This window comes from Equus caballus, chromosome 8, assembly GCF_041296265.1.
Source record: "Equus caballus isolate H_3958 breed thoroughbred chromosome 8, TB-T2T, whole genome shotgun sequence".
NCBI classification, from domain to species: Eukaryota; Metazoa; Chordata; class Mammalia; order Perissodactyla; family Equidae; genus Equus; species Equus caballus.
Genome location: NC_091691.1, coordinates 12,017,244 through 12,118,996, shown reverse-complemented (window position 1 = coordinate 12,118,996; position 101,753 = coordinate 12,017,244). Strand labels below are relative to the sequence as shown.

Below are 101,753 nucleotides of genomic sequence, written 5' to 3'. Positions count from 1 at the left end.
GGGGAGAAAAATCTTCAGTAGTAAAGTAGTTTTACTTCCTGTCAAAGATACAAGCAGTACATCTCTTCCTGTTTGGTGTAATTGATGATGAATGATAGGGTGTGAGAGCGCCCCCTACAGGCCTTCCCAACTCCAATTTAGTTAAGGTTTCTATTATTTTCCACATGGAGTATGGTGGGGGCCCTAAGCTGATATGCCTGGTGTCCTTATAGGAAGAGGGAAATCCGGACACAGAAGCACGGGGAGAATCTCACATGACAATGGCAGCAGAGACTGAGGTGCTGCGCCTGTGGGCCGAGGAACGCCAAGGATCACCAACAAAACTCCAGAAGCTAGAAAGAGGCAAGGAAGGATTTCAGATTTTTAGAGATTTCAGAGGAGCCTGGCCCTGTTGACACCTTGATTGCAGACTTCTCGTTTCCAGAATGTGAGAGAATAAGTTTCTGTTGTCTCGAGCCACTCAACTTGTGGTACTTTGTCAGGGCAGCCCTAGCAGCTAATACATATTTTGTTGTTGCAAAGTGGGGTGTATCTGTAACAAATACCTAAAAATGCGGAAGTGGCTTTGGGCTAGGGTAATAGCTAGAGGCTGGGAGAGATTCGCAGCACTTGATAAAAGGCTGGATTTCCTTGAAGAGACTGTTAGTAGAAAAATGGACATTAAAGGAGGTTCTGGCGAGGGCTCAGAAAGGAGAAAGAGAGCTACACAAAAAGATTCTATCACCGTAGAGAATACATCCATTGTCATGAACAGAATGTTGCTAGAAATATGAATGTTAAAGGTGCTTCTGGCAAAGTCTCCGACAGGAATGAGGAACATGTTATTGGGCCCTGGAGGAAAGGTGATCCTTATCATAAAACGGCAGAGAACTTGGATGAATTGTGCTCTGTTGGGTGGAAAATGGAACTTGAAAGCAGTGAACTTGGCTCTTTTGCTGAGGTGATTTCCAAGGGTTGAAGACATGGTCAGTTTCTTGTTGCTGCTCATGGCAAAATATGAGAGTAAGGAGCCAAATTGAAGGAGGAATTGCTAGGCAACCAGAAACCAGCACTTGTTGATTTGGAAAATTCTCCTGCTACCGAGATAGCATCCTCTGAAAACAAGGCCAAGGATGTGGCTGGATGCCCATTTCCTAAAGAGATTAGGCATGTGATTCATAGATCTAATCAATCATGTCTGCAGGAATAGAGATGTGGTTATCCAGGAAGAATCCTGGGCAATCTGTAGAGAATCCTTGAACCTAATGGATGGATCTGCTTGACAATTACATGGAAGACTGACAAAGTTTTTGAGAATGTTATACCAGCAAAACCACTAACAGCCTGTACTGAAGGGCACAGAAATGGGACAAAATGAAGGAAGAGCCACAGATGCAGAGGTCTGACCTCCTCAGTTCCAGAGGGCAGGACCACCACCCAAGGGAGTGAGGCCACCCTAGAGAGTCCTGAGGACAGAGCACTGAGCCACAGATAATTATTATTGAGCCTTAAAACCTAATGGAGAGTGACATCAGGGAAAATAGTGGAGTAGGGAGCCCTTCAGCACACCCAGCAGTGCTCCCAGAAGATGCGCTTGCCCCAGCCTGGGGCTACCACACACCTCTCCCTGGAGTCTCCCAGATGTCCCAAGGAGGAGGCAGTGGCCATGCCACTCTGGAGTGGAGCCCGAGGACTGTGCCTCCAGGGTCTGGCCCCCAGAGGTTTTAGCTGTTATAGATAAGATTTCAGTGCATTTCTTCTAAAGCTCCCATCATGCACCATGGTGGCACCAATGCTCCTGCAGGAGGTAAGAGCAGTGTCTGGGCGTGACAGCAGAGTGTCATGACTGCATGAGATGTTCCTCCTTTTTATCCCCTTTTTGAACAATGGATTAGACATCCATCCGTGAGCAGAAGTGCCTTTGTGGGTGTGGTGGGATATGGCACCATATGCTAAGGGGCCCGGGAGCATCTCACCCACCTGTATCCAGTAATAGACAGACAGACCTTGGTCCTGGCTTCAGAACCGGTAGAGACGGCAAACCTCTCCAGACCCCCCTCGCCGTGGTCAAGAAAAAACCTGGAGAATGCTGACCTGAGCAGATTTCCACACAAGAGACAGAATTTGCAAAAGTCCAGCCTTCCCCAGGGGAGATTCCAGCAAGCCACTGGAGTGAAAGAAAAAAGAAAAGAAAGATGAGATTGGTCAAGTGGAGGAGGCAGTAAGAGAAACTTTCCCAGCATGCCCCACCCCCAAAGAAAACTGCAAGCAGCTGATCCATGAAGCGACCAACTCTCCTTGAAAAAAAGGAGAGTGGCGAGTACCTGACTCCCCCAGTTGTGTGGGATGAGGCTGGAGAAACCCGTTTCTCTCTACTTTCATCTCAATTTTGCCTAAAATGGCTGAAAAAAATAGTGTTTAAAAAAAGACTACAAATAGCCTCTAAATTGGTTACAAATAGCCAATAAGCACGTGAAAAGATGCTCGACATCACTAATCATTAAGGAAATGTATATCAAAACCATAATGAGATACGACCTCATACCCGTTAGGATGGCTGCTATCAAAAAACAACAGAAAATAACAAGTGTTGGTGAGAACGTGGAGAAAGTGAACCCTCGTGCACTGTTGGTGGGATCGTGAAATGGCGCAGCCACTGTGGAAAACAGTATGGCATTTCCTCAAAAAATTAAAGTTAGAATTACCAAATAATCTAGCAATTCCACTTCTGGAAAAGAAGAGGTGTCTCCAAGAGATGTTTGCACACCCATGTTCATAGCAACATTACTCACGATAGCCAAAAGGTGGAAGCAACCCAAGTGTCCATCGATGGATGGATGGATAAACAAAATGTTGTATATATGTACAATGGAATATTATTCAGCCTTAAAAAGGAAGAAAATTCTGACAAATGCTACAACATGAATGAAGCTTAAGGACATTATGTTAAGTGATATGTCAGTCACAAAAAGACAAATACTGTATAATTCCACTTATGTGAGGTTCCTAGAGTAGTCAAAACTATAGAGACAGAAAGTAGAATGGTGGTTGCCATAGGCAATTATGATCATTTAAATTTATACCCGGATGTATAATTGCTTTTGTTTGATTATTTATTTATCATATTACCATAATTGTGATTCATATATACAAGTATTATTAGACTTCAAATTTATTGGTAAAAATAATAAAACTTATTTGTTGAGTACCTATCATGCATTAAGTGTTGTTCTAAGTACTCAAATCCATTTGCACGTTAACTCCCCATTTTACAGACAAGAACGTGAAGATTGAGAGAGATTGTCATTTACCAAAATTCACACTTCTAGTAAATGTCGGAGCTGGGAACAGATCCCCAGATTGTCTGATGCAACACCTGTGGTCCGAGCAGCCTCGCTGCCCTTCCCAGGGACTGTGTCTTTCTCACCTCTGTATTCCCAAGGTGCCATGCGCAGTGCTTAATTCACGTAAGTGCTTCGTATATGCTGAGTGACCTGGCTGTGCTGGGTCTGCAGGGGAATCCCTGGTGACATCGTCCCTGCAGGCGATGGCCGTGCCGGAGGATCTGGGGAAGCGGTTAGGTGGGAAGTGACTCCAGATCTACCTGTCTGTCCTCCCCCTCTTCGTCTGTGTGGCTGGGAGAGTCTCAGTGAGATTGGGTCTGTCCTATGCATCTCTGTAGCCTCCAAGCCCCGCAGGGCCCAGCACACAGTAGGAGCTCAATAATTAGCACCTGCCTTGGGCAGCGGGACAGTGTGGTGGTCGTGTCTCTGGCATTTGGAATCTGGGAACCGGAGTTCGAATCATGGCTCGTCCACTTCTGTGCTGTGTGACTCTGGGCAGGTCACATCCTCTCTCTGAGACTCAGTTTCCTCATTTGTAGGATGAGAACTGACATTACAGGGGCCTGTGGGGTTTCAGGAGCTAATCCATGAAAAGAGCGTGGCACACGCAGAGCGCTGGACAAGCTACAGGTATTGGAGTTAATATCGTCACCGTGATGTCAACGAGTCTAGTAAACACTCCGGTCTCCACTCGCCTTCTGGAAAGTGAGAAGGGCTGACCAGATGGCCTCTCTGTCTCGTCCACACCAGGACTCTCAGAATCAGAGATGGGGGCTGTGTTGGTGGGTGCAGAGCAGCCCCCAGCAGAGGAGAAGGAAACTGACAAAGTGTCACAATGACACTTGGAAGAGAGAGTTTTAAAGGTGGGACAAAGGTTGACAGAGAAGCCAGGAAGGTGAGCTGCACGTGTGGTGTCCCCAGCAGGGGAGGTCAGTGAGGTCGCCTCACCAGCACCCCGGATCCCTGAGTGCCCGAGCCCTGGGTGCTTATGGTGGAGGAGGCCCCTCCGTCCCCCTAGGCCTCCTGGGTGCCTAGGACCCTGGGTGCCCTCTGTGCCCCTAGGCCTAGGACCCTGGGTCCTGGGTCTCCGGGTCCTGTGGGCTCAGAGGCACATCTCCTGTATTCTGCCCCATCTCCTCTGTGTCAGCTAAGGGCACGGCCTCCACTGTCCCCAAGTCCCCATGCTCGGGATGCCAGGGCAGCAGAGGGCTCTGGGCCAGGGTACAGCCAAGGCGTTCTCACAGCCCTGGGCCACATGTCAGGTCAGCAGTGGGGCCCACGTCCCCCTGACACCAGAGGGCCACTTCTTTAAGGTTCCAAAACTCACAATAATTGAGATCTTTTAAGGCCCACGTTCCTTCTCCAAACTGTCATTTGTGCTTCAAAATTAAGTTGTTGAGAGAACCCCTCCATCCCAAGAATTCTTAAGGATTCCCTCTTTCCTATGGGGTAATGGGGGTGGAGGGATCGCCAAAAAATAGGCCATGAAGGTGGTACGCTCAAATGTCAATGATGTGGGTCCCTTGGCGAGGACATTATTGTTTGTGGGCTAGTTTCTTTTGTTTGTTTTGCAGATCTGCCCCAGATCTGAGCTGTTCCTTTGGAGCACTCAGCATTCCAGCACAAACGAATGGGGCCCCGAGGACCACACACTGCTATGGGGGCAGCTTGGGCCTGACCACCTGGGGCCGCCCTCCCCAGAGCATCTCCATGGTGACCGCAGGACCTAGCACCAGGAAGAACCCTGGGTTTGGAGGCACTACTGCCCCTTCCTCAACTCACATCCCCGGGGGCCCAACCAGAAAGAGCCTCCTTACTTCCAGCTGAGGGCCCAGCACCCCTGCTAGCAAGACACCTTGAGGGCCGTGTCCATTCCCACCTCAACTCCAGGCAGCTCCTGCCTCTGCGGGGGGCACAGCGAGGAGCAGCCTTGCCATCAGGGCCCCATCCCCTGTCCAGGGCTTGGGTGGACACAGAACTGTCAGGCCATCAACCAGCTTAGTTTCCTCTGGTTCAAGATCCACAGTCTGGGGTCTAGGAAGCAAGAGCTGACCTGAAGTAAGAGCTCGCTAGAAAAGTAGCCAGCGCTCAGGTTGCTGCATCCTGGACCTTGTTTCTGCTTTGTCTATGTTTCTAACCCAAACTTATCTCTGAGGTCTGCCTTCCCCCAGGAAACTGGTGGCCCAACACCTTGAAGAGAGTGTAAGGAGGAGGAGACAGAATGAGGCCAGACAGGGGCCTGCCCTTCACAGCGTGAGTTCCACTGTGGAGCCAGGAAAGCAGCGTGTCCCTATCGTCACCCTGGCCTGTCCTGCTCTGACCCTCATTCCTGTGGGAACCCAATCAGAGCATCACTGACTGGTTTTCACTGGAAGCCAACCTGCCGGGGGGGCTGGAGGGGCAGCATTCTTATCCTGGCATCATTGCAAAGGGGCATGGGTCTCCCCAAACCTCTTCCTTGCTCTGCCTAAATATAGAAGAGGTTCTCTTCCCCCGGCCCTCAGGGTACGTGCCTTCAGGTTGTGGTGCATGTCCCTCACTGGGTCCTTAGATGAGCACTGGGGGAGATGCTCAGAAGTCCAGGGAACATCCTTTGAGGAGTGGAGGGTGCTGGTCCCCATGTACCCACTCCCCCCACCAAGTATGTCTCCATAGACACAGCACTGCATGCCCACTGCCTTCCACACAGTGGTGCCCCACCTTTAGCTGGTGTGAGGCGGGCAGATCCCAGTGGTCTCCTCGGCCCATTTCCCTCCAGATTTGGAGCAGGCAGGTGCCCACTGCTGCCTCTGGTTCCTTCCTCCTCGTCCCACTTCTCTCCTGCCATCCTTGTCTGTCTTCTACATGCTTTTTATAAGTCTAGAAGGATCCATGTGGTGATGGATCAGAGTTAGAGACATCAGTACAGACGTGTGTTTGCCTTAATGAAGACACAGATGGTCACATATACAAACATTCATAGATATCTATATACACATAGATTAACTTACACATTGATTTCCTGGCTCTGTCACCTGACAGGGCCTAGAAGCAACAATACCCCAGTAGCAACAACCACACCTAGTACCCAGGTGTCCCCAAACTAAGAAACCAGGGCTCCCTGGAGAAATAACTGATTCACAGGAGGCCAGATTCACAAACAGACCAGGACTTCCAACTCCTGCTGACTCCACCCCATCACCTTTATTATTATCATTATTATTTTATTTTTTTGAAAAAATAACGTGTTCATAATAATAATAATAATAAAAAAATCACACTGCTGGAGCGCACAATTAAAAGTAAGTCTCCCTTCCGGACAGGAGAAAGAGAGAGACCTGTCAGCAAAGAGAAGGGAGCCGCTCACAGCAAGAGACAAAATCAGTAGCCCTCACACAGCCCAGAGAGGGAAGCTGCAGGGTGCTGTTAGACTTGCCCTTTTTTCAGTCAGATTCCCCCCATATCTTCCCATCAACTTAAGTGACTCCGAGTGTCTTTTCTGTCCCCAGAGCCTTGACTAAGATCTGCTTTAGCAGCTTGATAAAATAGTGTTATCGCTTCCCTGGTAAATTAACGATCCTATGTGCTTACATGGCATTGACACCAAGAGTCCATAAACATGATGTCATTTGATTCTTTTTTTTTAAAGATTTTATTTATTTATTTTTGTTTTTCCTTCTTCTCCCCAAAGCCCCCCAGTACATAGTTGTATATTTTAGTTGTGGGTCCTTCTAGTTGTGTCATGTGGGACGCCGCCTCAGCGTGGCCTGATGAGCGGTGCTAGGTGTGTGCCCAGGATCTGAACCAGTGAAACCCTGGGCTGCTGAAGCGGAGTATGCAAACTCAACCACTCGGCCACAGGCCGGCCCCATCATTTGATTCTTATCCTTACAGCTGCACCGGAAGGTAGATAAGTAGAATCAACACCTCTCCCATTTTACAGATAAGAAAACTGAGGCTTGGAGAATAAGGAATGATGTTCAGAGAGCAATGGCTGTGGAGCAGGAACCAGGACAAGGTTAGCAGGGACATCCTGGAGCTCTCATAGATCATCTGGGAGGAGCACTTTTCTCTCCCACCTTCTCTATGCCTCACCCGAAGGCACACGCCCTGCACTCTACACTCTTCATTCTGCTTGCCTTCTCCAATCCCTTCAATAACCACGTTCATACCAAATAACTTCCACCCTCTGGCTACAGCTGATTGGTGCAGACATGGTCACCTGACCCAGGAGAGACTCAATTTCATTGGCTGGGCTAAGCCAATCGATTTTGAAGCTTAGAAACTAGAGACAATTATTTCTTGAGCATTTTCTATGTGCCAGGAATATCAGAGAGCGCTCGGCATCCATTTAATTCTTGCTACAAGCTTAGGTTGATAGTTATTGCCCCCATTTTATAGATGAGGAAACTGCAGTTCAGGAAGGTGAAAGGTCATGTTCAAGGTTACACAGCTATTAAGTAACAGAATTGAAATTCAATTGTATATATGTCGGACCAGACTGTGGCCTTAAGCACGAGGTGGTGCTGCCTCCATTAGTGGGCGCCCCTCTCCCTCAGCCACCCCAGTATTCAAGTCTTTACTGGACAACAGTCAGTTCCCCAAATGGACCATACTGCTTGTCACCTCTGAGCCCTTCCTGTGTCATTCCTTCTGCCTTCCATGCCCTCCCTGGACCTGCCACTTCCTAGCAGCCAGTCCTCCATCTCATTGACCTCAGTTTCCTTGTGTGTAGAAAGGGAAGCACGCTGGTTATAACACTTACCTCACAAGGTCAACGTGAGTATCAAGTGATGACTGTGAAAGCAATTTATAAACTTTAAAGCCCTGTGCCAACATCAGCTAACGTAGTACAAAACAATGGATGCCTGGGGGTGAAGACAAGAAAGGAACTTAAAAGGGGCCGGCTGGTGGCGCAGTGGTTAAGTGCGCACGTTCTGCTTTGGCAGTCTGGGGTTTGCCAGTTTGGGTCCCAGGTGCGGACATGACACCGCTTGGCAAGCCATGCTGTGGTAGGCGGCCCACATAGAAAGTAGAGGAAGATGGGCAAGGATGTTAGCTCAGGGCCAGTCTTCCTCAGCAAAAAGAGGAGGATTGGAGGCAGATGTTAGCTCAGGGCTAATCTTCCTCAAAAAAAAAAAAAAAAAAAAGAAAGGAACTTAAAAGATAGAAACAGGTGCTGTGTTGAACTAGTTGATGCAGAGTTGATCTATATTTTAGTGATAGAAATAAGGTTTATAAAATGACAAATAAAAAATTAGGCAAAATTGGGATAAGGACTATGAAAGAAGCCAATTGGAAAGGGAAGACTTGGGTGGAGTTGGGTCCTCTGAGCCCTGGAGAGAGCAAAGAGATTGACATGTGCAAGAGCCAACAGAATGGGTTTCAGGGGAGGGGAAGAGTGGTGACTCACTTTAGAAGGTGATTGGGCTAGAGAGAGGAAGGAGTGGGAATGAGGGTAGAGAGTAGTGGATGGGTCCAAGGCCCAAAAGGCTTGCTGAATCATACTCAGTGGTGGAAGATCAGAAGCTCCCCCTTAAGATCAGGAACAAGACAAGGACGTCCACTTGCACGACTTCTATTAACATTGCACTGGAAATTCTAACCACAGCAGCTAGGCAATATTTTATATATATAAAAGAAATATAAGGCATCCAAACTGGAAAGAAAGAGGTAAAACCATCTCTATTTGTGGAGACTTGATCTTATACAGAGAAAAGCCTAAAGAATATGCGCACACAAACTATTAAAGCCAATAAACATATTTGGCAAAGTTATAGCATACAAGATCAACATCCTCAAATGAGCAGTATTTCTATACACTAACAATGAATGATTTGAAAAGGAAATTAAGAAAACAATTCCATTTACAATAGCATCAACAAGAGTGGAGTAATTAGGAATAAAGTTAACCAAGAAGGTACAAGACTGGTACACTGAAAACTACAAAATGTTGCTGACAGAAATAAAGAAGATACAAATAAATGGAAAGGCAGCCTGTGTTCACGGATTGGAAGATGTAATATTGTTAAGATGACAATACTCCCCCAAACTATCTACAGGTTCAGTGCAATCCCTATAAAAATCGCAACAGCTATTTTTGCAGAAAGGGGAAAGCTGATCCTAAAATTCATATGGAACATCGAAAGTCCCCAAACAGCCAAGACAATCTGGAAAAAGAAGAACAAAAATTGTAAGATTCACACTTCCCTGCAGTAATGAAAATTGTGGTACTGGAATAGGATAGCTGTATAGCACAACTGAGTAAAATTGAGAGTTCAGAAATCAATCCAGACATTTATGATCAATTGGTTTTCAAGAGGCTGCCAAGACTTTTCAATAGGGAAACGGTATTCTCTTCAACAAATGGTGCTTGAACAATTGGATACCCACATGCAAATAGAGCCAGACCCTTACCTCACACCATATACAAAAATCAACTCAAAATGGATTAGAGACAAATATAAAAGCTATAGCTATAAAACTCTTAGAAGAAAACAGAGGGGCAAACAGTCATGACCTTGGGTTTGCACATGGTTTCTTAGATATGACATCAAAAGCATGAGCAACAGAAGAAAAAATAGATAAATTGGATGTCATAAAATTCTAAAAGTTTTGTGCACTATCTCAATAAGGCACTATCAAGAAAGAGAAAAGAGAGCCAGCCCCAGTGGCCTAGTGGTTAATCTTGGCATGCTCCACTTTGGTGGCCTGGGTTTGGTTCCTGGGCATGGACCTACACCACTTGTCGGTGGCCATGCTATGTCAGTGACCCACAAACAAAATAGAGGAAGATTGGCAACAGATGTTAGCTCAGGGAAAATCTTCCTTAGCACAAAAAAAGAAAGGAAGAAAGAAAAGAAAAAACAACCCACAGAATAGGAGAAAATATTTGCAAATCATATATGTCATAAGAGTCTAGTATCCAGAATACAGAAAGAATTCATACAACTCACCAACAAAAAGACAATCCAATTTAAAAACGAGCAAAGGACTTGAACAGAACTTCTCCAAAGGATTTATACAAATGGCTCACAAACATAGCAAAAGATGTTCAACATTATTAGTCATTAGGGAAATGCAAATCAAATCCACAATGAGATGCCACTTCACACCCACTAGGATGACTATAATTTTTTAAAAAAGAAGAAGAACAGGAAAACAAGTTTTGGCAAGGATGTGGAGAAATCAAAATCCTTGTACATTGCTGGTAGGAATGCAAAACAGTGCAGTCACCATGGACAATAACTTGGAGGTTCCTCAAAATGTTAAATGTAGAAGTACCATATGACCCGTGTCTTGGTCCGTTTGGGCTGCTATGACAAAGTACCACAGACTTGGTAGCTTATAAACAACAGAAATTGATTTCTTACAGTTCTGGAGCCTGGAAGTCCAAGATCAAGGCACTGGCAAATTCGGTGTCTGGTGAGGGCCTGCTTCCTGAGTCACAGATGGCTGTCTTCTCGCTGTGTCTTTACACAGTAGAAAGGGCACAGAGCTCTCTGAGGTCTCTGTTAGAAGAGCACTAATCTTATTCATGAGGGCGCCATCCTCCCAAAGGCCCCACCTCCAAATAGCCTCACACTGGGGATTAGATGTCAACATATGAATTTGGGGGGAACGTTAACAATCTATAGAACCCAGTAATTACACTCCTAGGTGTATACTCAAGTTAAATAAAAATACATGCCCACACAAAAACTTGTACACAAATGTTCATAGCAGCACTATTCAGAACAGCCAAAAGGTGGAGAAACAACCCATGTCCATCAACTGATGAAGGCATAAACCAAATGTGGTCCATCCATGCAATGGAATATTATTCAGCTATAAAAAGGAATGAAGTACTGACGCTACAACATGGATGAACCTCAAAATATTATCGTATGTGAAAGAGGCCAGACACAAAGGCTATATATTATATCATTCTATTTACATGAAATGCCCAGAATAGGCAAACTGACAGAGACAGAAAGCAGATTAGTGGTTGCCAGGGGCTGGGGGAGTGGGAAATCAGGAGTGACTGCTTAATGGGTAGTTTCCTTTTGACGTGAAGGAATGTTCTGGAACTAGACAGTGGTGATGGTTTCACAACATTGTGCATGTCCTAAATGCCACTGAATTGTCCACTTTAAAATGGTGAATGTTATCACAATAAATAAAAAGGCTTGCTGGTGAGTAGAATGTGGGATGACGGTGTAAGAGGGAAATCAAGATTCTTCTGGTTTCTTTTAGGGAGTTATGGACTGGAGGAGCCCTAAGCATTCACTGTGTTTCAGTCTCTACTGCATCCTTTCTCTTCTTTGTCTAAGTATGTTCCTACCCGCCGCAGGCCCTTTGCACCTGCTCTTCCATGTGCCTGGATGATCTTCCTCCAATTCTTGGCCTGGTTACCACCCTTTCCATTCATATCTCAACCATGCCGTCACTTCCTCAAACACTTTTCCACAAGCCTGACTGGCTCCCCCTCGTCTCTTTAGAGTCCCCACCCCCGTGGACCCTCAGTGTCACACCTTCCAGTTCTCCTGCTTCACAGTATTGATTACAATCTGTTCTTTCATTGATTTGATCACTTGCTTATTGTCTGTGTCCCCTTAGCTCAAATATGAGTTCCATGAGAAAAATAATGTCACATGACTTCTCCACACCATATCCCCAGTGCTGGGCACACAGCGCGCTCTCAACAAAGACATGTCAAACAAAGGAATGAATGAATGAAACTTGCCTAGGAAAAATCAGAAAAAGATCTAGCCTTGTTTAAGTGAAATAAACTAAAGCAAAGTTGAGATTAGCATTTATTATTTATCTATAGGAGGAAGTGAGATTTTTTTTTTTTTTGCCTCAATTTTAGACTTGGAAATTTATTACGGTGAAGTCATCTCCCCCATCAGTCTGCTACCCACCAGGGCCATCCATCAAAGGGACCTGCCAGGCTTCCTCTTAAAATTCCCTGGAACCTCCCACTCTCATCCCTCGACACCACAGCTTCACAGCCTCAGGGTCCACAGATCCTACCCACCGTGACTCAGACGCCATCAGGCTTCGGCAGCCTGTGAAGCGACATTGACATTAACCCACCATCGCTATTCTTTCCTTCGTCTGCTCACACAGCACCTCCATCCATCCTGTAAAAAGCTCCTTGCTCCAACACCTGGGAGAATCCAAAGAGGAGACTCATAAACCTACCGTGGCCCCAGTCATCACTCACCACGTGCTGGGTTGACTTTGCTCTGCTCTGGCCCCTGCTGGGGACCTGGGAAATGTCTGATACCCATACATCACTAGCAGGAGCCCTGTAAGAGCCAAGGTTGGTGAATGAGGTGCCTGGCCTGGCATGAGGTCTCTGGATGCTCCCCAAATTTCCACTTCTGCATTCTGTGCAGAGGCGGCCCTCCCCCACCTGCTGACCAGAGAGTGATTGAACCTAATCAGGATGATCTTGTTCCCCGTTGGAAGATATTCAGTGGTCCAGCATCCTTTGCAGTAAAAATGACCATGTAACCCAGTTCAGGCCAATGAAACACTGGAGGAGGTCATCGAGAGAGCAAGGATGTGACCACCAGTTGACCTTTGAGCTGGACCCAAGCAATCAGAGGCTCCTCACCCCTCCCCTGTCCTTGGAATGTGCATTCCGCCCACTGTTCCCACAACGCGAGCCATTTTCAAGGACACAGCCTTGAGAGAGTAAGGTGTCGGTGAGACCATCTGGAAGGTATACGTGACCGAACCCAGTGGTGGCCTCTATCTAAACTTTTAAGATTCTGGCAGGTGGGTGTGGAGATCTATTCATCTTGCAGCCATCCAAGACAAGCCTCCTATGTAAGTTCCCTTGCTTCTTAAACCTGCCACCTCCCCATCTGGAGTGGTCTGCCCTTCCTTCAGTCTCTCCTTGCTCTCTGCGTCCAGGGGCCAGTTTGTGAACCAACAGATTTAAAGGGAAATATGTTGGGGGGTCCCTAGGAGTGCTTTTTCTTTCCTGATAAAAGGAACAGATGCAGCTAACACTGCCCCTTTCTTCCTTCACTGAAACTAAATATAACGCCTGGATTTGCAGCAGCCATTTTGAGCTCATGAGGCATCAAGCCACAAACCAAAAATGATGGCACAAAGATCCGAAGAGCCTGCGTCATCATTGCCCTCAGTCAGCCAATGAATCAATAGATGGGGTGACATCCATTAGACACAGTCAGCCCAGTGCCTAGGGCCCACAATACTTTTAGGGGCCCACTAAAACGTTTTAATTTCTTTAAAAATCAGGGAAAAAAATCAACTTTTAGGTCAAGGAAAATATTTTAATATGTAATATTATCACATATTTGTCTAGTAATACTATGTATTTATTTATGAAAATATAGCCATAAATATAATTTTTAATATTTTTTTATGAAAGAAGAACCCCCTGAAGGCAAAAATGCCTAGGCCCACAAAAGGCATAAAGCCCTTCCAATGCCAGCAATGTTAATCTCCATATTTCTTATTAATCTGTGACAACAATCCTACTTTTTTTTTTTTTTTTTGCTGAGGAAGACTGTCCCTGAGCTAATATTGTGCCAATCTTCCTTTATTTTGTATGTGGGTCACTGCCACAGCATGGCTGAGGAATGGTATAGGTCCGCACCTGGGATCCAAACCTGTGAACTTGGGCTGCTGAAGCAGAGCACACCAAACTTAACCGCTATGCCATGGGGCTGGCCCCAACAATCACCTACTTTTAACCTTGGTCTCTGCTATTTGAGCCAAAGCATTCCGACCTGATGCAGGTAAGAAGGGCTTTCCTCCCATCTCTGTGCTACATCCTGCTGCCAGCGTCCAGCAGCAGCTCTGTTTAGAACAGGGTGAGGTTAAGGGTTTTGTCAGCTTCTGGCCGTCACCTCTTTTGAGCCCCCGGGACACAAATCCAGTCTGGAGTCTGCCAAGAAGCAGCTGCCAAACCATCTCCTCTTCTTTATCCCTCATCATGCGCTCACCCCCCTCCCCCTCCCCCAGGCATGTCCAAGGATGCAAGTGGACGGTGGTGTGCAGTGTAGACATGAAGCGTCTGTCCTTCCTTCACGTGTCTGGGCCCCCAACCAACCAATCAAACACTTTGCTGCATCACCGTTTACTCTAAACCTTCCCTCTTACAAATTTAAACCTGGTACCCACCTTTGAGATTATATCTTAAGGAAATAATTAAGGATGCTCTCCAATTACAAAATTGTTCATGCTGGCAAAACCGGAATCGATCCAAATATTTAACAATAGAAGGCAGTATAAGTTATGAGGCACCCATCCTTGTGATGTCCTCTTGCAGATATGAAAATTAATGATCTAGATCCATATTTATTGACATAGAGAGAGGTTCATTTTTTAAGTGAAAAAGCAGGTCAATTTTTTTTCTATTCATGGTCATAGAAACAAATGAAATCATTACATAGAGTAATTGTATCAGTACGATGTTTTCAACTACAAGTAAGAGAAAACTCTAAGTCAGTGACTTCACAATGAGGAAATGTATTTTCCAAAATAACAAGAAATCCAGAGGTGGGGAGCTCGGGCTCCAACACCTTGTGACTCTCCTGCCCCTGCTCACCTGCCTGTGTTGGCCGGGCCCTGCTGAGCACGATGCTGAGCTTTCCCAGCAGGGGGCGCTGAAGGGACATTGCAGGAGAAAGAGGCCTTTCTCATTCGTTCCGGCTGCTGCACCATTTCACGGGTCAGAAGATGCAATTCTCAGACCCTGGGGAAGGCTTTGGGACCCGGGAAAGTTCTCGTGCTCTGGCCTCAGGGAGAGTCCAGCTCTTCCCAAGCTGACCTTCGAGGATGGCGCCCCTAGTGGTGAGTGGTCCAATTGCAGCGGAGAGAGCTGAGCTCCAAATTCAGAAACCTGAACGAGCTGGGGTCCCATCCGTGCCCACCTTCCTTTGGCTGTTAAACCAAACACCATCAGGTCTTTTATCTCGGAAGAAAAATTCCAGGTTTTCAGGGAAGGACCCGCACAGGTCAATTTCCCAGGCTTAGTGCTTAGCAGGGAAAGGAAAAATGTGGGTTTCGAAAACTGGCTCTGAGCCAGCGTGAGGCTTAGGCATCCTACTTTTCTAAAAGTAGCTAACTTAGGGGTGAAATCAGCAGGAGAACCACTGGATCAATCTCTTGGGACTTGAGGTTAGAATTCTGGCTGCTGCTCATTTGCTGTGTGAGCTTAGATAAAGCTCTCTCTAGGCCTGGCTTTGTTCTCCACAAAATGAAAATCCTAGGGTGGTGAGGGCGGGGCTATAAGATCATGCAAGCAAAGCCTAAAGCCCTTAGCATTGCGGCTGGCACACAGTAGGTCCTCAGTATACGGTTATAGCATATGAGGGGGGTTTTGCTACCAAGCAACCGTTTCGTATTCTCTGGGCCCCTGGGGGACTCCCCACACCCTCACTGGAGATAGTGGGGTGGTGGCATTGTGATTGAGGCTCCCCTCCCCCAGTTGGGGCAGGGGGACCCTTAAACAGATGGAGCTCCTTTCACCTGAGTGGTGGCGCCCTAACTGCACTTTGTCGGTGAGTATTCCCCAGTCTCTCTTTCTGGCCTTCAGGAGCTGCCTTGGTTCCACCCCATTTCTGAGTTCTCCAGGCCCTCTTGGACTCGGCGAATGCCCATTATCCTTCTAGTTTGTTCCCATTTACCTAAGTTAGCCAAAGTTGGCTTCTGTGGCTTATGGCCAAAGACCTTTCATACTGACAAATGGAAAAGAGAGGACTCTGGATCCACCTCCTCAGGGAGAGGGCACACTCTGAGCTGTCCCCAGTCCCTCTCACAGGAGGACTGAATACTAGGGGGTCCTTGGGGACAGATGCAAATCCTTAAAGTGGACTTCAAGACCTTACAGGAACTTGGCCTACCACTGTTCTCCTTGTTCATGCCACTCCAGCCCCACTGGCCTCCTAGCTGTTTGTCACACTCACTGGGCACACCTCCACCTCAGGGCCTTTGCACTTGCTGTTCCCTTTGTCTGGAATGCTCTTCCTCTGGAAACCCCCACAGCCCACTCCTTTTCCTCTTTGCTCCAATGTCACCGCTTCAGTGGGGCCTCTCTCAACCGCTCTACTTGAAAATACAAACCCCACCCCTCTGGGCCCTCCCTGTCTTCTTTGTCTACTTCAATTTTCTCCCGAAACTTCCAACACAGTATAGCATCTGCTTATTTATTTTGTTGTCTATCTCCCAAGCCCCACAAAGGCAGGGTTTTTGTCTGTCTTGCTCACTTCAGTATACCCAGCACAGTAACCTGGCACATGGTAGGTGGTCAATAAATTTTTGTAGACCTAAGTTGCATTCTGGGGGCGCGCAGTCAGGAATTTGGTGGAAGAAGGCTTGGTCCCAAAGTGCCCAATCTCTGGAGATCCCAGCTGACAGGTGCCAGTATTAGGGTCCTGGGAGGACCTTATTCTCCCAATGACCTGCCTATGGTGGAGGGAGCCACTTAAGGCTGGGCCTCTCTTGGATGGAGAGCCAGTGTATCTTGGAAAATTCTCAGTAATAATAATAATAATAATAATTAATGGTACTCGTTTATGTTTGCTGGCCTTTTTTTCCTAGGTCTGTGTTAAGCACTTTACATTCAATATTTCATTTAGGTCTCGTATCATTCCTATGAGATTAACCATATTATACCCATTTTAAAGATGAGAAAACCAAGGCTCGGAGAGTGTCAGTAGTCGCCTGCCATCTCCCGCCACTTTCTCCAGCCTGGCACATCGAAGACATAGACATTGAAGAAATGTTGTCCTTGCTGCCCCAGATAAGGGGGGGCGGGACATGGGGCGTTGGGAATTGGGGATGGGGGTTCCTTGGGAGGTCCGGGCGCGGGGTGTGCGTCTGGCGGGAGGGTGCTCCGCCTGGGGACCGGGCGGCCGGCGGTGGCTTTCCGGGGGCGGGGCGGCGCGGCGGGCCCTGACGTCACTCGGCGCTGGCCCCGCCCCGCGCGGCTGCAGCTGCGGAGCCCGCGACCCGGAGCCGGAGCCGCCGCCGCCCGGGACTCGGATCGCAGCGCCCGGCCATGGCTTCGGGCCCGGCGGGTGAGGGGGCGCGGGGCGCGGGGCGCGGGGGCGGCGGGAGGGCAGCCCGGGCCCCGGCCCCCAGTCCCCGGTGACCGCCCTCCCGTCTTGTCCCACAGAGGCGGAGACCCGGCAGAGGCTGCTGCGCACCGTCAAGAAGGAGGTGGGTGCCGGGGCGGGGGCGGGGGCCGCGACCCCTGGGGGAGGGGAAAGGGTTCCCCAGGAGGGCTGGCCCGTGGCGGCGGCCACCTCGGGGGTGGGGCTCACCTGGGTGGGCAATTACCTCCTGTAGGGCTGGAGGCGGCTGAGTTTTGGGGTGGGGGCCTCAGGTATGGGGGGAGCTCTGGATGTTTTTATGCTGTGTGCCGGGGCAGGTGCAGGTGAGGGCCCTCCAGGTGTGCGGCACACCTGGCTGGGTGGGGCTAGGACTCCCTCTAGTGGTGGGGCAGAGGGGTGGGTCTCACTGAGGTGAGACAGGCACCCGGGGGGCTGACAGGTGTGTTGCGGGGAGGGCTGCAGAAGGAGGACCAGACTTCAGAAAAGGAGGAAGATTCACTTTGGGGAAATAAAGTCATCCCTCTAATCCCCTGCCCCCAAATTCTCAGTCCTTGGAGGCACCCTCCCTGAGAGTCCCATGTCAGCGGGTTACTCCATTTGTGGGCATGTGGCCACGATCTCCTGGCAGGCAGGGTCCCTCATCCCCCACCCCACCCCACTCACTCAGAGGGGTGAGCATCAGACAGGGTCCAGCTGCCCCCCTGGCCCTTCACTTGCCCCTGGGGGCAGCTGGGAGCCCAGTCTAGCCTTTAGAGGCAATAGCCCATGACTTCCCGTGGAGGGGAGCATCTATAGTGAGGGATGCTGGGGGAGGCATTTAGATGCGTGGACTGTGGGTGCGAGTGTGTGTCCAAGCGTGCACACGCCTGTGTGGGTGAGAACTGAGCTGTGAGTGTGTGTACCTGAGAATATCTGTGCTTCTGTCTGGAGATATCTAAGTGTATTTCTGTGTATTGTGTGTACACGTATCTGTGTGTCTATCTGCTTTTGTGAGTATGATGTGTATCTGTGTGATGCAGGAATCTGCATAAACGAGTGAGGCTGTAACTGTGTGTGTATGTGTATCTGTGTGTGTGACGTGTGATACATGAGTCTGTGTGTGAATGAGTGAAGCTGTGGCTGTGTGTGTGTGTGTGTGTGTGTATTGCTCTTCTCGTGTCACCCCACATCCCTCACCCCGGGACCCCATCGCTGCCGAGCCTGCATCCCCTCTGTATCTTGAGTCCTCAGCCCGAAACCTCGAATGGCCCCAGACCTTGGGGGCTGGCTTGCTTCCTGTGCCTCTGTGTGTGTTAGGGTGTCAGCTCTGAGCACCAAGAAGCCCCTTGCTGCATGGTGGCAGACATCCACAAGGGTAGCCTGTTGCTGCCCCTGCCTCCTCGGGGAGCACAGGTGTGTGTCTGTGTGTATGTCTCTGTGTGTCCCATGTTGTTTAAGGAAACAGAGCTTGTTGCGCGTTCTAGCATTTCTGAATAAGGAGGCATGCAGGATACAGAAAGGCCCAGAACTTTTTAAGTCAGCCTGGGAAGAGACCCCTGTGGGGACCTGAAGAAAACTCTGTCTAGACCCTCTTTCCAACAAAACCTACAGACCCACGACATTCTGCTGACTCTTCTGGGGTAGGACCCCCCACCCCCAAAAGCCTTCATGTTAAAAACCTGCCGTCTTTCAGTTCACTGTTTAACCGAACCTAGATGTAGTATGTGCTCCCAGATGTTTTCACCTGGACTGGCTGTGTTTTTAAGGACATGGTGGCTCATTCAATTGGGAGGGGCTGTAAGCAGAAGAGCCTGTGACCACGGCGTCTGGGGAGGACAGTGCTTCCCACGTCTGGACAGGGCTCCGGCTGGGCACTGGCCCCAGCTCAGCTGCCAGCTCCCTCGGTGCCCTGGACAAGTCCTTCCCCTCTCAAGGACTCAGTTTCCACATCTGGGGAAGGAAGCATTGGGTCGATGTCCCTGGAGGTCCCGTCCGTGTCAGTCTGGTTTGGGTTATTGGCAAGGCCGTGGGGGACACTTCACCTCTGGTGGCCGGTGGCCTGGGCCTGCATCCTCTCTCCCAGGAGCAGCCGAGTTTGGGACTTAGGATGAACCGAGGCCATCTCCTGATCAGAGGGACCTCTCGGTATCCTGCTTGGTGCCTGAGGGGGTAGGGGCGAACCTTACAAGCGTGGGCAGAGGGCCTCAAGCGCCCGCTGACCCTGGATCTGTAGTCAAGAGGGAGGACGTGCGGTCCCAAGTTGGTGTCTGTCTCTAAATTCTGCGTTTCTTGGGGTACATCATTTTAGTAATCAGAGCTTCCGTTTGCTGGGGGCCACTCGTGCCACACGCTGTGTGTGCAGTAACTTCATGAGGTGGGTGAGGTTGTCCCCATTTTACAGACAGGGAAACTGAGGCTCAGAGAGGAGGAGTGAGTTGCTCAAGGGCACATGGGGACTTACCCCCTAGGTCTGTCTGACCTCAGAACCAGGCTCTTACCCTCTCTATCACGAACATGCTCATCTACGTCTACACAACACGCAATCTTGGCGTGCATAGGTGGTATAATTTCCATGGTACAGATGAGAAAACTGGCCCAGGGGGTGTAAGTGAGGTTTCAAGGACACAGAGCCAGTGAAGGGGAACAGATCCCGTCTTCTGTCTGTGAGCCTCCTGTTTAGCACGGGGGCCCCTAAGGGGATGGCAACAAGTCCATGCCACCCAGAGCAGACCTCCTCTCTCCTTTCCTTCTTCTGCCCACCTCTTTGGGGAGCATCTCCCCTAGTCTCGAAGAGCCCGTCTCCAGTGGAGTGGTGAAAGGAAGCTCTTTGTCTAGAAATGTGGGCGCCCTCAGGTCTTCCTTCTCCCCACCTTGTCACAGCCTCTCCCAGAGGTGCCTCCCATCCTTCTTTCCAGAAGGGCTGGCTTAACAGTCAGTTTCTGTAGATACGCCAGGCAGGTCTGCAGGCTTTTCCTGAGCCACTGAAGCCACAAAGGCCAGCAGAGACTGTGGCTGGAAGCTATGTCCAGAGCTGACTCCAGGAGCCAGTGTGGCCTGGCACCAGGAGGCAGGTCAAGAAGGAGCTTTGGGCTCAGCCACAGTTGGGTTTAAATCCCCATGCATTTATTTACTGAGGGGCATCTGTGTGCCAGACACTGGCCTGGGCTTTCTGGATACAGGAGCGAACAAGATAGGCCCTTTCCTCTTGGGGCTTACTTTCCAGTATGGTGGACAAACCCTGACAGCCATGTGAGCTTAATTAGAAGGGTAATTACGAGCTGTGCACCAAGGTCTGAAGGTGAGGTACTTGGCACCATAAGAACATGTGACAGGGAGAAGTAACCGCATGCAGGTGGCCCAGGAAGGCTTCCAGGAGGAAGTGATGTTCAGGAAGATATGTGAAGGATGAGTAGACCTTGTAGGTGAAGGTATGAGGTGGAAAGAGACAGAGGAAAACCATTCCTGGCAGAGGGAACCGCATATGCAAAGACTTTGTGGCCGGAGGGAGCATCGTAAACCTGAGGAATGGAAGGATTTGGAAGTGGCTGGAGTGCAGAGAGCAAAAAGGGTGTTGGGGTGCAGAAGGGACAGATCACAGGGTCCTATCCTAGAAGCAAGGGGAAAGGAGTGGAGAGGACGTCAAGAATATGCAAAGAAGAGTGTGGAGCTGAAACTGATTGCTTGTCAATTGCACAGTCTTCACCAAGCATCTGTCTTCACCTTTCCAAGTGTCTGGGTTTCAGTTTATTCATAATGGGGAAGAAAATGACTCACCTGTCAGGATAAACCATGTGAAAACAGCCACCATGTTAGTCTGAGCTTCTCCAGGGCGGGCATCTCGTTTATTTTGTCTTCCCTGGTGCCCCCGTGGGGAAGCTGGTGACACGGTGCCCTCAGCATGATGTCTTCCAGTTAGACCCAGCCAGCTCTATCCTGACTCCTTCCTGGCTCGCTTCGCCCCCGCCCTCTTCCTTTCCCTCCCCGCCGCCGCCATCCCTTAATTTTGTTTTGGTTCCCAGGGCGAGCGGGGACTGGCTTCCCGTTGCCATGACGACTGCCATTAAAGGAGCCAGCCACGTGACACGAGTTGATAAGGGAAGCGAAGTGACTAACTGCCTTATTTTCCTGCCTCCGGGCTGGTCTGGGGGGGCCTCTTAATTGGAGGGAAGAAGGCAGGGCCTTGTGGGCCAGAGGAGAGACCCCGGGACGGAGGCAGGGGATGAAGCCGGTGTGGAGAGGAAGCTACGTTTCGCTCTGCACTCTGGAGCTGATGTCAGGGCTGTCACAGGGAGCCATCATCACTGAGGCTGAGCCGGGCGGGTTGGGGGAGCCGAGCCTCCCAGCCCCTGGGTGTGGGGCAGTGGGATGGGGCAGGGCGGGACATACTGCTGGGACCCCAGAGTGGTTTCACTCTAACCCAAGAGTTCTCAGTGAAGGAAGTGGGGGTGATTTTGCCCCCCAGGTAAGGGGACCAGATAATATACAGGTTGCACAGTCAAATCCAAATTTCAGATAAACAATGAATCATTTTTTGGTATATGTATGGCTACATCTGGCAGCCCTACCCCAGGGGACATTTGGCAACGTCTGCCGACATTTTTGGTTGTCACAACAGGGGTTTCCGCTGACGTCTAGTGGGAAGAGGGCCAGGGATGCTGCTCAGCTGCCTGCAGTGCACAGGATAGCCCCCGCCGCAAAGAATATCCAGCGCAGAAGGGCAGGCCTGTGGAGGGTGGGAATCCTCTGTGCGGGGCACTGTGCCACTCTTCACGACAGCCCTAAGAGAGAGGAGAATTCTCTCCTCCTCTTCATAGACAGGAACCAGAGGCACAGAGTGGTTAAGCAGCTCACTTGAGGGTCACACAGCCCGTCAGTGGAGAAGCCAGGCTTCCAACCGTACTTTGTCAGGCTCTGAGGGGTGGCCACGTGAGCCTGGCTCGAAGAGGGCAGGTAGGGAGCTGTGAGCTTCCGCAGAGGCCCTGGACACACGGCGGGGGGCCAGGTGGGTGCAGGGGGGAAGGGGATGAAGCAGGAAGGTCCAGGAGTCCAGCTTGTGCAGTGCCGGGAATGGGCAGGCTGCGCATTGGGACTTGCTCCATCAGGGAGTGGGGAGCTATAGAAGATTTGTGACCAAGGGAGGCTGTGGCCTGGAGTGGAACTTCAACAAGTTTCAGCCGAAGCAGGGGCCAGGATGGACCCTTTCTGCCAATTCTTAGAAGAAAACTTCCCCTCTTTCCTTCCCTCCTCCTCCTCTTCCCCTCCCTCCCTCCAATCCTTCCTTCTTTCTTTCCACAAATATTTATGAAGCATCTGCTATGTGCCAAGCTAAGGGTTCTGTGTACCCAGCTCCACTGTAGGGGCAGGGCAGGCATCCCCCACGCCAACAAGCAATGCTCTGACACCAGCTGGGGGTCCTACGATTCTACTCAGTTCCGACACTACCTGGAGACAGCATCAGATGCCACAGGTTGCAGGCTCAGTGCCACCAGACTCCCTCCCTCTCTCCAGACTTCAGACGGCAATGTCAAGTCCAGGTTGTCACCTGGGCTTCTGACCCATGAGCTATAGATTAGAGGTTCCAGCAGCGCCCCCGGGGTTCGATTCATTTGCTAGAGCGACTCACAGAACTCAGAGGAACGTTTTACTCCCTAGATCACTGTTTATTATGAAAGAGTCTTAGTCAGGAACAGGCTGATGGAAGAGATGCACAGGGCAAGGGGTGTGGAAAGGGCATGGAGCTTCCATGCCTTCTCGCAGCAGGCCACTCTCCCCACATCTCCAAGCGCTCACCAGCCCGTAAGCTCTCCGCACCCCGTCCTTTTGGGGGTGTTTATGGAGGTTTCATTCCATAGGCACAATCGATTCAATCATTGGTCATTGGCGATGGATGCATTCAACTTGAGCCCTTCTCCCGTCCACGGAGGTGGGGGGCAGAGGGGCTGAAAATTCCAGCCTCTAATCGCATGGCTGGTTCTCCAGGCCGCCAACCCTCCTCCTCAGGGGGGTCCAAAAACCACCTCGTTAACGTAACAAAAGACACCTTTTTCTTTCTCTCACCACTTAGGAAATTCCAAGGGTTTTAGAAGCTCTGTGCTAGAAACTGTGATGAAGACCACATACATATTTATTATAATTCACAGTATCCAGGACCTGCAGGTTGAGAGGTGAGCAGAGCAGCACCCCTGCTCACATGTCTCAGGAAGCCTACAGTCTGGGGGAGGGGGCAGATAGAGAAACAATAATATATGTTACATGTGGCAAGGGCTGTGACGAAAATAAAGCTAGAGGAGGGGTTGAGAGTGGTTGGAAGGGCTCTGCAGAAGAGGTGGTCAAGGATAGCCTCTCTGATGGGGTGACATTTGAGCAGAGACCTGAAGGAAAGGATGGGGCCATGCAGACATCTGACGGAAGGGTGTTCCAGACAGAGGGCACAGCATATGCAAAGGCCCTGGGTCAGGAACAGTGAATAGTGAGGAGCCAAGGAGGCTGGAGTGGAGTGAATAAGAAGGGAGGAGGAGATGAGGTCAGAGAAGGGACAGGAGGCCCACCATGTGGGGCCTTGTGGTGGGCGCTCAGGCTGCAGGGTGAGCACTAAAGTGTATGGGACAGATTGAGGGTAGGGAGCACAAAGTCACGAAGCAAGAGAGGAAACGTCTATCTTGTTCTTTGCTGAGCTTTCGATTCTCGGGCTGGAAATCACAGCCCCCACTCCCGCACCGTCCCCCGCTGGGCCAAGTGGAGGTGCCAAGTGTGCTCGCCGAGCCAATCGGATGAGTGTAGGAATCCTGGGTGCGATAAAATGGGGGCTCTCTGACGCTTGCAGGGTTGACTCAGATCAGTTCGTGCGTGTCATGTTTTCGGACTTCATTTGGCAGAAATTGTCATGAATCGGGCCGCCACTTGCTTTTTGATGCTTTTTTTCAAGTCTCTGGCAATGCGGCTTCTGGAAGCTTCTGATAGTGACGGGCTTGGGCATCGGTGCGCTGGCTCGACGTGAGAGGGTGGCAGGAGGGACCGTGACTTTCCTGCTTGCTTGTGTCTCCCGTGCGGTCTGGCTGGGCCTCCCCTGCAGTAACCTCACGAGGGGCTCCCGGAGATGGTGGTAGCTTTGTTCCTGGTTGGCGGGTGGGAAAGGGCATTTTTGTCCCCCCGATGGGCCTGCCTGGGGCTGCAGACCCCAGGATGGGAAGTGAGGACACCCGAGTCTCGTCCTTGCTCTGCCCCTAACAATGTGTGGCCTCCTAGCAGGTCCCTTCTCCGTCTCAGCTTCCTGCTTTCTAAGTGGACGAGGTTGACAGTTCCAGGATTCCAGGAACCGAGTCATCTAATTTGGCCTGCATCACTTTCCAGGAGCCGGGTCTCCCTGTGTTTTCTCTTCTCTGAATTTGCCAAGCCTGTATTTCAGACTTACTAAACCACAGGCGCTGATAAAACTTTTTGGGAGTCTTTACTCCATTTGAGGAAGACAAGGTCTCAATCAGTTCTAATGGGATAAATTTTTTTGCAAAACAGCATCTACGGAGCATATTATATAGATGAGCTCATTTGGTTATCCCCGGGAAGTGGATGAAACACTCTCCCTTATAGAGAAGGAAATTGAGGGACAGAGATGGCAAGTAACTTGCATAAGGTCACGGAGATTATGAGTGTTACAGCACAGGGGTCTGGCCCCAGAACCCTGCTCTGCGTTACTCTGGAGCCAAAATCAACAGCCTGCATGTGGTTCTGAGCTATTTCTTGGTGTCCAAAGGCAAGAGCCCTTGAGTGGGAGTCAAGAAGGCTGATCTTGACTGGCTGCATCCCCATCCTGCGGTGGGCACCTGGCTCTTCCCTCCTCATCTCCTCATCTGGTTGGCCATTGGCCCCATGGAGGTACAAGGAGATAGGAGATGAATAAATTTTTGTGCTTTTTCTTTTCTTTTTTTTTTTTTTTTAAGATTGGCGCCTGAGCTAACTACTGTTGCCAATCTTCTTTTTTTTTCTTTTCCTGCTTTTTTTCTCCCCCTCCACCCCACCTAGTACATAGTTGTACATCTTTTAGTTGTGGCATATGGGACACCACCTCAACATGGCCTACTGAGCGGTGCCATGTCCGCGCCCAGGATCCGAACCCTGGGCTACCGAAGCGGAGCATGCGAACTTAACCACTTGGCCATGGGGCCGGCCCCCTGTGCTTTTTCTATGTAAAATTTTGAAGGAACTCAAATTGTGGGTGTTTATAAAGGACAGTAAGACGTACTTTTGCAGTGAGCTCCCATTTAGAAATCTGATAACTTCAGCCCTGAGAGTTCAAGAGACTCAGTGATACTTGGGGCATTGAATGAATTCTTCTTTAATTATTGCTATCTAGTAAATTATGTTTAATTTGTAAGTTAGAATTATAGCAACTACCATTTATCAAAGACTGCTCTACGGGCTTCACTTTGTCTCATTTGCTCTGCAAAGCAATCTTCCTGTAGAGTAGGTAGCAATAGCAATTCCTCTTTACTGATGAAGAAATTGAAGCTCAGACAGGTCAAGAAACTGGACCAAGGTCACACAGCAGAGAAGCAGCAGAGTGGGGTATTTTAGCCAGCTCCATCCACTTCAAGTTGGATCATTGCTAATTATACATAAATATATAAACATAAGCAAAAAAAGGAAAGAGAGGCTAAAAAATGGATTTATTGGTTCAAGGGTTTGAGAAGTTTAGAGTGAGTCCAGCTTTAGGTACAGCTGTATCCAGGGGTTCCAATGATGTCATCAGGACCCTGTCTCTCTCTCTCTCTCTGTGCTCCCTTTCTCTGTGTTGGCTTTATGCTCTGCCTCTCTCTGTGGGGAGGCAGAGTGTTGCCAAGCAGCTCTCAGAGCACAGTCTGCCAGCTTGGCATCCCCACAGAAAGAGAGGCTCCCCTTCCCAATGGTTCTAGCAAAAGCCTTCAGTTAGGTCTCATTAGAGCAGCCTGGGTCATGTGCTCCTGTTGCACAAATCGGCGTGGGGTGCTCTGGTTGGTCAAGCCTGGAGGGGCAGAGTGTGGAGTCCACCCTGGGAGAGTAAGGGACAGTACCCAGAGCAGAGCTGAGGTGACATGACCAGGCAGGGGAATGGAAACCAGGGCGACAAGCCACAGACAAGGGGGTGAGGGCATCTGCATTTGGAGCTCCGCCCCTGGTAACAGTGGAAGTGTCCACTCTGTGCTCTGTGCCTGGCTGTGACCCCAAGTGCTGCCTGGGGACCTACCGTGTGCCATGTGTCTGCTGGATCAGGGGTTTCTGCTTGGGGGGTATGCCAAGCCCTGAAATTGTACTAGCTTTGTTCTTGCTGCACAGAGAGAGTATCGTCAGTTATCATCAGTACCCCTGAGGAGGCCACACCCAAATTCCCAAATCCGGTTCCAAACCACCCCGAAGGATGCTGGCATACAAAGATGAATACATACACTTTCCTGCCTCTGCGTGCTCAGAGATGAAATGGCGCCTCTTAATTTCTAACCCAGTGAGCCCTCCAATAATAATAATAACAACCCTTAATAACAATCACAGTTAGCATTTATTGGGCACCCACGGTATTCCAGACCTGTTCTGTCAAATATGTGAGCCGCTAGCCCCATGTGCCTGTTTACATTTAAATTAAGTCAGATTAAACCAAATTAAAAATACAGTTCCTCCATAGCCGCACGTGGCTGATACGTATTGGACAACACAGGGACAGAGCATTTCCAGAAAGTTCTATCACGTTCTAGACGTGGTGCTAAGTGCTTTGCATGCGTTAACATATTTAATCTTAAAAAAGAGAAACCCTCAGAGGGTTAGGTCCTATTTGTTACCCCATTTTACATATGAGTACCCTGAAGCACAACGCAGTGAAGTGACTTGGCAAGGTCGCACGGCTTCCAACAAGTGGAGCCAGGCTCCTAACCCAGCCCTGGGACATGATATTTGATGCTTGTCCTCCTCAAGTTGGCTACAGCTGGTTAGTCCGTTTTCTGGTTCACCGTGTGCGTATTTTAAGCAACCGTCTAGGAATTCGTTTCTTACTTTCCTGCAGCTGCCCAGAATCCCAAAGTCTGGGCAGCCTCCTCGAGTATCCAGGCACGCTCTGGAGTCTGTGTGCGCCTGCCTTGTCCCTGAGGCCCGTGGGGCTGTGGAAGTGGGGCATGTTGCCAGGGGATCCGCCACACGCAGGGGGCCGGGCACCCGGGAGAAAGCTGGCTGATCTCCAGGCTGTGGGCTGGGAATGGGAAGCACGCGGGCTGTTTTCTCTGGGAAGGGGGGCGGCCGGAGGACTGTCACCACGGCTCCATCGTCTCTATCGGTGGCGGTGGGAGGGAGTGCTGGCTGCAAGGGCCTTTTTGCCCGAGAGGCCCCAGGTGAATGCTCCAGAATCAGGTCCTGGGGGAGCCTCCTTGTCAAGGGGCGTCTGAGGCACCTGTGCAGGGCGGATGGGAGGCCTGTGCAGGGAAACCCCATTCTCAGCCCCGGAACCCTCCTCCTTCCAGGCTGGGGCAGGTTGTCTGGTCCTCACACTCAGGGAACAATGCCTGGCGTCTGTTTACAGCCCGCAGTAAACGATTAACTGGGGCTCTACAGGCCGGGCCAGCAGAGCCAGTGGGAGGGCTCTGTTTCTCCTGCAAGCGGAACAGCCACTTGTGGGGCAGGCTAAAAGGGAGGGGTCGAGGGAGGGGTCCACTCTGAAGATCTACCTGCCACTCCACGGCTTTATCGTTGATGTCCCCTCCCCTGCCTGCCTGCTCACAGCACACCGATGGGCCTGCAGGGTACTCCTGTGGCTTTGCTTTTGTCATCGCTCTGCGCTCTGCGTGGGTGTGGAGGGCAGGCTGGACGTGTGTGGGCGGGAGGGTGGGGTGGGTTGTCCTGGAACTGCATGTGCCCAGAGGGAAGCTTTGATCCATTCACCAGTGTTTGCTGAGCTCCTCCCGTGTGCTGAGCACCTTCGGCCTCCTTCTCGTTGAAGGCCCCAAACAAAGCCCTTTGCAAGCGGACGTGCTGAGGGTGTGGAGGAGCTCCTCCAGAAGGAGGCCCTGAGCCTGTTTGTCAAAAGGTCCAGATCCCTGCTGACCAGCAGCGGGTGAGGAAAGGACATTTGTGTCTTTTTTTTTTTAGGAGGCTTTATTCTTTAGGGCAGTTTTAGGTTCACAGTCAAAATTGAGCAGAAAGGACAGAGATTTTCCGTACAGCCCCTGCCCCCACTTATGCATAGTCTCCCCCACTATCAGAACTCTGGACCAGAGCGGGGCATCTGTTACAGCCGGTGAACCTACACTGGCACGTCATTCTCGCCCACAGGCCACAGCTTACATTAGGGTTCGCTCTTGCGAACATTCTAAAGGTTTTGACAAACGCATAATGAATGGCGTATGTCCATCACTATAGGATCCTACAGAATACTTTCACTGCCCTAAAGATCCTCTGTGCTCCATCTCTTCTTGCCTCCTCCCCCCAAACACTGATCTTTTCCCTATCTCCATAGTCTTACCTGTTCCAGAATGTCATATAATTGGAATTGTACCGTCTGTAGCCCTTTCAGACTGACTTCTCTCACTCAGTAATAGGCATTTCAGCTTGCAAGTTTCTTTTCCTTACCATGACTCTCCTTTCGGAACCGATGTGTGGTAGAGAGAGGCAGCTAGGAGGCCCCGGGTGTGCTGGGAGAGGTGAACGCTAAAAGATGGTGGTAGGGCACAGGGGGAGCTGGCAGTGCTGCTGGAGCCTGGCTCTGCGAGCGAGGAGTTGGCTGTGACTGTGACAGTCAGCCGCACTGGGCCGAGGGAGCAGGTGCGTTGGCCACCTGGCTGCTGGGGTCCCCACCGCCACCCGGAACTTCCAAGCGGGAGACATTGATTTGAATCCCAACCTTTTCACAGGCCACAGGATGTTTGCTCCTCCCAGGTCAGCTGCCTCATGAGAAAATGGGAATAATAGCAATGACACCCATTTTTGCACAGTCGTTGTGAATCTTTGGGTTCATGTATATAAAGCGCCCACTTGGCTTGTGGGGAGCACCCAGAGGTGTCTGTTGAATGAATGAATGAACCTCCTGTGTGCCAGGCTCTGTGCAGGGCAGACATCATGGGTTTGAGTCCCTGCCCTGCCATTCACAAGCCGTGTGCTCTTGGGCAAGTCACTTAACCTCACTGCGCCTCAGTTTTCTCATCTGTAAAATGGACAGGGTCATGGTACCCATGTCACCTAACTCCCCCGAGGATTAGATGAAATAATGCCCCTAGTACAGGGCCAGGGCTGCGATTGTGTTCCGTGCTTTCGATGTATTCTCTTACGCCTGTGAGGCAAAGACTGTTACCACCCATTTTACTGATGGGAATGCAGAGGCTCCGACAAGGGACCTGACTCGCCCAAGATTGTGTGCGCAAGAGCCAAGATTTGAAGGGTGGAAGGTTGACCTCCGAGCCCGAGGCTCACAGCTGTGTGGTGGGCGTTATTCTAGGAGCTTGGAAGGGGGGGTCACATTAACTCGGGGGGGGCTCAGGAGTGGGTGAGAAGGCGCCTTCCCTGGTCCTGGAGGGTTGGGTGGTTTTTCCAGGCCTGGACAGGGAGGTCGGAATGGGGGGGATATGAAGTGGAGGAGATTCTGCGAGGGCCAGGTGGTGGGAATCGTGTGGTCACGCAGAAAGAGTGGCGGGTGTGACCGGGGTTCCGGATGCGGGAAGGGGAGGGGACAGGATTCCGAAGGAAAGGAAGGTGGGGCTACACCACGGAACAGTGACAGCTTGCAGGGCGGCACCCCCCATCTCCCCGCCCCACCCGGTCTGCTTGTGGCTGTGTTTTGGAGCGTCCCAAAATATCCCAGCCCGGCCCCCCCATCAGCCCTGTTCCAGCCCCTCCCAACCCTTGCCCCCTGCGCGCCTCGCCCATAAAAAATTAAAAAATCAAAAGCTGCCAGCTATTTCCCTGTAGAGCTTTTCCCTGCCACACTGTCCTTACATCTGTTCCTTCCTTTGAGCTCCAAGGCGACTGTGAGGAGTTTTTCCCTCTGCTTTAGAGTTGGAGAAACTGAGGCCCAGAGAGTTCCTTTCTATTTGTGCTTCAGATCATCGCAAGCATCGCCTCCTCCGGGAAGCCCTCTCTGACCTCCTGACCTACCCCATCAGGTCCGGTTTCTTTCTTATCAGTTCTCATACAACCAAGTTCTTGCGCTGCAGACAACGGGTCATGCTTTGTCATGATTCACCTGTTTGTGTGATTTTGTTAGAGTCTTTCCATCTCGCTGGTCTGTGACCTCCTCAGGACTCTATCTGCCTGCCACCTGGTGCCACACACATAGCGGGCGCATGATGGATGTTGAGTGAGTGAGCAACAGTTTGGGTTCATGTAATAAGCGCTGGGAAGGCAGGTGTTAGTGGAACAGAGAGGAAGCACAGTTCCCTCCCTTGGGGGATAGCGAGTCCAGGAAGGCTCCCAGGAGGAGGCGACACCTGGGCTGAAGCCTGACTCTCAGTTAGCCAGCTGGAGCCTGCATGGAGGGGCACCTGGCAGAAGGCACCACATCAGCAAAAGCAGAGATGAGCCCGTGACGTCGCCTTTGGGGACCTGCATGAGAGGGTCAGTGGTCCAAGGCACGGCTGGCAATGCTGAGGTGTCTGCGTCTTGTTCTCTGCCTTCCGGGTACCTGCAGGGCAGCACACCCCATCCTCCGCTCACCCGCCTTGCCCCAGTGGTTGTCAAGGGGCCTTTGAGTCACCCCCTTCTGCCCACTTTCCCCACACGCTGAGAGTTATTTTTAAAGCCGCCCGAAGGCCCTCCAGGCATCCCAATTTAACCGTCCTCGCCACTGCTGGTTTCTTATGGACGTAAGTTCAGGGTGCCTGGGGGCCTGCGTCTCCCACGCTGATGCTGGCTCAGCGTCACTCCCCCACCTGCCTGCCAGGCACCTCCCACCTGAGACCCCAGGTGGGTGGGCGCTCTGAGTCAGGACTGAGGCAGCAGGCCTCCCAGAGCAGGTGGCAGCCCGGCTGGTGTTTATTTGGGCCTACTGTGTGCCGCAGGCACTAGGCTGGGTGCTTTAAGCCAGAGGTTCCTGTGGGCCAAATTCAGCCTGTTTGTGTACGCCCTTGAGCTAAGAATGGTTTTTTTCATCCTTAAAGGGTTGTAAAAACAAAGAGAGTCTGCGACATAGACTGTATGTGGCCTGAAGATAGGTTTGCCAGATTTAGCAAATAAAACTTCAGAATGCTCCATTAAATTTGAATTTCAGAGAAACAGCAAATAATCTTTTAGTATAAGCACGCACGATACAATATTTCGAATATACTGATACAAACAAAAGTATTCCTTATTCACCTGAAATTTCGATTTCACTGGGCGTCCTGTATTTTATCTGGCGGCCCTAGCCCAAAGCCTGAAATTTGTGCTGTCTGACTCTTTGCCGAGAAAGTTTGCCGACCCCAGCCTTCCGCACATAGCAAACGAGGTTAGGTGTCAGGGGCTCAGGACCTCCCTGGAACGGAGCTGGATAAGCATTAGTGGCTGCTATTCATGTTATTAATAGAATCAGAGGGATCACCGGCATATATTGAGTACCTACTGCTTGCCCAGGTGCTGGGCTGGGGGCTCAAGGTCTGCGTGGGAGAGACGGACACTAGATGGATAAACGCACAGACGCAAAGTGACGGTCAGGCATCCTGAGTCCTAGGAAGAGCGTCCCGCAGGGGACGGGTGGAGAGGGATGTGCGAGAGGCTGTGCTTTAGGCAGGGTGGCTCCAAGCCCGGCCCGTGTTCTGAGCGCTGTGCACGCTTCGTTCGCGGGATCCGCACAGAGCAGCCCCGGGAGGTGGTGCGGGGCCATCCCCATCCCACAGGGGAGGAAACGGAGGCCTGAGGTGGAGTCTGACCTGGGTCTGGTGGCTCCCAGGCTCGTGTTCTGATTCCTCTAAAGTGCCTCCGTTTATGTGGTGCCAGCTGTGTGCTGCGTCCTGTTGGAGGTCGTCTGCTGCTATTTTTCAGGATCCTCCGGCAGCACTGCACGCTGGGCCATGTTGTTCCCACCCTGGGGCTTAGAGGGGTAAACACAGCAGAGGGCGGGGAGACAGGGGAGAGGAGCGAGTTCAAGGGGGGTGCAGCATGATGGTCCCTGGGGGCCAGCAGGTGGCCGATGTGAGCAGGCCCGGGAGCCCCGGGAGCCCCGCTTCCGGCTTTGCAGATGGGCCTGGACTTCCTTGCCTGACTCCCTCCTGAGATTAACCCTCCCTGGACACTGTTTAAATATTTGCAGGTGGCGGGAGGGCGGGGCTGGCTTCTGAATGGTGGCAGGGTGGGGCAGAGTGGGGACGCGGCGGGTGCTCAGAGGCCTGACGTGGAGGGGCGGCCTGGCCACAGCCCAGAGCCCAGCTGGGCCCCACTAGCCGGTGGGTGGGAAGCTGGGCTGGGTGACTAAAGCCGAAGGGGCCCGCAGCGATTGCCCATTCACCTAACTAACGCTCACAAACATGCACTGGGGCCAGACAGTGAACTGGACGGTCACTGTCGTCTGGCGAGTCGCTACCATTTGTAGAATTCCTACTATGTGCCCAGGGCTGTCTCCATGATCCCGTTCAAGCCTCACGTTGCCCCAGTGAGTAGGGGTGCTGTCCTCGTCCGCGAGGTAGGGGTGCTGTCCTCGTCCGCCCCATTTCACTGATGGGGAAGCTCATCCAGCTCCGTGCAGATAGGGAGTGGCCAAGGATTGGGCCCCAGGTCAGTGACTCCACATTCCAAGCTCTTAGCTTCTCTCAGCTGCCTCCTGACATCCTGTCTTAGAGCTAATAAGCTGGTTCTGAAAGGAGTGAGCTCCCCATCATTGGAGGAATGCAAGCAGATGTTGGAGGACTCCTGAGCATGGATGCTGGAGAGGCATGAAAGCTTCCTAACCATTTGGACCTTTGAGGTGCCGCCCCACAAAAGGCCCCCACAGGGTGTGGTTGGCAGAGTCGCATCCAGGTGACCCAGGTCCCCTGACTCCAGGTTCGGTGCTTCTTTGGGTCCCCAAGTTGGGTGAGATGAAGGAACCCCTTCTTGGACGTTTCTCAGCGCCTTGGGATCTCAGAGGGCCTGGCCCAGTACTGGGCGGGGCTGAGGGCAGAGCTCTGGGTCAGGGGCCAGTCAGACCTAGGTTCAAGTTCTGGCTGTGTGACCTTCAGGCAATCGCATAAACTCTCTGAGCCTTACTTTATCCCTCTTTACAATGGGATAATCGTGCTCTCATGAGGATTAAATCAGGTCTTCTGTACAGAGGACCTGGCGCAGCGTAGGTGCTCTGTAAACATTCTCTCTAACTCTAAGCTGGGCAATAACGAAAGCATTGGATTCAAAACGGCCTCCAGCTTCTGCTGTGAGACAAGCTATTTGTCAGAACAAAGGCCCTGGATCTGAATCCTGCAGCATCTGCATGACGGTAGATGGATTATTTAATCTCTCTGTGCCTCAGTTTCCCCATCTGTAAAATGGGAATATTTTGGGGACCTACCTCATTAGGGTTGTCATGGTTACAAACAGTCCCTGGAACATAGTGAGCACTCAAAAAAATGAGCAGTGAGCTTTAGCATCATAAAGTTCCTACTGTGTGCTGGCACAGCCTGCCCTTTCTCAAATAACAGCACATTTAATCCTTACCCCGGCCCCTCGGGGTGATAGGTTCTACTTTACAGAAGAGGAAACTGAGGCACCAGCAAGAGCGTGACTTGGCCTCGTTCACAAAGGACGTGAGGGGCCCAGCCGGGATGTGAATGCACGTCTGTGTGGCTCCGAGGTCCCACCAGTCACAGCCACTGCCTCTGTGTTACCTACGTTGGGCGTGATTCCGGGCTGCAGCTTAGAAAGTCATAGAGGCTGCAGTGAGCCAGGATGCCACACTGCCACCGCCACCATCCCCAGACCACCTCGAGGTCCCTCAAATCTGTCAGCCTTCAAAGTAGACCAAGTCCTAGCCCATGTCTGGGGGCCTGAGAGGGGGAAGGAAGGAATGGGCAGCAGCCTCTTCGTACCTGCAATGAGACAGTGCCCCTTTCTCAAGGCCCTCAGCCACCTTCCGGGTGCCTCCCACCACCACAGCCTCTTTAATTCCCTCTGCTGGCCTTGGGCTGTCAGCCTGTTATTAACTTCTCGGGAGATGTTCCAGCCCACAGCTGGGGCCAGCGGAGGTGGGGAGGGGTCCTCACTAGCCGGACCCCTCATTCAGGCTGAGAAGACCCTTGGTGCTGCATTCCCACCTACAGCGCCCCAGATCCATCCCCAGGACAAGAGGCCTGGAGCCAGACCGCCACGGGGTCCTCCCTGCAGCCAACTTCCCCGCTGTGTGACCTTGGGAGAGGAGTCACCCTCTCTGAGTGTCTGCATCCACAGCTGTAAACAGACAACCTTCTCCACTCTGCAGAGCTTGGACTTGAGACAGTGTGTATACAGTCAGGGCGCCAATAGGAAACAGATGGATCCCCGAAACTGAGCACATTAAGGTGAATTTAATAAAGGAGCTATTGACTAAGCGGGGGGAAGGATGCTGGGAGACCACAAGGAAGGGGGCAGCACCCCGTGGCTAGTAACTGGGGAACCAAGAGGTGTTGCTGTCCCCAGCCTGAGGGGGGGTACCAGGAAGAGGTTACCGGGAGGGGCAAGCTGTGCAGGGAGGGTCCCTGGACAGGAGCTGTGACTACTACATCTTTTCCTTCCTTAAGGATTTCCGGACAGCTCCTTGTTTTATATCCTCTCTCTCTGTCCTCCCGCCTTTCCTCCCCCTCAAATGCTCCACTGCAATCTGAGCATGCATGAGATCACCCAGGGGGGCTTGATAAACGCCCCGGAGTTACTGATTCAATCCGTCTGGGCTGACACCCGAGCCTTTGTATTTGACCCAGTTGCCAGCTGGTGCTGGTGCCGCTGGACCTGCGTGGAACAGCTCTGCTGCGTGTCACACTTTCCCTGTGCCTCTCTGTTCCTCCCACCCTGTGGCTCCTTGGGCTAAAAGCCCATCCAGGGCAGCACCCTCTGCCTCCATTCCTGCAGCTTTCTGCACCCTGCACTCGGATCCAAGGGCTGATTATGGGGGTCTCCTGCCTCCTGCCAGGTGGACTCACCAACGTTTGCATCTTGTCCTTTTGACTGCACCCAGACACGTCCACGCTGCAGCTCAGCTGCCCTTGACCGAGGCCGACACTGGGGTGGAGGTCGGCAGGAGGTTGTTAGCACGTGATCTTGGGATGGACACCAGGGGAAGTGAAGTGAAGCAAGCAGGAGTGGGCAGAGGAGAAGTTGGGTCGCAATGGGGCCTCCGTGCAAGCCTAAGCCAGCCCTCTGGGGAGTTCCGAGGGGAGCTGGGGTGGCCCTTCAGAGCCGTCGCAAGTTGGGGCAAGGATGCTGGGTCTGTATACCCCACGTGCTTCAGCCACTGGGTGTGGGCCACCCTGGAAAGGACTGAGACTAGTGGGGGCTCTCTCTGCAGCTGAGGGGATCCCCTGTCCTCTAAGGGGCTGGCACCTGAGGGTCTTCCAGCAGCTGGTGGCCTCCAGTCCTGGTGGGATGTGCATGGCACTTTGCAGCACCCACCACGTCGTTAAAACCTGTCCAAGGAGCCAGGGAGGGGTCAGAAGCCTTCTCATGGTCCCCTCTGCATCCCTGAGTCCCGTGGCCCCCTGTGTGCTTGAGGAATAGCAAGAGGGCTTTTTTGTTTGGGGCTGGGGAGGAAGCGGTGGGGCGTGGGTTGCTTCTTCTCTATGGCTGAGGCAGGGAGCCCCAGTGAGCACATTGACCCCTATTTCTGGGGCAGAGTGTGGTGAAAAAGGCTCCCCTTGGGGTCAGACGGACCTGAGTGTAAGCCTCAGCAGGGTGACCTTGGGTTTGCTGATGACCTTGGGCAGGTAGTAACTAACACCTCTGAACTTCAGTTTCCTTGTCTGTAAAGTGAGTGATGATGACTACCGGGTGCCATGTTGGAAGGATTACGTGGGGCATATGTCTTAGCTCAGGCTGACATAACTACACCGCAGATGGGACAGCTTAAACAGACATTTATGTCCTACAATTTGGAGGCTGAGAAGTCTAAGATCAAGATGCTAGCCCATTGGTTCCCAGCGAGGGCTCTCTTCCCGCCTTGCAGACGGCTGCCTTCTCACCCTGCCCTGATCTCTTTTCCTCTTTTAAGGACACTAATCCCATGATGAGGGTCCCACGCCCATGACCTCATCTAAACCTAATTGCCTCCCAAGGGCCCCACCTCCGTATATCATCAAATTGGGGAACAGGGCCTCAGCATGTGAATTTCATGGGGGCACAAACTTCAGTCCATAACACCATGAATGCTTAGCATAGTGCTGGGCACATAGTAAATTGTTATTATTATTATTGTCGTCATCATCATCATCAGAGACAACCGTTGGCTGATGCTCCCAGAGTAGCAGTCAAGAACATGGGTTTAGGTTCCACTTCTGCTTCCTGTTCACTGTGTGACCTTGGGCATGTTACTGAATCTCTCTCTTCCTCAGTCTCCTCATCTGAGAAATAGGTATAGAAATGGAAACAGATCCTCACAGGGCTGTGGAGAGCGTATAATGAGTTAACATGCAGGTAAACCTAGAACTCATTCATTCGTTCAGCTGGCATATAAGAAGCCAGAGGGATGCGGCTGGGGAGGGTGACGATGGTGGTGATGCTCATGGTGGATGTGTAGTCTGCTCTGGCTGCTGTAACAGGTACCACGCGCTCGGTGGCGTAAACATCAGAAATGTCTTTTCTCATGGATGTGCAGGCTGGAAGTCCAAGGTCAAGGTGGTGGCAGGGTTGGTTTCTTCTGAAGGCGGAAGGCAGGACCTGCTCTGGGTTTCTCTCCTTGGCTTGAAGATGGCCGCCTTCTCCCTGCATCTTCCCTCTGTAACCGTCTGTGTTCAAATTTCCTCTTCTTATAAGGACGCCAGTCATATCAGATTAGGGCCCCTCTAAGACCTGATTTTAAATTAAGTACCTCTGTAAAGATCTCATCGCCAAATATGATCACATTCCGAGATCCGACGGGTTAGGATTTCAACATATGTATTGGGAGTCGGTGGGGGGGTGGGGCACAATTCAGCTCCTAACAGTGGGGGAGGCAACAGTTTGCAGGATCAGAAAGAAGGGCCAAAGAAGAATGATGAAGGAAAGGAATGGAAGATGTTAAGGCGTTCTAGACAGTGGGAGTTGGACAAGCCTTTGAGGCCAGAGGGGTAAACTGAGACCCTGAAGGGTGTGCCAGCCTGTGGGCAGCTGCTGGTTGGCAGCACTCGCCCCGAGAGCTGTCCTCCAACTGTGACACTAGGGCAGGCAGCCTGGGCCGTGACTCGGGATGAGGCAGGAGCAGTTCCCTCGGCTGGAACTGTGAAGACCAGCCCGGGAGACATTCTTGTTTGGGGTCGATGCATTGGAAGAGCACACTCCTTCTGTATGTTTCTCCTTTACTCTCACACTGTTACCCCACGACATTTCTGACACCAAAGGTGTGGGTTTTCAACACAATGAGCCATTCTGCAACACCAGCTGGGTGTGCTACTATTTAACTCAATTCTGACCCCGTCTACCTGGAGGTGGTGTCCGATCCCACAGGTTAAAGGCTCAGTCCCATGACACTGCCCCCACTCCAGAGGCCAGTTTCAGGTCTCAGGCTGTGTCTGTGTTCCTGACTGAGCAGCTATAAATCAGGGTTCCCATGACCTGCTTCTTGGGTTCAGTAATTTACCAGAATGGCTCACAGAACTCAGAGAGACACTTACTTATATGTAATGGTTTATTGCAAAAGGACATTGGTGAACATCTAGATGGAAGTGACCTGTAGGGCAAGGTGTGGTGGCAGTGTTTCCCCTGCACGGTTAATTTTGCGGTTTCTTTTTAACCTGGTTTTGCCTGCATACATGTGTTTGACGAGCAAGGAATCGGGATGCGCAGATCAGATGTGACTTGTCCCAGGGCGGCAGGGGTGTCACCGTCCTCATTATTAAAATGCTGCTATTTATTGAGCACATACTGTGTATCAGTCTCTATGCTGAGTTTGCTTGACCTGTGTGGCCTCATTTAAACCTCTCCGTAGGAGGTATGCATTCATCCCACTGATACTTATTGAGTGCCTACTATGTGCCAGGTGCTCTTCTAGGGCTTGAGAACAGGGCGATCAATGGCATACGTGGAATTCCTGACCTCATGAAATCAGAGATGCCAGGAACAAAATAAGAAAAATACATAGCATGATAGAGGCGGTAAGCTATGGAGAGAAATAGGCAGAAAAGGGATATGTTGAGGGTCTGGTCCGGTGAGAGTGGCAAGTTTAAAAAGGATGATTGGGGAAGGTGACATGTGAGCAGAGGTGAACCGTGTGGATTTCTGGGGAGGGAGGGTTCTGGTGTAGGGAATGGCAAGTGCAAGGCCAGAGATGGGATTGTGCTCGCTGTTTGAGCAAAGAGCGAGGAGAAGGGGTGTGTGGAGGGAGTGACGGGAGCAGTGGCGGAGGAGGGAGGGAGGGCAGTGGTGGGTCCAGGGCCTTGGGGCCCCCTTGAAGACGGGCTGTCACTCTAGGTGAGGCGGGAGCCATGAGAGGTTCTGAGCAGGGGAGAGATGTGGTCTGATTCACCCTGTTTGTGTTTATACTACGTTGACACGTAACATACACACTTTAAAAAATTATGGTAAAATAACACAGAACATAAAATGTCCCTTCTTAACCATTTTTAAGTTCAGGAGTGTTAAGGACCTTCGCATTGTCATGTAGCCAATCTCCAGAAAGCTTTTCATCTTGCACAACTGAAACTCTGTCCCCATAAACATTAACTCCCCAGTCCCCCTGCCCCCCGGCCCCTGACAACTACAATTCTACTTTCCATCTATGGATTTGACTCCTCTAGGAGCTCATATAAGTGGAATCATACAATGTTTGTCTCTTTGTGACTGGCTTATTTCACTTACCGTCATATGCTCAAGGTTCATCCATGTTGGAGCATGTATCAGAATTTCCTTCCTCTTTAGGGCTGAATAATATTCCATTGTATGTGTATACCTCATTTTGTTTATCCATCCATCCATCAATGGGCGCTTGGGTTGTTTTTATCTTTGGTGATTGTGAATAATGCCGCCATGAACACAGGTGTACACATATCTCTTCGATGCTCTGTTTTCAGTTCTTTTGGGTGTATACCAGAAGTGGAATTGCTGGATCATATGGTAATTTTATGTTTAATATTTTGAGGAGCTGCCGTCCTGTTTTCCATAGCTGCTCTGCCATTTTACATTCCCACCAACGGTGCACAAGGGTTCCAGTTTCTCCACATCCCCCCCCACGCTTGTTCTTTTCTGTTTTTTGAGAGTAGCCATCCTAATGGATGTGAGCTGCTGTCTCATTGTGGTTTTGATTTGCATTTCCCTAATGATTAGTGATGTTGAGCATCTTTTCGTGTGCTTGTTGACGATTTGCATATCTTCTTCAGAGAAATATCTATTTAGGTCCTTTGCCCTTTTTTTAATCAGGCTTTTTGTTGTTGAGTTGTAGGAATCCTTCACATATTCTGGACATTGACCCCTTATCAGATATATGATTTGCAAAGATTTTCTTCCATTCCATGGGTTGCCTTTTTCACTCTGTTTCTTGTGTCCTTTGATGCACAAGACTCTCTTATTTTCATGAAGTCCAGTTTATGTGCTTTTATTGTTGTTGCCTGTGCTTTTGGTCTCATATCCAGGAAATCACTGCCAAATGCAATGTCATGAACTTTTCCTGCTGTGTTTTCTTCTAGGATTTTTATAGTTTTAACTCTTATATTTAGGTCTTTGATCCACTTTGACTTGATTTTTGTGTGTGGTATAAAGTAATTGTCTAACTCCATTCTTTGGCTGGTGACGATCCAGTTTTCCTAAGACCATTTGTGGAAAAGACTGTCTTTTCCCCATTGAATGTCTGGCTCTTTTGCCAAAATCGTTTGACCATGTATGTGGGAGTTTATTTCTGAGTTCTCTGTTCTCTTCCATTTGTTATATGTCTTTATGCCAGTACTATGCTGTTTTGATTACTGGAGTTTGGTAATAAATTTTCAAGTCAGGAGGTGTGAGAGCAACTTTGTTCTTCGTTTTCAAGATTGTTTTGCCTATTTGGGGTCCCTTGAGATTCCATATAAATTTTAGAATAGATTTTTCTGTTTCTGAAAAAACAAAAACCAAGCAAACAAGAATGCCATTGGGGTTCTGCTAGGAATTACATTAAATCTGTAGATTGCTTTGAGTAGAATTGACCTCTTAACCCATAAAGTTAGATGCCTTTCCATTTTTGTGTGTATGTCTTTTAAACTTCTTTCAGCAATATATTATTTTCAGTATACAAGTCTTTTACTTCCTTGCTTAAGTTTATTCCTAAGTATTTTATACTTTTTGATGGTATTGTAAATGGAATTTTTTAAGATTTCCTTTTTGGATTGTTCATTAGTGTTTAGAAATACAACTGATTTTCATGTGTTAATTTTGTGTCCTGCAACTTTGCTGAATTTGTTTATTAACTCTAACAGATTCTTGTGGCATCTTTAGGGTTTTCTGTATATAAGATCATGTTATCTGGGAACATAGATAATTTTACTTCTCTCTTTCCTATTTGAATGCCTTTTATTTCTTTTTCTTGCCTAATTTATCTGTCTAGGACTTCCAGTATTATATTGCATGAAAGAGGTGAGGTGAGAGCAGGCATCTTTGCCTTGTTCCTGAGCTTAGAGGAAAACTTGTCAGTCCTTCACACTGAGTCTGATGGCAGCAGCCAGCCCTGCTGATCTAGTGGTTAAGATTCAGCCGCCTCAGCCCAGGTTTGTTCCCCGGTCAGGGAACCACACCACCCATCTGTCGGTTGTCAGGCTGTGGCAGCTGTGTGTTGCTGTGATGCTGAAAGCTGTGCCACCAGGATTTCAAATATCAGCAGGTCACCCACGGTGGACAGGTTTCAATGGAGCTTCCAGACTAAGACAGACTAGGAAGAAGGACCTGCCCACCCACTTCTGAAAAATTGGCCGTGAAAACCCTACGAATAGCAGCAGAGAATTGTCTGACAGAGCGCCAGAAGAGGGGGGGATGGCGCAAAAAGTCTGTGCAGGGTTCTGCTCTGCTGTACACAGGGTCGCTAGGAGTCAGAATTGACTCGATGGCACGAATGACGACAAATGATGGTGGCTCTGAGTTTTTCATATAGAGCTTCTACTGAGGTAGTTTCCTTCTGTTCCTAGATTCGTGAGTGTTTTTATGATGAAAAGGTGTTGAATTTTGTCAAATGCTTTTCTGCATCAACTGAGATGATCATGTGGTGTTTTTTCTTGATTATGTTAATATGATGTATGACATTGATTGATTTTTGTATGTTGAGCCATCCTTGCATTTTAGCAATAAGTCCCACTTGGTCATGTTGTACAATCCTTTTTTTTTTTTGCTGAGCAAGATTTGCCCTGAGCTAACATCTATTGCCAATCCTCCTCTTTTTTTGCTTGAGGAAGATTGGCCCTGAGCTAACATCTGTGCCCATCTTCCTGTATTTTGTATGTGGGATGCCGCCACAGAATGGCTGACAATTGGTGTAGGTCCACGCCTGGGATCCAAACCTGTGAACTCTGGACCACTGAAGTGGAGCATGTGGATTTTAACCACTACGCCACAAGGCCAGCCCCTGTATGATTCTTTTAATATGCTGCTGAATTCTGCTTGCTAGTATTTTATTGAATATTTTTGTGTTGTTATTCATTGAAGATACTGGTCTGTAGTTTTTGTAGTGTGCCTTTGTCTGGCTTTGGTTTCAAGGTAATGTTGGCCTCTTGGAATGAGTTTGAAAGTATTCCCTCCTTTTCAGTTTTTTTGGGAAGAGTTTGAGGAGGATTGGTGTTAATTCTTTAGGTGTTTGGTAAAATTCACCGTTGAAGTCATCTGGTTCTGAGCTTTGCTTTGTGGGGAGATTTTATATTACTGACTCGGTCTCCTGGCTGCTTATAAGTCTGTTCAGATTTTGGTAGATTGTGTGTTTTAGGAATTTATCCATTTCATCTAGGTTGTCCAATTTATTGGCATACAATTGTTTATAGTATTCTCTTATAATCCTTTTTGTTTCTGTGGCATCGGTTGTAATGTCTCTTCTTTGAATTCTGATTTTAGTTATTTGAATCTTCTCTCTTTTTTTCTTAGTCAATCTAGCTTAAAGGTTTGCCAATTTTGCTGAATTTCAAAGAACTAACTTTTCAAAGAACTAACTCTTGGTTTTGTTAATTTTTTCTATTTTCTGTTTTGTTTATCTCTGCTCTGTTTGTTATTTCCTTCCTTCTCCTAGCTTTGGGTTTAATTTCTTCTTTTATAGTTCCTTAAGGTGTAAACTTAGATTGTTGATTTGGGAACTTTCTTCTTTTAGCCAAAGCATTTCCAGCTATAAATTTCCTTCTTAGCTGTCATTGCATCCCATAGATTTTGGCATGTTGTGTCTTCATTTACGTTTGTCTCATGATATCTGCTAACTTCTTTTGTGATTTCTTCTTTGACCCATTGGATGTTTAAGAGTGTGTTGTTAATTTCTACTTGGGCTATTGATTTCTACTTTCATTCCATTCTGATCGGAGAAGATACCTTGTATGATTTTAGTCTTTTTAAATTTATTAAGACTTGTTTTGTGTCCTAAAACGTGCTCTGTCCTGAAGAATGTTCCGTGTGCAACTTGAGAAAAATGTGTATTCTGCTGTGGTTGGTGGTGGGTTCTGTATGTCTCTCAGGTCTAATTGGTCTATAACATTGTTCAAGTCTTCTGTTTCCTTGCTGATCTTCTGTCTGGTTGTTCTGTTGACTTGCCTTTTAACAAGATCCTTCTGGCTGTGTGAAGACAAGCCTCTAGGAGGTGGATGCAAGGAGATAAGTGAGAGGTTACAATGTCGATCCAGGGCCACTTGGACCAGGGAGGGGCAGGTGGTGGGCATGAGAAGTAGTTCGACTCTGGGTGTATGCTGATGACAGAGCTAACAGATTTTACTGACTCTTTAGAAGTTGGTAGTAGGTAAAGGAATTTGCCCCAAGGCCCTACAGCCAGGAAGTGGCTGAGCCAAGATTTGAACCCAGGTCTGCCAGGCCTCAAAGGCTTAGCTCTTCATGAACCACTGGGCTTCTCTGAAAGAGCTCCTGACCCAGCTGCTTGGGCACCCCACCCTCCATGCCTGTCTGACAGTCCACCTACATCCACGACGTAGCCTGAACCCGCTCCCTCTGCCCCTCCGTTCCCAAAGGATGTCCAGGTCTAGGTGCTTGGCAACCCCCTTCTGGCAGGTTCTCAGAGACTTGGTTATAGGTCAGGATCACTGTGTCCTGCCTCAGGGGAGCAAAGGAAAGAGGGAGGCAGGTACCTGGGGAGGGGTGCGGCTGGGCAAATGCTCTGAGACCCTGAGAGCTTAATGGCATCTTATAGAAGGAGCTCAGCCACTGAAGTCAGATAAACTTGAGTCCAAGATTTTGACTCCACTCCTCACCAGCTGTGTGACCCTGGGCAGGTTACACCACCTCTCTGTGCCTGCTTCCTCCCTCGACAAGCAGGGATAATAATACGGCTGCTCTATTTACCCATGATTATAATGACAGGAAAGCATTTTTTCAGCTAAAATTCTGCCATAGCAGAAGTCCGTCATGATCCTCCAAGCTATTCCTTCCACAGACAGAACCTTATTGAGCCCCTGGGGTGTGCAGGAACCATGGCTGTAAAGCAGAGGCGCAGAGGGCTCGCCCTTCTGAGGGCCCAGCCCGGCCCCGAGGTCAGGTGCAGAGGAAATCGTTATAAACCTGATGGGGGTCATCAAAGCAGCTGCTGTGTGAACCCAAGCAGGGAGTGTCATCTCCTGAACAGGCTGTGGTTCCACCAGGACCAGAATAACGGTCAAAGGCAGCCAGATGAGGTTCCAGGCAGGAACTGACCTGCATGAAGCTGACATTTGTTGCAGGCACACTGTGCACCAGGCTCTGTGCTCAGCATGTGGGGTGTGTGACCTTGTCCAGTCCTCTCATAGCCCTTTGAGGCAATTCCTATAAGCCTTTATCCAATGAGAAAACTAAGGCTCAGAGAGGTGATGTGATTTGCCTGAAGAAACACAGCGAGTAGCTAGAAGGGCCAGGATATGGCCGCTGGAGCCAAGACAGAAAACACTGGTGTAAGTTGGAATTCAACTCTGTTGCTTCCTAGCTGTGTGGCCTTGGGTGGGCCAGTTGGCTTCCCTGAGCCTCAGTTTCCACATCCATAAACGGGGCCGATTCCACGGGCCTGGCTAGATGGTTCCCAGGCTTAGAAATGCTGCTGGCAGAGCCCAGCTTGGAGCTCGCTGAGCTCGGAGGTCAGCAGCTGTTCACAACCCCTTAGGTTGTGCGGGGCGAGGGTGGTGCGGGGTGGCCTGCTCATGTGTTTTTCTGGAGAAGGTGGCCAGGAATGCTCTGAGTCTGTCTTCCCCTGCAGGAGGCAGCAAGAAGGAAGGGACAGAGGAGCAGGAGAGCGTGAGACAGCTCTCGGATGGCTGCAATGACGTGCTGGCCTGGCCGAGTCTCGGGGGGCCGCAGCGCAGCCAGGAGGGGAGTAGGGGCTCATGGAGGGGGTGGATTTGGGATCTTGCTCCCTTCACCCCCACGTCACAGCCTCAGTGATGTAGAGCTGAGACTATCCTTTGAGATTATCTCTTCTGAACTCCTCAACTCAAGGTGGGGAAACCGAGGCCCAGAGAGGAGAAACGCTTTGCTGAAGTCCCACAGTGACCCTGGGCAGAGTGAGGCGCAGAGTCCAGGAATGGAGGAATGTTCAGGTCTCAGAGGGTCATCTCCCTGTGCAGAGGCACAGCGGGCCTTTCAGTGCTGTGTCCCCCGTGCCTGGCACCCCAGAGGGGCCCAGGAAATGTTTGTCGAGCGAGTGAGTGTGGCAGGAAGAACATGCAGCCTGGGGAGTCAGCCCCGGGCTGGCTCCATCTCTGCTCCGGGCCAGCACTTCTCTCTGGGCGAGTCGCTTCACCCTGCTGAACCTCTGTTTCCCAAAATAAGACCCCAAATCCAGCTAGTCGGGGTCCAAGCAGAGATTTGAACCCGGGTCTCCCGGATTCCAGGGCTGATTTTTCACACGACACCCTCCTGATTCTTTATATACCTGTTTCATTCATTAATTCTTTCATTCATCTACTCATTTAGAAAATATTTATTGAGCTCCCACTATGCACCGGACACTGTTCTGGGCTCCGTGGAGGCAGCAGCGAACACGGCAGACGAGGCCCTGTCCTCGGGGAACTGATATTCTGGAAGAGGGAGACAGACAATAAGCAAATAAACAAATAGGACAGGAATAACTTAGTACTCTGAAGGCACCAGAGTAGGGGATGGATGGAGAGAGGGGAGGGCCGCATTGGGCAATGTGGTCGGGGAAGGAGATGACATTTCATGTGACACCTGAGAAGAAGCCCACTGTGCAGAGAGCCTGAAAAAATAACTCAGTAAAATGTGACGTGTGGGGCTGTCATCACAGGCCACAGGCCTCAGCCTTACAGAAGACACAGCGAGGAGGGTGCGGACGGAAAGCAGTTATCAGAATGTCCCCAACAGCCTGAGAAGGCCGTAGGGGGACGCAGCCCCTGGGGTCCCTGCAGCCCGGTCGCATTTGGGTCCCCCTCGGGCCGCCCCTGCCTTCCAGGTGAAGCAGATCATGGAGGAGGCCGTCACGCGGAAGTTCGTCCATGAAGACAGCAGCCACATCGTGTCCCTCTGTGGTGAGTCTGTGGCCCGTGGCCTTGAAAGGGGGCTGCTTTCTCCGCAGGCTGTCTCGGGAAAGCGGTGCCTTGGAGCCAGGGTTCTTACAGCATCTTTTTCCCTCGTAACTCCAAAGTTATTTTCGGATTCCAAAGGTCCTTCAGTAGAGAACTGGGAAATACAGGGAAGTCTAGAGAGGGAATTAAGAATGACTTCCGCGCCCCGTGAAGGGGTAATGGTGGCGAACCCCCGAGGGACGGGGCTCCCCTCCGGTGGCTCAGTGCACAGGGACCCTGCTCCCAGGGACAAGTGGTCTCACCTCTGAGGAATGGCTCCATGTCCTTCCCTCGGTCTGCCTATGGCTGTCGCCAGGCAAGGGGAGAGGATGGATAGGGACTTAAAAAAAATAGGGAGTTCAGAGCCATGGACACATCCTGAGGGATCACGTCCAGCTGGCTCAGCAGAGGGAGCAGGTCCAGGCTCGGAGTGTGACTCAGACTCTCCTTGAACCAGCTCCACTCACAGGCTTCCAGAAATAACCTCGCTGCCAGGTCCTTCCTGCACTTCCACAATGGCTGGAGGCATATGTTTTGCGTGTCCCTGAAGTCAGGATTCAGCTCATAATTGGTGTGCACGTAGAAGTGGGAGGGTTTCTCTCTTTCTCCCTGCAAACCTTTTGATTTCATGAGTGGAGTGTCTCATGATGAGGGACACGCTGTCATTCCCGTCTCATGGTCTTGGCCCCATGGAGAGGCCCGTCAGCTTCTGTCCAGATGGCTGAGGCCCCACCCGTGGGCTGGCAGCATGCCGAGTGCTCGCTGTGCCCCGGAGCCTGCTGATGTCAGTTCCACCCCTTTGCAGTCAGATAGATCTGGGTTCAGATCCCAGCTCTGCCACTTTTTTTTTTGGGTGACCTTGGCGAGATCTTTTTTCTTAAAGTGAGATATGTTTATTTAAAAATATATATATTTACATAAATATGTACATATACACCTATGTACCTATATATATATATGTGCATTACATAGACAAATAAATATGAATATGAGAATATATATACGCCCAATTTTTTTTCTCCTGGACATTTTTATTTGCAGATAAAATAATATGCATGTCCATTTCAGGATTGGTTGCATATCTAGGGTTCAATTAAAGCCTTAGAGGAATCGAAAGTGAGAAAAATCATAATAATTCTCAACTCTCATCAAAGTTTTGGGTGAGAACATTTGATGGCACTAAATGGGGCCTGAAGGATCTCCTGGCAATTTCTTTTATCCATCGTTCCACCTGAGCCATTGTCAGAAAGAATCTAACCATGTCTACAATGCTGAACAGGTGATTAACTTATTTCAGTATAAACAAGTGAACGTACTGTGTCTGTAAGTGAAAATGAAGATAGTTAAGAGATGCTCACCCAGAATATTTTAAATCCATGGGCATAGATTAGGCAATATGTGGGCATTCATGCAAAGCCAAGTCATGGCTAACAAAAAAACCAAGCCAAGCCACTAAACCAGAACGTCTCGGTATTTCTCCTTGCACATAACCTAACCTTGGCCAGGCTCTGGTCCCTTGGGGTGCTGGTGTGCTTGTCTGTGAAATGGCGATTCCTACAACACTCTGTTCAGGGGTTTTGTCACAGGATAAACCTTGACACTGGTAAGGTAACCCAGAGGTCCCCAATAAGGATTAGCTGTTATACTCACTTCTTCTGTAAACATTGATTATGCTCCTATTGCATACCAGAGTGAGCTCCCAGGCTGCTGTGTAAGACAGAAGGTAAGAAGATACGTAACAAAGGACTGGTGAAAGTACCAGAAATAAGATAGGGGGCGTCCGAATGGCTTGGCATAGGGTCTATTTCCCAGAAGGGAACACTGAGGCCCAGAGAGGGAAAATGATTTGCCTGAGGTCACACAGCAAGTTAGTGGTAGAGCTCAGGCTTCGACCAGATCTTCTGCCCTGAGCAGGACTGGGCGGGGCCTCCAGGGTAAACACAGAAATGGGAAGATTACACTGACTCCTCCCTGCAGAGGAGGCCGAAGTGTCGCCAGCGCATCTTGGGCTCACACCTGGGTTTGCATCCCAGCCTTATCACGTATTTGCTGGGTGGCCCCGGGCAGTTCAGTTCTCCCCTCAGAGCCTCACTTTCCACATCTGAAAAATGGGGAGGGTTGTCCTTTCTTCCCTGGCTGCAGTGGAGGTGGAATGAGATCCGTAATGTCAGCTGTAGCTGGGTCACAAGAGTGATGGTGTTGACGTGATTCTGTGACTAGATGGAGCTCAGCCGCCCTGTGGGTGTCCACCCCTCCACCCGGACGGGAGTGACAGCTCATGCTCCTACAGCACTCACTCTGTGTCAGGCTGTGTGCTTTCCCTGCCTTTTTTCCACGTCATCCCAACAGCAGCCTTGGGCGGTTACTGTTCCTTCTGTCCCCATTTTACAGATGAAGAAGCTGAGGCACAGGGAGGGGAAGTAATTGCCCAAGTCACCCAGCTGGTTCGTGGCTGGGAGAGGATATGAACAGAGACGGTCTGACCTTGGGCGGCCAGCGTGCGTTAACCACTGAGCTCCCTTGCTCACTTTGGAGCGGGTGAAAGGTGGTGAGGCATACACACTTTCCCCGTTGACGCTGTCACGAATTTGGGGATTCTGGGGCCCCTGGCTCTGCACAGCGCCTCTGATGCTCCAGCGGGGATGGGTGCTGGGGAGCGTGGGCAGGGCCCGCTGACCTTGATGTCCCCGCAGCGGCCGTGGAGGCCTGCGTCCTGCACGGGCTGCGGCGGCGGGCGGCCGGCTTCCTGCGCAGCAACAAGATCGCGGCTCTCTTCATGAAGGTGGGCAAGAGCTTCCCGCCGGCCGAGGAGCTGAGCCGCAAGGTCCAGGACCTGGAGCAGCTGATGGAGAACGCGTGAGTGTGGAGCTGGGGGAAGGGCTGGCGAGCTCCCGGAGGAGGCAGTCTGGGTTCCTCCCCCGGCCCTGCGAGAACCCGCTCCTCCCCACACTCATCCCATGCTCTAGCTTGTATGTGCTGGGGCAGGTGCGTGGGCTGAGTGTGTGTACGTGAGCCCCTCCTGCCAGAGCCACCCCAGAGTCCCAACTGCACAGCCAAAACCCCCTCCTGGAGCCCAGGCAGGTTTCCACTCCAGCTGGTGCTGGTGGCCGCCCAGAGGACTGTGTTGTGAAAGATTCTGGAGCTGCACTTGGGCCTTATGGAAAGGAGTTCGTGGATTGATTAGCCATGTCTGTTACAGGCCAGGGAAGGGGGAGAGACCCTCAGCCACGTGTTCGCCATCTCTGCTGTGGTGATCGCCCCACTTCCCTGAATGAGAAACAGCTCTCTCCTGGTCCTCTGGCCCTGCCTGCCCAGGGCTGCTGGCCAGAACGGGTGACGGGCAGGGCTCTGCATGTGGCCTGGCCAACTCCCTTTTGGAATCTGACTCCTCAGCCACCTGGTCTTCAGGTGCCTTCCAGGCCATCTGCTACACTCCCAGGTGCTTGCTGATAATGTCTTAGAAGGATGGATTTCTACGGGGGTTTCGTAATATCGGGAGTGACTTTCTGATGGAGGAATTGGAGGTGCCTGTGTCTGGTGGTAAGGGAGAGCCTTTCATTCATTTGTGCAATCACTCGTTCACCAACGGGTTCACTGAGCCTGTGCTGCAGGCCAGGCCCTGTGCTGGGCCCTGGAGACACAGCCATGAAAAGTCCCCGTGTTGGCCACGTGTAGAGTGTCAGGAAGTATTTCACTTAAAAAATAATTGAATCACTTAGGCCATACTCTCAAGGTGGCAGTCTGGAGGGGAGGCAGAAAGCTGAGCAGGAAGTTAAGCTGCAGAGGCTGAGAGAGCACAGAGGAGGGGCCCCTCCCCAGCTCTGGCTGGTCCAAGAGGAGGGGAGGCCCTCTCGGAGACCTAAAGAGGGACACGGAGTCAGCCTGCAATGGGGTGGAGGGAAACCAGGCAGCAGCAGCTCATGGAAGGTCCTCACAGGAGAGCCTGGTGGCCTCAGGGATGTGCAGATATCTCTGTCTGGATCCTGGGGTCAGAGGAGGGGGTGATAAGGAAATGGCTGGAGAGGTGAACAGGGATGAGGTCATGAGCGCCCTGCCCGTCATGTTAAAAAGCTTGCCCCTCAAGGGCACTGGGGAGCCACTGCAGAATCTATAATCCAAGACTCTTCCTGGCCAGCACTCCTTTCCAGAGAGAGACAGAGAGAAATGTCGGTATGAGAATCTGGCTTGCCCATCAAACAGTGTGTGAAAGCGTCTGTTTTACCACATCTTCACGCTCACTGGGTATTATTATTTTTCCAACTCTTTACCCATCTGCCATATGGGCGAGCACTGTGGGCTCTTGTTGTTGTTTTAGTTGGCATTCCTCTATTTCCTAGGGAGGTTGAACATTTCTCCATTTGCATATTGGCCCTGTCAGATTTCCTCTTTTGTGAATATCTCTTCTCCTCTTTTCCGGGTCTTGAAGGCGAAACCAGATCCAGGGCCTCCAGGAGAATGTGCGGAAGCTACCGAAGCTGCCCAACCTGTCGCCCCTCGCCATCAAGCACCTGTGGATCCGCACTGCCTTGTTTGAGAAGGTCCTGGACAAAATCGTGCATTACCTGGTGGAAAACAGCAGGTAAGGGGGGAAGACCCCACCCCTGGGTGCGCTCTGCCTCCCCCTGCTGGCCCTCCTGGGAATTGCGCATCAGTTCTGCTTCAGCCAATATTCTGGTTTGTAGAAGACATCCTTGGAGGAAAATTACAATGATTTTGCTGCCATTTAGTGAGAACTTCCTGGTGTTGGAGTCTGTGCTGTTGCCATACGTGCAGGACGACATTTAATCCTCCCAACAACCTGGGGAGAGGAGTTCTGTCATTCTTCCCACTTTATAGCTGAGGACACCAAGCTCAGAGAGGGTAGTCACCTGCCCAGGGACACACAGCAAGGGAGGGACTAGCCAAGTTGGCCTCCTACTCAGTCTGTGTGGCTCCAGATCTTATGTTTTTCAGACCCTGCTGTAGGATGGGAAGAGCCCGTCTGGCTGGGTATGGCTCAAGCCTCCATCTGCCTGCTGTGTGACCTCTAACAAGCCACTTACCCTCTCTGGTCCTGAGATCCCTCTGGAAGTCAGAATGAGGTCCTTTCCAAGTCTGATATTCTGTTAGTTTCTAGACTCTATGAGTTTTCAAGGAATTAAGAACCACTATACAAAACCAACCAAACAAAACCCTCAGCACGAACATCGTACTGATAGCATCACGTGTTATTTTGAAGAGCCAGAAGCCAGGGGCCATTTTTGAGTGTGTCAGGCCAGCATCATGCATGTTAGTTATCCAGGCAGGAAGCCCTGTTAAGACAGCTTCTCAGTACACACCACAGCTCAAAAGCATCTAATTGCCTTGATGATATTAGAAGGGCAGATGGCATCTGGCCTCTAAGCAGCTTCCCGTCTGACACGGAAGATGCGGTAGAAGCAGAAAGAACCAGCCGGGCCTCGGCTGCCGTCACGTCATCATTCCTGTTCCTCTGGTGAAGTCCGCATCACAGCTATGTGTGAAGCAGTTACGTGCCAGGCACTGTGTGAGGTGCCTTACATCTGTGGTCTCTCCCAAAAGTCCTCCGACAGCCCTGTGAGCATATCATTATTATCCCCACTCTACAGATGGGGCAGCGGAGGCTCACAGAGGGAACTGGGCACCAAGAGGGGGACGGCAGCCAGTCTGTCCGCTCCTGACCGCCAGGACATGGTTGATTGTGCGCCCTCTGCTGGCCACCATCCTAACCTGCATGTCCTTTCCTCTCGCTAGTAAATACTATGAGAAGGAAGCTCTCCTGATGGACCCCGTGGATGGCCCCATCCTTGCATCTTTGTTGGGTAAGTGGTCCAGCGCTCTGAGCTTCGCATGGATCTCTGGTCTCGGCTGGCCAGAGCACCTCCTGAGGGCCTCTCTCATCTCCATCCAGATTCCCCCATCCAAACTTACCTGTTCTCTGTCTTTTGCTCCTGGGTCTTGTTCTGGTCGCTCCGTAGCAGGACCCTGGGGCATCCTAGCTGGCTGGACAGGACGGATAGTGCAATGGGTGGCCCAACTGGTGATAGACGGGAGGGCAGACTTTCTGGGGCTATGGATTCCCAGCCCCTGTCTGCTCCGCAGTGGGGCCCTGTGCCCTGGAGTACACCAAGATGAAGACTGCGGATCACTTCTGGACCGACCCCTCGGCCGACGAGCTCGTCCAGAGGCACCGCATCCACAGCTCGCACCTGCGGCAGGACTCGCCCACCAAGCGGCCAGCCCTCTGTGTGAGTGGGGCGGACGGCGGGGCCCTGGGGGGAGTTAGGATGAGTTGTGGACTTGGCCTGGAGGTGAGGAATGGAGTGGAGCCTTGAAGGTCGCTCCAGGCCTCATCCTCCACCTCCCCTCACACTGCCAGATCCAGAAGAGGCATTCGAGTGGCAGCATGGACGACCGGCCATCCCTCTCCGCCCGTGACTATGTGGAGTCCTTGCACCAGAACTCCCGGGCCACTCTGCTCTACGGCAAGAACAACGTTCTGGTTCAGCCGGTGAGAGTTCCTCCGGGGCCCAGATCTTCCACTGCGGGTCTGGCCCCAGGGTCTAGATGAGGGGTTCCCTCTGGCTCCACGTTGCTCATCCAGTCATCCATCCATCTACCCACTCACCCGTCCATTCATTCACCTGCCAATATTTCCATCTCTCCATCCATTTGTCCATATGCCAATATTTGCTTCTATCCACCAATCCATCCGTAGCTCAGCCAGCCAGCCAGTCAGCTCCCTCCCATCTGCTCATCTACCCATCCCTCTATCCATTGCATCTACCCACCTTTCCTTTATTCATCTGTCTGTATTTATATCCATTTATATATATGCATCCATTCTTCCATCTCCCCATCTTTACATCCATCCATCCATCCATCCATTCATTCATGCATTTGTCCATTTATTTTCCAGTCCATCTATCCATCCACCTGTCCACCCAGCCATCTATGCATCCATCCCCTCTTGTTATTGCTCAGTCATTCAGCAAACATTTTTACTGAACGTGCTGTGCGCTGGATGCTTGAGATATCAAGATAAACATCTTCACGGCTAATGTTTATTGAGTGCTTCCTATGTGTCAGGCACCGTGCTAAGTATTTTTAACTGTATTAACTTGTTTAAACCTCAAAGCAACGATTTGAGGCAAGTGGTATGATCATAGATGGTAACACTGAGCCCATACTGGGAGGAGTAAGGGGCAGAGTTATGATTGGATTCAGGCTGGCCGGCGCCAGAGTCCGTGCCATTTACCAATCACCCTCTATGCCCCGGCATGGACCAGGCACCTCGACACGTGGTGAGCAATGCACTCGAAGCGCCTACCCTCATGGAGTGTCTCCTTTGCTGTCCCCTCCCTGGGACCATTAGGGTCAGCATGGCGTTTGGGCTCAGCTGGGAGGAAGCAGACAGAGAGCTGTTGGCCACTCCAGCCCTGTGGTCACAGTTGCAATCACTGGGTGACCCTGAGTAAGTCACATCTCCCTCTGAGCCTCAGCACCCGCGTCACAATGGGTACAAGACTCTATTTCCTCAGACCTAAGAAGCCATGAATTTAAGATGCACCATTTTAAACATAACCATCAGGAAATGAAAAATGCTGTTAAAATATATAAAATATTTTCTCACTGCTTGGAAATTTTATTTTACATTTTTGAAAGAGCTCTTTGAGACAATTGGAGATAGTGTTTTTTAATCATACATTACTCTTATAAGTATACACAAGGGAAAAAATAATTGAAATACATTAGTTAAGATAGTCCTAAAACTTCTTCACATTGCAGGGTCCAATCTTCTATATCAATTTTTGACTTGGAGTCATCGCTGCCCTTGTTTTTCCACCTAATATCATTTTCTGTTCCATCAAGAGAAAGAGTCAACAAGCTACAGCCCGTGGGCCAAATGCGGCCCTCCATCTGTTTTTGTAAATAAAGTTTTATTGGAACACAGGCATGCCCATCAGTTTACATTGTGAATGGCTACTTTCACACTACAGTGGCAGAGTTGAGTGGTGGCAACAGAGCAGAGCCAAAATTATTCCCTATCTGACCCTTTACAGAAAAGTTTGCTGACCTCGGACCAAGAGCTCGGGAGATGTGACATTTCTTGCAAACGTGCACACTTCTTGTTGCTTTGCAAGAAAATCTGGAATTGTCGCTTCCTGCGGTGGTGAATAATGTGTCAGCTTCACCAGTATCACGTTAGCGCTCCATTGCTCTGTTCCCAGCCTTTCTCTGTACACAATAACCTTTTGATTCAGAGCTGAATCACGGCCTGACCTTTTGGAAGACATTTAAAATAGCACCTGTACTCCGCATGCGAAGTAACAACCGTGCACAAACCTTAATCGAAATAGCAACAATATGAACAGCTGTGACCGAGTTTGCACGAGATCAGGCAATGACAACGACGTCACAATTGTGCGATGCCGCTGATTAAAAGATGCATCCCCGTTTCAGGTGCATTAAAATGCGAAAAACAAATGTGCGTCTTAGCATCGATGGAATGCTGCAGTGGCGCTCCCTTGTGGGGTGGCCGGCCTGTGTGGTTAAATCGAGACGCTGTGTCTGAAGCTGAGCCTTGCTTCGTATACACTAGGTGCTCAGTAAATGTTAGTTGTCCATCTCCCCGTGTCACTGAGTGAATTGGGTGGAGGGGCTGCCTCTTCTATGTCTGAGGCTTGGAGACACCCCCTCTGCCACACCCCACTGGGGATGAGACAGGGCAGGTGAGAGGCTCTTGGGGAAATTCGGGGATGGCAGAGGGTCAGGCTGCTGGGCAGGGAGCGTGGTGGGGGTTTTTGGGGACAGGGCTTCTGGATCATGCCCGTGGGGTTGGATACAGAGCTCCGCTGCCGTTTCTTTCTCCCTTAAGACTGGCCAAAATGCTGCCAGATCGATGCCTTCTGTTCAGGAGAGGGTGCGGTTGAGAAGGACGGAGCCCCTTCCAGCTTCTAAAGAGCCCCCAGCCCCGGACCTCAGGAGGGAGATGCAAGTGGGGAAGTGTTGGGGTGGACGGCTTCCACAGCTGGGCTTTATGGAACCATCCTGCGTGGGGGCCTGCAAGCAGGTTTGCTTAGCATGGCCATCTGGAAGGAGGTCTGGGGTCTTCCAGATGGCCGTGGCCTTGGAGGGAATGACCTGACGTCTTGCTTCTGGCTGTGCGTCCTTGAGTCAAATGGGCCAGGGCCCAGGTCCACTGTGACTCTGGCCTGAGTCCTCCTCTCTCTGCAGAGGGATGACATGGAGGCCGTGCCGGGGTACCTGTCCCTCCACCAGACGGCTGACGTCATGACCTTGAAGTGGACGCCCAACCAGCTGATGAACGGGTCTGTGGGAGACCTGGACTATGAAAAGAGGTAGGGCACTGGGTGCATCCCCTGGGTCCCTCTCCTCGGCACAGGGAAGTCTGTGCCCTGTCCCTCGTGCACCGCCCCTGCCGGCTGCTCCATCCAGTTGTTGCAACCAGTTGACCCAGCCTCCCTACAGCTGTGGCCTCATGGGTAACTCAGGCTCGGAACGATCCAGGAACCGACTGGGAGAATCTTAGGGTATGGAAGTTAGGCAGAGTGCAGGGCAAAACACCACTCAGAGAGAGAAAGCTTTACAGAGATCTCGTCAGCCCACAAAGGGCAAATCCCCCGCCATCTGCTGCCACCCTTCCCATCCCTCGATGACAAAGGGAGGCAGGAGATGCTGGTTGGTGGGCGTCTGGTGGGCGACTGCATCTCCTGTGATGTCCTGTGACCTTACAAGACTCAGCAAAGACTTCGGAGTCAGGCTCCAAAGAAACGCGGGGACCAGGGGCTCCTGCGGCGGTCCCCTGTGTGCTGGCACATTTAGGAAAGGCTTTAGGAAGAACAAAGGGGAGGCACTGTGCAAAGGTGTGGCCGGCCCGGTTGTTTCAGCCAGAGGAGGCTTGGCAGCTGGTGCGGGGGAGAAGCAATGATTTTTGCTGCTCTGAGTCCGTATCTTTCTTTTACGTTTTCTTGCTTTCTTAGAACTTTTTATTATGTGGAATTTCCAACATAAAACTAGACAAGCCTCCAGAACCCATCCCTTCTCCCCTGCATATTATCCTGCAGCTGCGTGCAGGCATCATGGGGTTTCATCTATATATTGACTCTTTTCAAGGAACGTAACCAGAACACTGTTATTGTGTTCTGCGTAATGTTAAGCTTCAGTGCAATTAGCACGGGCCTTGTGTGATTAATAGCATTCTCTGAGCTGGTCACTTCCTGTGCAGAGGTGCCATCTGTCCTCAGAGAGGGTCCCTGGGAGGTGCTGCCGGTCCTAGGCTGGGCCAGATCATTCAGCTGCAGCCAGACCCTCACAGAGCAATGGTGTTGGGGCCAAGGAGACGCTCTTGGCCTGGAACCACCCTGGAAGTGCTTGTGTTGTGTACCTGACCATCCTCCCAGGACACTCACTCAGTGGACCCTGGCCAGGTTGCTTCTGGCATGGACCAGTGCAGAGGGGCCCTGTCCAACTTCCTCCTTTCGCAGCAAGGGAAACCAAAGCCCAGAGAGGGGGAGGGACCAGTTCAGTGTGGGGGGCCGAAGTGGGATTTGAACCCTGTCTGACCTCGAAGGCTGTGTTAGTTTGGGTCCTCCAAGAAGCAGACACCCACACAGGAGAGGCGTGCAGGAGCTCCTGTGAAGGACAGAAGTGAGGAGCCGGAGGAGGCAGGAAGAACCTTCAGATCACAAAGCTGGTCTGACCCCTGTGAACGGAGAGGTGAAAGGAAGGGAGATCGGGCAGGAAAAGTCTCGGACACGGTGCATTTCTAAGAATGTTTGGCCAGATCAGTTGAGAGTCCCTGGGCTAAAGCTGACCGCTAAAGGAGCCCCTGGCCCACAGGAGCAGGCCTATGCTGGCATCCACATATGCTCAGTCTTGGCCAAGGGCAGCCCGAGCAAAGCGTGGCCCTGCCACGAACCTCATGGTGGATCCACAGCAGTGTCCTCTGAAGCTGTTGGTCAACTCTGCTCCCCAAGCAAGGTCTCCTGAAGGGGACGTGAGCAGGGCATTCCCATGGCTGCTTCAAAACCTGAGCTCCTGTGGTCCCCACCTCTCATTGTGTTCTGAGGGGAAAAGCAACCTGTCTCAAGACAGTGGTAGGCCTTGAGCTGGAAGTGGAAAACCTTAGATAAGTAATCCAGGGCCCATTAACCAAGTGCTTTTTTATGTATCAGTGCTGTGTTGAGTGCTTCAGATGTGTGATTCCGTTTGGTCCTCACAGCAGCACTATGCCGTGGGTATTATTATCATCCACATTTTACAGAGGAGGAAACTGAGGCTCATGGAAGCCTACAGGTCACACTGCTGGGACCTGTGAAGTCAAGGCTGTTGGGTGGCTATTCTAACCACATGGACATACGGTGGTCTAGAGTTAGGGTCTGAGTTACTCAGGACTTTTAGACACCAGTGACAGAAAACCAAACTCAAGCTGACTTAAGTGTTTGCTCACATGAACTGAAAAATCCAGAGACAGTGGCTTCAGGCATGGTGGGATCCAGGGACTAGAATAATGAAGACCTGAACTCTTTCCATCTCTTGGCTCTGCTTTCCTGACTGGTGACTTCACTCTCAGGCATGGTTTTTCTTCTATCATCCATACCACTACTCTCCTAGCACAAAGGAGCATCTTTCCCAGTAATTCTAACTTAAATCCAATAATTGAATCTCATTGGTTCTGCTTGGGTCATGGGGCCATCCCTGAACCAATCTCTGTGGCCAGAACAGTGGAATAGGCTGACTGGCCAGGCCTGGGTCAGGTGGCCATTCGTGGAGTCCTGGGGTGGAGGGTGGGTGGGGTCAGCCTCAGCCACATGGACTGGAGGTAAGGGAGGGGGGTTCCTTGGGAAACTGGGGTGCTGGGACCAGAAGAAGGGGAGACTGAGTCTGGGGAGACTGGGACCTGGATGTTGGGGACAGGTGGGTCCTGGTGAGAAGGGTGGAGGAGCCCATGGGTGGTCTTCTGACCTCCTGGGCCCTTCCCCACAATGAGGTGGGCAGGCATTCTGCAGACCTGACCCTCCCTCCACTTCCAGCGTCTACTGGGACTACGCCATGACCATCCGCCTGGAGGAGATTGTCTACCTGCACTGCCACCAGCAAGGTAGGGACTGCGGGGGTAGCACAGGGCCGGGGTGTTTATTATTATCTGGGCAACCTCGGCCAAGTGACCTGACCTCTTTGAGCCTTATGATCTGTTCAACTGCAAATGAGTGACGTCACCTCTCTGAGCCTCAGTTTCCCCGCCAATAAAATGGGGATCATAGCAGTACCTCTCGTAGGGTGGTTGTGAGGATAAAAGGATGCATGTGAAGGGCTCACATGGTGGTAGTTGCTGATACTTACTGAGCACTTATGATGCGCCAAGCCCGGTTCTAATATTTACATGCCTGTTATTTAATCGTCACAAACACCCAGCGATAGGGGCTCCATCATTCCCATTTTAGAGTTGAAGAGGCAACTTGGCACAAAGTCCAGAGCCTGTAAACTCCAGAGCCTGGTCTTGCACCCAGGTCTTTGTCACTCCAAAGTCAGTGCTCTGACGACCTGGGATTACTAACTCGAGTTCTTTGAAGCTCAGAGAAGGTACATTCAGAACAAGCAGAGGGCTGTCCTGCTTTAGGAAGCATGGGTCTGTGCCCCACCGAGGCTTACATTAATTTATTTAATGAGACAGACCTGGGTTCAGATCCAGGCCCTGCCACTTACCAGCTGTGTGAGCCTGGGCGTGTTACATAACCTCTCTGAGCCCCGGTTTCATCATTGGTAAAAGAGGCAATAATAGATACGCCTCAGAGGGCTGTTTTGAGTATTACAGTGAGACAATGCCTTTAACATGCCATCTTTGTATACAGTAAGTGCTCAATACATGCTAGTGAGAGTCAACTATTGCCCTGAGAAGGGGGCGAGTCGGACATCTTTCCTATGAAAATAGGTCACGTAGATTTGTGGAGGATGCTTGAGGGGCGTGGTGTATTAGGGGGCAGCCTTTTCTTTTTTGGGGTGACTTAGGGAAGCCAACCACACTCTTCTTGACCTTGTCCTGTAGCTCCCCAGTCAATGACAATGGGAGGTGGGCTGAGGGGGACTTGGGAGGTAAAAACTGCCCCTGACCTTCTGCCCAGGCCTTTCCCGGGGCCTCCGGCAGGTCCATGGGTCTGGCTCTGCAGGCCTGGGGGGATGTGTTGGCTGGGAGGGCCCTGCCACCACACCTCATAGTGACTTCCCACTGGGTCTCCTCTGGCCGGGTCGCGGTGGCAGTGGACAGCGGTGGGACGGTGGTGTTGGTCAGCCAGGATGGGATCCAGAGGCCGCCTTTCCGCTTCCCCAAAGGGGGGCACCTCCTGCAATTCCTCTCGTGCCTGGAGAACGGGCTGCTCCCTCACGGGCAGCTGGACCCGCCCCTCTGGTCCCAGCGGGGGAAGGTGAGTGACCGTGGCGGGGTCCAGGGAGGCTGGGGTGGGCGTCAGCCACGGGGAGTGGTCTTTCTTGCCCATGGGCCCTATGTGGCTTCATGGGCTTGTGCACAGCCCCCCCCCCGCCGAGCCCCTCAGGCCGTGCAGGCTGGAGGGACAGGTGCGTCCCAGGGACCGTGCACTGGACACGTTCTTTCAGGGCAAAGTATTCCCCAGACTGCGCAAGAGGAGCCCTCAGGGTTCCGCCGAGTCCACGTCTTCAGACAAGGAAGATGACGAGGCCACGGACTATGTGTTCAGGATCATCTACCCCGGCATGCAGTCGGAATTCGGTAAGACGCCCTGGCCCCGGGCCCCGGGCATCCACCTGGGAGCTGACCCTGGAAACAACTCCAGGTATTTGGAACTAGAGGACGAGAGGGCCAGCAGCGGGGGGGGGCCTGGAATCAGAAAGTTAGTATCTTGGCGGCCTCGGTTTCCCCCCAATGAGAACAAACAACCACTCTCTACTTAGCTAATAAAGATGCCACTGCGGGACAGGTGGCATAGGCTAGCGACAGTGATGTGGGCTCTGGAATCCTGGTTGAACTTGGGCAAGGCCCTTCACCTCGCTGTGCCTCGGTTTCCTCATCTGTAAAATGGGCATTTTCATAGCACCTATTTCATAGAGTCCTTGTGAGGATTAAATGAGTTCAGGCAGTTGGCACAGAACGCTCAAATGTCAGCTGCTACTATGTTATTGTTATTATTATTTTGTTGTAAGGATTCAAGGAGATAATGAGGTGATCAATGTAAAGCCCATAGAATAAGGCCTCGCACACGGTAGGCCCTCAATAAATGGTCTCAGACAGGAGAAGGGAAGCGAAGCTCGCGGCACTAACAGACGAGATAGTAAACGTCTGCATGGTGACCGCCGCGAAATGGATGCTTGGTTAATGGAAACGGGCACATTGACATCATCATTATCATGGGCTTCTTATGAGGACTGAGTGAATTAATATTTGGAAATTCTCAGAAGGAGGCTGGGCATCTATCAGGCACTGCATGGATATCTGTAGTGTGAAGTTACAGGTGCCTTCTGTTAACCACTTTATTGAACCCTCCGTGGCTCTGTTGTTCCCGCTTGCCAGATAATGACTCTGAGCTGCACCTTGCTTAAGTGACCACAGCCGGGCAGGGAGGGGCTCTTTGAAAGCAGCCGTCCTCCCTGGCGAGATTGCACTGTTCGTGCCAGGCCACTAACACCCCGCCTCTCAGCCATCGCTGAGTCGGTTGAGGGCATGGGGCAGGCTCTCCGGGAAGGGCTCATGGGCTCGGGCTAGCCCGTGTTTTCACATATATATACCTTCGTGGCCAGTTAGGAGCACAGCCTGTTCCTGCGTCATGAAGAGTGTCCTGCAGAGTCTGTTACCACGGTCATTCCCGCCCAGGATCACGGGCTGGAGCCGTCCCAGCCTGTCTGTGGTCCCGCAGCTCACACAGCCCCACCAGAGAGCTGATTCATGAGAGAGATCAGATGCCTGTGGCTGCCTTCCCGGGCAACTTTCTCCAGAGGGGCGCATCCAACCAATAATTTGCAGGCTCCTGCTGGGAGCCAGGCTGGGAGCTGCATGTCTTACTTATTTGGGGAATATCCATGTTAGCCTGTTGTGGCTCTGCCTGTGCCAGTGGGACAGACGCCAGCTGTGCCCACACACACCCCTCTGTGCACGCCACTCTGCTGCCAGCTCCCAGCCTTTGTATCTCTGTGCCTGAGGGGCTCTCCAGCCACCAGGGTCCTTCTGTCCAGGGGTGGAGCGGATGAGAATTGTCAGAGGACCAATGTCCCCTGGAGCAGTTCTCAGCCAATGATTGACAGGAGTTGGCATATAAATGCCCCAGCTCCCTCACCCCTCAGGTGAGAAAACTCTGGAGTCTGTGTTCTGTGCGTCTCCCAGAGGGCGACCGGAGATCGAGCACCACTTGCCTGTGGTGGTAACTTGCATGTAACTAACCAGGTACTCTGCCTTCCGGCCCACCCTAACCATGCTTCTTGGCAATGCCTCCCAAATAAACTATTTGCTCTTGAATCCTTCTCTGCCTTTGAGGAAACCCCAACTAAGTCAGTTTATTTAGAACAGGGCTTCTCAAGCTTAGCAGTACTGACATTTCAGATGGCACAATTCTTTGTGGTGGGGACCTGTCCTGTGCATTGTAGGCTGTTGAGCAGTATCTCTGGTCTCCACCCACTAGGCACCAAGTAGCAAAGCCCACCCCTATGCCCCACCAAATTGGGGCAACCAGACATGCCTCTAGGTGTCGCCAAGGGTCCCCTGGGGGCAAAATTGCTCCTGGCTGAGAACTGCTGGTTTAGAGAAAATAGCATGTTCCTGCATTCAAGCCTGCCACTGCGGTGTGGCCAAGTGACTTGCCCTCTGCAGGCCTCATTTTCTCGTCTGTAGAATGGGGATTACAGCCTCCCCGACCCAGGATCATGTTCTGAGGAGTCAGGGCGATGATACGTCGAACTCCTAAGGTGACACTGGACAGATGCTCAGTGAGCAATAGTAGGTATCCTGTATTAAGCACCAGTGTGTGCCATGCCACTTCTGTGCTTTCTCCTTGTCCTAATTCATTTAGTCCTCACCACAGCCCACCCAGGCAGGTAGCATTGTCATCGCCGTTCCCCCTTTTTCAGAGGAGGAAACTGAGGCACAGAAAGATTAAGAGATTGGCCCAGGGTTGCACAGCTAATCCTTAGCATGGCTGGAATTTGAACCCAGGTGGTCTGGCTCCAGACTCCGTGCAGGTTGTATTGATGGGGGGCAGGGGGAGGGCATTATGGGTTCACCTCCTTCATCTTCAAGGTCAGTTTCAGCCCACGCGGAAATGGTGACCACCCCCATCCTCGGTTGATTTTCTCAGGGGCCTGAGCCTCACAGAGTTAACACAAAACCATCTTTGTGCTTATGCTTTTCATCTATGAAGTCCTTTCTGAAGAAGTGCCTAAAACAGAAATCCACTAAGCCCCCTTCCTCTGGGCCAAATTCGGCCCACAACCTATAGTTCCAAATAAAGTTTTATTAGAACAGGGCCATCCCCATTCATTTACATATTGTCTGTGGCTGCTTTCACGCCATAAAGTCAGAGTGGAATGGTTGTGACCGAGACCGTAGGGCCCACAAAGCCAAAAATATTTACAGAAAAAGTCTGCAGATGCCTGCCTTAAAGAACAAGAGAGAAGAGTTTCACCGTGGGAGGGGAGGTGTGGCCACAGATGATTTTCCACTCCCTTTCAGGGTCCTCTCACCCCTGTCTCCACCACCTGGTTCTCTGCCTGCACCTTGTGCCCAGAGGAGGCAAAGACAAGCTCTAAAACGTTCAGATAGGCTCATGGTCAGAGAAGGGCATTTCAGACTTGTCTGTTGCCGTGACTGCCTCTGTAATGCCTGGTGTGACAGTCTGAGCCACATGTGGCCACTGAGCGCTTGAAATGTGGCTAATCCAAATTGAGATGTGCTGTAAGTGTAAAATACACACTGGATTTTGAAGACTTGGTCCAAAAAAAAAAAGAATATAAAATATCTCAATAATTTCATATTGATTATATGTTAGAATGATAACATTTTAGACGCGTTGGGTTAAACAGAATAGATTGTTGAGACTGATTTCACCTGTTTCATTGTACCTTTTTGATGTGGCTACTAGAACATTTTAAGTGATGCCAGTGGCTCACGTTGTATTTGTATTGGACTCAGCCTCGGCGCTGTGGACTTTTGGCCTGAGTAATTGTGTATATGGGGGCGTGTGGGGGAGGTCTTGTGCATTACAGGATGCTGAGCAGCATCCCTGGCCTCTACCCACTGGACGCCAGTAGCATCTGGCTAATCCTCAAGTCGTGACAACCAAATATGTCTTCAGACATCACTAGATGTTCCTCAGGGGGCCAAAATTGCCCAAGTTGAGAACCAATGGTCTAGGGCAAGGGTGGCACGAGGAGACAGCAGCCAGGGAAAACAGCTGAGAGTATGAATAGGACCTCAGGGTCCGAACACCTGGGTTGGAATCCCAGCTCCACCACTTACTAGCTGGGTGGTCTTGGGCATGCTGCTTAAACTCTCTGTGCCTCAGTTTCCTAATCTGCAAAAGGGGATAATGATAGTACTTGTGCTCAGTAAGTGGTAGCTGTTGGTGGTGGAAAGGGAAGCGGGGACAGCTGTAAAAAGGACCAGCTATGGGGCCGGCCTGTGGTCTAGTGGTTAAGTTCACGTACTCTGCTTTGGGGTTCATAGGTTTAGATCCCGGGTGCTGACCTAGCATGGCTCATCAAGCCATGTTGTGGGGGTGTCCCACATAAAATAGAGGAAGATTGGCACAGGTGTTAGCTCAGCAACAATCTTCCTCAAGCAAAAAGAGGAAGATTGGCAACAAGTGTTAGCTCAGGGCCAATCTTCCTCACACACACAAAAAGAGCAGCTATGCCGGTTACTACCCAGTGGGGCTTTGGGTAGTTAAGTTGTATCATTATTCTGATCCTCAGTTTTCTCTTCTGTAAAATGGGAGGAGAAATGCATCCCTTATGGGGTCATTAAGGTTGATAAGGCAATCCCCTGCATGACATGGTACCCAGCACATAGTAGACACTTTTTTGGACATTTTGCTTATTTTTTATTGAGGTCACATTGGTGTATAACATTATATAAATTTCAGGTGTACATCATTATGTTTCAACTTCTGTGTAGACATCGTGTTCACCACCCAAAGACTAATTGTCATCTGTCACCGCACACATGTGCTCTGTCACCCCTTTCACTGTCCTTCCTCCTCCCTTCCTCTGTGGCAACCACCATTCCATTCTCTGTGTCTATGTGTTTGTTTGCTGTTGTTGTTTTTGTCTTCCACGTATGAGTGAAGTCATGGTATTTGACTTTCTTCATCTGACTTATTTCGCTTAGCATGATACCCTCAAGGTCCATCCATGTTGTCACAAATGGCCGGATTTCTTATGGCTGAGTAGTAGTCCACTTTGTATAAATACCACATCTTTATCCATTCATCCCTTGATGGGCACCTACGTTGCTTCCAAGTCTTGGCTATTGTGAATAATGCTGCAGTGAACACAGGGGTGCATGTATCTTTACACATTCATGTTTTCAAGTTCTTCGGGTAAATACCCAGCAGTGGAATTGCTGGATCATATGGTAGTTCCATTTTTAATTTTTTGAGAAATCTCCATGGCTGCACCAGTTTGCATTCCCAGCAGCAGTGTATGAGGGTTCCCTTTTCTCCACATCCTCTCCAACATTTATTATTTCTTGTCTTTTTAATAATAGTCATTCTGATGGGTGTGAGGTGGTATCTCATTGTAATTTTGATTTGCATTTCCCTAATAATTAGTGATGCTGAACATTTTTTCATGTGCCTGTTGACCATCTGTATATCTTCTTTGGAAAAATGTCTATTCAGATCCTTTGCCCATTTTCTTTTTTTTGCAGGGAAAGATTGTCCCTGAGCTAACATCTATTGCCAATCTTCCTCTTGTTTTTTTTCCTTCCCAAAGCCCCAGTACATGGCTGTATCTCCTGGTTCTAAGTCCTTCTCGTTCTTCTATGTGAGCTGCCACCACAGCATGGCTGCTGACAGATGGGTGGTGTGGTTCCGTGACTGGGAGAGGAACTGGGGCCACAGAAGTGGAGCATGCCAAACTTTAACCACTAAGCCATCAGGGCTGGTTCCTTTTGCCCATTTTTCAATTGGGTTGTTTTTTTGTTGTTGAGTTGTATGAGTTCTTTATATATTTTTATATTAACCCCTTATCTGATATATGATTTGCAAATATCTTCTCCCAATTGTTAGGTTGTCTTTTCCTTTTGTTGATGGTTTCCTTTGCTGTGCAGAAGCTTTTTAGTTTGATATAGTCCCATTTGTGTATTTTTTCTTTTGTTTCCCTTTCCGCGTGAGACAAGGTTAGGCACTTTATAAATATCAGCATTCTTTCTTCCTCTAATCAAACACAATACGTGGGAGCTGTGTGGAGGAAGGCAGGGGAAAGGTTCAAGCCCCCAGCAATTGGTTCTTCCAGCTGTTTCAATGTTCCCCTCACCTCGGACCTTCCATTTCACTGATTCTTTTTATTTTGTCTTTTAAGTTGCCCCCGTCTCCATGGGCCCTGCCTGGATGGTGGTTCCTGTAGGCCGGTCCGTGCTGGTGGTGGCCAGGGGCAGTAGGTGGGCGCAAGCCAGATGGGACGCCACCCTCCCCACACCAAACCTGAAGCAGCAGCCCTCCTGTAATGTCTGGGCTCCCCCAACTCCAGGGGCTGGGTGCCGGCCACCTCTGCCATGTTGTCATTTGAGTCTTGCTCCCAGGGAAGATGGAGGCAGGAGACAAATTGAGGCCCTTATGCTGTCCAGCCTCCACCTGCAGGATGCAGCTTGGAGTGTTGTGGGATCAGTAGCAAAGGGATTTTTTGGTGATGTCTGCAGGGTGTAGGGGGCTGGGGGTGGAGGCATGTTTGCAACAACTGGGTGCAAGTGATCACTGCTTCCCTGAGATTGGCTACGAACCGGGGATGTTTTTCTAGAACATGTTATAAGGGCTTACTGGCCTTTCTTGGCCAGCTGATTGGTGAATCTGCTTGAAGAGGAGTAGTGTAACAAGGCACTTTTGGTGGCCCCAAGAACCTCATTCTGTAGGCAGCTTTCTACTCTGTCAGTGGGTAGCAGTGGACCCTGTCAGCTGCCGAGCTCTGATGGCAAGTGGGCTTGGGTCCACAACTTCCCCTCCCCTTGGAGCCTGGGGGAAGAGGCCAGGTATCACCAGTCGTCCTTGCAGAGGCATGGCATAGGGGGCAAATGTGCATGCCTCTTAATGTCCTAGAGTAGGGCCGGGCCAACTGTGGCCCATGGGCCAATCCAACCTCATTCTGTACAGCCCATGAGCTAAGAGTGGTTTTTATGTTTTTAAATAATTGAAAAAATCAGAAGAGGAAGAATATTTTGTGACATGAAAATGATCTGCAACTCACATTTCAATGTTCATAAATAAAGTTTGATTAGAACCTACCCATGCTCATTTGTTTGCATTTGGTTTATGGTTTCTTTTGCACTACGACAGCAGAATTGAGCGGTTATGATTGAGACCCAATGGCTCGTAAACCCTGAAATATTTTTCACCTGGCTCTTTACAGAAAATACTTACTGAGCCCTGCCCTAGAGAAGATAAATTTTTTTGCACCTGTCTAGAACTGCTAAGAGGCCAGGAAGTTCACTATAGAAATTGTAGTGCATATGTCAGCAATATGTTTATTCAGCACCGTGGCAGATGCTGGGCTTTTCATGGAGCTGGGGGAGAAAGCAAGGAAACTGTAAGTGCTGTATCCTGGGAGCAATGGATCGGGAATCACCAATGTCCAAGAGTTAGGAAATCAGTCATCCCCTTTTGGTTCTCAAATGTGGCTGCTATAGGAAATTGTTTTTGAAATACAGATTCAAGGACTGTATCTCCATAAGGTGTTAATTCAGTTGGTCAAGGGTGGGATATAGGCATATGGCTTTTGAACAAGGCCCCCACATGATTCTGGGGGGTCGCCAACCTGTTTTGAGACCGGCTTGGTGGAGCGGCTGTACGGCTCAGAACCATGGACAGCGCACATATACCCACGCCCTCAGTACCACGGACAGCGCCGGTGTCCTCCGCCCTCATCAGAACTTCACTGGGTCTCTTGCCCCTGGGTGCCCTGCCTCACCTGTTGAGTCGGGTCCCCCTCTGGCTCACCACCAGAGACTCTCTCACCCAGAGAGTGAGTCCCCTTCTTTCCCGCCAAAACCCTGTGAGGACAACTGAATGACAACATGGTGAGGCTTGGCCTCCTGCTCTGGGATTGGGCCTGTTTTCCTGGCTCTGGTTTCTCTTCTTCTCTCTTCAGCTGTCTTCAACTCTCCTCATCTGCTGGGGGCCCCAAATCTTGGTGGTGGCTCTCACTGGAACAGGTTGGCTTAAGGGACCAGGTCAGACAATGATTTGTGGTCGCTGTTTCCTACTGTGACCTTCAGGGTCTTTCCCTCTCCCTGTGCTGGCCTGGGGGTGAGCTGCTTGCTTTGGGGTGAGGTTTCTGTGACCCACGTGGGCTTACACAGGGCTGTTATTCTGCCCCTTCTGTCCACCACAGTCCCTCAGGACCTGATGGATGTCTCTGTGAGCAACTTGCCATCCCTATGGCAACCCAGCCCCCGGAAATCCTCCTGCTCATCCTGTTCACAGAGCGGCTCAGGTGACGGTGGTTCGACTAATGGCTGCAACCATGAGAGGTATGAGAGTCTCGAGCTGCGGATGGAGGGAGCTGAAGGGTTTACCAAAGATTTGTAAATACTCATTTCTTGCCCTGCACGGAATTCAGAGGAGTGAACAGAGGCTATGGAATCATCGAGTCTAGGTTAAATCCTAGCCTTGCGAATTCCTAGCTGTTGGAGCTTCCTTACATGTATCAGTCTGGATAAATAAGGTTATGTTGCAGTAACAAACAGTCCTAAAATCTTGGTGACTTATAAACAAAGGTTTATTTTTCATGCATCCTATGTGTCTATCATGGGCCAGCTGGAGTCTCTGCTTTCTCCACATTAAGGTGATCACCACCATCTTGAATGTTGCCAGTCACCGTGACAGAGGGCATGGAGCTCTGGAGCTCATGGAGCTCTTGAACCAACAATTAAATGCTCTAGCCCCAAAACAGCGCATGTCACTTCTGCTCACAGCTCATTGGCCTCACCCACAAGGGGCCTGGAAGTGCAGTCTACCATGCTCCTGGAAGGCAGAAGCCAGAAATATTACTTAATAACCCAGGCCTCGGTTTGCTCCTCCACCAAATGGGGATTCTAATGCTTACTTCATATGGCTACTGTAAGGACAAACCAAATAATGGTTTGAAGTAGCCAGCACGTGGTACCTGGCACATGGAAATGGTCAGTAGGTTACACTTATTATTTTACTGGATAAAGTTGAATCCCCAGATCATTTCTCTCCTTGCCCATAGAGCTTTCGTCTCTTCAGAATTGCCAAGCCAGTTGACGAGACTGTCCTTCTTTCCTATTAACCCCTCCTGGCCTGACCTGGGAGAATGGAATCCTTTTTTCCTTGCCGGGCCTCTGTCCCAATGGGGTGGTCCAGTTGTAGGAGCACAAGGGGTGGGGGCTGGCGTCCAGTTTTTGAAGTTCAGCTTAGCCCTGGCTTTCAGTGTGTGGTCTGTGGACCAGCAACATCATCACCTGAGCAGACTCTCAGTCCCTCATGCCAGACCTATTGAAGCAGAATCTGAAGTTAATAAGATCCTAAGATCATATGTGTACTTTTAAGTTTGAGAAGCACTGATGTAAGAAGAGTCTTGCATTTTGTTTTTCTTTTTTGCTGAGGAAGACTCACCCTGAGCTAATATCTACTGCCAACCTTCCTCTTTTTGTCTGTGAGCCACCGCCACAGCATGGCCACTGACAGACAAGTGGTGTAGGTCTGCGCCCAGGAACCAAAGCGGAGTACACTGAACTTAACCACGAGGCCACCGGGGCTGGCCCAAGAGTCTTGCATTTCAATGTGCATCAGAATCACCTGGGGGAGGGAGCAAAACCTACTGGTTCCTGGGCTAATTCCTAGAGGTCCTGATTGAGCAGGTCTGTACAGAGCCTAGGAATCCACATGTTGAAGAAATTCCAAGCAATTCTTGGGCTCGTGGTCCAAGGACCACTGAAAAACTGTTCGAACCCAGTACCCCCTCTCATAGCATGTGTTTACACACCTATAGCGACAGGGAGCTCACCACCTTGCAGATAGCTAAGTCCACTGTGGGACAGCTGTCAGTGTGATGCTGTTCTTATGTAACCTGAGCCAGCCTGAGCCTCACCAATCTGAGGGCACGGAGAGGGTGACTTTAATGCTTAATGCATCCGTGTGCATAACTGGAGGATTTCAGCCATGCCCCCTCCTCTGTCTCCCTGGATTTTCCGGGGTGTCCCCTGGGATGTCTTGAGAATGTATATGCAGATGTTCCTCCACTCTGTTCTCTGCAAGAATGCACAGCACTCCCTCCCACAGTCCTTGTTTTTTCCAACAATGCTGGGGCCCTAATCTTCTCTCCTCTTTCAGCCAAAAAAAGCCCCCAAAATCCCCAGGCAAGGGGAAGTTCTGAGGCATCACCGACTTTGCACTCAACCAGGCCCTGAATCCCAGTTTGGCTCAGTTTGGTTCAGCTGGGTCTCTTTAGAAGTCAGAACCCTTCCTGCAAGTGATGGAAACCCACTTCAAAGTTGTTCAAGTGAAAAAGAAAATCTCTTGACAGAACTAAGAAGTCCAGAGGTGCAGTGGCTTCAGGCCTGGCTGGATCCAGATGCTCAAAGCAGGAATGTCTCTGTTTCTCTGCTGTTGGGTCTGCTTTCCTCTATGATGGTTACATTCTCAGGCAGGCCCTTCCTGTGCAGTGGCAAAAATGGATCCCAGCAGCCACTGCCCTATATTCCACCGGCTTAGAAACTCAAGCAGAAAAAAAAAAGAGTGTTTCCCAGTAGTTTCAACTGATTCTTACTGGCCCAGGTTGGATCCTGTGACCAATCACTGTGACTCCAACTTGAATCAGCCCCACCCGAACCATAGGGACAGAGAGCTGGGGAGGGGGCGACTCCCAAGCCAATAGCAGGAGAAGGGACAGTGTTGTTATATGGTGGAAACGATACCCCCACAGTCCCATTGACTGGCTGATTTTAATCTCCTCCCCAGAGGTAACAAGTTGTGTTCCTCTCCAGGAAACCAGGGCTGTATGTGAGTCTCTCTAAGTGTTTCCTTCTTCCTCTACCCGCAGGGCCCCCCTGAAGCTGCTCTGTGACAACATGAAGTACCAGATCCTTTCCAGAGCCTTCTATGGATGTACGTATTGCCCTTATTTGCCACTGTGGTCTCCAGAGAGCATTTATTGAGGGCCTACTGTATGCCAGCAGTATCAAGAGAAGGAGTCTGGCTCTGGAGTTTGGACCTCTGCTCCTCTATTTCCTAGATGTCTAGTTTTGGTGACGTTACATTAATTCCTCCGAGCCTCAATTTCCTCATCTACAGATTGAGGATAAATTGTATCCTTCAGTCCTAAGAGAGGGCAGTGAACAATGGGCCTCCTTGGTGGCAGGGGTGTGTGTGGTTTAATCCCCAAGGCAGAGGGTCTGTTTTCAAGACTGAATGAGAAGCATGTAGGAAGCCCCTAGCGTCGCATGTCATAGGTGCTCAATAAATGTCAGTTCCCTTCTCCGGTGGACAGAAGCAGAAGAGTAACGTGGCCGATCCCTCCCCAAGAACTTAAAAATTAAATTCGTAATACAGGTACTCTGATTCTTTCCATTTCACAAATGAGGAAACTAAGGCACAGAGAGGTGAAGAGACTTGCCCAAGGTCACACAGCAAATAAGCAACAGAGCTGGAACTTAACGCCAGGGATGCCTGACCACAAAGGCTCTGTTTTTGCCACTCTGCTATATTGATTCTTAGCAGGTTTTATTTCCCCAGCAAGGTTTTTGTCTTTTCTGTTGCCCCCTGCTCCCCAGTGCCTGATGCAGGGCCTGGCGTGGAGCAGGCATTGGGCAAGTATTTCTGGAGCCCAAATGGAAGAGCCCCCTGGAAGAAGGGGTGGGCACGGAGATGGGTCTCGAGCAATGCCATCCCACAACAGGGCTCATCCCTGATGGTGGTTGAGAGCCCAGGTTCTGGAGCCAGGTGGCGCAGATTCAAACCCCAGCTCCATACTTCCCAGCGATGTGATCTGGGCAAGTGATGAAACCAGTCTGTGCCTCAGTTTCCCTGTCTATAAGATGGGGATATTAAGAGTACCTGCTTCATAGGATTGTGGTGAGAATTAAATGAGTTAGGTTATGCACGCTCTGGGAACAGCTCCCTGCCGCTTAGTGTGTGCTGTAGAAATGTTAGCTGTTATATCGTCATTGTCATCGTCATCGTCATCATCATCGTTATCCTCGTTGTTGGTAGGGTTGAGTCCTCAGGCTCCAGAACTTCCAGAGTCCTCTCTGGGAGTTGAGAATGTGATGATAGGAGAGAGCCAGAGGGGAGGGGCACAGTCAAAGCAAACACAAGTGGAATTTGCTGAGTGCCTCCCGTGTGCCAGGCCCTGTGCCCTCCAGGTGCCATGGGGGAGCAGGAGAAGACTGGCAGGCAGGCAGGCATTCCTGTAAGAGTGCAGGGCCATCTTTGAAAGAAGCCGGGTGCATCCCTTGGTTATGGACTTGCTGGGCTTTCGTTACCCAGCTGCAGTTGTACCGGAATCATGCGCCTCCCCTGCTCTCTTTCTCGGTGTGGGTTGGAGGTGCCCAGAGGCAGGGAGCCCACGGAGCCACCAGCCCCTCCTGCCTGCCCCTTCGCTGCCTCCAGCCTGTGAATTCACTGCCTCGGCTTCCAGCAGAGGAGGTGGCATCGCCCTGACCGAGGCTGAGAAAGCTGGTAGAGCTTCCCCAGGGTCCCGGAGCTGTTAAGCAGTTAAGCCAGCAAGTGACTTTGCCCCTCCGAGCCTCACCTTCCATATCTGGGAAAAGGAGATCATGCAAGTTCGCTGGGTCATGAGGGTTCAATGAGATCCTGAGCACGCCAGCACTTGGAGCCTCCGTGAGACAGGTGAGGGGTGTCGGGTGGTGGACCCTGACACCGTCCCCTCTCCCCCGGCAGGGCTTGCCTACTGCAGACACCTGTCCACCGTGAGGACCCACCTGTCAGCCCTGGTCAATCACATGATCGTGTCTCCGGACTTGCCCTGCGACGCTGGACGCGGGCTGACAGCCGGGATCTGGGAGCAGTACCTTCAGGACAGCACAGTAAGGCCTGGCTCGGCCCAGGGTGGGGCCGAGACTGCAGGGGAGCGGGCCCGTCTTGTCATCTGAAGAACATCCCCATGTGCTTGTGGGGACTCAAGGATGTTGTGACATCCTTGAAGGCCCCCTCCTTTTCTTGAGAGTTCCAAAACCCAGAGGCTGCTTCTGCCTGCTGGGATGGGTAACAAGGAGGATGGAAAATACATATGCTCCCCTGGAAGAAGTAAATAAAGAATCACTCACTAAGCATGTATTAAGCACCAGCTGTAGGCTCAGTCCTGCAGGACATGCTATGAGTCCCCAGCCAGAAGGAATTCACAGTCTAGTTGAAACTATGTGCTAAGTTAGAGGGAGGCAGCTGGACCAAGAAAACCCCACAGCTGTTCAGAACTCCTTCTGCCGCCTCTGTCTTAAGGCCTGAGAGTTCCACCACTAGATTTTTTACCTGGAGGTAGATTTCTAAGATTTTCTTATTGGGGTACACATGTCCCTGGAATGAAAATGCTTATGTTTGATAAAAATTTCATTGTCAAAGAGTTTGGGAAACGAGGTTAAACAGCTTGCTGTATCCTGCAGGACTTGTCAGAACCTTGGCTATGCTAATATGCTTGTCACTATCAAGAAACTGGGGGAGTGTGGAGAGCATATGGAACATTCCCTCCAATGTATTTGGCTACAGGGACCATTGTTGGAAAAGTACCTCCCATGGCTAGGGGAAGGCGGAAGCCACTTGGAGAAACACTAATTTTTTCGTTTTTTTTTAAGATTGGCACCTGAGCTAACAACTGCAGCCAACCTTTTTTTGCCCTGCTTTTTCTCCCCAAATCCTCCTGGTACATAGTTGTATATTTAAGTTCTGGGTCCTTCTATTTGTGACATGTGGCACGCTGCCTCAGCATGGCCTGGTGAGTGGTGCCATGTCCGCGCCCAGGATCTGAACGGGTGAAACCCCGGGCCGCCGCAGCGGAGCACGGGAACTTAACCACTCGGCCACGGGGCCGGCCCCCGAGAAACACTAATTTACCTGCTGCCAAGATCAGGTGATTCGGAGGAGAGAGCTGTTCCCTCCGTGCTGGTTGAATCTAGTGGCTCAGTCAGCTGGGTGCCTTTCTGGCCGGGCCCTGGGGATGGCCACACTGGGGAGCACCTGGTCAGGCTGGCTTTCCCACCGCAGGGGAAGGTGCCGTTCCGTACTTAACCTGAGAATGCCAGGGACTCGGTGGGAAAAACAAACTGGTTCCCAAACCTGGACAAGGAAAAGGGTTGTTTTACTTTTTTGGCCAAAAATCGTTGTTTTTCTAAATTACAGAAGGAACGCCTACTTACCATAACAATTCAAAGAAGGGAGAATGCAAATGACGAGAATAAAAATTGTTTTCATATGATGTCTCTGCTTCACTCCTCTAGGTCTGAAACCCTGAATTAAGAAATAGTGTCAGTTTGGGATAGACCCATACATTTCCTATGGTTATACATCTGTAGATATGTCTATATAGATATATCTGTAACTCAAATTTTTATAAATGAAGTTATATTATATTTGTAATTTAAGAGACCAACTTACTTTTATATCAAGGACCTCTTTCAAATCTCTAGGTGAAATATTAATGTTAGAACCTTAGCATCTCATATATGGGTAGACCATCATTTATTTAAATTTTCCCCTAATGATAGACATCTGAGCTCTTTTCTTTCTTTTTTTTAAAATTATTTCAAAGAATGCTGCAGTCAGTGTCTTTATAAGCACATACCTCTCTGTGCTAGTGTTTCTATTTCAACGGCAGATTCCTAGAACTAAAATTGATTGACGTGCATTTAAAATGTAAGTAGATACGCCAGCTTACTTTCTCAAAAGATCATCGCGTTCAGCATCCTGGCGGTCTATGAGAGGCCACATTTCCTGAGGAATTCCAAAGATTTAGAGACTTCTGGGCTCTGCTCCAGCTTTCCTGGTTTGGCATCTCTGAGACTGGAGCCCAAGAAGTTATCTTTTTTGGAAAGTCCCCCAAATGCTTCTAGTGATCTCCCCAATTTGGGAGGCAGTAGTCTAAGGACAAATTGGTTGAGACGATAAATTGTCAGAAATGAATATTTTTCATCTAATGCTTCCGGTGTATTTCTTACTCACTTAACAGTCCTGAGTGGGCATTCCTAGTGAGTGGACACCTCTCCTCCCTCCAGAGGTTCAGGGGTCTTTCAGTCTTGCAGCCCCACATCCTCCAGGGCCTCATGGTCACCTGCTTCCAGCCAGCAGAGGAGAAATGGACACTGTGAAGGGAGTACACCTGTTTCTTCAAAGCCCTGACTTGCATCACTTCCTCTTACATCCCATTGGCCAGAACCCAGTCACATGGCCATACCTGACTGCAAAGGAGGCTGGGAAATGGAGTCCAGCTGTGGGTTCTGGGAGGAGAGAAGTGGATTTTAATGAAGAGTTCGTAGCCACAGCCACAAAGAGTTCTCTGATTTTTAAACAACTTTGACAGGGCTGTCTATACAATACAAATCAAAATTCCCAATAGAGACAAAAGAATGGCTGGTTTTGCCATTGTGGTTGGGTGCATCTAAGACTAGCATTAAAATGTGAAATATGCTTTTAATTCTGGAACGTGAAGTAAAGAGGTGAGAGGAAACAGGGCTCCAGCACATTTCAGAGTAGCCATCCAGCTGTCATTGACACTTTCCACACACATGCACGCGTGCACGCGCACACACACGTACAGATAGGACCCCCAGCTTGATTAATTGTAACTGCAAAGCCTTTGCCTGAAAATGAATTTTAAAAAATAAAGAGGACAAATCTATTCTTCAATACAGCAAACAGTTCTTAAACTCATCCTCGTGTGCGCAAAAGTCATCAGTGTATGAACAACCAGCTGGAAATGTTCATTTTGGATTAATTTGCCTTAAAACAATTTTTTTAGAGCTGAATCAAGATGAATAACTTCAAGATAATATACCTGAATCAGCACAGCATACAAAATTGACTAAAACTTAAGTGGAATATTAATTCGGTATATACTGGCCTTTCTTTTTTTCGTTCTTTGCTTTTTACAAAAATGGGTTCACACTAGCCGTGCTCTGCAGCTTGGTTTTTTCTTTTTTCCACTTGATACGTGTTGAGCATCTTTCTGTGTAGGTTCTCATAGGTGCATCTCCCACCCTTTGTCCTCTCTGTGTGGGATTTCCATGTAGAGATGCACCGTCCCCCCGGTGGTGGGTGATTGGGGAGTTCCTGGGGTTTTTCCGTTTCATATGATGCCACAATGGATGTCTGGGTACATATGATTTTGCTCGTTAATGCCAGGATCTCTGAGGGCTGGGTCTGAGAAGCAGAACTGCTGGGTCAGAGTGCACTCCCTGGTTTTCCGTTGAGCAAACCCTTTGCTTCCTCCCACCTCCCGCAGAGCTATGAGGAGCAGGAGCTGCTACGTCTCATCTACTACGGGGGCATCCAGCCAGACATCCGCAAGGCCGTGTGGCCGTTCCTCCTCGGCCACTACCAGTTCGGGATGACGGAAACAGAAAGGAAGGAGGTTGGTTGCCCCCGATGGACAGCGGGGTCTCTGGCAACACAAGGAGCCAATAGTGTGGGGCTGGGGGGCTCTGGGCTGGTGATGAACCAAGGTAGGGCAGCGAGACGTGGGGGAGCCAGGAAGCTCCAGGACAGTGCTGTCCAAGAGAAATACAACACAAGCCACAGATGTCATTTTTTTAAATGACTTTTTACTTTGAGATAATTATAGATTCACATGCAGTTATAAGAAATAATGCAGAGAGATCTCATCTACCCTTCATCCAGTTTCCCCCAGTGGTAACTTCTTACAAAACTATAGTGCAGTATCACACCCAGGGTATTGACATGGGTGCCATATACCAATATTATTCAGACTTCCTCTTTTCCTCGTACTCATTTGTGTGTTTGTGTATTTAGTTCGCTGCAATTTTATCACACGTGGAGGTTTGTGTGTCATCACCGCAGTCAACATAGTGGACATTTCTGCTGCTACAGGGGTCCTCCTGTTGGCCTTTTATAGCCACACCCACCCCTGTCCCTAACCCCTAGCAACCACTAATATATTCTCCACTCCTATAATTCTATCATTTCAAGAATGTTGTATAAATGGAGTCATACAGTATGTGACCTTTGGGAATTGGCTTTTTTCACTCAGCATAAAACTCAGGCAATCTATCCAAGTTGTCATGTGTACCAATAGTTGATTCCTTTTTATGGCTGAGCGGTGTTGCATGGTCTGGGCACACCACAGTTTGTCTGACTGTTCACCCGTTGTTGATGGACACGTGGGTTGTTTCCAGTTTTCTGGCTATTTATTTATCACAAATAAAGCTGCAGTGAACATTCACTACAGGTTTTCATGTGAGCAGAAGCTGCCATTTCTCTGGGGTAAATGCTCAAGGGTGCAATTTCTGGGTCCTAGGGTAGTTGCCTGCTTGGTTCTATAAGAAACTGCCAAACGTTTGTAGTGGCCGTTCCATTTTATATCCCCACCGGCAACGTATGAGTGATTCGCACCTGCATCCCCACCAGGGCTTGGTGTTGTCACTCTTTTTTATGTTAGCCACTCAGGTGTGTAACCGACTTTTCAATGTGGTTTTACTTTGCATTTCCCAAATGGCTAGTGATATTGAACGTCTTTTCAAGTGTTTACCGACCATCTGTGTATCTTCAGTGAAATGTCGGCTCACGTCTTCTCTCCATCTTCTAACTGAACTGTTTGTTTTTTTACTGTTGAGTTGGAGAGTTATTTATATACTCTAGATATTCATTCTTTGTTGCAAATGTGGTTTGCAGATATGTTCTCCCAGTCTGTTCCTTGTCTTTTCATCTTCTTTTTTTTTTTTTTTTTGAGGAAGATTAGCCCTGAGCTAGCATCTGCTGCCAATCCTCCTCTTTTTGCTGAGGAAGACTGGCCCCGAGCTGACATCCATGCCCATCTTCCTCTACTTTATATGTGGGACGCCTACCACAGCATGGCTTGCCAAGCACTGCCATGTCTGCACCCGGGATCCGAACTGGCGAACCCCGGGCCGCCAAAGCGGAATGTGCGCACTTAACCACTGCGCCACCGGGTCAGCCCCATCTTTTCATCTTCTTAACAGGCTCTTTTGAAGAACAAATTTGTAAATTTTTGATGAGGTTCAATTTTATCAATTTCCACGCATGGATTGTGCTTTTGGTGTCAATTCTAAGAAGTTTTGGGCTAACCCTAGATCCTGAAGATTTTCTCCCGTTTTTTCCTAAAATGTTATAGTTTTACATTTAAGTCTGTGATCCATTTTGAGTTCGTTTTTGCATACAGTGTGTCTTTTAGGTCCAGGTTCATTTTTTCGCCTGTGGGTGTCCCGTCGCTCCAGCACCATTTACTGAAAAGGCCGTCCTTCCTCCTCTGAATTACTTTTGCATCTTTGTCACAAATCACTTGAGTATATTGGCGTGAGTCTATTTCTGGATTCTCTGTTCTGTTCCACCGATCTGATACCATGCTGTAATTAGTAATCTTCAGCTAATAGCACATAAAAATGTATATAACTTATTTAAAAACATATTTTAATGACTGGCCTGGTAGCATAGTGGTTAAGTTTGCAGGCTCCGCTTTGGCAGCCTGGGGTTCGTGGATCTGGATCCCGGGTGCAGACCTACACACCACTCATCAAGCCATGCTGTGGCTGCATCCCATATACAAAATGGAGGAAGATGGGCACAGATGTTAGCTCAGGGCCAATCTTCCTCACCAAAATATATATATATATATATATATATATATATTTATATATATAATATCCCTGCCATGGGTGGAAAACCAATATGACTTGCCATAATAGAAGACAACTATAAAAATAAATAGAATATGACATAATTATATAATCCAGTTCTACCTAGATCCTGTAGCTTGCCTGAAGCCTGGCCTCTTCTTGTTAAAAAGGTAGATTATATATAAAGCGTTAAGGAGGGCTTAAAGACACAGTAGCACCAGGCTGGCCCTGCCTCCCTGGCAGAGTCAGAAGAGTTGAAGGAGAGTTGAAAATGGAGACTTTCTCACACTGTGGGTCTGCATTATGAGGCCTCGTGCCTGCAAACTGTCTAAAATCGTCTTGGTACCAGCTTTCGGCCCCTCCATGCCACCCCGTGCCTGTTGGGCTCCTGGGCAGACAGTAACTGAGAATTCCGTCGGACCGGCCGTGTGCTTGGGGCTGGGGACCCAGAGCTGCCTTAGATGAGGTCCTTGCCGGTTTAGTGGGGTTGTGCAAAGTCAGATGGAGGCAAACCCAGGGCCAGAAGAGCACGTGGGAGGCAGAAGGCTGCCTGAATTCTTCGCAGGGCTTGCTTTCCAGGCGGGGGGATGAGGAAGGGCGTCCGGGCAGAGGGCACGGCCAGAGCAAAGCCCTGGAGGGGACACCTGCAGGAGGCAGTGTGTGTGCACTTGCGTGGGGAGGGGCGGAAAGGCGTGGACGTGGTGGCTGGAACATAAAGGACTAGGGGAGGGGTGCAGCATGAGAGGCGGGGCTGGAGAGGAAACAGGAAGAAGGCCGCTGAGCTGGGGATGGCTAGGAGGGGCCGAGCTGGGACAAGCAGTCACCTGGAAGGAGGGTCGTCCAGGTGAGGGGTCGTGGAAGCCTAGCCTGGGGGGGGGGGAGTGGGAATGGGGAGGTGGACTCAGAGGGAGGGAGCCCCTCAGGACAGGCGCTGGGGCAGGGCAGGGAGGACCCAGAGCCTCTCTCTGGAAGCCCTGGGCACCTAAGAGATTCCACACCCCTCCCGACCCACACCCCTCCCGACCCTCGCCCGGGGCAGGCTCCCTGCCCTCTCCCTTCCCCTTCCTGCCCCTCCATACCCTACCGTCAGGTGGTCCACCCCAACTTGTGCCCAGAGGTCTGGCAGATCCAGCACCTCAGTTACCTGGGCTGTGTCACACCGAAACCTGTAAGCTCCCCACCTCTCTGCTGACATCCCAGGAGGAAGAAGCTTGAAATCTGTGTCCCTTCTAGAAAGCCATTGCCGCGAATAAAGGCAGGAGTCAGTTTTATTCATATTTGTATCCTCAGCACCTGGCCCCATGCTGGGCACGTGGAAAGCCCTCAGTGTGTACATTGGGTGTGTGATGGATGGATGAATGAACCATCTCGCTCATCTTGTGTCCCAAATGCCTAGCTTGGTGCCCAGCACGTAGTAGGTACTTATTAAATTAAATGAGCAAGTGAGTGAGTGAATGAATGAGGAAGAAGAAAAAAAAGGTAAGAAAGAAGGAAAGAATCCGTTTTCTCCCTTCAGTATCCCTGTGGTTTAGTACACTGCCTGGCGCCGAGTAGGGGCTCAACAAATACTTGAATGAATGAATAAAAGAAGGAAGACAGGAAGGAAGGAAAAGTTGCAAGAAGGAAGGACCCTTGCTCACTTTTGTGTGTCCCCAGGGCCCAGCCAGTGCCTGGCACACAGTATGTGCTCAGTTACTGTCTGTTGGATGTTACTCCGTGAATGTCGGGTGAGTCTCCAGGGCTCAGGGTCCCAGGTCAGAGCCGACCTCTTCCCCGTTGGGCTGGCCCTCCCCAGGGTTCCCAGCTCTTTGGGTGACGTTGTGTCTGCCCTGACAGGTGGATGAGCAGATTCACGCCTGCTACGCACAGACCATGGCCGAGTGGCTGGGCTGCGAGGCAATCGTGCGGCAGAGGGAGCGGGAGTCGCACGCAGCAGCCCTGGCCAAATGCTCGTCGGGGGCCAGCCTGGATGGTCACCTGCACCGGCTGATGCACCGGGACTCCACCATCAGCAACGAGGTGATGGGCGGCCCACCTCGGGGGGCGAGGGGGCCCTGAAGGCGGGGTCTCCTCTGTCTGGCTATTGTGGGAACGGTGAAGGCCGGGTGTCTGGGGCCCCGGGATGGAGTCTCACCCCTAGCTTTTCAGGGGAGCGAGACTTTGGAGTCAGATAGACCTGAGTTCGGACTCCAGCCCCACCGTTTCCTAGCTCTGGGGCCTCAGGCACGCACCTTCACTTCTTGGCCTCAGTTTCCTCATCTATAAAATGGGAACAATCATTTGTTAGGGGAGGTTTGTGTGCAAGTGAGATAGTGTGTACTAAGTACCTAGCACCATGCCAGACTTTCATTTATTCGACAGGTGCTTACTTAGAACCAGGTACTCAATATGTGTACTGTGTGCCGGGTACTGTCGGCAACACTCCAGCAACCAAGTCAGACATGTCTGTCGTCACAGAACCTCCAGTTACCAGCCCACAGCAGGAGCCCGGAAGAAAGTTAATTCTCCCAGCAGTGATGTATCAGTCATCAGCTGCCACAATAATACTGCGTAACAAACAGCCCCCAGAGGTCAATGACTTCCAACAATAAACATTTACGTTTCCTCGTGGGTCTGTGGGTCAGGTGCACAGTTCTGCTCACTTGTACCTGATGTCTGTGGCTGGTCCACTAAGGGTTTGTGGCCCTTCGCTGGGCTCTGTCACACGTGTGGGGTCACTCGGCTCTGTGCCACGTCTGGCTGTCCAGCAGGCTGGCCTGGGCTTGTTCTCACAGTGGAAGCAGATCCTAAAGAGAAAGCAGAAATGCACACGTGCTTGTTAAGCCTCGGCCCTGTTGAGCTCACATCCCATTGGCTGAAACAGGTCACGTGGCTGAGCCTAGCATCAGGGGAGGCGGGAACCAGAAGTTATGGGGCAAAAAGCATGTCTACAGAGAGGGGAGAAAAAGTTGGGCCGTTAGTGTCGCCAGTCACTAATATTCAACATTAACAATAATATTGAACTACAGTATTAGCCAGAAGTCTCAGGTACAGGGCAGTTAAGGTGCGGCTCCCCAGTTACAGGGTGGGAGGGGGGCCCAGCGGCGGGTGTGGCCTCTGAGGAGGCTCCAGGCAGTAGGGAGTGAGTGCCCCCTTTCCTTTTAAAGGAAGCCGAGGCCCTGAGAGGGGACTTGGTCAAGTCAGGAAGAGAGAGAAGACGGCACTCGCTGACTCCCAACCCTGCAGTCCCCCCTGGGCTAGCGCAGGGCCCCCGGGCAGGGGCGCAGCCTCACCCCTGCCTCCTGCCCCCTTTTCTCTCAGTCCTCCCAGAGCTGCAGTTCCGGCCGCCAGAACATCCGCCTGCAGAGCGACTCCAGCAGCAGCACACAGGTGACCGTCCGAGGCCCCGCCCCGTCCCGCCCCTCCCCCTCCCTCGGACCCGGAGGAATGGGGTTGAAAGTCTGTCCTCTGCAGGTCCCCGATGGTCTATTTGTTTTAGCTTTTTCTGCTGCCATTGAAAATGGACTTTTTAGTTACACAAGTAATATATGAGTCTGTTCTCCCTGTAAAAATATTAAAATATTGCCAAGAATGCTAAATTTGTCCTTGACCACCCTAATCCCCGCTTGCCCTCACCAGAAATAACACTGCTATCCTGACACAGCTGTGTATCCTTCCAGATCCTTCTGTATGCCTTTACATTCACAGAAATAGGTAGACCGTGTGTAGACGATATATTACAACATTTGATAGTCTTTTTAAATCTTTTGAATAAACGCGATCGTATGTATTGTTCAAGAACTTTCCTTTTCATTTGGTGAAAAGAAATGTTAACCCAGTCTCACTCAATATTAAAGAAAAAAGCAAAGGGCAAAAAATGTGCATACTATGTCACCTTTTGTGTAAAAAGAGGAAATATTAATATGTGCATATATTTGCATCTGTTTTTAAAAACAATGGAAGGATAAGCCAGAAACTAAGAGAAATGGTTGCCTATGGGGCAGGACGGGCAGGGGAAAAAGCTACATTTCCCTGAATATACTTTGTTTTCTAGTTTTGACTTAAGGTAGAGAAGTTTTTTTTACATAATTTAAAGCAATTTAATCAAAAAGAAATCTTGTTAAAAAGCAGAAACACATGAAACTAACAGTAAATTAAGTTGGTGGCGTAACCATACAGAAGAAATATTTCAAGTGACCTTGGAATATGGTCTTATTCATTCTGTCCCTGATGGAATATGACCTAAAGACACAAAGAACCACAAATAAATCTTTGAGGTGTGTCCTGGAAGCTTTTCCATAATATTTCATATACATCTGACTACTTTTGAAAGTTGATCCATAATAGTCAACCACATGGATTTTCTTTAGCCTGTTCCTTTTGTTGTTAACTAATTTTTCCCTCTGAACAATTATGCGCACGTAATTTTGTATGATGAAAGATATTCTTCCCCTACTTTAATTCTCTAGTACCCCTTCCTCAGAGTCCATTGCAAGGCTTGTTAGGTCCTTTCTGGATTATTCTATGCATTTCCATGCATATGGGTCACTTTTTTATTTTTCACAAATGGGAGCATATGTGTTACCTTATCTGCCTCACTCTTTTTACTGAGTATATAGTATTCCACTGCGTGCATGTTCCATGTTTGAACCAATTCCTCATTGATGGATATTTAGGTTGCTGCTGGAAACAGCACCACAGTGGATGTCCTAGTCTGTCTGTCTTTGTGCACCTTGTCTTCAGGTGTTTGAGTCTGTGGACGAAGTGGAGCAGGTGGAGGCAGAAGGCAGGCCGGAGGAGAAACAGCCCAAGATCCCCAATGGGAACCTGGTGAATGGCACCTGTTCCCCAGACTCCGGCCATCCTTCCTCCCACAACTTCTCCTCGGGCCTCTCGGAGCACTCGGAGCCCAGCCTGAGTACGGAAGACAGTGTCATGGACGCCCAGCGAAACGCCCCTCTTATGGTTCGACCCAGGGACAGCAGCGTGGATGACGGGCAGAGCAGCGAGGCCACTACTTCCCGGGACGAGGCCCACCGGGAGGAGCTGGCCGTGCAGGACAGCCTGGAGAGCGACCTCCTCGCCAACGAGAGCATGGATGAGTTCATGTCCATCACTGGCAGCATGGACGTGGCCCTGCCTGAAAAGGAGGGGGCCTTGATGGAGGGCTGGGGGGGCAGCAAGGTGGAGAAGCACAGCCAGGTGGACAGTGAGGACACCCTCTCAGAGGAGCCGGAGATGGAGAGCTTCTTCCCCGCCCTGGCTTCTCTGGCCGTTACCACTTCCGCCAACAACGAAGCGTCCCCTGTGTCCTCCAGCGGCGTCACTTACTCCGTAAGTCACAGGCTTCTCCTCCACTGTTCTCTGTAGGAGCGGGAGGGTGGAAGTGTCCCAGAAACCTCACTTATCCAGAACAGCCTCTGGTTCATTGCATTTTCTCCATCACGGAAAATGCACTATGGAAACGCATTTGAGAGAGAAGATAATATGATGCGTAAAGAATGCAGACTTTTCAGTCAAACAGTCCTGGCTTCAAATCCCAGCTTAGGCGTGTCATTTTATCATTCTGAGCCTCAGTTTCCCCGTCACTCTCATCCCTTCCTTCCTGCCTTGTTTTCGGAATTAGTGAGTCAAGTTTTCTGTGCCTGGCACACAGTCAGCGCTCCATCACTAGCAGCCTTGACGAGCAGCATCTTGATTTACCCTCGGGTCCAATATCTTAAATATTCAAGTTTACTTTCTTGCCCAAAAATTCCCTTGGCTTCAAAGGATGTCAACTAAAAGGGACGTTTTCTGAGCCTGGCTTTGTGGATCCATTTTCTTTTCAAGAACTTGTTGTTTCTCTTGACGATAAACATGCCCACAGTGTGAAGACTCAGACACTCAGACAAGGCTGGATACGAAAACCAGAAGTTATCTGCCCCACAGATCCCCATTCAGCCCTCCAGAGGCAGCGGTGGTTACTTATTCTGCCCCAAGTGTCTCGTGTTGACCCCGTGTCTGTAAATACTTGTATCGCTACTTCTTGATCTTTTTACATTTTTCTTCAGTTTTAGACATTGTCTATGGACTCCCCATTATCACAGAAGAGGATTGAGTCTTCTTCCTTCCCCAGCCCCACGCTCCCACCACACGAGTGAAAGCTTCCCCACCCTCATCCATCCAACATAGTTATAATGATGTTCGTTAAATGACTATTCAGTGTTTACATTAGTATAACAATAGAACGTATACACCATGGAGTATGCTGTTTCATTTTTTCTTTCCTGCAAAACAATTATTCTCCTAGGTGTGTTTTCATTTTCTTGTCTCTGTTTTCTTTTTCTTAGTTTGCTACAAACATATCATGAATTCACCCCCTGCAAACTCTTGGCCGGTTTTCCAAGCCTCTTCTGAAACGTTCAGACACATTGGGTTTTCTATTCGTTTTGCGTGTCTGAAGAATTCTCTCCAGGAGAATCTGGCCTTCCCCAGTCCGCTGTGCCTGGTGGCTAGCTGTCACCCTAGATCGTTCTCCATCATCATCTTCAGGTTCTTTGCTTGTCTCCTGCTTCCTGTATCTCAGGTCTCTCTGTTTGTTAGTTTACTCCCTTGCTTACATGGCGCACATACCTCACTAGCTTTCACATTTTTTGTTTGTCATTCCTCCTTACCTCTCAGGTTCTAGTCTGAGGTAACAGTCTTTCCATATAAACTACATTCCCTGGAATTCCCTTTCCCAAGGTCTCTCTTATTTTGTGTCTGTCTGGAAGGACCTTCTTTTTGCCCTCATTCTTGAAAGACATGCAACTCTACATTGCAGTTTTTTCTCTCAGTACTTTGAAGATATGATTCCACTGTCCTCTGAATTTCATCATTGTTGTCGAGAAGTCAGACATCTAATTATCATCACTTTAAAGACATCTGCTTTTCTCTTTGGTTGCTTCAAAGATTCTCTTTCTGATATTATACGTCATTGTGTGTCTAGGTGTGGGTTCCTTTTTCTGTTTTTAGGCTAATGGTTTGTTGGGCTTTATGCATCTGAAAATTGGTCTATTTAGTCAGTTCTGAAAAATTCTCATCTATTCTTTTCTTCTTCTTGTTCTTCTTCTTCTTCTTCTCCTCCTCCTCCCCTCCCCCTCTCCCCCCTCCCCCCTCCTCCTCCCCCCTCCCCCCTCCTCCTCCCCCTCCCCCCTCCCCCCTCCCCCTCCCCCTTCTCCTCCTCCTCCTCCTCCTCCTCCCCAAGGCCCCCCAGTGCGTAGTTGTACATTCTAGTTGTAGGTTGTCTGATTGTGCTGTGTGACTGTCAAGAAAAACTTACAAGGCATCATCAATTCTTTATTCAAATATTGCTACTTCCTGATTTTTTCTCTCCTTCTGTAGCTCTGATTAAAAGTGTGTTAGATCTTTCCACACTATCCTCCACATACATTACTTCTCTTTCATTTTGTCATCTCTTTGTCCCTCTGCACCGGATTCTGGATAGTTTCTTCAGATCTCTTTTCAATTCTCTAATTCTCTCTTTGGTTGTGTCTAATTTTCTGTGACAGGTCTCTAGTAAGTTCTCTATAGATTTTTTTAAAGTTTTATTTGGCTTTTCTTCAAATTGGTTATAAAATGATTCCTTGATTATTTTATGGTCTCTTGCTCTCTACTCTATTTTTAATCTCTTTTTTTATTTCTTTAAAAATATTGAACATAACTTATTTTACATCCCATTCCTGATCATTCTATTACCTGAAGCCCTCATGGATCTGATTCTGCTGTCTGGTGTTTGTCCCCTCATGGTACCTTCTTTCTCTGAGTGTTTTGTGATTTTTGAACATGAGCTCATATTTCTTGGAACTTTATCTGTTGCATTATTTGAGGCCTAAGTGGAAGGCAGCTTCCTCAAAGAGATTTTCTTTTGCTTCTTCCTGGTACCCAGGAGCATAACCAACCTGAGATCACTTTAAAATAAATTCTCTGCTCTTTCTCTGACCACCTAGGGAGTAAGAATTTGGGTTATCAACTTGCATAAGTTATAAATGTGATTTGAGGCTGGTAATTATCCAGAGAGATATCTTTTACACTTAATTCAGCACCCATATTCAAGACAGGAAGTTGTCCTAGAGGCCTAGGATGTTAGTCATTTTTCTAGTCTTCCCTTACTGGGCGTGTGGCTCTTTGGGGTCCTGCCTTAATGTAGGAAAGTCTCTTATTAGACTCCTTACCTGGGAGGGGGGCAGCAAAACCATGAAATCCAAGCTTAAATTTTCCCTATTTGGCAGCTTCCTTCAAGGCAGAAGACAGCTTTGGTTTTTGTTTTTTTTTTCCTTTCTGGGTTAAGTTTTGGCCTTTAAATGTTCCTTATTTTCTTGTGCCATCAAACAACCATTTCATCAGGCTTGGTGGGTCACGGCATCCAGCATGTTGCCAGCATTGGACTTCTGCTCAGTCCTTCCATTCTTCTTGTCCAGTTTCCCGCAGAGAAGGGTGCGTTCCAGCTACAGTTTTAACTCTCTTAGTTTCTTCATCTGTAAAATGAAGATAATAATTCTCTGCACCTCATAGGGTTGTCTTATTCTATAAAAGGAAAAAATAAAAAGAATTTTCATCATATAAAGTGAAAGAGGCTTTCTCAGAAAACAACGACGACAATATTAAACACCCAACTGGTTCAGGTAGAGGATGTTCTTTTCAGTGACGACAGGAGAGGGTTAGGAGGAGGAGAGAGAATTTCTGGAACACAGCCTCTGGGAGGAGTTGGAGTGTAACGGTTCTTTCCTGCCCTTCTGGGGCCCCGCAGCCGGAGCTGCTGGACCTGTACACGGTGAACCTGCACCGCATCGAGAAGGACGTGCAGAGATGCGACCGCAACTACTGGTACTTCACACCCACCAACCTGGAGAAGCTGCGCAACATCATGTGCAGGTGGCTGGGGCGGGGGTGGGGATGGATACGAGGGGATTGGTGGGGACGGCAGAGGTGGGGGCTACAGGGAGCCCAGCTGGAACCACAGCCTCTGCAGCTGACACCATGCCTACTTTGAATCTTATTCCAGCCCACCCTGATAAGAATATAACAATCATAGTAACGGTAATAGTAGAGAGCATTTATTAGGCACTTACTGCATACCGGGCACTATCCTGAGCCCTTTGCTAACATCATTCCACTTAGTCTTCACAACAACCCTATGAAGTAAGTATCATCCCCCTTTCATAGGTGAGGAAATGGAGGCTCAGAGGGGAGCGGGAATCATACCCACACCTTTCGGGCTCTAGAATCTGTGCCTTATTTCTTTAAGCCAAGATCTGGGGCCACTTACTACTTTTTCTTAAATACTAAATATTTTATTTCTTAAAATATGGTAGTAACCCATGCTTATTAAAAACCTAAATCAGAGGGCCAGGCCAGTGGCATGGTGGTGAAGTTCATACACTCCGCTTCAGTGGCCTGGGCTTCACAGGTTCCAATCCCAAGTATGGACCTCTACACCACTCATCAAGCCATGCTGTGGTGGCATCCTACATGTAAAGTAGTGGAAGATGGGCACGGATGTTAGCTCAGGGCCAATCTTCCTAAAGAAAAAAAAAAAAACGAAATCAACCAAGGAAATCAGAAATTCATAAGGTATAAAGAGAAACTTTTCCTTCCATATCCAGTCATCAATGCCACTCACCCAGAAGAAGTAACTACTGGTAGCAACTTAATGAATATCCTCCCAAGCCATATATATGAGATATATATAATAACATAATAGATATATAATATATATGGCATAATATAATGTGAATGCACAGGTTTTAATATTTTTTTAAATTTTTACCTGTGTGGGATTACACTATGAACTATTTTTCTAAAACTTGCTTTTTACACTCAACAATGCATCCTGGACTTCCTTCCATGCCACTCTAACTCAAGTTCCCAAACTATTAGTACGGCCCATGGGCCAAATCCAGATCAGCACCTGTTTTTGTAAATAAAGTTTTATTAGAACTCAGCCATGTCCGTTTGTTTGCATATCATCCACGATTGATTCTGCAGAGTTCAGTAGTTGAGACAGAGAACATGTGGCCTGCAAAGCTGAAAATAATTATCATCTGCACCTCTCAGAAAAGGTTGCCCAGCTCCTACTCCTTAGGAAGCACTTAGCTATTCCGTCTCACAGCGTCCCAAGCAATCTCTCTCTCTTAAAATTCAATCTAGGAGATACAAATTCAATTAACTTTAATATAGTGTGGTACATTAAAATGACACAGTGCTAGGGGAGAAGGAAGGATAGACTGACTTTTGCCTGGTTATGGCATCAGGAGAAATCTTGGAAGGCTTCACAGAGGTGGTGACCTTCAAGATGGACTTTGGCAAAATTAGGAGACACTGAAGAAAGCATTTGGCGTACAGTTTAGGAGTGCACACCCTGGGGTGAGGCTGCCTGGGTTCAAATCCTGCCTCTGCCATTTGTTATTAGGTATATGACTTTATGCATATCACATTGCTCTCTGTGCCTCAGTCTCCTCATCTGTGAAATGGGATGATACTAGTGCCTTTTTCATATGATTATTTTGAGAATTAAATGACACATTGCATGTCTAGGAGGCTGAGCATAGAGTAAATGTTCAGTAAATATTGGTTACTATTAATAAGGGGCAGATGGGAATTCCAGAAGAGGGACCTGCTAGGACAAAAGCACAGGGTGTGCGTGTTGCTTTATTTGTGCAAAGGTAAATACTTCAGTGTGCTGGAGAGGACGAAGTACTGGGAAGTGACGGGTGGGGCTGTGGAGACGGATTGGGAGGAGGCTGTGAATGCCTTTTAACCCCCGTTAAGGAGTTTGAACATTGTCCCGTCACACAGTAGGGAGCCTGTGAAGGTTTTTGAACATGCAGTGGCCTCCTTGAGCTGGACTTGAGGAAGGTCATCCGGTGGCTGAGCACAGGATGTTTGAAGAGTGAGACTGGGGAGGAGGATGCAGGCAGGAGGTTGAGGGAGTGGCCCAGGGGAGGCATGGAGGAGCAAACCAGGGTGGAGGGAAAGGAGGAGTGGGTTGGAGAGACAGGTTGTGGGTGCCATCACTGGACCCTTTGTGTCTCTCTCTTAGCTACATCTGGCAGCACATTGAGATTGGCTATGTCCAGGGAATGTGTGACCTCCTGGCTCCACTGCTGGTCATTTTGGATGATGGTGAGTGTGTCCTCCCCACCCCAGGGCTGGGGGTGCAGTCTCCTTCTTACTGCAGAGGAGGGGGAATTAACCTTACTTTGTGATTCCACAGAATGGGTCAGTGCAGGTGCTCAGAAGACCTGTCTGTGAACACATCAAGGTCATAGTGAAATAAAAAGTCTTCTGGTTCCATGTTGACCAACATCTATGTCCAGGTGTCCACCACCCATCCAGGCATTTGCTAGCCACTGATTATACAAACATGAATGAGAACAAAGAAAAACTCAGACCCACATGGCTTCACTGGTGAATTCTCCCAAACACATAAAGAAGAATTAACACCAATTCTTCACAAACTCTTCCACAAAGAGAACAAGAGGGAACACTTCCCAACTCATTCTATGAGGCCAGTCATTATGTGAAGACCCGTTGGTAGCGTGATAGCAATACGAGACAAAGACATCATATGAAAAGAAAACCATAGACCAGCATCCTTTATGAATATAAAGGTAAAAATCCTCAACAAAATACTAGCAAACTGAATCCAGCAACATATAAAAGGGATTATATACCATGACCAAATGGGATTTATCCCAGGAATGCAAGGCTGGCTCAATGTATGAAAATCAGCCAATGTAATTCATCACATTAATAGAATAAAGGCCAGAAACCACGTGATCATCTCAGTTGACAAAGAAATGGCATTTGACAAAATTCAACACCCTTTCATGATAAAAACACTCAACAAACTAGGAATAGAAGGAAACTTCCTCCACATGATAAAAGGCAGCTATGAAAAACCTACAGCTAGTTCATACTCAATGGTGAAAGACTGAATGCTTTCCCCCTAAGTCCAGAAATAAGACAAGGTTCTAGCCAGGGAACTTAGGGAAGAAAAAGAAATAGAAGACATCCCGATTGGAAGGGAAGTAAAACCACCCCTATTTGCAGATGATGCTATCTTGCCTATAGGAAATCCTAAGGAATCAAAACAATATATTAGAACTAATAAACAAGTTCAGCAAAGTTGCAGGGTACAAGATCTATGTACAAAAGTCATTGTATTTCTACACAATTGCAATGAACGATCCAAAAATGAAATTAGGAGAGCAATTCTATTGACAGTAGCATCTAAAAGAAGAATATACTTATGAACAAATTTAACTCAAGAAGTGCAAGACTTGTACTCCAAAAGCTATGAAACATCATTGAAAGAAATTAAAGATCTAAGTAAATGGAAAGCTCTCATGTTCATGGATCAGAGGACCTGGTGTTGTTAAGAGAGCAATGCTCTCCAAATTGCCATAGATTCCATGCCATACCTATCAGAATCCCAGCTGCCTTTTATTTTTTTTCAGAAGTGGACATGCTGACCCTAAAATTTCTACCAAAATTCAAGGGACCAAGAATAGCCAAATCAATTTTGAAAAAGCGGAAATGTTTAAAGGACACACTCTTCCCAATTTCAAAACCTACTACAGAGTTACACTAATCAAGACGTGGTACTTCCATAAGGATAGACATGGAGATCAATGGAATAGAATTGAGAGTCCAGAAATAAGCCCTTACATTTGTGGTCAATTGACTTAGACAACGTGCCAAGACATTTCAACTCAGGAAAGAATAGTCTTTTCAACATATGATACTGAAACAACCAGATATCCACATATAAAAGATCAAAGTTGGGCTCCTACTTCATCCTATATACAAAAATATTAACTCAAAATGGGTCATAGACCTAAATGTAAGAGCCAAAACTATAAAATTATTAGAAAAAAAGTAGGCATATCTTTGTAACCTTGGGTTAGGCAATGGTTTCTTAGATGTGACATTAAAAGCATAAATTGACAAAATGAAAAATAGGTAAATCAGGCTTCATCAAAATTAAAACCTTTCGTGCTTCAAAAGACACCAACAAGAAAATAAGGAAAGTCCAAAGAATGGAAGAAGATATTTGCAAATCACATATATAATAAGGGACTTGTATCCAAAATATATAAAGAACTCCCACAACTCAACAATGAAAAGATAAATGACCCAATTAAAAATGGGCAAAGGGTTTGACTAGACACTTCTCAATACAACAGAAGATATACAGGTGGCCAATAAGCACATTAAAAGATGCTCAACATCTTTAGTCATTAGGGAAATGCAAATCCAAACCACAGTGAGATCCCACTTCACATCCACTAAGATGGCTAGAATCAAAACATCAGAAAATAACAAGTGTTAGTGAGGATGTGGAGAAATTGGAGCCCTCATACATTGCTAGTGGGATTGTAAAATGGTTCGGCCACTTTGCAGCACGGTTTGGCAGTTCCTTGTAATGTTGAACATGCGGTCACCATAGGACACAGCAATTCCATTCATAGGTATATTCCCAAGAGAAATGAAAACATATATGAATACACATGCTCGTACACGACTGTTCTTAACAGCATTATTCATAATAGACAAAAAGTGGAAACAACCCAATGTCCATCAACAGGTGAATGCATAAAAAAATGGGGTAGATCCATACAATGGAATATTATTTTGCAAAAAAGAATGATCTGATATGGCTACAGTGTGGATGAACCTTGAAAACACGATGCTAAGTGAAGGAAGCCAGACACAAAAGACCACATATTATATCCTTCCATTTAAATGAAATGTCCAGAATAGGTAACTCTATAGAGACAGAAAGTAGACTAGTGGTTGACAGGGCCTGGGTGGGGGGAGGGAAATGGGTAATGACTGCCGATATATATGGGGGTTTCTTTTGGGGGTGATGAGAATGTTCTGAAATAAGACAATGATTGTTGCACAACTGTGAATACACTAAAATCACTGAATTGTACATTTAAAAGGATGAATTTTATTCTTTGTGAATCTCAATAAGCCTGTTAAAAAATGAAGAGCATGACTCCCTACTCTTTGGACCCAACTGTGCATAATGACTTCCTTCCCAAAAGTTCCGAATAGAAGGGGGTGGGAGGAGAGAGAAAGTATACAGTGGAGAAACCTCATGAACACAGCCTCGGCCAGGTGACCAGGGTCAACATCAACAACCGTCAGTCATGGTGGTGGTGTCTGCTCTTGATCCGATGTGATCAGAATGGCACGTTACCCATGTGGTCTTTCTCTCAGTAACCCACAATCCCAGTCTTATCATGAGAAAAACATCAGACAGGTTCCAACAGCGAGGCATCCTGTAGACACCTGATGAGGACTCTCCAAAACTGTCACAGTCGTCAAAAACAAAGGAAGTCTGAGAAACCGCCATAGCCAAGAGGAGCCTAAGGAGACATGACAAGTGTGTGCAATGTGTTATCCTGGGTCGGTTCTTGGAACAGAAAGGGGACATTAGGGGCCGGCCTGGCGGCGCAGCGGTTAAGTTCGCATGTTCCTCTTCGGCAGCCCAGGGTTTGCTGGTTCGGATCCCGGGTACGGAAATGGCACCGCTTGGCAAGCCATGCTGTGGCAGGCGTCCCACATGTAAAGTAGAGGAAGATGGGCACAAATGTTAGCTCAGGGCCAATCTTCCTCAGCAAAAAGGAGGATTGGCAGCAGATGTTAGCTCGGAGCTAATCTTCCTCAAAAAAAAGAGGGGAGACATTAGATAAAAAGTATGGACTTTAGTTAATAATGTATCATCAGTGGGTCATTAATTAAAATAACTGAACCATACTAATGGAGGATGTTAGTGAGAGGGCACACTGGGTGTGGGGTATGCGGAAACTCTCTCTACTCTTCTTCCCAATTTTTCTGTAAATCTGAATTGTTATAAAAACACAAAAATCTCAGGAAAAAAAAAAAAGAGTGAGATCCTACTGTGCCTTGGGAAACCTTCCAGTCTTGTGTAGCATTCCCCAAAGTTACCAAGTATTAAGAGAAAAAAAAAGTACCATTTTCACATAGACACTTGGTTAAACAATATGAAGCAGGTTTCTTTATTGCCTTTATTTTCTTAACATATGTAGAGACTTTCTAAGCAGCATTTCCCACAGCTGTTTGGCCCTTTCTTTGCATAATCCTGTAAGCGCCCTTCCAGTGTTGACAAGCGCTGTTTTAATACAGTGGTTCCCAGACCTGAGAGTTTCATGAACCAGTAGAATTTCAAAAAGAAAAAAAAATTGAGGGCCAACAAAACATTGTCAACTTTTTATTATAGCAAGTAGTGATCTTTAAAAAAGAGCATCTGCTGTCACCATCATTTTCTATAAGAACGGATATTTCAGCCCCTCCAAGGTGGGAAATATGTGATTAATTTGACTGGAGAGCATTCCTTGAAGTGGAATACACTGGTGCCTTATTGTCCTTATGTTTCTCCTTTGGCTATGGCCTGAGCTCGGGGCCTTAGCCCATCACCTTGGGACCTCAGGTTCCTTGGGCAATGGCAGAGTTGACTGCTTCTGTGCTCTTTCCCCAGAGGCCCTCGCCTTCAGCTGCTTCACAGAGCTCATGAAGAGGATGAACCAGAACTTCCCCCATGGAGGCGCCATGGACACACACTTTGCCAACATGAGGTCACTCATCCAGGTATGACGCAGTCCTATTCAATAACATAACTTAATCCAACTCAGCCCAACGGACCTCAAGTCAATGTCATAGCCAAACCTAGTTTAACACAACTCAGTAACTCAATCCTACTTAACTCAATTCTGTTCAACTCAACTCAGCCCTGCTAAGTTGAGCTCAAAAACTCAATTCAACTCGATCTCTGAATTGAAGTAAAAACTCAATTCAGCCCAAATGCTGAATTGAAGTTAAAAACTCAATTCAGCTCAAACTTAACTCAACAACTCAAATCATCTGCACTAGATCCATTCTCCCTGAGCATTTATTTGGTCCAGGCACTGTGACTAGAACAATGAACAAGACCTGGCCCTCACCCTTAAAAGGATGTTTGATTGTATTGGTCCTTTGCCTCAAAGTAATGTTTGCATTTATTCCTCAGGCACACACCTTTGTGAGATATAATTCACATACTGTAAAGTTCACCCTTTTAAAATGTACAATTCAGTGGTCTTCAGAATATTCAGAGTTGTGAAACCATCATAGCTATCTGATTTTGGAACATTTTCATCACCCCGAAAAGAAACTCCATTCCCATTGACGTCACTCCCTCTCCCCAGCCACTGGCAACCACTAATCTACTTTCTGTCTCTATAGATTTGCCTATTCTGGACATTTCGTATAAATGAAATCATACAATATGTGGCATTTTGTGTCTGACTTCTTTCATTTAGCATGTTTTCAGTGTTCATCCGTGTTGTAGCTGTATCACTATTTTGCTCCTTTTTATGGCTGAATAATTTTCCATCGCATGGATGTACCACATTTTGGTTATCCATTCATCCATGGCTGATGATGGACTTTTGGATTCTTTCTACTTTTTGGCGATTATAAATCGTGCTGCTGTGCACATTTATGTACAAGTTTTTATGTGGACATGTTCTCGTTTCTTTTTAGGGATATCCTAGGAGTGGAATTGCACCTGCACCATTTTACATTCCCACCAACAACCTATGAGGATTCCAATTTTTTACATCCTTGCCAACACTTCTGTTGTCGATCGTTTTTATAATAGCCATCCTAGTGGGTGTGAAGTGGTCTCTCACTATGGTTTTGATTTGCACTACCCTAATGATTAGTGACACTGAGCCTCCCTCCTGTGCTTATTGGCCATTTGCATATCTTCTTTGGAGAAAAGACTGGGTTGGGTTGAGCTGGGTTGATTTCCACTTCAAATCCCTTGCCCATTTTTTAACTCCACCTGCTTGTTAAGGGCTATGCATACGGTGTCTGGTATGGGCATGCCCTGTCCCTTATTCAGCTGTCCCCTCTGGTCTGGCCTTGCCCAGGAAGCTGACGCCTGCCTCTCCTCCCCTTGACAGATCCTGGACTCGGAGCTCTTTGAGCTGATGCATCAGAATGGGGACTACACTCACTTCTACTTCTGCTACCGCTGGTTCCTGCTGGATTTCAAGCGAGGTACAGACTTCCAACTGGGGCCTTGTTCCCAGACTCTTTGCAGCTGAAGCTCAGGGGAAAAGATACCCTGCAGGTGAGGCTGGGGGGTGTTGGAGCAAAGCCGGCAGAAGAGGATGGCGCCCATTATTGAATTCTCAGTATCAGTTCACCTCCGTTATCTTGCAACAACACTACACAGTAGGTATTGTTACAATCCCCATTTTACGGATGAGAAAACTAAGGCTGAGAAGAATGAAATTCAGAGCTAGGAATAGGAGAGCCAGGATCCCAGCCCCCTTTATGTCCTAAGCCCAGTTCCCTTCCATTCTCTTAGGCTGCTTATCAGAGACCAAGAACTGAGAAGCCCATGGAGCATGTTTCACATGTCACTTAGAAATGATGTGTAACACATGACATTGCTATTGTGCAAATTTGAGGAGACGCTAATTATAAGAATATCTAACACGTATGGAAGTGTTTGTTAAGTACCAGGCACTGTGCTGAGCTATTTCTATGTACTGTCCCTTTAGTCCTTTACTACTATCGGCATTACCCTACTTACAGATGAGGAAAGGGAGAGGCTTATGGAGGGGAAGTAACTAGCCCAGGGTCACCTTGCTAGCAAGTGATGGACCTGGATTCAGACTGAGTTTATTGGATGTAGGAAGCCTTGTCCTTGACCATTGCTCCATTCTATCTCTTTACTAGATCCAGAGGGAGCAACCAGCTCTGCTGTGTGCAGGGGGCAAGGGAAACACCCCCCGGGTGCTAAAGGAGATGGAGGTGCAGGAATAGAGGGGGACATTGGTTAAGAAGCAGGGCGGGGGCAGGGCAGTGTAAACCAAGCCTGCATACACTCAGTTCCTCCACTTTTGCAGAGTGTCAGAGCTGGAAACTTACAAGCCACCTGGTTTGCGTATCTTATTCTACAGATGGGAAGGCTGAGGTCTGATGGTGGAGGGGGAGAGTCCAGGTCTCCTGCCCCCTGGCCTGAGCTCTGTCCACTGCACCCGGACAGAAGCTCAGCGCACAGCTGGCCTGGGGTTTTCCCAGAGGGAGGGCGGCACTGCTATCTCTGTGGCTGACCCTCCCTATGCTTGTGTGTTGGTGTCTCGGCAGAACTCATCTATGATGACGTCTTCTCCGTCTGGGAGACCATCTGGGCCGCCAAACACGTCTCGTCCGCCCACTATGTCTTGTTCATCGCGCTGGCTCTGGTGGAGGTCTACCGAGACATCATCTTGGAGAACAACATGGATTTCACAGACATCATCAAGTTCTTCAATGGTACCCACATACCAGGATCTCATCTCAGGGGTCCTTCCTGGGGCCAAGGGAGGAATAGAGAGTCTCTGAGATTGATGCACAGCGAGGGGGATGCAGGGGTTTCTGCACACTTCTTGTGGCTATTTCCAAATGGATGTATTGACATCTTGTAATGCTGAGGATGTGTTTTTCTCAGGGATCTGGCAGGAGGAGCCTGGGTGTTGAAATCAAGCTCAGGGTCAGACCCTGGCTCTGCCACTAAGCAGCTGTGCCCACAGACAAGTCACTTCCCCTCTCTCTAAACACCATCCTCATCTGTGAAATGGGGTAACGGTGTCTGCTTCCAAGGGTTGATGTGCATAGGAAAAGCAGACACAGGAAGGCAGTTGAAGTGGCATGAAAAAGGCACAGCCTTTAAAATCAGACAGATGTGGATTCTGATCCCACTTCTGCCACTCAGAAGCTGTGTGATCTTGGGCAAGTGACTTCACGTCTCTGGGCTTCAGATTCCTTGGGGATTAAATGTTGCTAACAACAGCACCCTCACAGAGATGTTGGGAGGGTTAAATGAGATAACATGAACCAAACCCATCACGTGGTACCCGGCCCATTTGAAGGATCCCATAGCTGGAAACTATTGCTACTGTTATTGCTATTTAAAAAGTTTTAAAAACTAAAGAAGGTTTTGGGGAAAAGCAAAAGAAGAAAAAAGCCACCTGTGACCTCACCCTATTTTAAATTAAAAATAATTTTTTCCATCCAATCTTTTCCACATTCGTGTATATTTTTATGTTGTTATCATCATAGCATCCAGCTGTATTTAGAGTTTTTTTCCAACCTTATATTTTAAAAATTGTCTTCCATATAATCATTTTTTAAGACTACAGAACATGCCTCAAGTGTCTATCCCTAACTTCCTGAACCATCCCCTATCAGTGGGCATCTAAGTGTAGAGGTTCTCAAACTGTTTCAGTTCATGGCACCCCAGGTGTCTGTAAAATTTTCATGGCATCCCAGGCCAAAAGGTCCATTCAGTAAGTAGCTAGGTCCAACCACTTAATAAGTATTTGTATCCTAACAATTGAGTTAAATAGCAAATTTGCCGGCTATTTTATCTCAAAACCAATTTATTCGAGAATAGCCAAAAGAATTGCAATTTGGGATGTGCAAGCTGTGGCACGCCATAGGCAAATCCGGAAAACAAAGCAGGGGAGCTGCTTTTATAGGAAAAAGGGGGAGTGGGAGGGGCTGTTCCAGAGGAAAATCCATTGGGGGAAAGTAGCAGTTCAGGGCGGCAACGCTTCTCATTGGCTGGGCTGTGACCTTTCTCATTGGCTGAGCTGCAGCATTTCTCATTGGCTGAGCTGTGGCGTTTCTCATTGGCTGAGCTGTGGCGTTTCTCATTGGCTGAGCAGTGGCGTTTCTCATTGGCTGAGCTGCGGCATTTCTCATTGGCTGAGCTGTGGCCTTTCTCATTGGCTGAGCCGCAGCATTTCTCATTGGCTGGGCTGTTTCCAGGTGGGGAGAGAAATCTTCCTTCCTAGCAAAGTAGTTTTACTTTTTGTCCGAGATGGGAGGGAAGGTCTCTTCCTATTTGGTATAACTGACAACATGTGATAGGGTGTGAGAGCTCCCCCTATAGGCCTTCCAACTCCAATTTAATTGTTTTCTTTTATTAATTTCCACAGTAGCCATTTGAAAAACTAAAACACATAAGTCAAAAGAAAATAGTATTTTTATTTCATTTTTAAATAAGTACGATTACTAATGGGAAGTGTGCACTGTTGAACAGTGCACAGCTTCTCAAACCTTGGATCAGTTTGGACACCACCACCTTCATTTCCTGTTCCACGGTGATTTTCACGTGGTACTTGCTTTTGGTCACAGCATCCACTTGCTGAAAACCTAGCTTTGCAAAGACATAAAGTCACTGACAGGAATTAGTGCCCTTTGCGAGCTTGCTCATGCTGGCAATTTATGTGGTGCTCAGCAGATGTGGAGTATTATCGTGTTTCCCTCAAAATTTCTGTGAGCTCCCAGTGGCATTCTGGGGTACCTTGCACCCAGTTTGGGAACCATGGTCTTAGTGCCTTCTTTCCCTACTAAATGATGTCTTTATGATAAATGTCTGGGTTTAGGATTATTTGGCTTTGAAGATCTAATTACTTTGTGTGGCTCTTGATAAAATTATTATTTTTGCTTTTTCCCCTCTCTTCCCCTCTCCTGTTGCTTCCTTCTTTTCATCCTATTAAGCATCTACTATGTGCCTGGCATTGCTTTCTTTTTCTTTCTTTTTTTGGGGGAAGATTAGCCCTGAGGTAACATCTGCTGCCAATCCTCCTCTTCTTGCTGAGGAAGACTGGCCCTGAGCTAACATCCGTGCCCGTCTTCCTCCACTTTCTATGTGGGACGCCTGCCACAGCATCACTTGCCAAGCAGTGCCATGTCTACACCCAGGATCCGAACCAGCGAATCCCGGGCCGCTGAAGCGGAACGTGCATACTTAACCGCTGCGCCACCAGGCCGGCCCCTGGCATTGCTTTCTGAAAAGGTTCCCAGTCATTGTGTTTGCAGGAAAGGGAGGGAAGACCTAATATTTTGCTTGATCTCACAGTTGCCTTGTGAAGTAGGTACTGTTATGGTTCCCATTTTACAGATGAGGAAAGTTAGGCCCAGAGGTGCAGGCCTCTCCCAAGGTCTCTGCTTCCAGAGCCGTCCTGGGGATGATGCCAGACGATGCCGATGGGGATGTCCCAAGGTGGGACACAGAAGGAGACTCATGAGCTGTCGCCTTCTGCTCTTTCAGAAATGGCCGAGCGACACAACACCAAGCAGATCCTGAAGCTGGCCCGGGACCTCGTGTACAAGGTGCAGACTCTGATTGAGAACAAGTGAGGGCCCCCTCGCCCAGGCGGTGTCAGCGGGGCCACCACCCGCCCATCCTGCCCACTTTCCCTCCCGGCCACCCCAGGAGCGAGGTCCTGGCGTTTGTTCCTGAGCGTGGACTTCTGTGCAGAAAGAAGCTGCCCTGACTTTGGCCGCTGGACAGGTGGAGGTCGAGGGGTTGCCCCTTCGGTTCAGCCTTACGTTTTCCTGTTTGACCAAAGATCGCCCGAGTCTGGATGCCTCCCCTGCGGGAGGTGGGGGTTGTTGGTGGACAAAGGGAACATCTTCGTTCGTGGTCTCCAGAGTGGTCTCCTCTCCCTTCTCCTCATCCCTCCAAACGGTCCTGTCACATGAGACTTGGGGCGGGGATTGTCCTGGAAATCGGTGTGGGAGAGGTCTGTGGGGCTACCTCTGTACTCTGAAAGGGGCCTTCGGAGATGTTCCAGAACATGGCTGGAAGATTGGCTTGGAGCAGGGTTTCTGCACCTCAGCACTACTGACACTTGGGTCAGGTAACTCTTTTGAGCGGGGCTGTCCTGTGCATCACAAGATGTCGAGCAGCAGCCCTGGCCTCCACCCACTAGATGCCAGCACATCCCCCCACCCTAGTTTTGACAACCCAGAATGTCTCCCAACATTGCCAAACGTCCCTGTTTGAGAACCGCTGGCTCCGAGAGGGGCTTCAAACATCTCTCTTGCTGCACTTTCTTTATACCTAAGCCGCCTGTGTCCTGAGCCTTCCTCCCATAGAGAAGGCACAGAGGCCCGCACACCTCTCTCTTAGGGTCCAGGATTCTGTCTGTTGTATTCTCTCATTTTTTTCCTCCTCCACCTGACCATAGGAGAAACTTCTTTTCTTCTTTTCAAGAAAGCTGTCTCCTTGCAAGGGTGATGGAACTTGAGAAATGTCTCTAAGCGTGAGATCCTCTCTTCTGGGTCCTGCCCAGAGCCCCTGGGGCAGGGCAGAGTCCACATCCCCCTCCTCCCTTCCTAGGGAAGACCTCGCCTCTCCTTCCGCACGTTGGGGCTGGTGCTTCAGGAGCTTGGAACGTGTGTGTTGGTGACAGCCACTTGGTCAGGGAGGCTGGCTTTCCCTAAGTGCCCATGCTTACTCAGGACAAAGGAGGAAAAGGAAGATAGAGGTCAGCCAGGGGCGAGGGTGGTGTGGGTTTTCCTCGAGAAACATCTGCTGGTGAACTGGCACCAGGGTCACGGCTAGGTCCGGAAATGGTCCCCTCCGTGTCTTCACAAAAAGGGTCCCCAATCCTCAGACAGACCCTGAGTCTGCAGAGGGGGGTGTGTCAGCCCCCTGCTCCTGCTCGGGACAGGGAGAAATGCCCGCCCCGTGTCCTTGCAAAGCTCTTCCCTCAGTCTCAGCACTTTCTGCCGCATGTGACCACCCAGCTTCCACCGAGCGGGGCCTCTTGGGCGGGATGGACGAAGCCAAGGTGGCCCCTGCTTGGGAAGAGCGCTCCATGAGAGCGCATCCCCTCGCCCTGGTCCCCCAGCTTCCCAAGACGGGAAAATTGTGCAAAAGACCCTCCTGAGAAGAGTCTCTCTTGCCACTCAGCTGTTCATGCCGGGGACATTATTTTAGCAAGACCCAGGTCCTAGACCTTCCGGTTCTTATTTATTTTTTCGACAGACTAGTCACAAAGTACAGCACAAGATTCCTTCTGCGCCTTCTCCCGTGGTGTTCCAGAGAGCGTCCGTGGGTGTGATTTGGAATAACTCGTATTTATTTGGCTTCCTGTGCTCAGTCGGGTCTCCGTCCGTTGTGTGCGTCCTTGTGTCCCGGAATCGAATGCGTAGGCGTTGTTCTGTCTGTGGGGTGCCCTCTTTTTCTCGGTGTTGCCAACATATCTCGTGATTGTTTACTAAAGAGTTGTGTCTATATAGAGAGAAAAAAATATATCAACAGAGAAATGTGTGAATCTGGGTTATTTTTTGTTTCTGTGTTGGGGGGATTTTTTTTAATGTGAAAGAAAGAAATGTTCACTTCTGAGGGCTGTGTCTCCCAACTGTACCCCACTGACCCTCCCCCGGATGGGGACGATTGTTGTGATGGCTGCCTGGTCTTTCCCTAGAAAGCTCAAGACAGGAGAACCACTTCTCATTCCTTTTTTCAGTTAGCTGTTACCACGCATAATGCTGCGTAACAAACCACCACAAAACTTAGTGGCTTCAAACAGCCACTTATTTAGCTGCTCTGTAGTCACTTAATCCATTTATTTAGCTTGAGACTCTCTGGATCAGCCGTATGGGCTTAGTTCAGCTGGGAGGTTCTTCTGGTCTCATCCAGACTCCTTTGTGTGTCCGTGGTCAGCTGATGACCAGCTGGGCAACTCAGCTTCTGACAGTTGGCTGACTGTTGGCTGGGGCACTCAGGGAAACTGGCCCA

At 49.4% G+C, this 101,753-nt stretch overlaps 1 protein-coding gene and 1 long non-coding RNA gene across 3 annotated transcripts; one reads left to right on the top strand and one right to left on the bottom strand.

Moving 5' to 3' along the window:
- The first annotated feature begins 17,198 nt into the window (after nt 1-17,198).
- SGSM1 (small G protein signaling modulator 1) lies at nt 17,199-101,286 on the top strand. 2 transcript variants are annotated; one of them, XM_023646950.2, is made up of 26 exons: nt 17,233-17,347; nt 17,446-17,489; nt 46,002-46,077; nt 48,807-48,969; nt 50,540-50,692; nt 51,865-51,932; nt 52,213-52,358; nt 52,490-52,621; nt 55,348-55,472; nt 58,167-58,234; nt 59,392-59,555; nt 59,746-59,878; nt 65,674-65,814; nt 67,696-67,834; nt 70,369-70,433; nt 72,228-72,373; nt 75,778-75,906; nt 79,982-80,164; nt 81,446-81,514; nt 82,868-83,458; nt 86,892-87,016; nt 89,184-89,266; nt 93,657-93,766; nt 95,125-95,221; nt 96,320-96,487; nt 99,273-101,286. In XM_023646950.2, the coding sequence occupies exons 1-26, from the start codon at nt 17,329-17,331 to the stop codon at nt 99,359-99,361; spliced, it is 3,426 nt and encodes a 1,141-aa protein (XP_023502718.2). In that variant the 5' UTR covers nt 17,233-17,328; the 3' UTR covers nt 99,362-101,286. The 2 variants fall into 2 exon arrangements, with proteins under 2 accessions (XP_023502721.1, XP_023502718.2); XM_023646953.2 differs by lacking the exon at nt 65,674-65,814 and having other exon boundaries at nt 17,199-17,347.
- LOC138915159 (uncharacterized) lies at nt 68,065-74,650 on the bottom strand. The gene is made up of 5 exons (XR_011420745.1): nt 74,499-74,650; nt 74,215-74,417; nt 73,697-73,787; nt 73,395-73,616; nt 68,065-72,584 (listed from the first exon to the last, which is right to left on the bottom strand). It is a non-coding gene; the product is annotated as an uncharacterized lncRNA (long non-coding RNA).
- Nucleotides 101,287-101,753: the final 467 nt, after the last annotated feature.

Excerpts from the sequence above, each read along its gene's own strand:
- SGSM1 (XM_023646950.2), top strand. Across the intron at positions 81,515-82,867 it reads ACTCCAGCAGCAGCACACAG|GTGTTTGAGTCTGTGGACGA; the intron begins GTGACCGTCCGA and ends CCTTGTCTTCAG. Across the intron at positions 83,459-86,891 it reads CCAGCGGCGTCACTTACTCC|CCGGAGCTGCTGGACCTGTA; the intron begins GTAAGTCACAGG and ends GGGGCCCCGCAG.